The sequence below is a fragment of the Maylandia zebra genome, linkage group LG5 (assembly GCF_041146795.1).
Source record: "Maylandia zebra isolate NMK-2024a linkage group LG5, Mzebra_GT3a, whole genome shotgun sequence".
Classification (NCBI taxonomy): domain Eukaryota; kingdom Metazoa; phylum Chordata; class Actinopteri; order Cichliformes; family Cichlidae; genus Maylandia; species Maylandia zebra.
The window spans coordinates 18,454,038-18,598,216 of record NC_135171.1 but is presented as its reverse complement, the minus strand read 5'-3'; the positions used below and the strand labels follow the sequence as shown (position 1 = coordinate 18,598,216).

The 144,179-nt window shown below is 41.3% G+C and overlaps 4 protein-coding genes and 2 long non-coding RNA genes across 19 annotated transcripts; 2 read left to right on the top strand and 4 right to left on the bottom strand.

The window, feature by feature from the left end:
- The first annotated feature begins 1,385 nt into the window (after positions 1-1,385).
- On the top strand, positions 1,386-3,511 carry LOC143418748 (uncharacterized). 3 transcript variants are annotated; one of them, XR_013098764.1, is made up of 4 exons: positions 1,387-1,516; positions 2,446-2,479; positions 2,660-2,798; positions 2,906-3,511. It is a non-coding gene; the product is annotated as an uncharacterized LOC143418748 (long non-coding RNA). The 3 variants fall into 3 exon arrangements; XR_013098765.1 differs by lacking the exon at positions 2,446-2,479 and having other exon boundaries at positions 1,386-1,516; XR_013098763.1 differs by lacking the exon at positions 1,387-1,516 and having other exon boundaries at positions 1,621-2,479.
- A 27,043-nt stretch (positions 3,512-30,554) lies between these two features.
- On the bottom strand, positions 30,555-58,377 carry tfeb (transcription factor EB). 5 transcript variants are annotated; one of them, XM_004545085.5, is made up of 12 exons: positions 58,119-58,377; positions 47,326-47,390; positions 43,625-43,729; positions 42,359-42,535; positions 40,850-40,948; positions 40,544-40,732; positions 39,756-39,845; positions 36,437-36,554; positions 36,237-36,293; positions 35,681-35,756; positions 35,425-35,572; positions 30,555-35,327 (listed from the first exon to the last, which is right to left on the bottom strand). In XM_004545085.5, the coding sequence occupies exons 3-12, from the start codon at positions 43,652-43,654 to the stop codon at positions 34,755-34,757; spliced, it is 1,557 nt and encodes a 518-aa protein (XP_004545142.1). In that variant the 5' UTR covers positions 43,655-43,729; positions 47,326-47,390; positions 58,119-58,377; the 3' UTR covers positions 30,555-34,754. The 5 variants fall into 5 exon arrangements, with proteins under 5 accessions (XP_004545142.1, XP_023010242.1, XP_004545144.1 ...); XM_023154474.3 differs by having other exon boundaries at positions 36,237-36,287; XM_004545087.6 differs by lacking the exon at positions 58,119-58,377 and adding an exon at positions 49,470-49,988.
- A 563-nt stretch (positions 58,378-58,940) lies between these two features.
- LOC143418747 (uncharacterized) lies at positions 58,941-60,042 on the bottom strand. Its single transcript, XR_013098762.1, has 2 exons — positions 59,708-60,042; positions 58,941-59,607 (listed from the first exon to the last, which is right to left on the bottom strand). It is a non-coding gene; the product is annotated as an uncharacterized LOC143418747 (long non-coding RNA).
- Positions 60,043-61,734: 1,692 nt separating this feature from the next.
- Positions 61,735-68,818, bottom strand: tmem183a (transmembrane protein 183A). Of its 2 annotated transcripts, none has more exons than XM_004545090.3 (8): positions 68,594-68,818; positions 67,388-67,477; positions 67,143-67,313; positions 65,770-65,929; positions 65,180-65,360; positions 64,704-64,784; positions 63,829-63,984; positions 61,735-63,093 (listed from the first exon to the last, which is right to left on the bottom strand). In XM_004545090.3, the coding sequence occupies exons 1-8, from the start codon at positions 68,655-68,657 to the stop codon at positions 62,908-62,910; spliced, it is 1,089 nt and encodes a 362-aa protein (XP_004545147.1). In that variant the 5' UTR covers positions 68,658-68,818; the 3' UTR covers positions 61,735-62,907. The 2 variants fall into 2 exon arrangements, with proteins under 2 accessions (XP_004545147.1, XP_004545148.1); XM_004545091.3 differs by having other exon boundaries at positions 63,829-63,981.
- Positions 68,819-72,173: 3,355 nt separating this feature from the next.
- ppfia4 (PTPRF interacting protein alpha 4) lies at positions 72,174-136,994 on the top strand. Of its 7 annotated transcripts, none has more exons than XM_024802437.2 (31): positions 72,174-72,531; positions 72,736-73,036; positions 114,846-114,947; positions 115,085-115,249; positions 115,985-116,059; positions 116,934-117,005; positions 119,484-119,705; positions 121,717-121,851; positions 122,560-122,694; positions 122,864-122,947; positions 123,672-123,803; positions 123,979-124,041; positions 124,639-124,730; positions 124,850-124,979; positions 125,464-125,660; positions 127,202-127,430; positions 127,534-127,569; positions 127,672-127,793; positions 128,002-128,114; positions 128,408-128,489; positions 128,594-128,675; positions 128,878-129,078; positions 129,660-129,722; positions 130,088-130,114; positions 132,808-132,983; positions 133,124-133,221; positions 134,001-134,176; positions 134,658-134,726; positions 134,811-134,997; positions 135,137-135,234; positions 136,022-136,994. In XM_024802437.2, the coding sequence occupies exons 2-30, from the start codon at positions 72,779-72,781 to the stop codon at positions 135,193-135,195; spliced, it is 3,582 nt and encodes a 1,193-aa protein (XP_024658205.1). In that variant the 5' UTR covers positions 72,174-72,531; positions 72,736-72,778; the 3' UTR covers positions 135,196-135,234; positions 136,022-136,994. The 7 variants fall into 7 exon arrangements, with proteins under 7 accessions (XP_024658205.1, XP_076740039.1, XP_076740038.1 ...); XM_024802438.2 differs by having other exon boundaries at positions 72,175-72,603; positions 125,485-125,660; XM_024802436.2 differs by having other exon boundaries at positions 72,175-72,603.
- Positions 136,995-137,643: 649 nt separating this feature from the next.
- myog (myogenin) lies at positions 137,644-139,966 on the bottom strand. The gene is made up of 3 exons (XM_004545094.4): positions 139,242-139,966; positions 138,560-138,659; positions 137,644-138,471 (listed from the first exon to the last, which is right to left on the bottom strand). Exons 1-3 carry the CDS (start codon positions 139,773-139,775, stop codon positions 138,353-138,355), a joined length of 753 nt encoding a protein of 250 aa, XP_004545151.1. The 5' UTR covers positions 139,776-139,966; the 3' UTR covers positions 137,644-138,352.
- Positions 139,967-144,179: the final 4,213 nt, after the last annotated feature.

Genomic DNA, 144,179 nt, shown 5'->3' with positions numbered 1-144,179 from the left:
GTAGCCATTGTGATGTTATGAAATAGTTTCTGGACTAATTTTTAAAGCTTCTAGTTGTCCTTTTTGTCTCTTGCCATCTTGTTTTCTGGAACCAGAGGAGATCTGAATAAGAGGTTGGTGTACTAATTAGTGTGGGTGCTAATTATTTCTAACATACTAATAAAATAGAGTTTCACCTGCCATCCAAGAAGTCTGTATACTGTTGTTAGGGAAATTAACTGCACATCAAACCGTGTTTGTCCGATAATTACACTTAATTATTAAGTCAGAGTTCCATATGTCATGATAGTGTCTTTCTTTACCTGGCTAAGTCACTGTGATTACTGATGTCGTCGAACACATTACCTGGCCAGCAGTTTTGGTTTAAAATGGTTTAAAAAGCACTAAATTCACTTATTTTCTTGTATTCTGAGCATGTTTTAAGTACAACATAGAGTCTCTGCTGGGGTTTATGTTTTATATGTGTACATTTTAAGCCATACCTTACCAAAACCGGTGAAAGCATGCAAAGTGTGTATCACAATGCACATGTATTATTCAGAAAACGTGTAAATGTTTTTATGCTTGGTTTTAATCTGCTGCTTAGTCTGTTTTACATGCTGGGAACTGCAGCTACTTGCACACACATAAACAACCAGTCAACTAATTTCTTCGTGTCTTATTCTAAATGAAATTTTGTGGCGCTGTAATGATCCCAAACAAAATTTCACTTTCCTTCTTTTGTTCTATTGTTCAGTAAGTCTTGCACCTAAGGACTGAACATCTGAACTTCTGTCTCAATGAGTCATAAGCAGTGTTGGTCAAGTTACTTGAAAAAAGTAATCAGTAACTAATTACTGATTACTCCCCCCAAAAAGTAATCCCGTTACTTTACTGATTACTTATTTTCAAAAGTAATTAATTACTTAGTTACTTAGTTACTTAGTTACTTTTTAAAAACACGATTTACAACCTGAAGAGGTGATAAAGTGATAGATCTTTCAGCCCAATTCTACTTTTTCTACATAATCCATCATACAAAATGTAATCAAATGGAAAAGTCTCTTTTTTTAACTTGTTTTATCAGTTTTAATCTTTTAACTTTATGCATCAAGCAAAACATTTAATTATATGCAACATTCTCTGACTTGAATAAATTAGTTTAACATTTAAACCTATTTTCTACACATTCCAGCACATAAAATAAAATATTTTTTGTGTTTTCACTCACTCTTTCAAACAGATGCAAGTAAAACACAGCAGAAAATAAATAAAGTCAAAGACTCAGCGGTCCTTTTGCTCTATTTTCACCTGTAAAGCAGGAGCAGGGTAGGCGGAGGGTTACCCTGGTGTAGGTGTGCTGCGGTCAGTTGAAGAATCCGCGCGAGTGTCTCTGTGAGTTTCCCATCACGTCGTAGCTACTCGGTGCTTGCTCGGAAGTTTAGGGGTTTTTTTCGCTGTAAAAAGAAGTTTTCTTCCCACGCACGATGGACGCTAATGTTTTTGTCACTTTTTATGGAATCAAACTCAAAGTAAGGTCAGTACTTCCACACTTTAAACGCTGCACGCTCATACTCTCTCCCGCACTCGATATATTATCCATTGTTGATCTGCACACAGCTGCTGTCACCAACGTCGCACTTGCTTACGTCACTGTCATGAGACATTCTCGCAAAAAAAATCACGGTTTTAGTAACGCAGTAACGCAGCGTTCCTACGGGAAAGTAACGGTAATCTAATTACCGATTTTGCAATAGTAATCCCTTACTTTACTCGTTACTTGAAAAAAGTAATCAGATTACAGTAACGCGTTACAAGTAACGCGTTACTGCCCATCTCTGGTCATAAGCCTCACTCCATTATCAGCCTAACGGAGCTAGAAAGTGACCAGCAGGCTACAGCTATCTTGGTGTCCTATCTGTTTCTGGGGAAGGTGGGAATGAGGCTATTCTCAGTTGCCTGCCTTGCCCTGGTTCTCCTTGGGCTGAGCCGTTAGATAGGATGGCGTCTGCAGAGATAGGGGGAAAGAGGCAGCTCCACAGACAGCTGGTAATGATGTCCTCTCACACACTGCACCCTGTGGATAATGGCTGTGTCGAGGCCTGGCGCACAGAGCGAGATGAAGCAGAATAGCCGGCATAACCGAGTCCAGGGTGCAATTGAGTGAACTGCCTTGTCTAGTCGTCTTGCTCCGATTCTAGGCTACCGTGGGTAAGTCAGTCTAGCGTATAGCTCATTTCACACTGTGATTCTCTTTCTCCTATCTAGATCTGCTGCCTGCCAGATTCAGTTAAGAAGAACACATTTAAGCATTTTTCTTCCAGATGTGAAAAAAAGTTATAGAATTGGATAACTTTTCTCAATGATGTTTTCAATTGCAGGAGCTCAGCTTGGCCTCTTTTCCAACCGTGTAATAATAGCAGCTTTTCAGCCAGAATATATGCATCTGTTTCATCCTTCTGACAGAGTCTAAAGGCTGCCTGAAAGCCGCATTTGCAAGGTGCATGCTCCTACTCAAAAACATTTTATTTTGTGAAATTCTCCTTGGGGAGGAAGAATAAGGTTGTACGATTCACTGCTGATAAAAAAAAAAAACCTAGACTGCACAATGGCTGGTAATAGCCTCACGTCTGTCAGTGCTCTCCTTATAAATTTCCTGTATGCCCTCTCCCTGTGACAGTGAGGAGCAGAGCCACAGTGTCAGCTGCTTCATGGATGAGGACATCATGGAGGCCCAAGAGCCAGATAGCTCAATTACACAGTACTGCTATTCTGTATTACTAACGACAGATTGACTGGTCGGATGGAGATATTTAAAGGTGCACAGACACACGCACACACCCCACCCTGTGCATCAAATCCTCAGTTAAGCCCAGCTGCCTTATTGTGGTGCTGAGCGTGTGTGTGCTCGTGTTTCCTCTGTCAGGCCCGGCAGTGGACGGTGCTGACCTGCTAGGCAGAAGAGAGGAGGAGAAGGGGAGTGGAAAAGCCAATTAAAGGAAAGATCACTTGTGTGTCTGCTGGAGTGTCTCTGAGAGCCTCTCACGGTTAACCTTTCCTGCTGGAGAGTGAGAAAACGAGAGAGGAACGAGGGAGAGGACGCAGAGGAAAAACCAGCCAGGGAGATCAGGCGTTTCGACTTTAATGGTCCCTCAGTGTTAGAGTGAAGCTGGTTAATTTGCCTTTCCTTTTTCTGGGTGCTGCAGGGTTTAGCTTTCTGTCAGGCCATTGTTGTGTGAGGAACTTGTGCAGGAATAATAGAGGCAACACAGATGTCAGATATTGCATGTGTGTGCTGCTGAGGAAAGCGTGTGTTGGCGCGGTTAGCCGTTTTCAGATTCTACTGTGGGTCAATTTTAACATGGTCCTGGAGTCAGAAGTAAATTATACAAACTCTTCATGAGCTACTGTTGTCTTGCTGAGGGTGTGTTAGAAAGCAGAAGTGCTTAGCGTGTGATTTCTTACTATTAAGCACTTGTGATTGCGAGTCCAAATGTATGCTATGCATCACAGCGGCGGAGGACAACACAAATTGGGGTTAAATTAATGGGGGGAGCATTGTGTGTATGTGTGCGAGTGCAGGGTGGGAGGGGCGGATGAGGCAGTGCTGCGACTGACAGTGTGTGGCAGCATAAATTGGGGTTAGATTAATGGGATGCAGATCTGCCTCTGTGCTCTGACCCTCATCAGGGTAGAGATGAGTTGTGTGTCTCAATTAACCTCAGCAACACAGAGAAAGCATACATATAAACATGGACACACAGAAATCAAGATGCTGCTGCTAACACTGCTCTGTCAGCTTTTTAAGGATCGCTAGAGCTGAGGCCAAACAAACACTGCATTCAGAGGAGTTTGATGTGCTTTTCAGTTTGTGTTTAAGTTTGGAAGGAAATCTCCTCTCCTTCCCTCACCTCTTTAATTGTATGCATGGCATGTAGATCCCTGCAGTGCTGCCAGAATGATTGCAATTAAAGGGAATCCCTCTTCCATCCCCCCTCCACCACTTCACTCTACACATGAACACACACCTTTCTAGTCCTCCCTCGTCCACTGACGGCGGTGTGAAGTAGCACCAGCCAGACTCAAGTAGGCTTAATCAGACTGGAGAGTCACAAATATACTTTCTCCATCCATCCACTGACTGCTGCTTTCAATAGACTGAGCCTCACTTTCTAAATATAGATGACTGAAAAGTAGAGACAGAGAGATGCTTTACATATAGATTCCAGTGATCAGGAATAGGATACTTTTTCCCTATTAAAGCAAGTTTCTGTTTTTGCTGGTTACATGCCACATGTTATCGCTTTAAAGTGCAAGATTGCGCAACACCGGCATGTGTTATCACGATCATATTGTGGACATTGAGAATTGAAATGAAGGTCTGCGTCTTATCGGGTCAAAAGGAATGGCATTGCTCCTCCGACTGGCGGGAGACAGAATTGCATGAGACTGAGGCGAGTAAAGGTGAGAGGCAAAATTAATACAGAGACACACGGCAATGGAGACGGCATAGATATTTTAGTTTGTCTCTAAATGATATTAGCATAAAAGAGAAAGAAAGATGTATTTCATGTGTGGTTATTATTCTACACTGCTTGCACGAAGACAGTTGGATGCCCTCTTTTCTGCCACAAAATCCCAAAAGTATGCAGATCTTGACATGCACGAGAGGGAGCGTCAGAGAGCGTTTTGGTATTCCTCCCTGTTTCTGTGTGGCTGGCCCGCTGACTGGCCCAGATGTTGGCTAATTAACACCAGTGTTAAAGATGCTCTTCATCAAGATGATTAAATAATCAAATAATTAATTTATTAAGCAGGGGCTTGCACTGCCTGCTATGATCTCTGGCACAAAGCCTGGTAAAAAAAAGAAGAAGAAGCGGTACAAGAGGGTGGAGGCAGAAAAGCTGAGATACGGTATGTTTGAGAAAAGTGTGTTTTAAAACTCTGACACTCACGTACAATTTTAGGCAAACTGTGGTGTCTCGCACTAAAGGAGAGGACTCCCATTCCCCGTGTGCAGTGACGGTTAGGCAGTGTTAGGCAGTTAGGCAGCCCAAACGTAGACTTGGGCCTCTGTATTTTATACGTTTCATTATGTTCTGAGGCAAATGAAATTAAAAACCAGTCAGTTGCAGTGTGCAAAAGAGAGAAAAAAAAACCTCTTTGTATCTGTAGAAGTGTGTTAGAGAAAGAGATTATCTCTCATTACTCGGAGAGAACATTGCCCCACGTTAACACAGTCGGACCAGACAGATAGATGGAGCACAGATATGAGCTGAAGCAGGCCAGCAGGGAGGAGAGACACAGAGGAATGAGGGAAGTGACAAAGATGTTTCATCATGGTTATTTCCACTGGTGCAAGGTGGTAGCATTAACTGGGATGGGGGGGGGGGTTAGCGTGTGCCACCTTCAAACAAAGCCCCGTGTACCTCATGCACACACTCACGTTCGCACTAACACACACGTCCGGGCTTCCGCAGCTCTCATTTTAAACACTCCTTTAGCCATAATCATTTTCATATAATTCACTTTCATACAATTCCTTCTCCTAATCATTATCAGGCCCACTAACGTCTTAATGACTTCATAAATTTAAGCTATAAAAAGTAATGGAGAAAGACAAATGAGATAATTAGGAATAAATCTTAGTGGAAAGCCATTTATCAAAACATGGAGAGGCCCTGAATATTCCCCACCATTAGGCTCTGCTGTAATTAACACGGGCTCTCAGTTATGAAGGAAACCTGGTAGCAGAGATATTAAGATCCAAAAGCCTCACTGTTATTAAATTGACCGATGAATCTGCGACGTATAATATGATGTGGATTATTAGGATCCTTTTTAATTAAAAAGAGCGTTAAGATTTTTTTTTTTTTTTGATATTTAAATTTTTAACGCTTTAATGGTGGCTTGAACTCATCTCTCTGTGGTTATGGTGCAATGAGACGAAGAGAGAGAGGGAGAGAGGAAAAAAGAGAGAAAGAAAATGATGAAACGGGGGAACGAAAGTGAGTGAATAAGTGTGTGTTTTGGTGTCTGTGTGGTTGGGGCAGCGAGAGCAGCAGCAGCAGCAGCATCGGAGGGAAAAGTAATCTCACACTCGTACTTTCATATTCTCCTTTGGTGAAGACTGTGTAAGTACATGAGAGAAAATGGAATTCTAATTTAACAAACTCTTAACTAATGCATATACGGACTAATGCATATACAGACAAGACACTATTAATTCGTATTATCTTTAAAAGAGCAAAATGTAATGTAATGGTTTGCTCTGATTAGTCAGAGTACGAATCACATCCAGTGCTTTATTTAAAATTAAAAAACTATATTTCTGTGCTCGTCTCTCTCAGTGCTCTCTCTCTCCCTCACACACCTCCTCCTTTGTCCTCCCAGTCCAGTCGGCCTCCACACTTTCAAAAGGATGTCACAGGAAAAAGTGAGGGATTTTCCCTTTTTTTCCCCTTCTCTCTCTCTTTGACCTTCAATCTGGGTCTGGTTCTTGAACAATGGGGCCTCTTTAAGATTCATCATATCTGCGTTGATTTTCATTATCGCCCTTTGAAAATGTATTTATTCTTTCTGTGAGTTACTGTATGAATATTCTGTATTTGGCAAGATAGCATATTCTTATTGGTATTTAAAGGCATAGTGCTCATAATGCAAGCCCTTTTGAACCGGCAGATATTGTTACTGAGATGAAACTATTTTTATTTAAACTTTAATTATTCCTGTTTATTGGACTACTGGATATGCAGCCTTGAAGCTTTGTATGCAGATAAAAGGTAAAGAGAGCTATGGTTTCTTATAGGATGCTCTGCGGTGATGTGTGGAAGCTGCACACTACTCTTCCTGGTTGAAGACAGTTAGTAGGTTTCACCCTATAGAATGCTTTTGGGAGGAGGGAGTGCAGTCTACTGCCTTATGCAAATTATCTTCATATAAATGACATGCCAACCTCCAATCACTGACCAATTAATGACCTTCAGGGGCATCTTGTGACAAATCAACGGCACTAATTTATACTTGACAGGTCCCCTGGTGCGTGCCGGCAAAGTTCACGCGAGTGTGCGAAGCTCAGCTTGAACCAGTTGAGCTCATTACCATGGAAACCCAGATTGGGGTGCAGGACTGTGTCATCGCAACTTGCTGATTGTTTGTTTTTCATTTTTTTCTAATCTAATATCCCAGCACGTGTCTAACAAACGTGCGTGTTTGTTTTCTAGCAAACCTGACCTCTGACACACACTGCACTGTGTCAGCTCCGTTAGCTTCTGTTATGTCCAGTCTGTCATTGTAGGCTGTGTCTATTTCTGCTCAGTGTGTGTGCGAGCGTGTGTGTGTGTTTCTCATTCACTCCCTAACTGCCTTATCAGACTTCTGCACCAGCAGCTCTCATTAGAACATTAATTGAAAAAGTGTAATTAATCCTGAAAGGTGGTGAGACTGGACTGTGGCCAGAGAGAGAGAGAGAAAGAAAGTGTGGTGGACAGACAGTTGGGCGTTGTCTAGTATGACCCAACACTGCCCCCTGTTGTTACTTCACTTTGTGCCTGTTGGTCTCTGTGGGCTGGACAATATTGCTCCTGCTTCTCATTTTCATTTGTACAAAAATAAATAATCTTTATTTTGCAGTGTGGACACTGACAGGGACTTTTTTTTATTTTCCCTGACCTCTAGTGATAATCGTGAATTTATAAAAAAAAATGAATAAACACATCTGCACAGCCAGGGCTGGTCTGGAAAATGGAATTCAGTCTTACACTGCAGATTAATTTTAAAGAGCTTAGTTGCTTGGTTGTTCAAAATGATAATTGTTGTTGTTTTTTTCCAAAAAAGACAATTGCAAAACCCATATAAGCTTGCTTTATTAAAAGAAATAAATACATTCTATATATGCGCACGTGAAGACCCCAGAGAGAAAATGTATTTTCCTGCTTGATGGTGGTCATCTTCAAACACAGAGCAATATATGATTGAAAAAGAAGAAGAAGAATAGCAGATATAAATGAAGAGAGGTTTCTCATTCTTTTTTCTTCATACTCCCCGTGGAGAGGAGGAGGAGGAGGAGGAAGATGAGGAGCTGAAAGAGAGGGAGAAAGAGGAGCAGAAGGCCTGCTCTATTATTCTAATCCTTAGTTGTGTCTGAGTGACCTTTGGAGGGATGATTGTTTCTCATTTAGGAGTGTGAGGTGTGATCTTCCCACCCGTTTGATCCCACTCACCTGACCTTTGTAAATTGGCTGTTAAGCATATCACAACTTGACCCTCATGCCTCACACATGGCCTGTTAATACACACAAGCTGAGCGGCTGCACCCTCATAAGTATTTAGGCACTTGGAGTCACACTTGCACAGCAGAGACGCGCGCACGCTTGTTTTTCTTGAGACGGTGGATGCGATTTCATACCGTGGATCGTTTAGTGTAAAATTAGTCAGATAATGGTTTATTCAAACTCTCTCGATGTAAAAAAAAGAGGGATTGCCTGCAGGATTTATACATATGGGATTTTTTTTTTCTTAGTCTTGCACATATTCACACGTTTTTGTGAAAGAATGATTTCTATGCATATGCGGGCCATCAAAAAAATGACAGCGGGGAAAAAACCATAATAAAAATTTCTCCATTGTGCCAATCACCTTTTCTTGGCTTGGTTAATGAGTGGCAAAGCTGAATGGCAGCGAGGTGATTTTTCCATCTTACTGATGAGAGGAGAATTAAAGCCCACAGCTTGGGGTCTGCAGCACCATTACAGAAGAAGACGGGAAGAAGGTCTGAATTCATTTGGCCTGGCCACGATTCTAATTAACAACTCAATCCCACACAGCCATGGAGAGAGAGCCAGGGAGAGGCTGGTAGGGAGGGAGCTCCTATAGTGCGTGGAAGTCTGGAGAAACATCACAAAGATTGGCTCATCTTTAATCACACATTGTAATTTTGCATCCTTTCTCTATTTCTGTCTTTTCTATTATATTCTAACCTCTTCTATGTTTACCTTACCTTCCAATCAGCTGCCTCTACCTGACCTCATCCAGCACTGTGTTGTCCAGACTGCGCAGTCTGCTATGCTTCCTGTGGTTTCCTAAAGCTGCAGGCTTATGGGCGACATTTCCCTGGATTAAAAGAATGATTTCATTAGCCTCCATGGGTGTCAGGTTTCATTCGAGGGATTAAATCCTGCAGATTAGAGGCCGGGGCTATTCTCCAGCACGTCATTAATATCTAATAGCACGGGAAATGTAATTTGGAAAGCCTGTCTTTCTGATTACTAAGCAAATGTATGCTCTGCTCTTTAAGACCATAAATTGGGCTTTGAACACTGTCTCCGTCCAGGGTTTAGCCCTCATCCCCAGGCGGGGTTGCGCTGATGGTTTCCCTCACAGGCAGCCTGACTCAAGCACGACTCAGGAGAGTTAAATCACGTTCTGCAACTTTTATTTTGCAGAAAGCAACGTTGATCAGTTTTTGCCTAAATCACTACCTAAAATTACAACCTTAGAGATTCACTAATCACAAAAGGATTGCGAAGCTGTGTCGGTCAAAGCACTCTCCTCCCATCTCAAGGGAGAGCTCGCTCTGGGATCTGACTTCAGCACCAGTGAGGATGCTTCCTTCCTCTTTTTTCCCTCGAACATTGGATCTCTGTGCCATCATCCCCGTGCCGGCCCCGGCCAGTCCCCACAGAGGCCTCCTCAGAGTGCCGTGCGCCTCCTGTCAGTCAGAATGCCACTCGGCACCCTCCCTCGCTGATGAAGTACGGACAATGGAGAACAAGGTGGGCGCAAGGGGAGCGAGCTGACTTAATGAGCCAATTTCTCAGATAATAAGATTGGTGGATATGCTAATATTTCTACCTTAAGGAGATAATTATGATGTAGAAGATAGAATATTTTATCTTAAAGCGACAGTGTTCTGGTCCCAAACCCATCTGCAGCTTTTTCTCTCTCTCTCTCTCTCATGGACGGTACGGGGGGGTTACGAATAGTTTTCTGTGTTTGAGCTGTGGGACAGCAGAAAAACAATGCCAACAGAGCCTTGATGCTTTTAGTGTGTCGTGTGTTTTTGGGGGGGCTGAGCCTTTGATCATGCTCAGCATTTGACACAAGGAGGAGAGGCAGGGGACTTTCTGCCTTCATAAATATTTATCTCGTTACTGCGGGCTAAAACTCACAGAAGAAAGGATAAAGCGATATCAATTGATCTTTATTGTTAATTGACCCAAAAGTATACTCTTGAAAACTGAACAACAAAAACACTGTTCGTCCTTATTCTCCTGCCGTCCCCTCCCTCTCGTGTCTTAGTTTCTGATACAAACTCGGTGAACTTCTTTTTTTCTGTCCTCGGGCTCCTGTAATAACTGGCTGGTAATTTTGTTTTTGTGTTTAACTTTCTTATCGACACAAATTCCCTACTTCAATTCCCCAAATGGCACATGCTCTGCCACCTTAATGTGTATAACTAGAGGTTAAATGATAAAATGTGTTATTGAAATGTAGGCCTGCTGATTACGGCTGCAGTTCGCGGCCTGTTCCAAATAGCCAGGGGCAGGCAGGGGGGTAAGGGGGGGATTGGGGCCTTGTGGGTTAACAGTTTAATAAAGGGGGAGGCAAAGAGAGAGAGAGAGGGAGTGAGTGCTGCTAGTCTAACTGGCTCCCCTCTCTCTCACTGCTCTTTCACTCACTCACTCACTCACTCACTCACTCACTCAGTCTCTCCCTCTCTCTCTGCCCTGTGTTTTACCATTTTAATTAGGCTATAACAAGCTCAGTCGTGTAATTAAGAGCTCAGCTGGACCAGAAAACAAGTCAGCCATTAGCCCCGACCAGCCCAGATCACCCGCAGCAGCTGCTAAGCTAAAGCAGATAAAACACACAACATACCCACATATGGAAGTGTCACAGAGTGGAGAAATCACTCCTGTTCTACTTCTTGAAAACTTCACCTGTTTGAAAAAAGAAAAAGAAAAGTAAGACTCCACTGGTACTGTAGCAGCCTGCACAAATATTTTGACAAAAAAAAAAAGTTTTCACATCAGCCAAGATTTCAACCAGCCCTAGGTTAAACCTACACACATCGACGTGACACCATGCATGTACAGACACACACATATACTGTGAAGAAGCTCTGCAGTGACAGCTATCCCCCAGGTGTTTTGTTTCACAGAAACACTTTATTTTCTTTGTTCCTAAAACAAAGTGCAAAGTGACAGTGACAGCACAATGGCCTTTTTTTTTTAATAGAACACACACACACGCACGCACGCAAACACAGAGCGCGTGTGTCTGTGTGAGAGAGAATTACGCATACAGATCTCTTTATCAGACTGATGGATGTGAGCAGCTCCCTCACCTCCTCTCGGCGAGCGCTGCTGCCTTTTGTGCCTCCCCCCAGTGCCGGCGATGCTTAATAGAATTCATGTATATGTAAAGACTCTTGCATCCTATTATGTACAATAAACTGCTTGCTTTATCCGTGGCAGCACCTGGTGAGTGGCACAATCTGGCAAACACACCCTTTTCCAAATCAAATTTATTTAGTTAGACCTCCATTCAAACCCACTCATGTAAGCTATCATGTTACACTCTGATCTGAATAACTACAGGCGGGAATCTAATTCATTTCATATTCACAGCACTGCTGCACCCAGCCCTCTTACAGGCCTGTATCAGTAAATTGTCAATTGTAGATGCTCTGCCACACGACGGTACAATGCAAACAAGGTTAGTTTTCAAACACCTGATTTGAATAAGCTCAACAAGGAAACATATCAAGCCGCGCTGCTTCAATGCTTTTTGTATTGCTTCCAGGAGAGGTGAGGGAGGGGAGGGAGAAGCAGACGGAGGGAGGCGCAGGGACACTTTTTGCAAGGCAGGGTGATGCTGGGCCGATAGCACTGGAGGAATGGCAGTTAATTTGAATATGGCACCTGAAGCCACAATGATTATTATCATCACCAAATCAAGGAAATAAATGAGAAGAGGGGCTCCAAAAATAGCGTTCGGAGCCTTTTGTGCACAGCAGGTAGGCCCAGTGGGGGGGAGGTGACGGGAGAGCATTCGCTAGCTCATTATCCAGGGCTGGGCTCAGGGAATGGAGGGATTGAGAGAGAAATTGCATTAATGTGACCATGGACACTCTTTTCAGAGGCATCTCCACTCACCGCACACACGCTCACACTGTCGCTCGCTCTCTTTCTGCTCCTTTCTTTCTCACTGTCTCTCACTCTCACTATATGCCCTGTTTAATTTGAGTGTTAGCATGAGGTAATTTAGCCATGCTGCTGTCACATGCAATGAGGCCAGGGATACAAGGGGGACTGGGAAGAACAGACTGAAATCGTCCCCCCTGCATGCTGTCCATCTATGCACCCCCGCCTCCCCATTATTTTTTTCCTCACCAACTCTCCTCTCAGTCCGCTGTCCACTTTTCTGCAGCCCTCTCTGTCCAAACCTCGTCTCTCTGCCTGAGGCTACAGGAGATGGTGTTGGTGAGTCATCCAAGCAGTCGTTTGATTCATGCTGCTCCAGGCTCTCATCTCCCCAGAGAAATTACCAGTCATTTTAATCGGACCCATGTCTCTAATTCATTACACAACCCCACTCTGACACGTGCGCGCGCACTCACACACACCAACACACTGAAGACCTCTCAGTCAGATAGCTACCTTCACACAGTCACCTCCATCTTTGGTGTCAAACGGCACTTAACATCCCTGTCAGTCACTCATATTCAGAGGAGAGCTGAAGGAGAGAATGAGAGAAGGGAAATGGGGCGGGGGGTATTTAGCCTGCAACTCATTTCTCATCACTTTCCCACACCGTCTATTAGTTCTCCACTTAGTCCTCTCTCCTGTACCATCTGTTCTTATCTGTCTGCCTTCTTAAATGGCTTCCCTGCTTCTCTTCTCAAATCCCATCACCCCCTTCCATCTCTTCTTTATTTCCAAGTTTCAGGATGAACTAGTTCTGTTGGCGAAGAAAAGTTTACTCTTCAAAAATCACGAGTGTATCAGCCAGGGGACTGAGGCTTGTGGAGTTGCTCCCTGTTCATACGTAAAGGCAATCTGTTTTTTTCTGCATTTGTGGCACCAGTAACTAATAAAAAATCCAAGGTCTTTATGTTTTGTCTGCTGACTCATTTCACTAGTATGCTTATGAAAGCGGAACAGGGCTCTCACTGATGCTTCTTGCAGCATCTGTGATCCTCCTGATGTGACAAATTTCATAAAAATGTCCCATTTTCTCTCCATCTTATGAAGATTCATAATTTTTTAGTGTAGAAAAAACAAGATTTTCTCTTTAGAGAAGTATCACCCACAAGGCTAATACCAAAGGACAGAAATAATGGCCACGTTACATTCATGCAAAATTATTTTCACATTCAAATCGTTTTAGATATCTTCGATGTATTTAATATATGTATTAAATAGTAATTTCCTTTATTTTTGATACTTAAAATACTAAAACGTATTATTTTTAAAATGAATGATGTGTAGAAACAGATGTGTCATACTGGAATCCTAAAAGCAACCACACTAAAAAAAAACAATAAGTGGTATTTTTGTTGTTTTTTTGTATAATGCTACCACTCTATGATGTTGTTCTTGTAGTTCTTTATAACCGGGGTATTCTGCAAGGACATGAAGTCTGTGTCACCCAAATGCAGATTAAATCCTGAGCTTCTTTTCTGTTGGTTGCCAGGTTTGCCTTTGTCTGCCCATTTCAATGGCCTGACTATATTCAGCCCGTATATTGTCAAGGTTTTTGTAAGCTTTTTTGTCCACTTGAGCTATTGTGTAACTGTATTTTGCTGGCTTAATAACTATTCAAATTAAAGTATTACAGTCATTTCTTTCAAATAGGTCTGTCTGTGTGTGTTTTTGTAAAGAAATTTATGCTGCATATAATTTGGTTGGACCTTGCATTGTCCTGATAGTCCTTGGTATCTTTAATAGAAGTTGGCGGTGTTGAGTCTCCGAGTTACAGGAAGTTGACTGAAATGTCTCTGTGTTCCTGCTCTTCTGGAAAGAAAAAAAACTATCCATGTCATTTAAATATGTTAGGAATATTTTAATAAAAAGATCCATTTTTGCTGCTTCTTAAAAGCATTTTTTCATGTGTAATGAGATTACTTTAATTCCCAAATGTGTGTAATTGCTTGTTCAGTAAAGCTGGTTTTATTTGAAGATTTTTTTTTATGTTTCTCTGGATTTGTGGTCTTTTTAAGAAGGTAATTACCAAACCATAACTATTATTTCTGCACCTGTGTGTGGATTAATTATTACATGATATTCTATTAGTTTCCTTACACATTCACTATGTTATTAAAGTGTCTGTTTTTTTATTATAAAACATTTTATATAAACTCTTTTTAAGTTTGCAAACTACTTGTAAACTAATTTACTGGGTTGTGACTCATAGCACATAAATAACATATGACACTTTCAGTATAATAAGTCAGAGAAGCCTGCAAAGGGCAGAGATATCTGCATGAAGAGACGCTGACAACATCGTACTGCCTGTGACAACAAAAATCAATTAAAACACACGAGCACAACACCCTCTAACACACACAGACACACACACACACACACACATCCTCTCACAGCTGAACAGTAGGGTTCAACCCAGAGCAAAAATACTCAGCTCTGTGCTTGACGTTGTTTCTCTAATTACAGGAGCTTGTGAATACAAAGTAAATTTAGTGGCCACTTGCAGGTCATCATCTTCAGCACTACACACATATACAAACACACACATGCGAGTTTGTGTTATGTAATGTATGTTTACTGGTGTCGGGGTGGGGGTGGCAAAGGTAAAACAGCCATGACAGCGTGAATGCCAGACTGGCAGTTTGCTGATGGGAGTAAAGAGAAGGGGAGTGTCAGAGGAGAAGAGGTCACCGTGTTGCAGGTGACTGTGACAACAAGAGAGGCTTCTCCTGGCTTTAATTGGCTCTTTACATGGAGGAGAGGTTCATGGTGAGTCAGTCGTCCATACCCATTCTCTCCTCTCCTCTTCTTTTCCCCCTTCTGTCTTTTTCGGAAGAAAGCTGTGATGGGTCACTGATCAGGATTAATGGTTATCTCTCTTCTTTTTTTTTAGTTTTTCTCCCAGTATTTTATATAAAAAAAATCCCTCAGATAATTCTCACTGTAGAAGGAAATTGAAGATACCATGTGGTTAATTGCAGAGCTGATCAGTATAATAACTTGATTTGAACACACAGCCACTTTTCAAATGAAAAATGAAATAAACACCTCTTTTTTTTTTTAATTCCCTCCTTTGCACCGGCACCCCCACGCTCCAACCTCCCTTTTTTCTGAAAGCAAGCCAAGGTGTACAGTTGACAGCAGGCTCTAGTGATTAAGTCCTTTCATTGGTTAATTAGCCCCTACAGCAGTTGCACACAGGCGAGGCAAGCAAGGACTGACTCACCAAACGATCAAAGACACAGCCTGTCAGGAGGCTCAAACACTCTGTGTACCTGTGGGACAGTCACACAGAGGCACGCACACACGATCATACCTGTGGGACAGTCTTTCTCTCTCTGTCTCACGCACACACAGGCGTTTGCGCTCATCAAGTCTTGTACCTGTGGGAGATTCCCCGGTGTCTCTAATTCCTGAGGTGCTGTGCCACACATACACACAGAGGGAAAGAGAGACCCATTTTTATAAGAGCGCACTCTGAAATACTCTGAGATACTGGCACAGATGAGTGCACACACACAGACACACTTTGGCTAAACACTTAATCAGCACTGAAATGAGGGTAAGAGTAACAGAGTAAGCATTCTGTTATCCTACAGTGTCTCCTTGAGATAATGCCGATTTTCTGAAGATATGTTACACTGTTGTGGGTGACTTATCTTGAGTTGCGATGGCAGATTTAGGTCTTGATATGAGAAAAAGTTGCTGGCCTGCATCAACTAAAGCATCATGCATGAGAGCAAACAAGTAAAATAGATTATAATGATAAAGCTGTGATAATTTGTAGCCTTAATACTATTTAAAATTACCATCAGCACCCAATGTCTGAGCAATTCCACTTTTGAGTTGAAAAAAATACTATATAAAAACAAATTGTATTAATTGTTGATTTGTATGATAAATTTAGCTGTAGGCTTCTCTTTTTTTCAATTTAATTTATCAATTTTATATATATATATATATATATATATATATATATATATATATATATATAGATATATATAGATATATATATATATACATATATATCCCTCCGTGCTAGGTTAGCCAACTAACGGAGTTGCAGAAAGGTGCGACAAAGAGGGTGCATAAGAAATACAGCAAGCTGTCCATACCTGAGGCCTTGGAAACTGCCAAGCAAAGACTCACAGCCTTGGCCAGCCGCTTGAGGAGGTACACCAGAGAGATAGAAGGCAGGAGAATAAACCAGCTGTTCTCCACAGAACCAGCAAAGGTGTACTCTCAGTGGCAAGGGAACAATAATAAGAGAACAGCACCACCAAGGCTAGAGACGGAGCAATACTGGAAGAGCATATGGGAGAAGGACGCAACCCATAACGGCAATGCTCAGTGGCTAGTGGATCTGAGGGCAGACCACAGCGACCTCCCTGAACAGGGTCCAGTAACCATCACAGTGGCAGATATCCAAGAAAGGGTCTCCAGTATGAAGAGTTGGACAGCACCAGGGCCCGACATGGTTCACGCCTACTGGCTGAAGAAGCTAACTGCACTCCACGAGCGTCTGGCAGCACAAATGAACCAGCTGCTAGTTAACGAGAGACACCCGGAATGGCTAACTGAAGGCCGGACGGTCCTGATCCCCAAGGACCCCAAGAAGGGACCGGTCCCCTCCAACTACCGACCAATAACCTGCCTCAGTACTACATGGAAGCTCCTGTCAGGCATCATATCGGCTAAGATGAACAGGCACATGGGTCAATACATGAGTGGGACACAGAAAGGAATTGGCAAGAATACCAGAGGCGCAAAACACCAGCTACTGGTAGACAGAACAGTCAGCCGAGACTGCAAGACCAGACTGACCAACCTGTGCACTGCCTGGATTGATTACAAGAAGGCCTATGACTCAATGCCCCACAGCTGGATACTGGAATGCCTAGAATTGTACAAGATCAACAGGACCCTAAGAGCCTTCATCAGGAACTCAATGGGGATGTGGCGTACAACACTAGAGGCCAACTCCAAGCCCATAGCACAAGTCACCATCAAGTGCGGGATCTACCAAGGAGATGCTCTGTCCCCACTGCTGTTCTGCATAGGCCTGAACCCCCTCAGTGAGATCATTAACAAGACTGGCTACGGATACCGACTACAGAACGGAGCAGTTGTCAGCCACCTCCTGTACATGGATGACATCAAGCTGTATGCCAAGAGTGAACGAGACATCGATTCACTGATCCACACTACCAGGCTATACAGCAATGACATTGGAATGTCGTTCGGACTGGAGAAGTGTAGTCGGATGGTAACAAAGAGAGGGAAGGTAGTCAGAACTGAGGGGATTGAACTACCAGAAGGCAACATTGCAGACATAGAGGACAGTTACAAGTACCTGGGGATCCCGCAGGCAAATGGGAACCATGAAGAGGCCGCTAGAAAGGCTGCAACCACCAAGTACCTGCAGAGGGTCAGGCAAGTCCTGAGGAGTCAGCTGAATGGTAAGAACAAGATCCGGGCCATCAACACGTACGCCCTGCCCGTGATCAGGTACCCTGCTGGGGTAATAGGCTGGCCAAAGGAGGAGATAGAAGCCACTGACATAAAGACAAGAAAGCTCCTTACCATGCATGGAGGGTTTCACCCCAAGTCCAGCACCCTGAGGCTGTACGCTAAGCGGAAGGAAGGGGGCCGGGGACTGGTGAGTGTCAGCACCACAGTCCAGGATGAGACAACGAACATCCAAGAATACATTGGGAAGATGGCCGAGTGCTCAGTGAATACCTCAGGCAGCAGAAACCCAAGAAAGAGGAGGGAGACGAGGAACCATCATGGAAGGACAGGCCCCTGCACGGTATGTACCACCGGCAGATAGAGGAGGTGGCTGATATCCAGAAATCCTACCAGTGGCTGGACAAAGCTGGACTGAAAGACAGCACAGAGGCACTAATCATGGCAGCACAAGAACAAGCTCTGAGCACAAGATCCATAGAGGCTGGGGTCTATCACACCAGGCAAGACCCCAGGTGCAGGCTGTGTAAAGATGCCCCAGAGACAATCCAGCACATAACAGCAGGGTGCAAGATGCTAGCAGGCAAGGCATACATGGAACGCCATAACCAAGTGGCCGGCATAGTGTACAGGAACATCTGTGCCGAGTATAACCTGGAAGTCCCGAGGTCAAAATGGGAGATGCCCCCAAGGGTGGTGGAGAATGACCGAGCTAAGATCCTGTGGTGCGGTGACTCCCAAGCTAGGCGAGTGGCTCCAGCAGATCCCGGGAATAACATCGGAGATCTCTGTCCAGAAGAGCGCAGTCCTGGGAACAGCTAAGATACTGCGCAGGACCCTCAAGCTCCCAAGCCTCTGGTAGAGGACCCGAGCTTGAAGGATAAACCGCCCACAGGGGCGTGCTGGGTGTTATATATATATATATATATATATATATATATATATATATATACATAATTTGTTTAGATTGTGAGTTTTGCATCTCAGATTAGCTATTTGTACAAAATATATTGATAAGCATTTGTTATTTAAAGAAATGTTGCTTGACATTACATCTAGCTAGCTGGTATTTAGCTTAGCATTGGAACTAAAAGCAGACAAGACAGCTAGCTTATGGCTAACCAACACCTTGTAGATTTAAAGGCCTGCTAAGGAAAATCCTCATAGCCTTTTATCAAGGTAAACCTTAAACTTACCATTTATATTTTCCTGTTTGGGGTATAACTACATTTCTATATGTTAGTTAAACTGGATAATATATTTAGCCTGCATGGTGTATGTGTTTCTAGATGGCAGGGTGTTAGTGTCTTGCAATCTTATATAAAATATAAACGGACTGGCATATGTATAGTTAGTTTTTTTGTTTTTTGTTTTTTTGTTGTTGTTTTTTTTTTTTACCACATTTACCCATTCAAACACAAAACTGGTGGCTATAATGCAATTTGAGGTTCAGTGTCTGATCCAATACACTTAACATAAAAATGGAGCCATGCTCAAACCACTCACTGTCTGATTAGTTAACATAGTCAATATGAAGTCACTCAACTTTTGTGAACTCCTGCTTAGAAGCTGGTGAAGTTTGCTTTTTTTGTCCAACTACTTCCTGCTGGTGAAACCAAGCATCACAAGTGAGGGTGGATCAAACCATGCCACAAACATTCTGCTGAATCATATTTTCTACTCTAAATGGCACACTGTTTTACAAAACACTAGCCTATATTAAATAAGGATATTACTATATTGCTAATTATTGAAGTCACAAAATTATTATAAATTAAGTAAGAATAGCACCAATAATTCTTCGGGCTTTCCGAAGGTCTTTCAAGGTTTTCCTTTGGAAACTGGTGACTTTCACTCCTTTTTTGTCCAGTCCTTGTAGCTGACCATTTTCAAATGTTTTTTTTTTTTTTAAAGCTACTTAACCCTAACTTTATTTAACGTTAAAAAATGACACCTAACTCATGGAATGGATGAGGATTGTTTCTACACATAATGTACAACTTAGCAAAAAAGCCACTTTAAATTATATCTTTAGGGATGTTGTTACCAGCAACCTGTAGCAAAAATATATAGTTTTGCTTTTCCCTGAAAACCTCAGCACACTGCATAGTTTGTCCTTAATGGATATGAGGAAGTGGGGGATAAAAGAAGCCGTGACAGGCCTAAAAAAAATCTACCGCAGATGAAAAGCATCTGATTGCCATGTCTTTAGGAAACAGGAAAAAATCCAGCAAAGAGCTGACACAAGACCTGAGAGATGGATCTGGCCTTACAGCTGGTCCATCTACTAAATCATCACTAAAGCCTCATCAGAAATGGTTTCAGAGGAAAGGTGGCTTTAAACTAGCTATTCTTAAGGAAGGACATGGGGAGAAAAGCCTGAGGTACGCCAAATTGAAAATCAGGGGCAACTAGTCTGATGGAGTGATGAATCCAAATTTGACATTTTTGGTTGAAATTGTCATCACTAAAGTGATTATTTGTAGCCATCTGCAAAACAGAGGCTCTGTCATGGTGTGAGGCTGCCTTTCAGCCATTGGTGTTGGGGATCTTGATGGAATTGTGAATGGCATTAACTGAATACCATGAGTGAAAGCATGAATAGAAAAACAGAGAGCGGAACACCATCAGCCATAAAATTATTGAACCTGTGGGGGTTGATCTTGACAGAAACATTTAAGTACTTAAAAAATGAGTGATTGCTCAGAAATATATAGCATTTGTTATTTCATAGAGATGTATACGTTTTAAAAGTTTATAATTATTGGTAAAGACTTACCATTGGATCACAACCCCCTTCTTTTCTACGGCGCTCATTACATGGTGGTTGACACAGCTGATGAGCAGCTAACATTTCTCAGCAGGTCACCATGTACATTCTGTTTTTAAAATAATTTAGCACAGTAAACCCACTTTGTATAACCCTGCGCAAGATGGTCACTTTCCTCAACATCCTTTGTGGCAAACTAATGGTTTGAAATTCTGATTTCAAATGCTGTTGATGGACATCACAAAAGAAGGCGCACACTAAGCATAGCAGCTTTGGTGCTAGTAGCTGGCCTCCAGCACTAAAGAACAGTAATGGTTCTAATTCCAATAAAGAGAAAATCCAAGGTCACACTGTGAACTTCCTCCCCATCAGAAGACCACAAAGACTGGCTGGGAGAGTGCATAATATCCTCACAGCTATTTTTACCCTCAAATTAAAATCTATGACATGTTGAAATGACTGCAGTGTGCAAGAGGGGTATTCAAAGCAGACACTAATGACGCTTATTAATGGCGTGAATGAAGTCTTGACAGGTCGTGTGTCATTCTGCAGGCAATGCTCCACTGGCATAATGGCTAATGTAAGTGGGGATAATTATATATATTATACCCTGTCTTATGGTATTTTGGCAGGAGTATGAGGAGCCAGGCAGTTAGAGAGGAGAGTGAAAGCGCTTGCTCTTTTTGAGACAGAGATGTGCGCGCGTGTGTTTGTGTGTGTGCACACACGCATGCAGGCATTCACCCCCCATCTTCAGCAGTGGTCCAGGGGATGAATAATAGTAAGACAACAGCACCAAACTGTGGTTGGAGAAAATGCCTGCATACAGAGGCAGGTAACAGATAAGCAACGTTTACAGCAAGCTCTGTGTTTAAACGTTCTGTTCCACCGACACTGATCATTTAGTGTTTTAACCGAGTAAAGTAGAAAAACACAGGGAGAGAGAGACAAATGGCTTTCTCCGACTGAACAAATGTAGCATACGTGTGATTAAGTATGCACGTGTGTATGATATATTGTGCTTTGCGGGCCTCCTGTGAGGCGGGGAGACAAGTAATGACCATTTAATTCCATGTTCAAATCCCTCAAACCGTGATGCGGAGCCTCATAGATCAGCAGAGAGAATTAGGCAGGTAAAAAAAAAACAGTTAAGCCACTGAACCAAGAGTGGAAACGCTAGTGTGAAAAATAAAAATAAGGATTATTGCTATTATTATAACTGTAACCATTTAAAAAAATACTAAAGAGTCTGTCATTGAAAAATACCCTATCAGCACCTTTATGTGAAGGTTCAGCATGCGTATGGCTAAGATAAAAAAAAAAAAAAAGTCAGAGAAGAAGAAGAAGGGGGGGAAAGCAGGACTGCAAGAAATCAAAATAAAATATCTTTCATTTATGAAAGAAATGAGCTTAGAATCTGCTAAAATATACAATTATCAAAACTGCTTAAGTGCACCTGCTGATTCACAATCAGGTCGCGGAGGAGCTCGGTGCAGCTGGAGTGTCAGGGACAGCTGTGAGGAGGTGGCGAGGAAGAGGAGGAGGGAGGCTGGGGCTGAGTGGATCTTTGTGGATCTGTCCTCTCTGTGATGTTGGTGGGAGAGAGTTAGCTAATTGGAGGCCCGGTGGTAAAAACTTGTTCATTAATGCCTCTGCCTCCAGGTCCCCCCACTCAAACACCTTGCCTCATTTATCTCTGTATTTACCCGCTCCTCCCAGTCCCAACACAGGACCTCAGAACACACTCAAGGTTCAACTTGGAACAAGGGAGAAAAGGAAGGGGGAAAGAGGGAAAGAGAGGCGGAGAAGGTGGCGAAAGAAAAAGGGGGAGAGAGAGCGGGAGAGAAAGAAAGGGTAACTTATGCTCGGTGGGAATTAACAAAGCACTTAGTAATTAAATCTGAATTGACATTCTGGTAATTAGCCTCTTGATTAGGAGCAATAACACAATTAGCCAACCAGTCTTTGCTAATTGTTAATTAGTATAAGCAAAATTATTGTGTGTGTGGCAGAGGGAGGCATGTAAAAGAACAAATGTTAATCTGTCTCTCTTTCAACAGCCGCGTCCCCTTTCTTTTTTCCTGCTGCCTCTCTATTGAGCTAGCAGGCAGGTTCATTGCCTTTCTCTTCAGTGAGGCTGCATTCACAGGCAGCAGTCAGTAATTAGCTAAAAGTCTTATCGAGGATATCATCAGAGAACAGGCTGAGCCGGCTGTGCTGGCACATCTTCACGTCTCCCCCCCTCTCTTTCTACTTTCGCTGAAACATTCCTTCTTCCTCTGCCCGCGCTCCGCAAGGTGTCATGCGGAGGGTTGTGTGTGGGGGGGTATTTGTTCTGAATAAAGATGTGATGTGGATTAAATACAATCATAAAAGGGGGAAAAGAAGCCACGGCGCTGGAGATGAATCTTAAGGAGATGTAATTCATCTAAAAGGTTTTAGTTTATGAGGAAGACGAACCGAACACCTCGTTAAAGCCAGGGAGAGGAGAGAGGACACGGGGAAAATAGACGAATGGACAATAAAGATGTTCTGGGAAGTGGAATTTACATTGGCCACAGGTGAAACATGGGTTATTTTCAATTAACATGGACTTAGTAGAACAATATATTTCCCTTTGCACTGAGCCTCTACACAAACCCAGAGGAAGTGAGGGAGATCTCAGCCATTTCCTTTTTCCACAGCTAGGTAAAAAGCGAGAAGATTTTCACTGATGCGTCCACCTGTAAACACGGCAGTCGCACTTGAGCGGTAAACACTGACGCACCATTAACCTTCTGTAACTTGGCCAAATGGTTGACAAGCTCGCAGAGGCAGAAGCTACATGCTGCTATCAGAAGCTCCACATCAGTTCCTATACACAAATTGCATCTGTGGGCACACAAAACCTACCTGTGCGCCGATAAGTGTGTGATGGTGCCCGTGTTTGTGTGGGGTGAACACACGGATGGGAACGGGCAGCCAGCTCCAGATTAAACTGGTCTTCCCAGCACAAATATTTGGGAGCAGGATGAGCTGTCTCAGGACGCACCGGAACATGAAATTAACCAGGAGAGGTGGAGGTGCCAGCAGAGCTAAAACGAGGTGGAGTGGGAAGCTGGCCTGTGCCACCCAAACCTCAGCTGCAAGCCAGGTGAGAAGAGGGAGGACGAAGGCAGGAAGATGCCAGTAAAGTTTGCTCTGCCTGCAACAAATTGATGCTTCTAGACTTCTTCTAATGAATTTTGGATATTAAAAAAAAAGCAAAACACTGAGTGTGTTAGTGGGTACGTACCAGTGTGTGTGTAGGTGTTACAAGCTCTGTCTTACCATGGTTCCTGCTGTGTCCCACCCACTGTGGCTCTAATTGGATCCTTATTACCAGGCTAGCCTCCATCCCAGAAATGATGGATTCATACCATGCTGAATTTCATTAATCATTCCTTATTCACAGTCCACTCTGTGAAGAGGGCAAATTCATTTCTTGGCATGCAGAGCGGCTACTATAATGAATATTCATGAAAGGAAATTTGGGGTCAGGCCTAATAAGGGAGGTAATTTGTAATTTGCGCTGTTCCCGCTCGGGTCTTGTTCGGCAGGTTAACCTATAGAACGCTGAGAACAGACACCAGCAGCGCACACGCACCCGAACCCACACTTAAACACGCTGTATTTTTACTCCGAACCTGCCACGAGGAGTCACGGAGATATTCAGTCCCAGTTTTTAAACATTAACCTAATATTGGCAATATTGGCACCTCAGAGAGCAAGACCTGGGGTGTGTGACACTTGTGTCTCTCAACCAAATGTGTATTTGCTCTTTCTGAAACTTTAAACACATGAGCAAAAATATTGCCAGAAAATATGTTTGGTATGACCTCTTAAGGATCGATGGCAAATTAACCACATAGCAAATAAATGAAAAAGAAAGAGGAAGACATCCTATTCGGTCTGGATGACTGCTCGTGCTGTTAGAGCCCTCCAGCTGGAGTAAAGTAAAGAATGAAAAATGGCCTTAATTTTTGCAAAATGGTGGCTGTTTTCCGCCTGACCAAATAAGCCCCGTAGACTGTTGAACACTTTGAGAGAAATCCCCTTTTAAATAAAACAGCTGCTTTAAGAGAAAAATAACAAGCTCCCTGGCTCTGCTTTCACATCACAGGATTTTCAATTCCCCACCCCCCCAAAAAAAGCATTTTATTGCTCCTTCTGAAATTATGCCCACCTGGCATCACTTAAAGTCACTTAATTAATAATTTATCAATACATTTGAAGTGATTAAAATTCATGAACAGAAAGTGTTTTTAAAATAGTGCCCTTACACCCTCAGGGTGTCCAATCAGTGCACCGCGTTCGTTAGATCAGGAAGGAATAATTAATTGTACCTGAATGTTTAGCGGGGTCAGGCAGTGGGGGCAGGATGCCTACGGTTGTGTGTGTGTGTGTGTACATGTGTGTAGTGAGATGGAGGATGTAGGGTGTTAGTCAGAAGCACTCTTAGCGCTCATTGGCTCTGGACCATGACACCGTTGCACGAAGGTCAATGCAGTCTGCAGACGGCAACTTTATTCCACATGTATTTGTTCTGTTATGACACACACCCTATCATTTTCTCTCTTCTCCCACCTTGTCATCACCTTCGTGTCGTCGCTGCCCTTCCTCTTTGTCTCCATTGTCGACCTCTCCTAGGAAGGGAGCAACAATTAAGTAACCATGATTTAGACTTTATGTCAAACCTGTCACTCACGCTGACACACACACGCCTGACATGATTAACTACTGGGAGGCTCCTCAACTGAGTCAGCAGTGGGGTTAGCATATCCACAAAGACGTATATACGTACTATACGGAACTGGAGATCTACCAACTGTGAGTTAATCAAATCCCCTACTGTAAAATCCTTACACTTCATTTATAAGTCATTTAAATTTTGTCCATTCTTTATGCTTTTCACTTCATTTGGTTTATGTCAGATGTGCAATTAATTGATAATTTTCTGTGCAGAATACATAAATATTGTAACATTTTAGCATTTTAAAGTAGTACTGAGGTGAAACTGGAACAATGATGCACTAATATACACCAAAAATGCAGGAATTTGGAAACGACACACCGTATAAAGTCTGTAGTTTTATCTCAGCACCACCTTGGTGACCTGTAACCTCAAAATGCTTCTTGCAGGTTTCATACATCAATAATTTAGCTCTCTAAAGGGGACCACTCTGCATAATGACTCCGTTCACTTCTGATGGTTGAATATATTTTGTTGCTGATTTTGATCCTAGGATTTGTTGCTCTCTTTGCTTTTTTAAAATAGGAACGCACCTCACAATGCACGGCAAGTAAAGAGGAGTGCTAATCTGTGAAGCTTAAGCCACGCTGAGCTGAACGTTCAGATGACCAGAGGAGGGCAGAGGGGCGGCAGAAAGTGACTCTGCAAAGAAAGCCAAGTGCTCCTGAAGGTCTAAAGAAGGAACAAGGTGTGTCTTGCTGCGGAGGCGAGTGGACTGGTCTGTGTTTCTCGGTCCTCTCATGTATAATACATCTCTCTCTGTTTCACCCCAAGGTTCAGAAGCCCAGGGCCCCAGAGACCGACGCAGTCTTTTAAAGATATGTGCTCACTTAATCACTGAAGAAAAGGGCCCCCAGAGCTAGCCTAATATTATAATTAATTAATTCAACCAAAAAGGGGTATTAAATTTCCTCCCTCTCAGGATATCAGCTGAATACATTGACCTTTGTGGAAATCGCCCTCTAATTTGAATCAGGGTTTTTTTGAGTCGTTTACAGACTAAACTTGTTTCTTTTTCCTCTACTCCCATCTATTTTTTTTTTTTTTTTTGGAGGGGGGATTCTCTCTGTCTGCAGGAGTTTGAGCAAAAAGCCTCATACTACAGGGTGTGCGTGAGAGAGCACCTTTGTCCATAACGTGCCTCTTTTTGTGTGCGAGTGTGCGCGTATCTTCACAGATTTGTGTTTTATGTGCGTGTCTGTGCAAAAAAAAAAGAAGTACATGTGAGTGTGAGTGATCCCTAGTTTTATCTCCCTGCTGTAACACAGAAAAGAACAGAAACTTTTCTTATTACCGGAGAGAGTGGTAGAATAGCAGGCAGCTAAGTCTCTGTCTATCTCTGTCTCTCTCTCAGTGGTGTAGCTGACTCCCCAGTGTACTCCGGGTCTTCAGTAACTCCGACTGAAGTTCAGAAGGGTTAGGTAGTATACTCAGGAGGAAGGGGGGAGACAAGAGGAGGAAGACGAGGGGGGGTTAAGTAGGATTGGAGAAGTGGCAGTTTTAAAGCAGAACTTTAAATCTCCACCTACGAACGAGAGAGGGAGGACAATGGCGTCATGTGCCGCGCCGTTATCTTCAGGTCTCTGAAAGGCGGGAGACGAGAGGACGAGAATAAAAAAGAAGCTTGAAGAAGGGCATACATGTGATAAAAGCTGTAGGCTGTATAATCTACGCTGCTTTTCAGGGAGGTATGAAAAAAAGGAGTCAAATCTTTGCAACCTTCAGATTGTAAGTTCATGGAAACAGCCTCTCGCTCAACAACAACACAGAACGAAACAGACGAGGATTTGCAAGATGGACGGATGAATGGATGAGTGGATGGCTGGACGGGTTGGCAGATAGAAAAACAAACACAGCAAAAGAACAAATAGATCTCAGGAGCTTAGCAAAGAATAGCACCTGTGTGCCAGACCATTAACTATTTTGTAATCTTCATGTTTTTCAATTTGGGTTTTTTAAAAAAAATGTTTTTCTTAGAGTGATGATTTGGTGGTCAAGGTCACGGATGCTGTGCATGATAGAGTCTGACAAAACTTCCAATAGATATGACAGAGTCACCACTTTCACGGGCACACCATCAACCGCAGGAGAAAGGGATGGAGCAGTTAACCTTCAAAATGTGTCAAATCGGTGTCAGGCACATTATTTGTCTTAATAATGATAAGCTTACTTTAGCGCCTCTTCAATCAAAAAAAAAAAAAGAGGGAAAAAAAAGATGTTAAAATATTTGTGTTCCAGCTCTGATCTCTCACTAGGAGCCGAACAACAGTTTGCCTATTATGTTCCCGAGAAGCCTTCTGGAGGAATTTAGAGAGGGACACCATGTCTTAATTTGACAAAGGTTGCACCAGATGTTCTTTCTGTCAGCGAATGACATTCAAGCGATTCAAAACAACATATTAATTCTCAGCGCTGAGAACTGTCAGGCCGTGTTTGACTTCCAATTTCACTGGGCTCAACCGAGGTGTGGACCACTAACTCCCCCTACTGGCCATGCAGAAGAAAAAGTAACCATTTGCAGCATATGAGGAGAAATTAGGCTACTTGATTGTGATGATAGAATAAATAAGAAAGCGCAATGCTACTTATGATGTTAGGCAAACACAAAAGCTGAATAACAGCTTTCACAAAATGTGCGGGGTTTTTTCTTATACACCTGTTTCAAAATATCTAAAAGTCTAAGCCTCAGCTGACAGTCCTTTCAAACTCTTTTTTTTTTTTAAATTTAAGCAGGAATTTGAAATTGCTGCAATCTCAGCTCACGAACCCTTACTCTTTGCGTCTTTGCAAAGCTTCATCTTACTCATTTCTTCTCTGCCTCTGCCGCAGTCTGAGCAAAAGTTCGAGAATGAAAAGAGTGCCGCTGCAACCGGCCCTCAACTCTCCCGCAGCTGATCTCGTCACCTCTGCACACATGAAAAGACTGATCCGTCCGCGCCACTGTTAATGGCGGGGACATTATTCATCTCTCCAGCCAATTTGAGCCCCTTTTTCTTTCAGGAATAGAGGCACGAGGGGTTGAGAGGAGTCAGTGGAGAGTATTAAATATGTAGAGGAAGATGGACAAAGAAGCAGCAGAATAAAGAGGGGCAGGAGAAGAGGGAATGAAGAAGGACAGGGAGGTGCGCGACGATAGTGTTGAGACCTAGTTAGTTAGAGACAGTGTGCGAGGAAGGAGCATTGGTTTTAGCCTGTTTAATGGTTTGAAGGAGCTTGGGTCTTTCCTTACAGAGGGGAAGAACTTTTTTTAGGGGTGGGTGGGGAGAAATACGTGGACATCAGCACTTCAGAGATGCCCCAAAACTTTAGGGCAAACTTCGGTGCTGATGAATTATGAATCTAAAGGGGGGGGGGGGGGGGGGGGGGGGGAGATCAATGTTGTGTCATTGTGCCATCTTCATTAGAGGCTTTTTGATAGTGGGCCATCAGAGCCTACAGGACTATTCATGCCTACAAAGGCTATAAAAAGTGTCTCCAATTTCCATCCATAGCAGTAAAAGCCAGTAGTTTTGGGGTGAGTTGCAGCCTGCCTGTCAAAAGGAGAATGTGCGGTGAGTGGCCCGGGCAGGAGAGATCATAAAGAAGGCTGTGATTGAGGGTATCTTAATGGAGGAGGATGGATCAATAAGTAATATCAGCAGGTTTTAATTCCAGGCAACACACATAAACCTTTACCAACTTCGCAATGTCACTCGGTGTTCATAAAAGTTTTTTTTTCCCCTCCACATCACCTCGGACAAAAAGAGATAAATCCATCAAAAAGTCGCCTCAGTTTTATCGTCCCCCCTCCCTCCACTCTCCCCCCACTCCCTTTTCCCACCACCCCTCCCCCTCATCTCCATTTTGATGTCTGTCTATTAGCAGAGGGTGAGGCCTTTTCTGCTCTCCCATCCAGGGGCTAAATTAGCTCAATCAGCCCCCTTTCACCCCTCTTCCGCGGGCTTCAAGCTGAGTGACACACTGCTCCCCAGGGATGTAGGTGGGACTAACACACACACACACACACACCCACCAAGTCAGCAGCTAGAAGATGAAGAAGACTATGGAGGGAGGGGGCTGCGTGTAGGGGCAGAAGTTGGGGTGAGGACGAGGGAGGATAAATGAGAGGATTGGTTGGAGGAGAAAATGATGCTTCATTCTGTCCCAGTCCAACAGAGGTTTCTACCCTGAGCTCTGGGTGGAGCTCTTTGTCCCCTGCTTGTTGAACATGCTGTTTTTTCTTCTTCTTCAAGGAGGATAAAGTGATCCCTTAGGTGCAATGCCTTAACCCATTCAAGATGGTCGATCCATCAGTAAAAGAAGTCATGAGTATTTTCTCAAAGTGCCTCCTTTCGTTCGCCCACCCACGAGGACACTATGCCAGGGCCAGACTCTGCATTTCCGTGCCAGCATCTCTTAAATTGCACCTTCGTGTTTGATTTGTCTCGACCCTTTCCCTCGCTCCCACTCGCTAAACAGCCACCTAAGTATCAGTGGAAGTGCAAGGCAGGCGTTTCTGCAGCAGTAATAGCAGTGCGTGTATGTGTGTTGTGGGGGAGACGGGCGAAAAGGTGGTGATCTGAGTGAGCCATAAGATCTACTCTTTGCAGCTCTACAGGGATTTATTAGACCGGGAAGTACATTAGCATCATAAAGACCCAGGAGAATGGGCCTGTGGATGGGCTGCAGACACTATCGCCACACTTTAACATGCTCTGCAGTATAAAGCGGGTGTGTGTGCGTGCGTGTGTGTATATGTGTGTGTGTGGGTAAGGGATAAGATTACTCTGAATTAACTTAAGAAAAGGCTGTTAAACGGTTTATGGATCATCCTGAAGCAGCTCTGAACTAATACATCAGGAGATGACGGAATGAGCAGTAGAAGAGGAGAATTATTTTTTAAAAAGGAGGCAGGTAAGAGACAACAATAAATGTAATTATCAGACCCTTTAAACTTTCTTACTAAAGATGTTTGCTGGGATAGTTGCAATGCAGTTCTTTCATTTAATAAACAGTTTGGATTTCCCTTTAAAGGGGCCAAAATATCCAATCAGTATCCTTAACAGTTGCTGCCGTTCTTTTGAAAAGAGAAAAATAATGCTGCTTGGTATTTGTGAAGAAGCAACATTTTTGATTAGTTATTCAAGTAGCATTTAAAAAGGTTAATTGCACGGCAGCCCAGCCCTTTCTGTGTCCGCTGTGACAGTGTTACAGGAGAGCAGAGTTGAAGGAGACTCCTGGATTGTGGTTTTGGGGGTGGGGGGTGGGGGTGGTACTGTAGATCTCTGGTGCTCCCTGGTGGACACATGATGAAATTTGCTTCTCTAATCAGCCTCCGATAGTCACACACACACAAATAAAAACGAGGCACAGACAGTTGAATTTATGCACATAAAACTATAATTCACTTGTAGTCATTGTCTTACATTGGTATTGGTCAGTAGGTTACATAACCATGCTTCAATGACACTGTACCAACAAATATCCATTTTTTCTCAGTCAGCTGTGTCTTTGTTTTTTGGCCAAAATTCAGCAGGGATACAAAGTGTACACATATTTCTTCCCCCATTTACCATGTCAATTTAAAATATTTTTTGTAAGATGATATAAAAATACTGCTTTGAATGATTATTTTTTAATAAATAACCCAGTGACAGAGTATACAAACAAAATCTCTCCTCCTGCCCACTGACAAATCCACAATGTGTGAATACGCCATATATTCATTTCAAAATAACTGCTAAATACAATATGCTACTGACTTTGCTAAAGGCTGAAGTCCATTATCAGTGGATTTGCATTGCATGCTTCAAGTTTCCACCTTACTCAAAAGTTGCACATAGAATATTTCTAATGGCACACGCAAGCATCAAATTTAGAGACACTTTCATTCGTCACAGTGAAGGCAAAACCTGTGGTGTCTGTTTTGGAATGAAGGGGTATTTTAATTTTTATCTAAAATAAGGGCTGCGTAGAAATATTTTTTTGTGAGTAACACTCACACACATTTCTCATGTCAGAAAAAACAAAAGGAAAATAAAACTTTCAGCCAGTGTATGGGTTCTAAAATATTTTTTTATAACGTCATTAAATTCACAACCACCTTCCCCCTTTGTTCTGCAGAGCGCCCTCTAGTGGAAAAATAAAGGGAGGAGCTCTAGTTGGATGACTGAACAACAACAGTCAAACTGTAGCTGACGGGAAAAGGCTCGTCCCCGGATGATGACAAAAAGTGGTACAACGTCAGGAGAGTCACAAATCCCTGGCCTAGTTTAACTGAAGTCAATCAGCTTCCAGTCTCCATGGAAACCAAAGACAGAAAATCAGGAGGCAGGTAGGGCAAAAAAAATAAACTATAAAAACAATGTTCTTCAGTCTGACAAGAACTACTGGTAAGCCTTTACATTCATCAAATGAGCAACTTGATTTCAGTCCAATGATAAAAAAAAAAATCACTCTTCATCTATGTCTGGATCCAAATTTCAAAGTGAAAAGAGAGATAAATAAAATCCCAATCATACATCAGAAATATACACAATCTCTTTTAAAATCAGCTGAAATCTTGAAGTTTATAAATGGTTCCCCAACTCCAGTTAAAACATTGTTTAAATGCCTGTACAGTACACCTCCTGAATATGGCTCTGAGAAGAAAGGGTTGTTTCGGAATAAAATTGAAATAGAACTAAAATATCAAATACAAATAAAATACATTTAAATGGCATAAAACATCTGAAGTAAATCTTATTCCATATTTCTTCCATGTACAAAGTAAAAACAATAATGTCATTTCTTTCAGTGCTTTGGGAAATACAATAAACAAACTAAATAATAAAGAAAACAGACACTTCTTTTAATCAAAAACAAACCCCCTTGAAAGTATGTTCACTAAATAGATTTCTGTTATGATCATAAACTATATCAATCAAAGGTAAGCCCCAGGTCTACCACAGCAGAGATACGACACAGGTTGAGCACAACCTGCTCCAGTCGTCACTTTGACAGCTGGAGCAATGAATCACCATTGGGTGACAGTTTGAACAGCAGACCTGAGCTTTACCTCTGCAGCTGGCAGCTTCATGTGAATCTCGAGGCAAGAGAGTGAAGCAGTGGGCTCTTCTGAAAAACTGCCTCACTCCACTTTGTGTTCATTTACAGTTACCTCCAGGCATATGTGGACAGTGGCACATTTTTCACAATCTTGCCTCTGCGAGTCACAACAAATGATTCGAAGAAAAGACGCTATTACAGTGCAGACTCTAAACAGAAATATTGCATCAGCCGGTGAGGAATTACAGCCATTTCACACAGTCATTTCTTCATTGTATAAGCAGATAAAAAGTCTTGGAGATGATTTCAACTGTGGCATTTGCATTTGGAATTTGTTGCTCAAAAAGTCAAACGGATCGGCCTTAGGGTACAAAAACAAAACAAACCTTGAGAGAGGCAGTGAAAGCTCGGTACATTCTGATAAAAAAAAAAAAGAGAAGAATGTACCGGAGAAGTTTGGCAAAAAAAAGCAGATGATGAACAGTTTTGAAAGAAAATACAGGAAGAATCCCTGCTTTAGTCCATGAGTTCAAGACTTAAGGCAGTCATTGCCTGCAAAGGAACCTCAACAAGATATTAAAGAACTGAATTTACAGTTACATCAATTTGCCTCCCTGAAAATAGTGTATAAAAAAAGGCAGTAATTTCTTGAAGGTAAATGCAATATTTTTGTTCAACCCCTCAAAATAAAGTTGACAATCTGCACCTTAACCCCTTGTAACTGTAACTTGAATATGTTTTGGTACACAGCTAAAAATAATAAAAATCACATCAGTGTCCAAAAAAACAAAATGAAACAAAAAAAATGGACACACCTGCCTGTGAGTACTGTAATACCTAAGTGATCGTTTGTGGTGAAAGTGTGCATGTCTGTGAAGTGAGTGTGACCACAAATACATGCAAGTGTGTTCTAATGTCATAAAGACAAGCCTACGGCTGCTGACAGACAGAACTAACACTTCTAGTTCCTTCAGACATGCACTCTGTTCCATTAATTTGACAGGTCCTTAACATTTTGGCTTCATGTCTGAATGAATACACAGGTTTGCTTTGGGTGACGCTTGGATGAAACAGCGTGGAACATGAATAAATTACCAATGCCTGAATGACCGGAATGGCGACACCAACAGACAGACAAAGCCAGCAATTTTGCATATCCTGTATCTCAAACTATTAAACTATTTAAACATGTCAATTCTTTCTTTCACCTCGCCCTATATATAGACCTTAAAAGGTCACTTAGTGGGAGGAAATCACTGTATCTCCTGTGCTTACAAGGTCACACTGATGCAGAAGCAACTTCTAAAGCATTTACAGGTATAGATGAATGTGATACAGAGTCAAAGCTGAAGACCTCCGACCCATAAACACGTGCCTTTGAAGAGGAGCAGCAAAAGTAAAAAGGCACAAACAGACAGGGGTTACAGCCCTGACATATTTCAGGTTAACATCCACTTCTATTTAAAAGCCTGCTTGTGTATTCTGTTACAGTACCTGAGTGTTTTGACACCTCACAGAAATGGATGGCCCTCAGATTTTTGATGGCCATCCAGTGCGTTTTCTCTACCCCCACTCCAAAGTCAACAGACTTTACAGTGTTGAGTAAAGATTGCGACAGTGCTGGAGGTGCTAAAAAATAAAGGTGGGCAACGCTACGTGACTGCCTGTGCATGCATTTTTTCAGAAGATGACAATTTCAGCTCGACAAGTAAATATAAAGGCCTTTGCTAAAAGCTGAATTATCCACCTTTTGCAGCAAACTTCAGGGTTTTTTTTGGCAATATTCCCCAAGATATGGATACATATAGACACTTGAGCAGGCTAACACAAAGTTTTGTCCAACACCAAACGGCTAAAACCTGAGGCCAACTAACAGCCTGAGGAAGGGAACAATGTGACTGCACTGCATCCCCTCAAGATAAATTATGCATGCAGGGCCATAAAGCCATTTCCATTTTGTTCTCTATTGTTCATTCAATCGTTTATGATTACTAAAAGGAGCTGATGTTAGGGGCAAATAACTTGTCCTCTTCGTGTGTGATGATGCACTTGGTTTGTTCTTGTATCTGATAATGGCAGTCTAATTAACTGGGTGTTTTGTCCCTTGTGCAATTATGATTCAGGGCCACCTTTATGGAAACAAGGCCAATTGTGCCATATAACTCCTGACCTGGCAGTGCTGGTTCACACCTTGTAAATGCTCAGTGTGTTGGGCAAAGTTTTAAGCTGCTCAGTTAAACTCACATGCACTTATGTGTGTAGGTGTATGTGTGCGTGTCGGTTTATACGCTCGTGAATGTTTGTGATGAATGTGTACTGTCTCTAATGACACCGAGGGGAAGTTAAATGTACCACAAAGGAGTGTCACTGGTGTTTCCTGAAACTGTGTGATATAAATGATGTCATGTCTGGGGGCTGAATCATTTCTGTGTATGTAATGTACGCATTTTGTGTTTTGCAAACGTGATATTTATGTTTACTACAATCTATGCGAAACCTCGTGTGTTTGACTGAGCGAATGCATGCTTGTCTACATTATGTCTCCGTCCTCTATGCTGAAGCTGGATCTGCGGCTGGAGTCGACAGACGCTTCAGGGGACATCGCTGAGAGCAGCGGGTCTCCACCCATAGGGGACAAAGGCTCGTCCATCATAAGGAAACCTAGGTCGCCTCTCCTCGCCTGGACGTCAAGTCCACCCAGGTCACCCAGCCCAGACATGCCATCTGAAAACCCTGATATCCCATCGCACAAGTCCAGCGACTGGGCAAAGTCAAAGTGCTGGGAGCTGCCCACAGCTGGGTACTGAATGGGAGGCTGAGGCTGGAGATGCTGTGGGACTGGTGGCAGCTGCCTGGGTTCGGGCTGGGCCTGGCCCTGAGGGTGGAAGTGTGTGTGGGAGAGGAACTGGTGCTGCTGGGCCTGGGGATGAGCCTGGTTATGGGGTAGATGCTGGTGCTGGTGGTGTGCTTGTGCCTGGGGGTGAGAATGGTTCTCCTCTAGGCTGGTCTCTTGTTTTATATAAGAACCCATAATGTCACCCGTGTTCAGGCCAGAGGGAGAGTTGCTGGGCAGGCCATGCAGATGAGCCTGCATCTCCAACTCCTTTAGACAGTTGGGAAAGAACAAAAGCAATTTTATTACTATTAATATTATTATTCATTTTCTATGATTCTGGACATGTGCTGTACAAATGTGTTACCTGGATGCGCAGCAACAGCTGCTTGTTGGCCATCTCCATCCTTTTGAAGTTGTTCTCTACTTCTCTTGTCCTCTGTGCATCCTTTTGCATACGTTTGATGTACTCTACAGATGCCCGCAATATAGTGCCTTTGTTCCAGCGCACATCACTAAGCAAACAGGGGAGCAGACAGGCAATTTTCACTTGTAAGTTCATGTCAGTAACTACTCAACATCTGTATTTACTTTAAAAACATGGTGCACTAAGAGAAACTCACAGGTCATTGGTTTTGGGGATCATGGTGCCCAGCTCTTTAATGCGATCATTAATGTTGAATCTCCTCCTCCTTTCAACTATTGCAGAAGAATGATAAGACCAATGGAAATTAGCATAAAGGAAAAAACACACTGAAGATAATATCACTGTGCAGGTGAATCAAAGGCATTAAAATAAGGAACAGGAAATTGTACAGATGCTACTTTTTAAGTATGTATAGCATAGATCAGATACTGGAAATATACAAAAAGTGTAAAGAGAAGCAAACATTTAAGCACACACACACACACACACACACACACACGCAGTCACAGGCAATTACACCTAAGTGCAAGGACAGCAGAAATTACCAGGTTAACCATCCACCCAGTAGTTGGACTATGTCAGCTAAATCAGCACATAGGCCGTATAACACTGTTTCTGCATCGGAAAGATTATGCTTTGTGTGCATGTATGTGGTACGTGCAAATTCTTCGGAAGGCCTGCACATTATCAGTGTGAGAAAATAAAAAGGGAAAAAGGATTTAGGGAAATAGCATTCTGAGGGAAAGACTCACTCAGATTGTGGTTGTCTTTTTTCTGTCTCTCCTTGGCCAGCGCACGGGCTTCTGCGTCTTTGCAATAACAAAAAGTGATTAACTAATGGCTGAGAAAGCGGCACGTCTCAAAAAAGACAGCTTATCAAGAGTGCCAATAAACGCACGCTACGTTTTCACTGATCAACAGAATCTGCATCACTTTGTAACATCTTTCGCACCTGAGAGTTCTCGCTTGATGGTCAGATTGGCAGGACAGGAGTTGCTGGTCATAGCAATGGCTGGACCCTTCATGCCAGGACCTGCATACACATCTAGGTGACTGCTAGAAAGAGGGAGCTGCAAAGGAAACACACGACACACACACACATGCATTTAGAAAATGCATAGTATCTTACAAATACTTTGCAAAGTAAAAATAGGAGATGAGCAAAGGTTTCAATTTTCTGAATTAAAAAAAAACTAATCAAAATGAAAACTAAGTAAACCTGACTTTCTATCATCTCAGTAAGTACCTTTAGTTACTGTTCATGTTTATTGTGATGTAAAGAGCAGATAGCAGCAGATAATGCAGTAATATCACACCTGAGAACAGCCTGCCAAGTACAGAAATGATTGACTATCACCTCATCTATCTTATCTGTCTTTATGGCTCATTTCTCTCCTCTGCTTTCACCAGCTCCTGAACTCACACTCGTGCAGTGGTCTCCACACTATTGCACTTTAGACATTGTATAACAATGGTGATTTAGTTTGCTATGGACTTCTAAAAAGACGTGATTTCCTTTTAATTGTACAATCTAGTTAGCGTGATGAACTTTTTATGCCTTGTAAGCAACCGTGTCGTACTCCCTGAAGCAAGGGCAAATATGACGCTGCTAATGAGGCCTGAAAGATAAAGAACTCAAAGGATGAGATAGCTTAATCTGCTGGCTACTGTCTGAGCTGTGAGATCAAACATATTCACTCACTAATATAAACGCAAACCTATGTATTTAAGTTAGATTTTTTTGTTACAATTCTTACAAAAGATCTAAAGAATATATGAAATGTAAAACTTTAACTTAAATGATAACATTATCAACCGAACTGAAGTTTACCCACACTGTTAAATACCAAAGACTTTTAATTTGTAGGATCTCAAGCATTAACCGTTTTCTAGAGGTAACATTTTTTTTAAAATTTCTACATCATATTAAGAAGAAGACAGAAGCCCATTTGAAACCTTGTCACGATTACAAATCTGGGCAGATTGAGTTATTGAATCAAAAACACACAACTCTAATAAGCCCAAATTCCCTGCCTCGTCCCTCTGCAGCGACCACATTCTGACTGGAAACACCACCTTCATTCTCCACTCCAGTAAAGGCCCATTTAATTCAATTTGAAGACTAAATTCTACTTGAACTCAGTATGGCTCAGTGGAGCAACGCACAAGTCAAACTGTTCACTTGAGCCTGGCATTCAGGGGTGTTCCAGACTTTTGCTAAACTTTGAGATTCCAAGAATTCCATGGAGTTTGCTGCTTTAATCCCCATTAGGATTAGCAGGTGACTTCCACGCACACTGTTCTGACAGCTGGGTGTAAAGCTGGATTTTTTTTTATATATTTTTTTTAACATTTTGATTATCACTGAGTTTCTGCCTGTGGTAGTTTATTGTGCTGGCTTCTCACTTAATCAATCTAAACCTGATCAGCACGGTTCACCTTATCAGTGTGATAGTGATTTAAGCAATTAAACACATCATGCAGGATTCTCACAGTTAACTCAGACACTGCACGCAGATGGTCAGATGTATGTGTACAGAATTAATTACTAAAAGCTTAACTGTTTCACAGAAGAGAAGGAAAAAGACAGTATTGGCTGCTTGTATCAGTGTTTGACATGAGTATCAGATAAAGCAACAGGAGACTTTGTAGGTTTCCCTGTCTACCTGCTGCAGGAGCAGGGAAAACGTTGGACAACTACACAATATGTCTGAGAATGCAGAAGCTAAGTCCCGCCAACCTTTATGTTTGAGTGCACCCTGCAGGAGTAATCTTAAATTAGCTTAAATGTGCAACAGTTTTGATTCATGTCCAGCAGAAAACAGCCATCACATGCTAACAAACACGCACGCACGCACGCACACAAAACCACGCCACCACCCCTGCTATTCCTCTTTCTGATAATCAGGCACTCAAGGCTGGGACTTAAGAGTCACTGTGGTTCAAATAACTCATTCAGACAAAGAAAGGAATCCAACAACTCCCAACCAAAACTCAAAGAATTATAAACAAGAGTGCTTCATTGTCTTACCAGTTGAATCTGTTCTCCCTCAATAACTTCCACAATTGCATACGTCTTACTCATCTCCTTCATCCTCTAACTCCTTCTCCTACAGTGCCAAGGCGCTCCCTTCTTCCCTCTAAAGGCACAAGCAGCACATGCAGCTCTGAATGGCACTGCCGCTCCTGTGCTGCCAGAATGACCACGGCAGCTCCGCTCCTTTCTCTCTTCTACCTCTGCTCCCAACCAAACAGGAGTGAACTTTCCCCTAACTGGACTTTCAGCCTGTTTTCCCCTTACACAAATTGCCCTCGCCCCCCTTTCCCTCCTCCTTTCTATTCCTCCCGCCCTTCTCCCCCCCCCCCGTTCCAAATGTCTTGTAAACAAGTTGAACTCTAACTGCTGCCAGTTTAATTGTTAATTTTCTGAGTTTGCTCCCTCAAACACAAAGTGCTGTACAGTCTTCCAACTGGTATGTCCGCCCTACAGTTTCTAATTATGCCCAACATCATTCAGGGCCAGAATGTTTTGCGACTAAGTCAATTAAACATTGTTAGCGTATGAGAATATACAGAATCAAATCTAGAGAAAACTCTACTTAGAAACACTAATGTTACAGCGATCACAAAGCAATACCCGATAACATTAAGAATAACTAAGAACATTAACAACTGCCATAAAGAGAGCCATTTTTCACACACAAGAACAATGATTATAGGAAGCACTTAAAAGTCTGAGTACTGATGACCTGGCATATCCAGCTCTGTGACTCATGTAGTACAGACAGAGCTGGAATTGAAGTGGTCGCAAGTTTCAGAGAACATCATACTTAATTAAAACACTTGGGAATTCCCTATTCTATTTTAAGGTGGTGCATTCAAGCTATAGAATCATGTGGTAATACAGAGAACAAATCTATGTAACGCTTGGTTTCAATTTTCAGAATAACGCGACGCAGTAATGTTTTCAGTGCAAAAATCTATTTTAAAAGTAATTCTGACTGTTGCAGAGCGGCCAAACCTCTTTTGCTGCACCATTTCATAGATACGTCACTTGTTTGTTTTTGTTACCACAATACCACTGTAGTGTCACAGCATAAAATCAGCAGAGACAAATTTGCCCGTAAAGGTTTTGTGGCCTTTATAGTCAATGACCCATTTAAATATGCAAAGAGTCCCTTAAAACAAACTGCGTGCGCTTACACAATGTGTAAATAAAATCATACGTTTGGATGCAATGCAGCTTAGTTATATGTATTGTTCCTACTTACTGTGTTTGACATTTGGACAGCATCAGTGAAACTTTGAAAATACTCATCATTGGACTGCATACTGATGATGTTATCAATGACCTCATCCATCTGGGGGGGGAAAAAAAAGAAGTGTTAATTATGTTTTTGTGACCTGTTTTTATCTAATGTTAAGAGAGGGAAGCAAACCAAAACCACCATTTGAATGCTTAGAAAACACTAAACTAAAAACAAAATGCTGTCCCTCCTCCTCAATTGATTAAAGCCTCAGAAACTTGATTGTAACCTCCCCGGACATGCATGTTACACTACTTATCTATCTAAAAGGATTAGAGAGAGACAGAAGAGAGGTGGTTATGCTAAAAGCACACAGCAGGTCAAAGTCTTACAGGTTCAAAGGGCCATCCATTCTGCTGCTTCCCTGTCACTTTTTAAGCTGTAATTACTGGTGCAAGGCCATTATGGAGCATTTAAATCCCACTGATTACCATTCTCAGTTATTGCCAGTTAGTCAACACATTCATCCATGTCCCTACTGTGTGCACAACACATTAACATCAGCACAGTGACAAAATGCTCCTCTAACCCTTCAAAAGACCAATTAAATCATTATGGTGCTTTCATAAAATGTGGAGATGATGTTACTTTGGGGGTAATAGTCAACCCTCATAATTTTATATACGAGTGTAATTAAGTCATATTTTAGGGATATTTGTTCAGTCTGGATCCTGTAAATGGTACTTTATGACCTGCCCAGGAATGAATGTTTATGGGTTTATGCTTATGCTACTGTCGGCCCACACATCTACCTCTTTCTCGTGGCTGGAACCAATGTTGAGCATGGCCATCGGGCTGTTGGGGGCACTGTTGCCAGACATAAGCTGCTCGGTGCGCATGTGTGGGGACTGGAGAGGTGGGGGTGCAGATGCTGAACCCCCTGCAGGTCCCATGTTTGTGGGAGGCGAGGGTGGTATTAGCCCCGCTACTGCATTGACCGCCTAGGAACACACAGAGAAAGAGAGTGTTACAGCATTAGTGAACAGAGATCTGACATACTATAGGCAGATGTATTTCAATACTACATGGACGGACTGAAGAAAATGACAAACGTATACCTGTTTGGTAGCGTAGGTGGTTGACAGGTATTCTTTCACTTGCTGTCTTCGAGACTGACGGATGTGGTAGTCTGTAGGATTTTCAAGGTGAGTCTGTACCTATAGTAGGGACAAACAAAATGCAATCAGCTCTTTTTCTATTATTAATTCAGCTGGAAACTCAAAGTATCATTTTTGGGTACTTCTTTCTATTTTGTCACAACATATGTGGCAACAAAAAGCAAGACTAACAGCAAGTTTGCTTATTTCTGTTACCACACAGGGATATTATAAAAACATACATTTAATGTACAATATAAGCTTATTACCTTCCAATAATATTTAAAAAGATAACACAGAATATGCGATTCAGACCTCATTATCTCAGTTATGGCACTAGGACATAGTATGTTTAAGTCAGTGGTAAAGCCTACAGGAGTAAAGCCTCACTGAATCCTCTGATGTGGCCACACAGAGCATTGGACTGGCCTCATTCCTTCAGATCAAAGAATAAAGGAGAGAGCAAGCTTGCTCGCCATTACTACAAAGAAAGACTTGACTCCTCAGCCCCCCCTCAGCTCTCTGTTATATAACCATGGTAGGGTTATATTAAATGAACTGTGAACTTTTCAGTCAATAGATATTTGTACTGTGTTTACCTTGTAAATACCTGGTCCAACAACAGTTCTTTACATGTATGCATTTACATGTATGGTTCAGAGGGAGCGATAGAGAAGCTTACCTTATCTACAGAAAGAACAATGACAACTTTAAACTCTGTGGTGATTTCATAAACACCATTCCCCTCTCCCACATATGCACGCATGTGCACGGAGTAAAGTGCCAATGCAGCAAGTTGGAGCATTCAATACGAGTTACACAATGTATGAATTCTCACTGCAAAATGCACAATGTCATATAATGGAGTATTCCACAAACCCATAAACTCGCAAACACACATTATGTAAGATAATAACGCACACAACAAGCATCTCCGGAATCGGGCAAAATGTCACTTCGGCTTTATCTCTCCCTGACTGACTCTATCTATCGCTCCTGTCTGCCCTATTGCACAACGTGTCAAACCACTCTTATCTCCCCTTTGTGTCTTCCTACCTGCTTGGCGCGCCTCTGCATTGTTCTCTTTTAGTTATTTTTTTTCTTTTTAAACCTGACTTTTGCCTGTGTGTCAGTGCTGCTTGTTTGGGAGGCCACAATGCTCAGTGAAGACCTGACCACCTCCAGCTGCATGCTCCTGCCATTGCTTTATTGCTATAACATGTAATTAGATAAATAGAGACATATTTTTCAAACACTCGACCAACATGTTTTCTTTATTTTACAGTCCCATAAATCCGTTTAGTGCTTTCTCTTGGCATGTTTGCATGTGGACTGGGAGCCGCAGACATTTTACTACACTCTGTTTGAGCATAATGTGCAGCGGTCCTGTCAAAAAGAAGCTGTGTGGGGAGTAAATCCAGCAAAACATATCTATCACAATAAGCCATTTGCATCTTAAGAATATCTGACCTTCAGAACCTCCATGGGGACCTGCATGCTTTGGTAATGTTGTGGAGTGCTAATGGCTGGGGTGGGTGCAGGTGGCCCAGCCATGTGGTTCTGCATGTACTGCAGGGCTGCATTCTGCTGCTGCTGTAGCTGCTGCCGCTCACGCTGCTCCTCCTGCTGCAGCTGGTCTCGCATCAGCTGGAAACAAACATGCACACACACATTAGCGTTTATCCTCCACCCAGAAAGACAGTGTAACCAACACCAGCTTGCATCTTATCTTAAAATGAAACCGGCAACATTTTTGGAAGGTTGCTGACCAGAATCGCCTATGATAGAAACAAATGAAGCATATGTCATGCTTCAATAGTTACAACAAATTTGATTTTCTTTTTTTTGCTTATAGTTCAAGGGCATCTTTATTTTTTACTGATTCACTTCATAAAGTTTTTCCGAGCTATAATTGAATTTGAGGGGAGGGCATTTTTCCAGGTGGAATTTTCCCAAAAATAGTAGTCAGCAATCAGACTTTAAAATATGCACATAAAATAAATATTTTCCAATCATCATCTGATTTCAAAGTGCTTTAATTCCACAGCCGTTCACTGGTAACAATCGAAGCACGCAATGTTAGAATGAGGGGATTTGTAAGTTTCATGCTGCTACCGGTAGGTATCGTAACAACAACAGTGGCTGCAGTGACTCCAACTATGCTCGTGACTATTGTTTGACTATCAAATGTACATGTGCAAAGTGTCTGAAAGGGACACGGTGAGGACTTGTGAAAACTGTAAGATTTGTATGTAAAAGTTTATAATCAGCCGTTTAAAATTTACTTTATTTTAAAAGCTTCAATGTCCATTAAAAAGCAACAACAACAGCTCTGACCTGCCTTTTAGTATATTTTAGTGTATAAATAATTCATTGTTTTTCTTTCTGACCCTTGTGCTGCTGCAACAAGGCATTTACACCACTGTGGGATTAATAGCGTCTATTTATATCCATCTATGTAAAAACGATGACATAGTTAAAAGAAAAAACAAGAATTTGTTTTTTTCTTTTTATTTTTTTGGCTCTGTGTTATACCTTATACATGGCAGTGAAAATCAGGCCCTAATGAAACCTAGATAGGTAGACACGCCCATCTATCAATCAAAATGCTATGAGACATTTAAAAGGAAAAAAACGTTTCAAATTCATTGCACAACATTACAAATATAAAGTGATATAAATAGCCAGCAAAACTCCCGCATGTTGTTTACTGAACGGTGGAAGGTTATGTTGTACCTGCATCCGCAAGCCAATGCGTGAGGCCATGGCTGAGGGGCGGGGGGGCAGGGGAGGGCGAGCTGACGTTAATGCACCACAGTCCAGCCCGAGAGGTAGTGGAAGCTGTAAAAGAAACAACGAGGGGGGGGGGGGAAATGAAAAAATTGTAGTAACATAGAAAGAAGCTAGAAATGATCTGATTAACATAAAATGTAACCTCGCTATTACAGATCATTTGCAAAGAACTAGACTATGGAAACACATCTAACCTCTGAAGAAAAGCCTAATTAAACTAATTCTTTTGTGTTTAATGGCAACATCAGTGGTAGGAAGGGAGGTGTGAGACAAGAGGAGTTGTGTGCAATACTTTCGTGTGAACAGACCTGTGACTTTGTGATGTTACAATTTTTTTGGCTTTGTTTATTTAACAGTGAAGCAGATTCTCAACTTTAGTTTAAGCATTCATTTCTTGTTGCAAATAACAAACAAAAGTCTTACCTTAGTTTGTCTTATTTATGCTAGTATATGTATGCAATTGTTTGACAATAACAAGATTATCAATAGTTAGTAAAGGTTTGGACAAACAGCTATTTAAACTTATAAAAGAAGTCCAGAACCAAGTTGATTAAATCCTCTGTTCAGTTAAGTTAAATCAAGGTAGTAGTCACACCAACGCAATATCTCATGTATAACATTCAAAAAAATAAATAATCAAGATTTCTGTGTTCCCACTGAATCAACTGTACTAAATCCAATTTCTAAAAGATGTTTAAAAGCAGGGTGAATACTCATAAAAACTGTTTACCAAGTTGACACAGCATTCGCTGATTCACAGTCTCTGATCAGGCCTCAAGTAAGCAAAGCTGGATCAGTGAACAATCTGACACATCACCAGCAGCCAAGCCTCTCAAATCTATTCATCTAACCATCCATTCATTGTCTGCCTGTTGTGCAACGTTTTCAAAGAAATAAAAAATAAACAACCCCCCAAAAACATACATCTCATGACTGTTCCCAAATTGAAATGTCACTTAAAAATCCACCTTTCATGCTGTATCTTTTGAATCAAAATTCCTCAACTACAATGACCTTTTGACTTTCACACCTAATGCGCATCAATCACATAACATTAGCAGCTAATGCAAAAACAAGGATCACTTGCACACTCCTGGTGTCACCCTGACTTGACCCTTTTAGTTTTGTTATGATGAAAAAAAAGACAGGAAATAATTTTTTTTTTCCCCCACATAGAGGATGATTTCCAGTCATGTCAAAGTCATGTGGTCTTGTTGTTCTTAAGTGATCATGTGAGCAAAAAGATGAGGGGAACACCCGTCACCCCTTTCAACATCTGCTTTTTTTCTCTCACATACACAAAGTTAGCATAGATTGGGGAGTTCCTGGGCTGATAGTTCCCCTTCTGCAGTGACTTGCGTTTAGCCCCTGCGTGACTAAGCTTCTCTGGCCCTTATAAAGGTGTGATGAAATCAGTGCTACATCTCAGTGTCTAGTCAAATATCTTGTGCTTGCGGTGATGTGGGATGGAATAGCACAGCATCAGTCAGAATGTGATTGCTCCATTCTCTGTATATGCTCATAAAGAGAGAAAGACAGAGCGAGAGAGAGAGAAAAGCTCATTGTGCACGAGGTACAATAAGAAGGGCAGCTCCTATTGAGAAGGACTGAAGCCGCCTGTTGTCCACAGTGTACATTTCAGCAACCGAGGGGGCACACACTGCCTGCTTTGTGCCCATTAGATGGCCCACATGAAAAACACACACCCATGCAGAGATACACATTCAAACACATGCAGTTTCCAAAACACACTTGTGCCAGAACTTGGACTTTAGGGCAGGCCAACCGGCAGATCTTAAAGGCCAGCTTGCTTTAATCTGCAAGATTTACAGCTGTTGATGCAGTGCTGCAACAGAAGGAGCCTTCCTGCAGCGACAGTAGTAAATGTCCTCAAGGTGTGTACTTGTGCATAACAAGGGCTAGTTGCACAGGGGTATGTTGTCGTTGACCATAAAAGCTCTTTGCAGACACAAGCTTTACTTATAAAAACATATTAGATTTGACTTTAACCTAATGGTCTACTTTGTAGAGAAACCAGGCTACGTGGCACAAATAATGGCCCAAAGACACACATTTGAATCCCCGATGCACGAGTAAAAGGATTCCAAATCTACCTTGTTTGTAAAGCTGCTGACAGTGGCAGATGCGTTTGCTGCAATGTTTACATTTCACTTCCTCCATTTCATCATGCAAAGTATGTATCATACATCCACCCAGTGTAACAAAGCCATGATCCATGACCTACATGTCCTGTAAATGTTGCACACTTATTTTCATCATATAGGATGTCACTTCCTGATATCATATGGTGACACACTGCTACCAGGCAGTGTGATCCCCCACACGGGCCTTCCCATTGCCTGACATCAACTGGGGGCATTTGTGACGCAGTAGAAGCACAGAGCAGCTATTGTGTGTCCGACGCTGTAATGTCACAACCCCTTCACTTCAAACACTGACAGCCAGTAGTAGGATGCAGAGCGGAGGAAGCCCGGGTCAGAGGCCAACACTGCCACGTTAGTCACACAAATATATCTCAACCAAAGTCCAGCTTTCATGTCTAAACTACCATAAGCATGTGTTACTGCAGTACTTTGTGTAAATTAAAACATTTTCAGATCAGGTCAAAGTAAAGGCTGATCAGATACATCTGTGAGGAGGCAACATGGCTAGGTAATGACAGCTAACCAAGAAATCCAAGACGTGTGTAATATATTCAACTTAGAGAGTGATGACAGCTTTTCTTCCAGGCAGAAGCATAGCAGGTACACACAGAAGTACACACTAATGTGGGGGCAGTGTGGGGCTATAGCACCTGTGCTCGGAGACAGCGTGTTAATTTGTGGAGTGTTTATTTTTAGAAGTGGCTGTGCAAAGCCAAGAATGGCCTTTTTGGCAACCAGCAGTTATATGTGGGGTGTGTACATACACACACACCTACCTCTATGCATGCATGGTGCACATGTATGTTGTCAAACCTGCATATACATAACAGCATGTAAAACTTTATTTAAAGCAAGTGTAGGACCTGTGCAAATCAGTTCTGCACAGTTAGTGAGCATAGAGACAAGAAGTGCAACATGGCTAGCCCTGCTCTGAACACCAACACGTCAACAATGTAGTGCAAAAGCTGCTTAACCTTCCTCATGACAAGACATTAAAGTTTTCACAAACCAAACTTGGAAAACCAAAGAATATAACTTCAAGTCAAAACACAAACGCTGGCTTTCTCATTAAGTTATCTGTCTTCCTGTGCTAATGGCTAAAATAACCCCTGCTCTCTGTTCTCCTTTTCAGGAACACCATGTTCCCCTGAACTACGATGTGTCTTTTTGTTGTTTTCTTCATGTGTTTGTGTTTGTGTGCGTAGCCTCATGCATTTGTGCATGTTTTTGTCTGTAGGTGCGGGTACAGGTGAGAGGAGGGCATGCACATGAAGAGTAAGCCTGCATGTGTATTAGTGCTCTACGGTGTTTGCCAGTTTTCATGCAGACCCCTTGAAAACATGTAAACAGACCTCTGTTTTGAATACACACTGGCAAACAGGCAGATCATTTTCATCTGTTACCACAACATATTTGTGACATAAATATATATATGGTTAGAGTATACAGGGGTTATATAGGCACACTGAATACAATTACCTGTTTGAGAGTAAATAAGAGTTCACAAAGTAGTGTGTGCTCTGCTTATGCTGCTGACTACATGTCTGGATGATGGAGAAAGTCGATGGCCAATGGGATGAAGGGATGAAAGAACCAAGAGACAACAACAATCAAAAAGAAAAAGAAGAAATGATTGGTTATAAAATGTAAAACTGAACAGAGAACTGACAGATAAAATGAACAGCTATAAATAAAGCATACAAATTTGGCAGTTGTGAAAAAGCAGCTGAGGAAGCAGTGAAGTATTTAAGAAGGGGGAGCTGCAGGTGTGCAACACACACTTAAAGCAGAATTTCCATAGCGGAAGCAAGTGAAGCAACAGACCATGGTGAGGCTTAAGTATAAACACATGCGACAGGAAGATATTCTCAATAACTGATTTGAAAGTTGTTGTTTTTTCACCTCGGCTCATTCTTCAGGCACTGCATTTCCTATACCTGGTTTCCAGTCATTTTAACACCTTAATCATTAAAGTAAGAGCGTCAAGGATGTAAAGGTTTTTATGAAAAGGGATGCACACCCAAGGAAATATCAAAACATTGCACAATATCATGGTTAGAGTTAAAAGGGATCTAATATACACACATATACAAAACGCACACTTTTAATATCTTAGTGAGGACATCTAAGTGACATACTGCTTTCCCTAGCCGCTTACCCTAACGCTAACCATCAAAAATGAATCCCTGAACCCTTAGCCTAAACCTAATAGTAACCCTGACACCAAAACCACATTCTGAGTCTCAAAAACGTCTTCAAACTCGTGGGGACGGGCATTTTGTTGCCATAAGGGACTGGTGGTCCCCACAAGTATAGTAGCGTTCCAATTTTTGGTCATCACAAAGATATCTAAACATGGTACACACACACAAAGAGTATATATGATGCAAAATAACCACTCAAACATAGTCAGGAGTCTTAAGACTGTAAATGTAACGTGGATAGAAACATCTGTGTAATTTATTACCATCTCCTCACCAAGATGAAGTGCGAAGGTTGAGTGATTCTACTCAGTGGCTAACTTTCAGAAGGTCATCTAAATGAATCACCATAACTCATCAACACTGTGCCTGTCACATTCAACAGCCTATTTATAGTCGCTCAAGAGAGACCCTGAGCACAGCGAATCTCAGCTGCAGTGATCACAGAGCAGAGAGTACTGTGAAAAAAAGCACGGAAAGAACAACAGCAGGCTCTCCGCAGTATCTATTGTACAACACACAGATATAGGAAGGACAATGAGCCAGCATCATCAATAAAAACCACAACGCATTACTTCCCCTTTCCTTCCATGAGTTTTCACAACTCCTAGTTCTGTTGGCGGTGAAGCAACTTCCTTGCCAGGCAAGCCATGGAAAAAACGAAAACTTTTTAAGCCATGACTTTTTTTAAAATTAGGAGTAAGGAACAGTTTACACCAAAAACTTTGCAATTGTTTGACACTGACAGCCACTCTCATACAGCACTTGAACTCCTAGAAGGAAGGGAAGAAAAAACCTACAATAAAACAAACGCTGTCTAATCTAAAATCAGTTAAGCTATTTCATCTAACCAAACTGGTTAAACAGACACGAGACCTGAATTATACACAAGCCATATAGAGATTATGTAAGTGAAACACAGACAGTAGGGCACTATAGGGCAAATTATAATACTTTTATCCAGCATCTCTAAGAGCAGGTGTAGTGCAGTCTAACTTATAAACTAGAGGATAACCCATCACAGAAAACCTTCTGAAAGTCTGGCCTCCACTGATCATTTTTTCTTTTTATGCTTGCAGTTCAGCTAAGATTAACTGCCCTCTGCCATAATCGATCACAATGCTAAACAACGCTTCAAAGCTGCTCAATCATATTTTTCGTTTTTCTTTAGTTTTTCTTTTTTAAAAGTCACAGACAGTACGTTAAAATTGGGCCATAATAGACCAGATCTAAAGTGGTTTCTGTTGTTGTAAGTGTTTCTGTTCCTCTGCCTCTTACAAAAACACTTTGCACATAATATGTTCAGACATGTTTCATAGTAAGCACGAACAGAACTCAGGGTGACAGCTGTCAACAGCCAGGCACCACGAAATACACACAACAATGGATATAGTTCAGTATAGTTAAACTTCAGGTTCTTACCAGAAACTCTCCAACTACTCCAAAGACAGCATAGTGTATCCAGGTGAAATGAGCTCCTCCACGTGTTAGTAAACACACTGACAGAGACCATGAGCCGTTTGCTTGCTCAGCCAACCAGAGCTTACATGTGCTGCTCCACTGATTGTGATGCCACCCCTTCCTCAACAGAACTGCTTAAAGTACAGTGTCAGTCACTATTAGTCACCTTCTGCCCCCTTTCTAACCACCAGCTCAGCTTCCTAGACGTCCTCCTCCTCCTGCTGTTTCCCTCCTCTTCCCCTAAATTACCCTGAATGCAATCGTCTGGGCCAACAACAAGGAGATCCCTGTGTCTAGCTAACTCTTTTAGTTTCTTCATTCTCTCTCTCTCTCTCTCTCTCTCTCTCTGTCTCCATTGGGCAGCTCCTCCTCAGTCCAGCCTCTCTTCTTAATTCAGTGCACAATATTTGCATACAGCAACACCTACACATATGCGTGCGCAATTTGAATGCAATTCCTTATTTTATCTACCAGGTCACTGTGTTTTTATGACCTATGGGGCAATGAATCAGCACATTTACTTCTTTAATTGAACACCCACACAAACAAAAAAAGCACACAAAAACATTAACATTGATGATCTGCATTTTTTCAGTGTTGTTTCCACAGCTTTCTGACTTTTTCTAATAAATGAAACACAGCCATGGATTTCTAAAGCTGTGATCTCTGCATTATTCAGGTATGATTTAATTTATGTTTAGAAAAAAAAACACACAGGATACATCACACATAGCTAAAATGTGATCCAAATAAACATCTGAAACACTAGTGGTAGCTTTACAGGCATAAGATCTGACCAGCAAAAAACTGCCTCCAATGAGGGTTTACGTTTTCTGAAGTAGCGCAGCAGAGTATTGCAAACTTAAACCTATATGAAATATCCATGCATTTCTGTCAGTAATGAGATATTATGGATGAATGGCTCCTGAAGGCGGCTCTCTATAAGACAGTAAAGAACATCAAAATCTCACGTTCAATAAAATGCATATACACAAGTACGTTGTATCCATCAACAACCAGACAGACAAAAAAATAAGGAAACAGAATACTTATGGATATGCCAGAAAGTTTATTCTGTTTATTTGGACGTAGCTTTTTTAGTGGGAGAAACATTTTGTCACTCATCCGAGGGACTTCTTCAGTCAGCTGACTGCAGGTTTCACCAATCTTAAAAACAGTACATTTGCATAATGACCAAAACTAGAATCACTGATTACCAATGGGCCGTGCTATCAGTTTCTTGCAGTCAGCTGACTGAAGAAGTCCTGTGAATGAGTGACGAAACGTTCCTCTTATTGAAAATGCTACATCCAGATGAACAGAATCAACTTTCTGGGATTTCCCTACCTGGATGCTTGAGCATGCATCAAGACTTATGGATAGGATTTTTAACAGACTCTGAGTGATGAGTTCAAGCATCATCGCCTGAACTAATATTAGAATAAATTCATGGCATAGCATACTAAACAACAGTATCGTGTACAGATCTGGCTAACAGTATCATGTTTTTAAAGATATTCCCCATTGATATTCACATAGATGTTCCCATAAAACTATTGTAAAGAGGCAGTACTCATCTGAAAATCTCTTATGTTAAGGACTATTGCAATTAATAACACTGTATCTAACCCAGTTATTTACATCCCTCCATGCAAACACTTCCAACCTCTCCACACCCTGTATGCCTCAATAAGGAAAAACAGGCCACTATGCTAGTTGTTCCTAACACAACAGAGGAGGACACAGGCCAGCATGGTTCAGCAGCACCCAGCTGACAAGAATCCCTTGTTTGTACACAAAGCTTTAAACAGTAGGCCAGCTCCAGTTCTCATAGTGCCCACAGTGTATTTACTGGGTTATTTTCGTCCAGGGGCAGGACCCATGAGGGTCCTCAGCTTATTGGCCAGAGAAACTGCGTTCTAGGCTACCAATGGTAACTAATTTCAGTAGGAGTAGGGGGGGGAAAAAAATCTCTGACCATGACAGCCTTGTACCCTTTTACAACGGCCTTTCAAGGATTCACATACATTGACGCAAACATACATACGCCAATCAAGGCCCTCTCCATTGTCGATACGCAAGTTTCCCATTTTTTAGTGCCTCAGTCACTACAGTTGGGGCCAGATACTGTCTACTCTATAAAGACCAGTACTGCGGCTCTGCTGAAAGTCTAAAACACGTGTTTTGATATGTTTGAATCAAGTCTGACCTGGCTATGCTCACTTATACCTATACTGTGTGCTACTGATGTAGGATAAAACAGGGCCGTAAATATGCCAGGAAAGTCAGAGAAGCTGGATGTTGCCTGTAACTTCACCTGTGTGTGCTTTTGTGTAAGATGTATCAAGAAATAATAAAATATAACTATTTTAGAACTTTAAAATGCATTCTTTTGGGGGGGGGGGGGGTTCTTTCTTTTTTTAAATCCATTTAAGCTTTATTTAACCAGGAAGTCTGCTGTGATTAAATTCTCTTTTGGAAGGGAGAAGGTGGCGCCACACCACTATACCAGCATGACACATGATATTTTTGGTAACCAAAGTGATGTTTGCAAGATTTTGCAGACCACAGCATCTGACGAAACCAATATTCACTTACCGGTATGTAAGAGTTGCTTTACGTTAAAAACACTAAATAACTGAAACTCTTTGAAAAAGAAAACAAAAGTAAAAACAGAACCCACAGCACTTCCCGACTATGCACATAACATCATTTGGCCCGAGGTGACCCCATGCTGTGTGTATGACTAATAGGAGTGTTGTTGTGGTTTAATGATACTTGTCACATGCTATAAATTATATGGGATATTACAACTCTAATTTGAAGAAATATACACGTTTACAGTTTACAGGCAACGACGTCATGATATTCCAGTCACCGTGTATGAAGCAAATAGCTGTTTATTTTAAATCAATCCCATTTCTTGTTGGAGAATTTAAAATATACACTAATAATATAGACAAAACAAAAGTAGTGGTCTCTGTTTGTGAATTTAAGAGTGGGTAGTACAGTAACTAACCAACCAGCAACCAGCTACACTACATTTCTTTTTGCATGGGTGAACATCATCATATGCGGGGAAAATGTAATGGAAGGCAATCTAGAGATGAGATGAGAGATAAGGCAAAGACACACACACACACACGTGAGTGAGTGAGTGAACTTAATTTGACTTTGGCTATCACACACAAACTTAATGACCACCTTGAGTACAAAAAAAATCAAATCGCTGTAATGCAATCTAGAAAACTCTTGAAAAACTTAGTTAGTGATGGAAAGTAACCGAACGTGCCTGTACATGTGCACAAGACTGCGTTTCCGATCAGAATGCATTTCTTGTCCTCTGATCAAAAATGAGACAAGTTTTATTTAAACAGTATAGACAAAGGAATGTTATCTATACAAAGACACCCACACACAGCTTGATGCTGTATATAACTTTATCAAAGAATAATCTAAAGATTTTTCCATAGACTATTACCAGCCCTAAGAAAGAAAGACAAAAACAACAACAACAACAACAACAACAACAACAAAAACGCAGCTATTAAATTACTAGGATTAATTTATACATGCTTGTTTCACTCAGGATTTTTCCCTGGTCATTCCCAAAACACTGAATATGCCAGTGTTTTGGGAATGACAGCGAGAAGCCAACCACCTTCAGGTTATATAACATACAGCATTATGCAAGGGGAAAGAAAATATCTAAGGAATCAAGTTATAATCACTTGGAATTTGAGTATCTTTTTGTATTCAATTCATAACTGAAAGCTGCACAAGGTACAATTCAAAGAAAGTTCTTGAACTCAATCCATAAGGCATATAAAATATACCAGATTTAATTTTGGCTCCTTGTGAAGACCTGCACCATTTCCAGCAGTCCTGCTATTTTTAAATCACTTCCTGGAAGTACCATGCTTGTCTGCAGTTTCATCATGAACCTCAAACTTTCGTGAACAGCAAACATCAACCTCTGAGTCAGACGGACCCAGCTATCATTTTGCTAATCATCATGGGTAACTGGGACACTGGCCTCTCTTTTTTGACACAAAGACCGAACAGTGGTCTTAAATGGGAGAGTGGAAGGGAGATCATGAGGTGAGTAGCGCCACCAGGTCCATGTCATTTTATTTAATTCACAAGTTGTCACTGTAAATTTGTCCCTGAAGGTCAAATGTCTGTCAGTGAAAATTTGGCTCAAATTACCTGAACTTAGAGAACAGGCTCAGCTCATTTTGAGCTGTTTACAATCAGAACTACTCCGTTTGACTCCATATTCTTCCTTAAAATGACATTCAAGTTGAACAGTTGTTATCGGGCACTGCAAATGCATGCCTAGAAATGGTCAAAATGGGACTTCCAAGGAGCGATCCAAGCTTAGCAGGAGCAGGAGTGCTGGAACACTTACAGCACCTCACAATGAGCTGACCTTGAAGGGGATAGTGGGCAAATTTAAATCAGATATGCTGTTGAGGGAGTAAAATATTGTTGTTTTAAATCTTCAAGTACAAACATGAAAAGCAATGTGACGCCACTGTGGAGCTCAGTATGACCACCCCGACCCCAAAAAGGTACAAGCTGAGGAGGATTGAACATTTCTGAGCCTAGATGAAAAAGTAAGGTCAACACAAGATGATAATAAGTTCCAGGAATTTGGGATATCAGCCATTTCCGAACGACAATTAGTCAAAGGCAGAAGATGCATCCATCCATTATGCATCCAATATGGATAAATATGTCATCATGAGTCATCAGTGAGTCAATAAATACTCTCCCTGGATCTTTTTTTATGCCTTAAAACTAGCCTGAAATCTAAGCTAAAAAATGCTGGTGAGATAATCTTGAGAAAGCAGATTTGTGTTTTCAAATCACCAGTGGTTTCAAAGTACAGTCAATAGCAACAGCACTTGGAATCACATTATGAAAACCTGTTTGAGGAGCCCACAGGGCATAACATTAAGGAAGCAGTCTGTGGAGCACATGTGAAAGTTCCTAGTAAAGAACTGAACTGTTCAGCTGGAACTACTTTTCACAGCACTGAAGACGATTATAAATGGAAAGAGTTTGTGCACAACTTAAATAGTAGCAGATACAACACTTATCTTTTATCATCAGTGCTTCACTGAACCTTGAAATCTATATTTTTTGTGTTAATTTCACAATGCACTTCAACTGTTAGCTTCCTGAAAGAAGTGAAACTACCAAGGACATTCTTTCATATTCATTAAACACACTTACTACACATACCTTCCTTTATTAAGAAAAGCTTTTAACACAATAACTGATTCATTCCCATTTGTGTGAACAACTTTCAAATGTCACACACATTGTGTGTTAAGTGTGCAGCAACTTTATGTTTAATATTTCTGAAAAACATCTTAATAAGGAGATAAAAGGTAACTGTAACATTTTCTGTGGGCCACTGTAAGAGATGAGGTTTAAGAGAGATATATCTACCACCTACAACTGATCACTGCAGTTCACAATGATAAGAAAACTGTAGAAACACACACTGCAGCTGCCCAGTTGTGTATAACTCACAGATGCAGATGAGCAGCGATTCTTACAGAGAGAAATGAGACTGAGCAAGCCTGTCACTACTGTCTCTCAGTTAAAAAAAGAGGATGTGAAACTGTGGAATCAAGATAAGATGAGGAAGTGGAGTCACACATTTTGCACATGCCCTAAAACGCCCCACCCACACTTACCTCTGGGAGATCATGGGTCATGTTGTCATATAGCACATGAAACGCTGTCATTCCCGTGGTTTTCTAGAAAAACTCCGAGCTTCAGTGAAAAGCTTATGCAGTAGTTTGTGTTATATTTCTGTCTGCCTTTTTTAAATTATTATCTCTAAGGAAAACCCAACAAACCACCAGGATAGGACAAGAGCTGAGAAAGCTGTGTAGGTCATGGGAGAACTGTCCATATGGCAAACGCATGAAGCTGTGTTTACACACACCTGATGCTCTTTCACACTAGAGTACATCCATTTAACCGAGCCACTGTGCTTGTGTGTCTCAGTGTGCAAGTGCAAGGGTGTGTGTGTGTGTGTGTGTGTGTGTGTGTGTGTGTGTGTGTGTGTGTGTGTGTGTGTGTGTGTGTGTGTATACACCTTGCCTGCCTATGTTTACCTGAAGAAAATTAATCCCATCACCAACGGACTGCAGACACATACCCAATGAGGCCGAAAACATCTTTCTCTCTCTCCCTCTCACACACACACACACAGGATGCAATGCTTGTACTAATTTGTGCCTTTCTGTGCCAAGTTGAACACAAATCAGGGAACAGAAATACTAAAATGAAATCTTAATTAGAATACTTGATGTGGTCACATTTCCTGTGATGTTTCCATCACAACTTTGGGTTCTTGTGCTGCTCTGTCTGAACAGGTGGCAGCTGTGCTATTGGAGAGAATTAGAGTGCAGTCAGTCTATCAGGGGTTACTGCTGCTCTGCATACTGTGACCAGTGACCTCTGACCTTGCTGACAGTGACCTGACAGCTCTGTGCGTTTAATAACCCTGGCCCCTCTCGTATTGTGTGCACTACATAACCCTGCTGGTTTCACGATGACCTTCAGTCCCATTCTTATCTGTGTGCCTACACTTGTTCAAAAGGAGTCTAAACAGCTACACAGACACCTTGCACATGAATACATTTAATCTTATAAATTTAGTTTCAATATCAATTGACTCTATGTAGATATATCTCCAGCAATCCATCATTTATTTGAAAGTTTAGCTAATAAGCAGTATAATCTCCGTTATGTAAACATGCCGAAAGGCACGTGATAAAATTACAAGGCAATAATTCAATTAAAATGGTTCATTGGCATGCAGACTGGATTAGTTACAGCTATGCTATCTGTCCATGCTGATGCCCAGTTTTTTCATCATTTCTGACTGGTTACAGAGTCATGGTCACAGTCATGAGAGAGAAACAAAGAGAGTCAGAGGTAAACTAGACAGAGGCAGAAGGAAAAAAGAAAGTTTCTAATCAAGCATATTTCAAATTATACATTATTCCCATAGTCGGATCTAAATCCAGTCACATGCATACTTATCTGTGGGTGTTTTTGTGTTTCAGTAACATGTAGACAGACATCCTCTTGCCTCACAGCTCTCCCTGTCTTCTATATCAAAACCCATGTGCATATATTCACGTATCACGATGAACCCTGACCTCATTGATGCCTTTGTGCAAAACTCATTTTACTGGAAGTGATTCAAGGCAAGCGCAAATAAAAGGAACCCACTGCATTTCCCCTTAACCCAAGCTTCACAGATTTGTTAGACATGCAGAAAGGATGGAAGCTGGAAAGACAAATGAATTTAAGCAGTAACCCAAAAGATGATACAAACAGATTGCTGATATTTCCAATGCGACTTTGCTCTCTGGGGAACAGTATGTATGATTGCAGAGACCAAGGGTCAGAAAAGAGAGTCTTATGCCAAACGTTGATGGTGTAATATAGAGTCGCAAACATGTTCTCAGGCAGGAGGGGGGCATTGAGCCACTGCACCCATGGTCTGGATGGGGGGGAGGGGGAGTATGTGAAGCCAAGGTGTTGGGTAAATAAATAAGGGGTTGCTGATGCTAAACATTATTCTGCTGATGTGAATCTGTTTTTTTAAATAAGTTGCTTCATCTAAATTTATTTCACCTTTAGTTGGGGAACGTCATATCTATCTAAGTAAATTGTTGGTCAAACAGTTTAACCACAGTCCAGAAAAAGCAAGCTAAAACTTCACGGTGAAACGACTGTTAAACCCAACCACGCATGCGCCTTTAGAGTCAACTATTATCGCTGCATTACCAGACAGCAACTGTCATGCTAAACTCTACTTTCCACTTAACATACATACAGCACATGCGCGCACACACATGGAAATAGGAATAGCGCTCTGTGCTGAGAGGAAAGGCTGCATAAATCAGGGATGCCTTCATCACGTTGGCACCTTGCATAACTTTAAAGGTAAGTACTTTAACAAGCAGAGCAGTAATACAGTCTGTACAGTCACAGACTTATACATAGCAGCATACCCCAAGGCTGAGGTGTTGTTACTGATACCGGTCTGGCTGCAGCTTATAAATGGCAAGAGAGGCAACTCCCAGCAGACTCGCAGAGGACAGTAAAAGGGAAAAAGTGGTGCAGCGCACTGCAAACTAGTGGTTCCAGGGTCTTCATCACAATGGCAAATGTGTCTTTATATTTAAATTATGGTTAAAACTACACGTACAAAAATATTTAACGCAATAAATTCTGAAATGTGTCATGAACACCTCAAATCTTTCTACAAATATATTCAAGGCGGCAAAACTACGTAAGTAGAACAAATGTCCTGTATAATTTCTGTTTGTAGCCTGTATGCACAATTCATTTTTGTATTAATTTGATGAAATTATGCCTTTTATTTCGCCAAAAGGGCTACATAATCAATTAGTTCAATCTAATCCATTCCATTTTAAGTCGATAAATCGCCCAAGTTTGCGTTGAAAGGGAGAAACGCGCACTTGTCTTTTCTTTTCACGGGGTTTCTAGAGGCAGCAGCGGTTCAGCAGAGGCTAACAGTTTCAGTAGCGTTGGTGAAATCTAACTTACCCGCTCTGAAGGTCAGACAGTACAAAATAAGAGTCAAGCTCAGGAGGAAAAAAAAGGTGCGTGGCCACTTCTATATATTCTGGCACCAAGTCCGTCAGAAACTATCACAAGCTGAGTTTTAAACCAAGGTTTAAAAGGTTTGACTTTCCCCGTATTTCCACACACCGACAGCGCGTGTGTAACCGATGACACTTAGCCAATTTGTTTTCGTTTTGACGGTCAAGTTGTCACAACTCAGAGCGTCCGCGGTCACCTGTGCCACCGCCAATGGCAAAGCGCAAAACGGCCTTGTGGGAAATGTAGTTTTTACATCGCGTAAACCAGAAGATGCGCTATTTTGAGGTAGTGACGTGATGCCTGTTGACTGCAAAGTTAGTTCCGAGTCGTTCAACAAAAGCACTCAAAGAACTAAACGAAAGGAAAATCTGGTATGACTGTTTCATTGTGCAGCCTGTTGATGATCTTCCGTTAACAAATGTCAGTCTTTGTGGCACACTGCTCAAAATTAAACACTTTTGAAAGACAGCATAGCTTCAGTTAAACTTCTGGGATGTTGATCTGGTTAGTCAGGTAGGAGAGGGGGTTGTTAATCAAGTTCAGCTGCTTTAGTGTTAATGAAATTCACCAGTGCACTAAAAAGGCAACTATGAGAACCGCCCACAACAGTCATGGTTTTTCCAGGTGGAGGTCACCACCCCTCCCCCATCTTTTGCCCTTTCATTTAAACTAGTTTTGCATGTGGCTGGGGTCAGTGTCACTACAGGTAGCATGAGGCAATGCAGTGTATCTAGAAACTATTCATCTTCTTCACCGCGTCACTTGTTCCACATTTTGTCATGTTACAGCCTTATTCAAAACACATTCAAATTCATTTTTCACCTCAAAATTCTCCACACAATAACCCATAAGGCGGGAAAAAGTAGACAAGTATTTACAGCCTTTGCTCAATTCTTTATTCAAAGTGCAATTAATGCCTCAGGTCTTTTTGAGCATGATACTACAAGCTTGGCACACCTGTTTTGGGGCTCTTATTCTTCTTTGCACTTTGAACTTCTTAAGCTCAATCAGATTGGATGCAATTTTTTTTTGCTGTACAGCAATTTTCACTTCTCTCCAGAGAAGTGCAATCAGGTTCAAGTCTGGGTTCTGGCTGGGCCGCTCAAAGACATTTACAGAGTTGTCTTGAAGTCAGTCCTTTGTCATCTTGGCTGTGTGCTTAGGAGTTTTGTCCTGCTGCAAGATGAATAGTCACCCCAGGCCAAAGGTCCTGAGCACTCTGGAGCAGGATATCATCAGTGACGTCTCTTTACGTTGCTGCATTCATCTTTCCCTTGACCCTGAATAGCCTCCCATTTCCTGCTGCCAAAAAGATCCCCAGAATGATGTTGCCACCACCATGATTCTCTGTAGGGATGGTATTGGCCAAGTGATGAGCAGTACCTGGTTTCCTCCAGACATGACACTTGGCATTTAAACCAGAGACTTCAATCTTGATTTAAAAAAAGAAAAGAAAAGAAAAAGAGGTCTTCAATATTTGAAAGCCTTTGTTTCATCAGTTCTTTTGGTAAACTCCAGGTGTGCTGTCATACGCCTTTTACTGAGGGTTGTCTTCCATCTGGCCGCTCTATTATACAGGCCTGATTGGTGGAATGCTGCAGAAATGGTTGTCCTTCTAAAAGGGTCTCCTCTCTCCTCAAAGTAATGCCAGAGCTCTGACAGAGTGAACCTTCCTAACTAAGGTTCTTGTACCCAGATGACTTAAATTGGCCAGGCTGCCAACTCCAGGAAGTCCTACTGGTTCCAAATTTCATCCATTTACAGATGATGAAGGCCACTCTGCTAACTGGAACCTCCAATGCTGTAAAAACACCTCTGTATTGCAGCCCAGATCTGTGCCTCATTCCATCTCCCTGGACTTCATGGCTTGGTTTGTACTGTGACATAATCGGTCAGCTATGGGACCTTATATAAACAGGTGCGTGCCTTTCCAAATCATGTCCAATCAACTGAATTTACCACAGGTGGACTCCAATCAAGTTGTATAAAGGTGTGACAGACAATTAGTGGAAACAGGACGCAGCTGAGCTCAGTTGTACCTAGTGATGGGCAGATGAAGCCCCATGAAGCACTGAAGCTTTTCATCCAATTGGTTCACCCCAACGCGAAGCTTCATGAAGCTTCATTTGCTCTAGCAGGACACCTACTGGACGTAAAAATAATAGCTGGCATGAATTTGAAGAGTGTGGCATTTTGCACACAGCCTGTAAATGTCAACAACAAAAGGAGTGTGTAAAACACCTATAGTGTAGTGATGGCAGTATACTGTGTATATTTATGCTGGCAGTATGGAAAATGATTATTTGCGGCAAAGTTCGAACCGCTTCATGAACCAGTCACGTGGTACAGCCGGGCAGCGAGGCTTCGGACGTCATCATTTTCAGCTCCTCCCATAAATGAAGCAAGCCTCGATACGCGCTTCGCGGAAACGCCCCCTCCATTACTCGACACACGCTCCGAAGCCTCGATACAGAACGTCCCATCACTAGTTGTACCTGTGTGTCATGGCAAAGGCTGTGAATACCTATGTGGATGTTATTTATTTTTAATACATTTGCAAGAAGTTTTTTTTCTTCACTTTGTCATTATGGGGTTATTGTGTGTAGAATTTTGAGGTGAAACAAATTTAATCCATTTTGGAATAAGGCTGTAACATGACAAAATGTGGAATAAGTGAAGCCCCGTAAATACTTTTGGGTCAGTGATGGTCTGAGGAGGCGTATCAATGGAAGGACCCACATACCTCTACAGGCTAGGCAACATTATCCTGACTGCCATTAAGTATCAGGATGCAGGACGTTCCTGAAGGAGTAATGAAATAATACCATCAACTGTCCCCCACACTCACCTGATCTAAATCCAATAAAACACCTCTGTGATGCTGCAAGGTTGCACCTAAAGCTGTCCAGGAGCTCACTGATGTCCAGAGCTGGGAAATCCCCCATGACACTGTCATCTCATTAGAGGCATGCCCCAACATCATCAGGCATGCACACAAGGTCATGGAGACTATACAAACGACCGAGTACTGTTTTGAGTGGCTGCAATTACATTTCAGCAAAGTGGATTGCATGCTGCATCATTTAATCACTTTGATTTTCAGGGAGACTTTGAATTCAGCCCTCTGTAGGTTGATCATTTTAATCTCGATGTGGCATCTTTTTGTTCCCGACACATTTCCAGATATCACAAATATCAGTAAAATTTTCCCGCATTTCCCCCCCACTGAGATCTGATGTTTGTTTTGTTTTTTGAGCAGTATATTTACTTTGAATGGATCCCAGTGTCATATTTCTCAATACAGAACAAACTTTTACTTTAATTCTAGAAGCAGCATGAGAAAACCTTCATACATGAGATGTGGAGGAGGATTATCCGGTGCACGTTGGAGCCGAAAATTCTCATCTCAGTTATGTGGATCATCGGTGACTGGTTTTATACTGGTAAAATAGTACCTTATAAAGTCTTTGTTAATACCTACTACGACTGTAAGAGGGAAATAAAAAAAAAATTAAAAAAAATACATTGTTCAACATTTCAAAGGCAACCCAGAGAACTCTGATAGGGCAGTTTCAGTTTTTATTTCACTACAGCGATTTATCAATGAAACTCATTTGTTAAAACTAGTCCCCGACTCGAAAGCAATCAGCAGCTGCCAACCAGAAAAACCAGCCGTCCTCTGCTACTGGGTAATGCCACCAAAAAGTCATTATGGCAACTGCATATGGTTAAATCTAATGACTTCTTACCCCACAACAGATGTGCAAATAAGTTCAGGTTAAACAGACTTTTTAATTTGTCACAGCAAGTTAAGCACAGGTTGATGAATGATTGTTATGTTCCACCTGGGGGAGGTCTTACTCTTTTGCATGCTGTAATAGCTTACTGGGAAACATAGCAAAATTACATCATCAATAACTCCACCTGTGCTTTCACAAACTGTTCCCAAAGTCAAACTGTCTGCTGTGGGGGGACAAAAAAAGTCTACTGTGGATGGATAAATCGGTATGAGTGGTAGCTCCCCCCTACGATCATCATGTGACTGGTAAAACTGTACACACATTCAACACACATGAAGACACTGAACACGTTCAAAGTTGAGGGTGAAGAAACACTGCAAGGGTGGCAGTACAGAACACAGCTCACAGAGTCAGCAAGGCAATCAAGATCTTATTAACCAAGAAAAAGCAAAAACAAAACACTGCCTGCATCAGCAGATGATGTCTGAGGTAAATCATCTCTTTGGCCCCTTCAGTGCAGAGCTGATTCAATCTTTTTCACATAATACTAAGTGAGGACGCTTCAAACTAAAATCAATCGAAAGGTTGTTGCAGTAACATGCCAAAGTATTTTAAGAACTGTCAAGCGACTATAAAATCAAATATCTAACAAAGTACAATCTTCCCACCCTTTTAATCCCTTTGAGCTTTTTGATTTTTTTTATCCAGAGTAGAAAATGTGTTATACATGTACATTCAACATGCAGCAATGTAGTCTGAAAAACCGCAACAATTATACTACAGGGTCCCCTCTCCCATGTGTCTATGACCAGACCGTCACACTTCAATTCAGTGTTGGTTTTTACTAAACATCTAACAATCAAAATGTGTATTTGCCAAAAACCTTCACTGAACATGATATACAGATCATCAAGTATCGTCTTTTATGAGTGTAGCGAGATAATGAGGTTCCTGATGCAATGCCTGCTGTAGTAGGGGCTGAGAAGAGAGACTCATGAGTAGATTAAGGAGGGGTACTGTGGATGCCACCAGTCCATGAGCTTCACACTGTGTACAGGATCCAACACCACCTGGGTCCCACCTTGATCCACTCTTTTCTTCCCCCGTTGGAGTGGCGAGTCTTGTAACACAAGCCGAACGCGGTGGTGGCGCATGTCTGTGCTTACATTTATTGTGAACTAGGAGGCAAAACAAGAGGAAAAGTCCATGAGTTTCTAGTCTGTAGCTCAGAAGAAGAATCAACCCTTTGTCATGTGAGGAAACATATACAGTCACTTTATTTAACAGAAGATTTTTGGAAAAAGAAAAGTAAAAATGTCTTATATTATCAACAACACACAGGGTTAAAATTTTGTATTTCCAAGTATGTCAATGAATGACGTTAAGACTAAAGCTGGTGTTTAGTAAAACTCAACAGAACAGTACATAAGAGCTCTCTGAAGCCTTCCTGTGTGATTGATCACTGACACCGAACTGCATTTTGATCACATTTCCTTTTATAACTTCAACTTATTTCAAGCAGTTTAACACAGTAAAAATAATTAACTGGTAAAGCATACTAATGGGTCACATCAGCTGAATTAGTAGTTGCAATCTTCATCCAGATCTTTGTTCTTTAATCTTAATGCTATTTAATGTCAATTGTCTAATAAAATAATATACTAGTGAGGAGTATTACATTTATTTTAAAGCATCAATCAATTCAAACAAGAGTTACCACAACAACCTACTGATTGGTTGTGTATGCCATGAGACAGTTGCTTTCACTGATTGAAACTCTTTTTATATACACATTTAAAAACTTTATAGGCAGCACTTGACACTGCTACCTTGTAAAGATCAGCTGCAGAATAACACACACCAGTACTCAAAGGAACATTAAGGCAGGCAAAAAAACAAGGTGAGTTACTTGCCAGGCTCAGCGTCATGCCCATGACTACTGGGGTGAAGATGAAGTTGAGGGTGGTGACCTGAAGCACATAGCAGTCAGAGTCTGGATTCATGTGAACATCTTCGTACTGTCTAGGCATACGCAAGGACTTGGCACATCCATTCCTACCGTTTCCCTGCTGAGACAAAGACACCAGAGAGACACATTTAAAACAGAAAACATGAAAGCAGAACTCACAATAAGTCAGAGTGTTTGTCAGAAATGTTGCTAGTGATGAATGAGTCAGTCTACATTAAGCAGTGAACCTAAATGGATGGAGAAACAGCTTTTTCAAGCAGTTTCTTTTTATCTGAGGCTAATAAGATACATCATCAAACTCAACCGCTGTATCTTAGTCTCTACATATATGTGGGGATATAAAAGAATGGTTATGATTTATTTTCAATTATTAAAATATTAGTTTAATTATACAAAAAAGTTTCTGTATTGTCTACGTCTCTTAAAATTACTCCTTCCAGTGCTTCACAGAATGTAATGCACCTCTACAGCCAGATGGTGGCAATAATGCACCTGTTGTTTAATGCTGGTTGGCATTAAACAACAAAAATAGAACTACGGATTTCCAGCTTGGAGAAGAAAATTGTGTGGAGCAATGCACAAACAGGAGAAAGAAGTGAAGCTGATGACTACTACAGCTGAGAAAAGGTTCGGAAAACTAAACCAAAATGAGCTCCAGTGCAAACTCTGCCATGACACTGGTGCACCACAAGTACGCCTTGTCATTTGTGAGTAGAGGTGGGTGGGTGATTTTTTAAAGATGAGTCAAATATTTCCCAGGGAATACATTATAGTATTAGAAATGCCCACCCCAAATAAAATGATGGCAAATGATGTTACCTGCTTTAAAAATTTAAAGTTGAACTCCCACAACGTTTCAGACCGAGTCCCCGACACCTTTTTGACCCAGAAAAGTAAACACTGTAAAAGGAAAAAGGCAGACATTTACCCAATGAAATTCTAACATCTTTGCAGATGTTCGTAATTATTTCTTGGAAAGGACGTTAAGCAAACTGAGAAATATGCATTTTGCATGTGGAAAAACTGAGATCAGAGTCTTCAGTAAAGCCACACTGAAATTCCTTCACTTGATAGAAAGTTTGGTCTAGTACTAACTTGCATCCTCAAGTCTAAAATCATATCAGTGTTGATAATAGTCGTGATAAACACTGAATTTCTTTTCTATCCAACTACAAAGCAGAGGTCACACACAAATATCAGCCATACGCAAATAGATCCACCTGCTTGCATATGTGTGCAGGTAAATCAAACAGCTCCACCTCAACTATAATAAAAAGGTCTTTGAGGAGCTTTACCTTGGAGTTGAGTAAGGTAGTGGGTGTGGATTCTGGCAGTGGAGGAATCTTTGACACGCGCAAGGTGAACGGCTCATATAAATGGAAAAGGGAACGAATCACACAAGCCCGTAAGAAACGCATCTTCTCAATAGAGACAGGCTGGAGGCGAAGTGGCAGCTCAACATCAATCCTGTAGTGTCTTTAAAAAGAGAGAGCAGAGAAGGAGGAATGATGTGAGGTGATGTTAACTAGGACTTAGTACACCATTTTCACTGCATTCACCGCTTCTATCACAACATTAACGATGTGCTACTATGTTTTAACAAGGACTATTATCTGTAGGATGACACCTTTAATAATTTCCCCCTATGCTGGCAATATATACAAATCTCAGAGGTGGGAGCATGAAAACTGTACACTTTCCTTGTATTCCACATGAACTACTGCTGTAAGTGAATCACATAGCACCACTCAAATGCATGAATCCAGTAAGCAGCAGATCATAAACGTATACTGTGCCTTCAACAGTGGAAATCACAAACACTCGACTACTCTGTGTCAATATTTTTATCAGTGCCAGTACGCAAGTGATCACAAAACCACCTCACCTCCTGTAGAGCCTAGTCCAAAAAGCTGCAGTGCAAGTGACCGTCCAGGCATTCCTACAGATTAGAGCAAATCTGCACACATCCTCAGGCCGAATGTAGGAGGAGAGCACCAACCAAATGTCCACCGGATAATCTACACCATCACTGCTCTCACTGTTTTCTGTGAAGAAAACAAAGAAAACACAATCAATACCAAGTTAAACATACTAGTTTCGAAATGTATTTTGCACAATGGTCCACAAATTTTTGTGATTATATTTATATACTTAATGTGGCCGTTAGCATTGAAGTAAAAAAGGCACACGTCTTACTTAGATGTGTTGTGTACATAAAATCAATTATAGGTGGAACAGATGTTTTGTGAGTTGCTATCAGACCAGTGGAGGGAGGAAAGTGCACACCTCTCTCCCTGTTGGCATCACAGAATATTAGAGTGCAAGAATAACTGTATTGCTTTATAGTGTTTAAAGTATTTTTTTTGCAATTTTTTTCATATCTAGTTTTTTTTTATATTTTAAACCTGGGCCCCTTTGAGAGTGGAAGCAGCTGCTGGTCAGTGAGGATAGATTGATGTACCAGGTATTTTAATACTAATACTGTAGTGCTGTACTTTGAAATGTCTCTCTAATAAAGCTTTAATATTGAGAATTTGTAAGTAAGTAAGAATTTGTTTCTAGGCAGAGTACAAGTGATCCATTGCTGCAGGACTAGTTTCTTTTTTTTCATGTCTGTTTGGCTGCATTTGCTTGCCTCCCCATTACAATACAAGTTGACTTCACTCAGGTCACTCCCCAGTCAGCCAGACTGCACAGGCTTTTGTATGAATGCGTACGTTTGTCATGGGCTGCAATGAAACTAATCGGGTATGGAATTCAGAGGGTGTTTGTTCAATCGGTGTGCTTTTGATTGACTGCAGTGTTTTCTGAAGTGGAGCAAAACTGTTCCCGACCTGCTGTTGAGACTGGGTCTTGTATTAACAGTAATGGTAAATGGACTGGTATATAGTCCTTTTCTACTCAACCTAAGCACTTAAAGCACTTCACACTACAAACCTCATTTACAGACATTCATGTGTACAAGTGCTTTTGTCTGTGCATCCTTATCCTAATGTTCACACCCCATCAAACTCCATTGGATCCACCAGAGTAAATCAGGATTCAGCATCTTGCTAAGAATCCGTCTATAAGCTTTGGAGGTGGGAGGGATCAAACCACTGACCTTCTAGTTGCTAGATGAATGAGCAACAGCTTACCCCAAAATGAGTTGACTGTTGTGAGACTTGTTTTTTTATCTTTATTGAATGGAAAATCCACTTTTTCCTTAATGCTAGTAAACTGTCATGGTGTAACATTAACGATAAAGTGAAATGATACCCTTTCTCCTCTTGTTCTTCTTTTTGCGGGACACTTTAGTTTCGTTCTCTCCATCTTCTTCAGGGTCCTGCTCGTCGCTACTGCCCAAAGCGTCTGCTTTGACGCTTACTGCGGAGGAGAGGACTTCCTCTACAGCACCCTGCGATGCTTCCAGGCCGCAGAGTAATTTCACTGAAACAGAAGATTATAAGTAAACCACCAGGACAGGAATCAACCACAGTATAACTTCAGTCATCAAAGGTTACCTTCTTTTTCAATCGCATTTACAACAGCCTTTTTAACCCTCCCCGACTTCACAACGGCTGGGTCGGCATCAGCATAATCAGCTACAGTGACTAAGGAAAAGAACAGCAGATCATTAGCTTAACTTTTCACAGTGTCACAGTTGTGAAGCTTACCGGTGTTCCAGATTAACTGGATTTGGTCGAACATCTAGATGTGTGGCAGACTTGCGTTTCAGGAGCTGCTACCGACAAACCAGCAAAAAAAAAAAAAAAAAAAAAAAAAAAAAAAAAAAATCGCCAAATGTGTCATCTGTGACACTTGTGAGGTTATTTCAAACACACTCCGTCAGTCTTGATGCTGTTGAACAACAGAATGTTTAAAAATGTCGCGAGTTTACCTGGTGATATTCTCATGTCACCATCTCATCGCGAAAACAGCAAACAATTAACACCACGCCGATGTTGTTCACCGGACAGCAAGAGTAAACGACCGGGAGAATCTAGTCGTCGTTATCGTCCCCCTCATACGTTTTATTTCTCCGATTTCAGCGTTTTTGCTTCACAACTAAAGCGAGCAGTTTACTTTGTGTGCACTAACATGGACTCGAATCAACCAGCGCCACCTCTGGCCAAGTGCCCCAGCCTACAGCCAGATCAACTTGTGACACACATCTGCATCACGTTTGAATTCGTTTCATGCACAATGCATTTGTTCCTTTCAATTGTGTCTGTTTGTGCGTCATCCAAATAAACCTTTGAAATGCATGTGAACAACATCGGCGTGGTGTTAATTGTTTGCGGTTTTCGCGATCGTGTCGTACATGAGAATATCACCAGGTAAACTCGCGACATTTCTAAACATTTTGTTGTTCAACAGCATCAAGACTGACAGAGTGTGTTTGAGATAACCTCACAAGTGTCACAGATGACACATTTGGCGTTTTTTTTTTTTTGCTAGTTTGTCGGTAGCAGCTCCTGAAACGCAAGTCTGCCACATCTGTTCGACCAAAGCCAGTTAATCTGGAACACCGGCGCACCCTGCTGACCTGTCACGTGATTCAAATGAACTTAAAATGATCTTAAAAGAATAACACAAACACTGCAAATCGCATTGGTCACCTGTAAAACCGCAGAATGCCTTTTGGCTTTATGAAGTTGGGAGAACATGACAGAAACTTCAGCAGAATGTGAGAAGACGGGCTAGCTTTCTGGCTAATCATATCCTACCTGATTCCGAACAAACGTCCCCGGCCTTAAATTTCAGCCGTTTTCGGTTCCCTTTCTTGGGCATGACGATACCAAATATCTGTGGACGCTTAACGTGGCTGTGAGTCCTGCCATGTCTCTATGGCAAGCTGAGGTAAAGAGAAAGAAAGAAAAATCACAGAGAAATTGAAAAATGTTCCGCCAGGATCTTCAGCCATCATGGACTGACGTGACGTTGCAAATAACGCGAGAGTACCGTTTTCACTCTTTTCCTTGCCGCGCACTACTGCCATCTGTAGGCGTTTGTTAAGATTTCAGTCTATCGGGACTACAGCTTGTATGCCATTTAAAACCTGTTAATTGTTTTTTTTTTATTATAAAATAGCTTTAAGGTGAATTATATATATTTTTACTTTTTGAGGATGACTGCATGTAAATATGGATACCAGACAGATTATACACGTTTTTGATTGCTTTATTCTCCAGCGAGTGCTGCCTGGCTGAAGTGTTATCACACTGATGACATAGAAGAAGAGGTACTGTGTCACTCTGCCGCTAATGTACCATTAAAGCTGCCAAGACGTCACTGAGCCACGCAGACTTACCATTAGTAGGAGAGGGGAAAGAGTTCATTATGAATTCTGTACTGTATTCAGTGATTTTGTAATAGTGTCACAAAGAACCTGAGCATACCAAAACTTTCCCAGGCAGCACTGTTGTTAAACTGTGACAATTTTTTTCCACAGAAAGTCCTGCTGCATTTTAGAGATCAAAAAGCAGAGGTTGTCCTCCAATATCTGGCCATTGCAAATTACCCTTTAACAACTACGTAACATCAAAGCATCTCTCTCATCTCCTCAGATGTTAGACTCAGAGTCAGAGGAGATAAGAATAAAATGATATACTTCTTTGCTGCAGTCAGAGCTGTTATCAACCCCTTAGAGGTCTCAGATCCATAGCTGCAGTGCTGTCAAACACATTACGACCTCTCTTCATTTCAAAAGAGATTTCTTTTTTGCAACACAGCATCTTTATTTAACAAGAAAGCAACTGGGATAACAACAGCAATAATAAAATCAATTCTAAAGTGCACCCTGATTACCAGATTGTCATCTGCACACAAAGAACTGCAAATCTCACACAGAAAAGCCTAGACAACCAAGAATGTCACCCTCTTTCTTTAAAGCAACAGTGCCAACCACTTGCTTCATGATTAAGATTGGGGAAATCTCATTCATCCGTACAGTAATATTGCTCAAAACTTGGACTAAACTTAAATGAATTAATAAATTAATAAATTAATAATAATGAAGTAAAGCTAGCATGACACAGTGTGTACCACAAGTACTCCTTGTCATTTGGGAGTTGAGTGGGATGTGTGATCTTTGAGCATGAGTTAAATAGTTCCTATAGTAAATACACAATAGTATTTGAAATGGCCACCCCAAATAACATGTTTGTAGATAGTGAGAAATGTAATGAAAAAATAAACTAATTGATTAATAAATTCTTATTTTCTTCTTCTTCTTCTTCTTCTTCTTCTTCTTCTTATTATTATTATTATTATTATTATTATTATTATTATTATTATTATTATTATTATTATTATTAACAGTAATATTGATAATAACCACAATAATAATTATAATTATAACCTACCATTCAAAAAGCAATTTAGAACTAAAACAAAGACTGTATAAATACAGAAAAAAACATTACCTTTAAAATACTATTAAAATACATAATCAAAAGTAACTTCTGACCATGGAGTGTAAATTGCCAGCCACTCAAGGCAGCATGCTGAATTTTCTGTGAGAGAGGAATAAAGACCGAATTCAAAAAAAGTTTCTTTCACTTAAACTAAACATGCTTCTGTTGAAAAGAACGCATCAAGGTCAGCATCATAAATGTTGGTTTGAAGCACTGCTGCAGATAATCTGTTCTACCACTAGGTGGTGGTGTTAAATAACCAACACTGCTTCTAAAAACTCAAAAGCTTGGACAGTTGCAGTTGTGATATTATTTAGACTGAAAATTATTATTTAGCAACCCAACATTAATACATATAGAGCGTGCCTGACATTACATTAGCACCCTTTTCAGGGCTATGAAAGCTAAACATGAAGTATGTGGTTGTGGGGTTATTAAACTTACAACATCTGGTTGGCATGAGCTGTGACATATCATTCAGACGTTGTCACACATCTCATTCAAAAATCTCCAGCTTCAATTAATTTTTCTCTGTCTTTCAGGAAGAATTTATACATTCTCACATGCGATATCTCAGTGACATCCAGTTTTGCCTTTACTGGCGGCAAAGGCCCATCTGCACATATCGTTACAGATCTGATCATGGTATAATCAGTCATAACTGTCTTCTCTTTGCTCATCATTTTTATATAAATCGCTTTTTCACCATGTTTCACAGTTTGTTTGTTTTTTCAAATGATAACAGCGATTACAGTTGATTTTCAGAAATGCAGTGGCTTAGTTTTGTGGGAGAGCTCTGTTACCTGAGAAAATGTTGCTACATATTCTTTTAATGCATTTGCAAGTTTTGAGAGAACCACAGAGAACCACTAAAAGTAAGAATCACAAAACTGCAACACACAGAATGCCTTCAAACAACAATCTAAATCAACAATTCATTTTCCTAAAGGGCCACCTGAGAAACTGGGACTGTTGTGAAGAGCTGCACTGCAGAAACTGGGACTATTGTGGAGGGCTGCACAACTGAAATTGGGATTGCTGTGGAGGGTTGCATCCCAGAACCTGAGAAACTGGGACTGTTATGGAGAGCTGCACTGGAGAACCTGGAAATACTGTATATAGTTCCGGTTTTTAAAGATATTTATAATAGCATTTCCACTGCTACTTGAACACAGATCAAGATGAGTGTTTTTTATTTTATTTTTTTTAATTGGTGCTTGTTTATGTATCTGGAATGATATACTTATAAAAGAAATCTCAAAGCAATACATCAAACCCACAATGACTCATAAAAAGTCGCGAGAAATAAACATTAAAAGTCTCTTGATCTCTGACACAGTGTGCAGTTGACATAGATTAATGGTTGCACATTGCACATCAAAAATGACAAACTGGCCAAAATGCTATACCCACGGTGATTTCTGTTTCAAGTTTACATCTCCAATTTGCCTAACGCTTGCAATCTTCGGGTTCATTTCAAGTCCTCCAGGGTGTGCTCCACACTAGATACACTGTGTTCAGCTTGGTTGAATTGATGCCACTAGAATGGGCATCGAGTCCCAGGAGCTGTCAGGTCAGCAACGTGCTTAGTGGTGCTGGTGTGAGAAGTTAATTACACTTCAGCAATTAAGGCTGAATTCTGAGCCATAACTTGCAGTATAGTCTAAATGTAGAATGTTGATTCGAGGGGACATAAATGATCACTTCACTCCTGTATTATGCACACATGGCGCAGTCGTTTATAGGGTAATCCTGGGGACTAGGTCCCAGTATTCCCAAAGCTCTATAGCCTGGTGGTGACAACTGCAGTGTGTGTATGTGTGCGCGTGGGTTTGTGGGGGCGCGCGCCAGCGAGTGTGTGTTTCTGTGACAGAGGGACTGGGAGGAGGAGTGAACATCGGTTCGGCGGCGGTGTGAAGAGATGGAAGCGGAGAAGGCGGATGCAGATAAGAGTTGCTCTCACTATCCACGGGAATAAGGACGCCGATCTCCTCCCCGATATTTTCTGCTGCTTTTTTAAATTTCCCTGTCAGTGTACCTACTATGATCTCCGTCGCGCTCGCGGGCACCACCCCTCTAAACGTACCCGTCTATCTCTGAGCTGAGCTGTCAATCACATCACGCCGGGATTTGTACATGTGAGTGCATGGCGCGCCGGGCAGGGCGGATCGGCTCACTGGGTGAAAAAACGCCGGTTAATATGGATGAAACGTCAGCGGTCGTCTCATCTTTTCAGTCACTCTGATTAGGTATGGCGATATAAAGCGTAAGATCGCACGTTTGATGCATGAAAAATAGAGCTCCAGCGTGCTGGGAGTAAGGTGCGTAACTGCGATTGCCTTGAATGTGCGTTGCTACGGGGCGTTAATGGGCCCTATTTATCAGTTACTGTAAGTCTGTTTATCAGGGTTATAACCCCCACGCATACACATATTCCTTCTTAATCCCGACAGCGACACTGTCCTATAGCGTTGCCCAGACCACAGAGCAGGAAAGATGATGTGTGAGGTGATGCCGACCATCAGCGAAGGAGACTCGGCTGGTCCTCCGAGAGGCACCGGCGGCGTCCCGAACGGCTCGGACCAGGAGGCCAACTTCGAACAACTCATGGTCAACATGCTGGACGAGAGGGACAAGCTGCTGGAGTCCCTCAGGGAGACTCAGGAGACTCTCATTCAGTCTCAAACCAAGCTGCAGGGAGCGCTGCACGAGAGGGACGTGCTCCAGCGGCAGATCAACGCCGCGCTGCCTCAGGTGAGGAGCAGCCGGCCTTTGAAGGAGGGGGAGAGTCAGGTTTGGGTGTGGGATTAGATGGCCTTGGGGTTTTTTGTTTTTTTTATTTTCCGAGAGGGAGAAGCATCCTTCCTGTTCGGTTTGTTGCTATGATTTGCCGAGTTATGTGATGAGAGGTTATAGGTTGGTCATGGGGATCACTAGCCAATCAGAGTCAGCTATCCTGGGCCCCAAAAGTCTTTGGCACCATAATCATAGAGGCTTACGATCAAGAGAGTTGTGCTGATTTAAATAAAAATGTGAATGAATGAATGAATGGCATAGGTCTGGTGGTAATAGCTCAGTGAGCAAGGTAGATCTTGCTCTTTTGCCAGAATTTGAGACCCTGGGATAGCACCCCTGTTAAAATGTAATTTAATATTTATAGACTATATCTTCTGGGGATCCCATCTAACACTCCTTCATGTCCTGGGATATCTGTGAAGATGATGGGGATATGCAGGCCCATATCACATCAAAAGCTCATAAGTGGCAGCATGCCAGAAAGGAAGATCTAAATGTCTAGTAGGCAGAAAGGTAATGTAGTGGGTTGAAAGGTGGGTCAAAAATAAATGGAAGATTTTGGCTCACTAAGAGATGCTTGACTCTGCGTGTAGAGGTCTGAGCCTGGCGTTGAGAGCCCTCCCTGTGAGAAGGGAGGGCAGAGCCTAACAGTAATTAACTGAGTGGAAACACCTCTGCATGTGGTGACCGGCCGGTCAGTGGCAATTGGAGCAAAAGGACTTGATTGTATTGTTGGCCATCTTTGACATCTGTCACCCTTATGTGTGTCTTTAAGAGAAAGGAGAGCTGAATAAGGGCTGTTAAAGTCACAGAGCATGACGACAATGAAGCCTCAGCACATAAAGCTATGTTAGCCTCTGACCCCCCCCCCAGTCTAAATGCGTGGCATGATGTCACAGTACGGTGTGCATGTGTGTGTATCAGACAGAGAGAGCAAGAGAGAGAATCATGCTGACGATGACAAGCTCGCTGCAGCCTCTTGTGAAAGAAACATGGCTGCTTGCTAGTGTACATGGCCCTGGGCTGCTTGCTTCTACACATGCATGCATATATGTGTGTTTGTGTGTGTGTGTGTGTGTGTGTGTCAGTGAGGGAGAGAGTGGGTAGAGGCTGTCATGCTTGTTTTCTAATCCTGCTGGGTTCAGCGTAATGTTTTATTCTAGCAATAATACAAGTATTAGTTATACAGTCAGAGACCTCGGGGACATTATGCAGACATTATGGCTGGCGAGCACATGCATAAGCTGTCTCTCGCTTTCTCTCTCAAAGCACCACGCTCAACTTGTGCATGCACACATCCAAACACACCTGTGGTCATTTCCACAGCATCCACAGAATGGAGAGATGATGCAACGGACAGTGCAGGCAGTGAGACGGAGAAACAAAAAAAAAAAAAAGTCTCAGTTGCAATTGATTTTGACTCAGTTTTGTTCTGCACAGCTGAGGAATGAGGATTGTCTGGCCTCTATGCATTATTAGAAATTGCAGTGTGCATTTTGCAATGATGAGGGGGAAGTGTGAGGAAAAAGAATAGCATATGGCTTCTGAAATCTCAGGTTTGGTGGGATGAATACTGTGTGTGTAAGAGCAACGTTGTAGCAGTTGGCAATGATCCTGACCCCACTTTCCTATATGTGTTGGTGGTAATTAGGGTGATTTGCTGCTGCTCTCAAAATGACCAAAGCTGGTGTGTTTATGCCCTCAAGTACATTACAATGTGACAGTTTTGCATTTGCGCTTGCCGCCTCTGCCTACGTGTGTGGTATGTCAGGTTTTCTCTGTATGTGTGCGTTTACTCCTCTGATGTATATGCATTGGCATGGCAATACAGTCTTTTTTCCCAAATCTGAGCACTCTTTTTGTCCTTTTGCCTAAAAAACATTTGTTATCTTAACCTACTAGGCATGTGCATTTGTGTGTAGTGTTTTGTTATGTCTTCTGTAGGTTTCCTGACTCTACGGGACTGGTTTGACCCAAATCTGTCAGATCTATGTCTCTCCTCCAAAGATGCACACTCAAACATGCACACATGTAAAAATGCACTGTTGGAGCAATTCAAAATTCAGCGCTCTTCAGCGTTGTCATTGTTCAAAAGACACAAACCTCCATCACCTTGGCATTTGTGTTTGCCTCGCTAACATCATAAAAATGGGACGTTGCCATTTTGCCACACATGCACAGTCACACAGACACACACACAGACTAGGATGGATATGTTCATTAGCTACAGAGAATAGAGTTTCAGATTAACATGTCAGCCCATTACAGTGCATAATGCCTCTAATACAGCCCTCAGAGATGGGTTTGCCCATAGACAAATTAGGTTTTAAACACACACGCATGCACACAAAAGCTCATGTTATACACACACACACACACACACACACACACACTGTTACTTTACTGAGTGAAGAAAACAGTTCCGACCTTTAGAGGAGAAAGCAGGCATATCATATGCCTGCTTTCTCCATATGCCACATATGTATACATGTGTGTGTAACGTAGAGGGTGGATAGTGAGCAATAGATTTGTTAAATTTGTAAGATTTTATATATATATCCAGTGAATCCTCTGTTACTCAAAAGTTGCAGGTCCCTTCTTTGTGATGGAAAAGCACATTTTATAAAAAAAAAATTGATTAATGGATTTCTAATAGAATACCAATAGAGGCGATCAGAGACCCGATTTCAGTAGCGATCTCTCTTACCTTGTACAAGTTTTATCATGTCAAAAGTCTCAAATCTGGGAGACAGGTGCTTCATATCTAAATGGTAACCACAAAATGCCACTCTCATTATCAGCAATACAGAGAACAACTGTTTGTGTTGCTCTGTCTGAGCAGAGTTGCAAAGACAAAGACAAAACCTAGACTGGCCAGTGAAAGGAGAAGCTAAGAGAAAAGACTTTTTTTTCAGTAGAAGATGGGGGGGGGGGGGGGGGGGGGGGGGAGTCTTGAGAACTATCCGAGCTGTTTCAGAAAGATTTGTGAAACAAGGCATAAAAATTAAAAGATGCTTGGAGTATTGATTGATACCATCTTCCAAGCATGGTGAAGAAATTTGACAGTTTAGTTTAGAAGGTGGAAAACTGGTTCAGAATGAAAGTGATCTACAACAAGGAACACTATCGGTCCATGCCATACCCTGTGTATAGGGGCTCCATTAGAACCATTTTCCTTATACAACAGGACACTGACCCAATGTGCAGGTCCAAACATGCAAGAACTATTTACAGAGTAAAGAAACTGGTGTTCAGTTCACCAAATGTCAACCCTGCAGAGCTCAAAGCATTAGGTGCTTGAGAAGCACAATCCAGCTTTTTGGAGAGCTCCACAAGTTTATGAAGTTCAAAGAATCAAATGATTATTTCATGATTAATCATTGTTTCTAAAATCTAACTGGTCAACATCATTTTGAAAACTCTTTGATGAATAAAGAGCGGGATGTCTCTTTATTGAGTTTCATAATCTGTGTGTTTGTGAGAGTGTGTGTTGTGATGTTTGGACACCTGTTTCAGTCAGACACAACACTGTCTATTTTTGCCAGCATACAAGTACACAGAGATGAAGGGACACAAACTCACACACAGACAGACACGGACACAGACACGGATCTCATTGCCCTTCCAAAACAACTGTCTCTATTTCCACCCTCCCCGTCCCCACTGATATGCTCCTCCGTGCACGCATATACACAAGTATTTTTGTTGTTTACTTGAGCTCACACACATTAATGACCTTTCCTTTGACTTCTCACAGCAATGATTGCTGCCTTACTGTTGTTCAGACTCATAAACACACATAGCTTTGTGTCTCCACGAAAAACCATATGCAATCTGACTGTTTTGCATATGTCTCCAACCTTGCCTTGCTTCAGGTATTGCTGTTTCGGGGTTGGTGTGTCTTCTCCGAAGGCTAGATTTGAAAACAGCTGACTTTGGTGCATCTTTTTTTTTTTACTGCACCTATCTGGCTTTAGTTTGTGGTTCTTTCTCTTGTCCCTTTTCCCTCTCTCTTTCACATTTTTTCTGTTGATCTGACTCCTCAATAACCCACTAGTCCATTAACTGCTCCCTCAGACAGTTTTTGTCTCCTCCTACCCTACTCTTGCAAATGACCTTTGTCCATAGCTCAACACAGTCTATTATCAGAGGCGAGATGAGGCAGAGGTGTGCTTTTCAAACCACGCTGCTTCTGTATGGCAACTCACAAAGTGTTCAGGCACTTTTACTTTTTACATGTTTTAATTTTGAAAATGAAGTTTTTGTGTGAAAAGGACACATTCCATATCTACCTCCAATAACCCTCGACGAAGAGAATGCATGCTTTTAGACTTCTTTTTTAATTTATCAAACTCAAAATGTAAAGCTCCCATTCTAATAGTATTGAAACTATTAATTTCTCATGTATTTTGTGTGTGTGTGGAAACCTACACATGAAGGGTCTTTAGATGTCTCTGCAGATGTTCTGTAGAGACAACCTCGGCTTTTCTAGGCTACTCATTCACAATATGCTTCCTGTCATTGTTATGCTGAAAGATGAACCTTTACCCCGGTCTCATGCACTCCAAGTATATTTCCTCTAAGTCTCAAGGTCCTCTCTGTATTTGGCTGTATTTATACTCCAGCCAGCTCTGACTGGCCTCCTTGTCCCTGCAGCTAAAAACATCCCCACAGAATAATCCTGCCACTCCCATGCTTGATTGTGGCAATGGTATTAACCAGGTGACCTGCAGTGCCTGATATTTTCCATCTCCAAACAAGTTGTTGTATATCTTTTACCCAACAGTGGTTTTCTAAAAGCCTGACAGACAGAGTACTGATAATATGGTAGTCCACCTCTCAGCTTCTTATAACACTGCAGATCACTGAAGATTGGTGGTGTTTGCTGGGGTTTTTTACCTCCCTGATCTTGGCCGTTTTTCCCTGGTTATTTAGTTTGACTAAACTCTACAGGGAGTGCAGAATTATTAGGCAAGTTGTATTTTTGAGGAATAATTTTATTATTGAACAACAACCATGTTTTCAATGAACCCAAAAAACTCATTAATATCAAAGCTGAATGTTTTTGGAAGTAGTTTTTAGTTTGTTTTTAGTTTTAGCTATTTTAGGGGGATATCTGTGTGTGCAGGTGACTATTACTGTGCATAATTATTAGGCAACTTAACAAAAACAAATATATACCCATTTCAATTATTTATTTTTACCAGTGAAACCAATATAACATCTCCACATTCACAAATACACATTTCTGACATTCAAAAACAAAACAAAAACAAATCAGCGACCAATATAGCCACCTTTCTTTGCAAGGACACTCAAAAGCCTGCCATCCATGGATTCTGTCAGTGTTTTGATCTGTTCACCATCAACATTGCGTGCAGCAGCAACCACAGCCTCCCAGACACTGTTCAGAGAGGTGTACTGTTTTCCCTCCTTGTAAATCTCACATTTGATGATGGACCACAGGTTCTCAATGGGGTTCAGATCAGGTGAACAAGGTGGCCATGTCATTAGTTTTTCTTCTTTTATACCCTTTCTTGCCAGCCACGCTGTGGAGTACTTGGACGCGTGTGATGGAGCATTGTCCTGCATGAAAATCATGTTTTTCTTGAAGGATGCAGACTTCTTCCTGTACCACTGCTTGAAGAAGGTGTCTTCCAGAAACTGGCAGTAGGACTGGGAGTTGAGCTTGACTCCATCCTCAAAAAGGCCCCACAAGCTCATCTTTGATGATACCAGCCCAAACCAGTACTCCACCTCCACCTTGCTGGCATCTGAGTCGGACTGGAGCTCTCTGCCCTTTACCAATCCAGCCACGGGCCCATCCATCTGGCCCATCAAGACTCACTCTCATTTCATCAGTCCATAAAACCTTAGAAAAACCAGTCTTGAGATATTTCTTGGCCCAGTCTTGACGTTTCAGCTTGTGTGTCTTGTTCAGTGGTGGTCGTCTTTCAGCCTTTCTTACCTTGGCCATGTCTCTGAGTATTGCACACCTTGTGCTTTTGGGCACTCCAGTGATGTTGGAGCTCTGAAATATGGCCAAACTGGTGGCAAGTGGCATCTTGGCAGCTGCACGCTTGACTTTTCTCAGTTCATGGGCAGTTATTTTGCGCCTTGGTTTTTCCACACGCTTCTTGCGACCCTGTTGACTATTTTGAATGAAACGCTTGATTGTTCGATGATCACGCTTCAGAAGCTTTGCAATTTTGAGACTGCTGCATCCCTCTGCAAGATATCTCACTATTTTTGACTTTTCTGAGCCTGTCAAGTCCTTCTTTTGACCCATTTTGCCAAAGGAAAGGACGTTGCCTAATAATTATGCACACCTGATATAGGGTGTTGATGTCATTAGACCACACCCCTTCTCATTACAGAGATGCACATCACCTAATATGCTTAATTGGTAGTAGGCTTTCGAGCCTATACAGCTTGGAGTAAGACAACATGCATGAAGAGGATGATGTGGACAAAATACTCATTTGCCTAATAATTCTGCACTCCCTGTAGAGGAATCCTGGTGCTTTCAAATGTAATCAGTTTCAAAGTTACGGAGTCCACTGTGCTCATGAAAAACACTCAAAACTCTGAAATTGTTTTATACCCTAACCATGATCTGCAGAGAGTTCCTTGATTTTTTGTTGTTTTTGTGTGTGTGTGTGTGGGGGGGGTGCCCTGAAAACTGCCAAGTACTCGAAGCAGCCTCTTTCTTAAATTTGTACTCTTCTTAAAATTTTCTGCATTCACATAAATTTAGACTGTATGTGTGTCAAATGATATGTTCTATGAAGGACATGACTCTGAATATTTTTGTACGAAGATACGTCAAAAACGTAACATCAGCTAACATATTGCTTTTGTTGTCACACAACAGTTTAATTTATAATGTTTAAGCAGTGACCCCACAGAGTGTTCATTCATTTCTGAGCACTGTGATCGGCCTGCTCAGTACCATCAGTTACTCCTGTGCATTTCTGAACACTTTTATGTGACTGTTTCTAAATGGATCAGTGAGAGAATAACAATCATCACCTCAGTATAAGGACTCACGGATGGTAGTAAATTCCTGGTATGTGAGGGAATGTACAAAGAAGCAGAAAAACTTAGAAATATATATTTAAAAAAAAAAATTTAGCTCCTTAAAATAATAATGATTTAAAAAATGAGCGCAACAAAGAGTAGAGACACAAAAGGGAAAAACAGTCCCTGCATTTTATTTGTTTCTATCATAGCTCGCTGGTGCTGCATATAAATCACCAGCATATAAATCACTTTAATCTTTAAGATAGCTTAATTCTAATATTGCCTAGAAATACACTTTACTAACTTTTTGAAAACGATAGCCTGGAAAATGATTTTTCCACTATTTATGTATCAATGTGGGCAAAGGAAAGGAGAAAGAAGCTAATCAGCTTTAATTAATGTCTGTGTTGCGGTGAATAAACATATATCCTTAGTGCTGGGGTAAGTGTTGTGCTGGCTAACACAGATAGAGTTATTCCACACTACTTGAACCAAGGCCAACAGAGCTAAGCCTCACAGGCTTGGTACTCAGCCACTTTTACTGTACTAGTATTTTACTTGTAGGTGTGAGTGGGAAGGGGTGTCAGAGTTAATATACATTAGATCGCATAAGAAACAAGGAGTGCTCTGAGGTGCTCTTGCACAGTATTTGGAGATGGTCTGACCTTATCACAAGACAAGCAACCTTTCAGCAAGGCATAAACACACAACTTCACATTTATAGACCAATTGATCGATGAGTTAATCCGAATAAAAAAGGTCAAGTGTTTTGATCATTTATTGGTTTAATAAGTAATTTTGCAGGAAAAAAATGTGATGGTTGTGTTTCATCCATGGAGTGTTGGAAAAATTAAACAATACATCTGAAGACAGTACCCCGAGTTCTATTGAGAGTGACATCTTAGATGTTTTACACACTAACCAATCCACTTATTAATTGAGAAAACGACCCAAAGATGAATCAGTGACAAGAATAATCATTTATTTTAGCCATTCTGATTTGCACCACCCACAGACGAACAATGATGCACACACCGTCTGTATTTCCTTAAATGTCAGCATGCACAGTCTGCATGTCGACTTGAGTCTGTGCATTGGTACGTGTGAACGAATATGCCTGCGGATAGTGTTGCTTATGCATGGATGGCCTAGGCAGCTTTGTGTGCCACAATAGGAGAATATTGAGGAGGATAGGCCAAAGTCAGATGAAAAATTATTGCATCTGATTGGTCTGCTATCGAAGCCCAAATCCTATGCTATGTGTTATGTAAGCGCCAAATAGAGGAATTTGGGTTGATGTAGGGGAAAGTGGAGCATGAAGTGAGCAGCTGAAATTTGCCAAGAAACCCTGAAAGAGGAACAAATAAGAGAGTGAGGGAGATTTTGAGAGAGAAGGTATGACACTGAAAGACAGAGAGGGCAAAGTTCTTACAGACTCAACTGAGATGGATATCCCATCTACATTATAACTATTCACTGAAATCTAAAAAAGTCGGTTTCTTTTGATTGTCTTTGGCCCTTTTTAAGACATGGCTATCATCTGACTACTGCTGTGTTCATTACTGTGGTTGCATTTTTAATTTTGAGACAGACAAAGAGACACAAACGAGAAATCAGAAGTGAGACTAACAACATATTCATCTTCTAGCAGCTGACATCTCACCTCTCATTCTGAGCCTCTTTCTTATCCTCTCTTCTTCTCTCCTTCCACTCCTCAGCATGTTACTCCATAATCCTCCCTCCTGTATGTTGTCCAGTCTTCATTTAAGCCTCCTATTCACCAAAGCTGTGAGCAGGTCACAGTGGACCCTGGCAAGGGCCTTTGCACAGCTTTTGGGGACCCTGAACACTAATAGATTATTAGTGTGCAAAGCTAGCTCCCCCATGCTGCTCTGCTGTGCCATGGCTTAGACGCTCCATCTCTCAGAAGGAGCCATCCTTTGCTCCCTCCTTCTCCGTGCCAGTACCATCTGGCTCTCAGCACCAGGCACATTTAGCTCAGCCGGGCGCCAATTTGTTCCCCTGGCTGCCTGGGTTAGCAAAGGAAGGTGAGGTAAGGAGGAAGAAAGGTGGTAAAAAGAGTCGCAATTACAAAGACAGTGTAAGATTTAGCAACGAGAGGCAGAAAGTCAGGAAAAAAGCTGAATCAAGCATACCTGACAGGTCCCAGCAGCAAGGGACATGCTCTGGTAATAGGAAGAACGGAAAGCCACTATATGTCTATGAGTGTGTGTAAGTTCCTTCTCTCTGGTAATAAGAGCAGAGTGATTGGAGTTGCAGGACCACCAGAGGGGGAAGGCGAGAGTAATGAAGGAGGGAGGCAGGAAAGGACAGAATGAGAGAAAGGGAGGAAGGGCAGGGGGATGTGAGATGAAGTTTTCCAGCCAGCAGTTAAGCCCACAGTGGCCCTGCCATGTCTAACAGCTGCACTATTGGAACTCTGTCAGTTCACTTTCTCTACAGCTACTCCCTCAGAATAGAAGATAAGGCATCAGTGGGTGGGGAGAGGTGTTAATATTGTACTATTGGGATGTGGAAGTCAGAAAGTAAGCATATTTAAAAGAAATGTTGGAGTAACCCAAGGTTATACACTTCAAGGTTATCATGTATCCTCTACATCTGTATGCACCCACATGTTCAGAGATATGGGAGAGAAAAACACATGCATCAACTCTGCTCCCAAAGACATTTTTAAAAAACACCCAACTGCACTAACAATCCCGCATCCAAAAAATCCTGGGACACTGTATAAAAACAGCATGCAATTTTGCAAATAATCTTTAATCTATAAGTCTATAACTGAAAAATGTATAAGGACAACAAAGCTAATCAGATGGTCCCTCTCATTGGCTACCAACTGGACAATCACCTGTCAGTAGCCAATGTGAGTTATCTTCTTCTCCAACAGCTAGAATTGCTAAAACGTATGAAAGTGACTCAATGTTTTATACAGTATGAGCCAAAATCAGCAAAGGAGACTGGAGAGAGGTTGCTGTGGAGGGCCATTTTCCCATGGAGTTCTATAGAACCGGAAGTGTTTTTGCAACCTATCCGGTCATTAAGTCTGACGTCACTAGCCGTGTCTGGGCCTAAACTCCGCTGCAGGTCCATATATCAAACGATCATTATGGCATTACTGAGAGTTGAAAAACTGTCTAAAGTCTTTCATCTTTAATAAAATGATCAGTGTTCTGCTCTACCAGGTGTAACAATTGCGTTTAACATCCAGGCATCCATGAAAACAAAATTTATGACATTTAACGGAGTTAGAAGTTAGCAGGAAGTTAGCTCGCTAGCGTCTATCTAAATACAATATAGCATGTCCTGACTGCGGGGTTTTGGAAACAAATTAAAACGTACAGCTCTGTTATCACTTCCAGCATAAATGAAGACAGAAAACTAAACAGCAGTGACGTTTGTAGGGTTACTGAAGTTTGGCTAGCTGGTATATAATGATGTGCTACGTGACCGCTAGCGACACAGCTATGTTAGCATAATATAAACATGCTAACCTTTTTTCCACTCAACAAAAGTTACCGTGAGTGTTCTCGGTGGTCAGGAACAAATGTAATCGCATGGCAGGATGCTGTAAAAGGACCAAACTTCAGCCAGGAGAACAGCTGAGATAATCCATCCACAATACGAGGTTAGTCATTCATATACTGCTGCATGGGCTGGGCTGTAGTTACATCCTAAGGTTTTAAAAACTGAGCTTAAATAAATGATTAGCGGTAATAAAAGCCGAGGGAGGTCAACAGTGATCACTGACTGTTTTAGGAGCTTTTTGAGATCAAATAGAAGAAAATACATAACATTAAACATGTTAACAACACAAAAGCCATATTAAACGCAGACTACTTTAGGCCCGGAAGTAGGATTCGTCACATCATCACTTAACGACCGGATACCAAATCTGGTGGCTTCTATAAAGAATGCAGGTTTATGACACTTGCACTTGCACCACCTTTCAGAACCAGAAGCTCCTGTATAAGTAAGTAGACCCATACTTTTGTACATATAGGACCGTCTATTGTTACCTACAATATCTTTTGATAATATCTACAGTTTATTTTGAAAAACATCATCCTTTGATTATTAACCAGTCCTCTCCACAGTCTTGAACATAGTAGTAGTAGCTCCATAGTGTGGTGGTTAACACATTTGGCTAACACGTGAATGAGACCAGGAGGTGACACAAATGTTGGGGGAGGGTTGTGTCAGAAAGTGCATCCGGTGTGAAAGTCTGTGCAGTATCAAATATGTATATTCATCTGCTGTGGCGACCCATTGTGAGTAAGGGAATCGCTGAAAGAAGCTTTGTCTAGACCAGGGGTGTCAAACTCAAATACACAGTGGGCCAAAATTCAAAACTGGATCAAAGTCGCGGGCTAACATTAAAATTTATTGGAAAAAAAAGTCTTCCTCCAAATATAACAAGGAGTCTTTTCTTATGGACTCAAACAAGTTTTGCTGAAAAACCGAATATGGAACAGGCAAAGCTTAATACTAAACAATATATATAACTTATATAAACATATATATAAGTTAATATTACACACATGCAAAATCAAAATTCCAATTAAATAACACATCAGTGGAATTCATTTCTTAAATAAAAAATTTGCAGCCTTCTGAATAAAATTTTATCATTTTATCATTTATCAGATTTTCATCATATTCTCCCACCTGTCCAGAAAACTCCTGTTTTCTGCCTTTCTTTTTGCCATTTTGGGATAGGTAGCATGGCAGCATTTGCATGGTTGCTATGACTATGGTGCTAATGGGTCCTGTCATGACTGACACGCCAAAATACCAACAGAGCATTCTGGGAATTGTAGTATTAGCAGTACATGCACTGTATAATACTGGCAGGCCAGCTCTAATAGTAATTTTGTATGGCTTTGCGGGCCAAATGTAATTAGGCTGCAAATTTGGCCCGCAGGCCAGAGTTTGACACCTATGGTCTAGACCACATAGAGTGGTGGACACCTCCATCGTATCAGGAAGACTCTGTGGATTTGTTATCCCAGGGCAATATATAATGCATTTTTATCAAAAGTCCTATTTTAGAGTCCTACAAAGGCTTCATGAGGAGGTTGGATTGGTGCTGGTGGCATTGGTTCAGTTTACATCCAATTGGAACATTTTTATTTTGTACTTTTTTGATAAGTTGTTGCAGTTTACTGGAACAACTGCTGGATACATTAAGGCACTAAAACCTTGGTTACTGGCATGTTTTAATTTCCAAAAACAGATGCATTGTTCTTGCGTCTCCAAATAATACATAATGTAGGTAAGATATAGGGTTAAAATGGTTTCAATATTGTGGTTAGTTTTTATGTACATTTCCCAAATGTACATAAAAACTTTTCTGAAAATGTGTTTGTATGGGCACATACACACATATTGGGTTCGGAACGTCTTCTTTTCCACAGCAAGAGACATAAACAGCAGCAAAGGCAGCAGCAGCTTGAGAAGCTAAGTCTCCTGCTGGACCCTTAAAAGGATTTAAAGAACTTCAAAATGCATCTTTGCCTCCATGAAATAGAGCTTGTCAGTGTCTCACAACATAGCACCCACCCCCCACTGTTGGCTGTCAATACCACGCACACTCACCAACACACACACACACACACACACACACACAGATCTGCAAGAGCATAGCAGTGCAAGTGAAAAGCAGGATTTGGGATGAGGACACAGTAAGGCAAATGTTGCTGTAAATAGCTAATGACTTATTTGAAGTATTTCATGCATTTGTATGAAATGAACTGGCCACAGGCATACATTAACATGTGTTTATTTGTACTTGTTTAATTATTTATGTTGCATCAATTTCAGGATCATAAATGAGCACGTATTAGTGATATTTACCCCATGAAAAATGAAAATATCATTGGACTTCATGAACTGGAGTTATTAAGTAATTTGAGTGACTTGGAAGCTGCTGAGTAACAGAGCGAAGTTTAGCTTAGTGACACTCGTGATAACATCAAAGTTGCTATGGCTAACATCTCTGCAAACCTTTGCCTCTTTGCACATTTATCAGATCAGCATTAGTTGATTGTATTTCCGTCCTGTTCCTGGACAGGTACAAGCGATTGCTGGCTCTAATGCTTCTGGCATTAGACGCCCACTCTCTGACACTGCTAGGACAAACTTCACTCTAAATAGGCCTTTCTGTGGAAAACATTGATATAGTATAAACAGGCCAAGACAAATACTGGATACTAGACTTTGTTTTCTACTTGTAATCATATTGGTCGAACATTATAGACAGTGCAAAAGGCATAGTCAAGTAAATAGATAATCAACTGATTTGACTGTTGCTTAGCATAAAGCTAAAACAACTTGCTAAATTTTCTAGAATTACTCATTATTTAATTGACCAGTTGTTAATATATAAATGTGTAAATGCTGAATCTAGAAAATTATTTTTGAAAACATGGCTTTATTGCGCTTGAAGTTAAATTAGTCTGTTCTGTCTTCTTCAGATTTAGTTAAACATGATTTTGTCGAGAGTGAGATCCATCAGTCTGTAAATTTTAGATCTTGTGTCTCCATCTTTTATCTTGATTGCTTGAAATGGAATGGGCGCTGCACTACCTAATGTCCGAGCACTAATGAACTAGCTCGTTTTGAAGGAAGGAAGGTTCAGGGCTGAAGCAATCAGCATCATGGGCTCATCCGGTTAGAATAAGAAAAAGCAGCCATCTAATTCAGAATTATTCTCAGGGTTCTCCTTTTATTCTCAAGTAAATAAGGCAAAGAAGGAAGGAAACAAAGACACACATGGACTGCCAATGCTGAAAGAAAACAGAGATTTAAGTTACTCATTACCTTAAACAATACATAAAATAAAAACCCAAACAGAACCGCACCTCAGCTGCCGCCCCATGTGGAAGTGAGGAAAGAGTGAGCCAAAAGTGAATGCAGTCCTTATATACTGTGTGACATATAATGTGTGACAGGTGAGTGCAATCAAGGACAAGCACCACACCCAATCAAAGGTGAGAGAACTAAACAAGGTGCATCTGGTGAAGTGAGTGGGTGTGCTGGGATGTGCTAAAAGGTGGGTCTCTACAACAGCCGCCCCCATATTTCTAGTGAGAAATATGTTGATATGATCAGGATCAGTCTTCGTCAGGAAGCGGGGGCAGGGGGATCAGACAGGAGACAGGGCGGATATAGGTTTTATCCTGTACCAGGACCTCCACAGTTCTGATGCGGTCATCTGGGCTTTTCAGCAAGCGTGTAACTCTTCCTACAGGCCAAAGGGCACGTGGAAGGTGTGAATCCATAATCATGACAACAGAGTTCAATGTGAGATCTGGGTACTCCTTCTGCCATTTGGGTCTTCTTTGGAGGTTTTAAAAAAATATTTGTAAGGGAGTAAAATGCTTAACAAACATAAAACCATAAGCTTGTTTAAGTAATACTGGAAGTTTTTAAATGTATATGTACACAAAAACTTCTCTGCTTTGTTTTTTGCATCCATTTATTTACTTCATGCCTAAAAAGGGGCAAGAGCTGTGAAAAATAAAATATGAGTTTTTATTTGTATTTTACAAAATTAGTCAACCTAACAGGATAGGTCTTCCTAGTACTGGGCTGGACACACCTTTCTGTACAGATCCAACAAGGTGCTGGAAACATTTCTCAGAGGATTTAGTCCATATTGATGTGTTAGCATCACACAGTTGCTGCAGACTTGTTGGCTGCACGTCCATGATGTAACTCTCTGGTTCTACTAGATCACAAAGGTGCTCTATTAGATTGAAATCTCCTGACTTTGGAGGCTATTTGAGTACAGTCAATGTATTGTTATTTTCAAAAAACCCACTTGATGTGATGATTTGAGCTTTGTGAGCACATTATCCTGCTGGAAACAGCCATCAGAAGATGGGTACACTGTAAACATGGTCAGAAACAATTTGGCACTAAGAGACTCATAATGTTCCAAGAAAATATCTCCCACATCATCACACCACCATCACAACTTGAATTACTGCTACAAGGCAGAACAAATCTGTGCTTTCATGTTGTTTAGACCAAATTCTGACCCTACCATTCGAATTTTGCAGCAGAAACCAAGACTGATCTGAAAATGCAATGTTTTTCAAATCCTCTGTTAGCCAATTTTGTTAAGCCAGTAGGAATTGTAGTCTCGATTTTCCTGTTCCTAGTTGACAGGAGTGGCACTCAGCGTGGGTTTCTGCTGCTTCATAACCATCTGCTTTAAGGTTTGATGTGTTGTGTGTTCAGATATGCTCTTCCTCATACCTTGTTTATAATAACCGATTATTTCAGTTACTGTTTCTTTCCCATCAGCTCGAAGCAGTCTAACCGCTCTTCTCTGACTTCTGGCATTGAAGACTCATTTTCTATCAGTGAACTGCAGCTCACTGGATGTCTCTTTTTTTCTCTTATTCAAAACATTCTCTGTAAACTCTAGAGATGTTTGTGTGGGAGAATCCCAGCAGATCAGCAGTTTATGAAATGCTAGCCCATCTGGCACCAACAACCATGCCACATTCAAAGTCCCTTAAATTGTCTTTCTTCCACATTTTTAAGCTCGCTGTTAAGTTCAGCAGGGCATCATGACCAGATCTAAATAGCATGCAATTGACTTATATGACATTTGCATTAACAAGCAGTTGAATGGTGTATTTAATTGGCATGATCCTTCTACAATTTTGTTGTACATGCACAGTGACAGTAAAGGGCTGTTCTATTCTATTCTATTCTATAAAGTGGCCATGAACATATAACTACGTACTGAAATCTTGCATAAGAAAACGGTTCCAGTGATGAATTGCCTGTACACAGTCAGCAGTTCCTAGTACATAAGTGTCCAACTGGGCTAATACATCACACTCATGCACAGCTACACACACATCAGTGTATAAACAGTTACAGTGTTTCACACAAAGATGTATGTACTGATGTGAGATGTTAAACAGCTCAGAGCACCATCATGTCTGGCCAGACATCAAAGTACACATGATGACACCCACAGTACATTGACTTTTCCGTGCAGAACAGACACAGCGCAAGGCTGATTTAAACAGCAGGAGTTCACGGAGTACATACTGGAGGAACTAATAAGATATTTTTGGTGCATGTACATTCACAGATAGCTCTTTAGATCATCTAGTCTCTGTATTAAATCAAGAGCCAGTTATTCAGCACCACCTACAACATGCCTCAGTTCTCAGCTGCAGTCTGTTATTCATTTACTTCCAGCTCCATTCACAGACACGTGGGTTGGTGTAGACACTCAACTCAGACACTGTGCAGAGTTTTATGTGCACACACACGCAAACACGCGCACGTGCACGCACAAATACAAGTTCTGTTCCTGTTTCTTTGAGCCGAACTTGTTCCAGCACCTCTTGTCATCATCTTCGGTTAAATTGTTTTTTGTGTCTGCTTGTTTTCCATAATGCACACATTGTATGAAACCAGAAATCTATGAATACTTATGAGTCAGTGAAGATTCAATACCCGTATTAACACATTAGTAAAAGACTGATCTGTTTTCTCTTCAAGGAATGGTTCTCCTTCGCTCCCTCACTCTTCTGTCTTATCAGTTGTGATGGCTTTAAGTGTGTGCGCTGAGAGGTCTATTAGTTAGCTATCGTTCTGCCACATAATTCTTCATATCTCTCAGCCAGCTCACTGTACTTACAGCTTTGCTCTGAGAGCACTAGATGGGAGCACTGCTGCTAGGATGTTGTACTTCGGCACAAACCTCCACACTCTCCTCGCACAGTGTTTCTGGACCGAGCGTGCGATTGATTTTACCATCTCGTGTTACCGTGATAAAGCAAAACTAGATAAAAGTCACAATTTTGCTTTTTTTATGAGGGTTTTATTAACATGCAAGTTGAAGTGCATGTGTGCACTGACTTGACCCAAACCAGGAAGTCCAGTGAGCCTTTGTAGTAGCCTGAAATCATTACATTATGGGTGTATGTGTGTGTCCATTTATTAAGATTGCCTGTGTGGTATCTTTTAAAATAATTTCCCCCAGGGATCAATAAAGTATTCTGATTCTGATTCTGATTCTGATTTTTGTTTGCTAAATGCATTGTAAAGCCCCCGTGGTACATTTAATTACAATGCTAACAGCCTGAACCATCTTCCCCCTCATATTGTAATTGCCTGAATAACTGACAGAAGAACACACACACACACTTTTTCTCCGTGGCCAACTTTATCTGTTGATGATGAAGGTCAGTAAGCATTGTGGTGGCCCATTATAATAATGAGGCCTGTGACGTGGTCTGCCCCAGTGCAAGAAAAGCATCATTCACACTTAGCTGCCTTCCTGTCTTTTCTCCGCCATATGCCTCACAACGTCTCTTCTTGCCCTGAATTCCACACGTCAGTAGCACTTTTCATTCACTCACACTGACTCTCAGTCTGTCCCTAACACAATCAGACTTAAATTGATCAAGGATAGGCTCAACGCACAGTAACAGTATTAGAAGAGAAAGTGTCTACTACAAGTTGCTACTGTCCAATTTTCCAAAAGGTTTTTAAGGTAGGAGGAGCTTTCCTTGATTATTCTGGTTTGCGTGTTGTCATCACCGTTCCTTAACAGAGAAACCCAGAAGTTCCTGATTAATTCAATGTGTCAAGTGGTCTGTTTAGTTTGTTTATTTCAACTTTCTTTGTTTTTCTTCCTGTCACTTTGGTGCAGTTGGATGCTTCTGATACCTCTAAGCCCTAGCTGCTGTTTCTCGAGGATAAGAAGTCAGTCAGAGCTTTAGCAGATTCAGAATGCTTTGTTGTTTTAAAAACAAAAAATCCCAGTCACATTTTTCCAAATGTATGCAAAACTGAACCCTTATTTGAGTAGAACTGTGCTGTCCTTAGTTAACGTCAGTGGTAAATCCTCCTACTTCACAAATCTATAAGTCACTCCTAAAACAGTCACCTACCATTAAGCGTTATCCCCCTACACTTTTAGCAGTTTAGAATGATTCATATGTTCACTGTTAGCTTGCAGTCTACAGTATGTAATGGGGACAGTTTCCATCCGTAATATGACACCACAACAGCATGTTATTTCTGGAATTAGGTGGACAAGTGCAGCATAACAAACACTGATGAGCATTACCTTAGAAAAACATTATGACTTTATAATCTTGCGATTTCCAGGTGTAAAGGGTGAGCTAATACCCCTTACATCATCGCAGGGTACCGTAAGAATATAATTTCCCATTTTAATTGCAAGCCCTGTGTAAAATGGTGCTGTAGTGAGTGCAGTAGGCGTACACACTCATCTGCCCAGCTCAAGTTTACTGAAGGTGACTAAAATCACTCCACGGAAAGGCGTTTAAATTTTGAAGCAGTCCTCTTGTAAATGAGACAGAGAGCATGGCAATGAGGGCAAGTGTGAATGAGAGGTGGAGAAACACTGAGACAGAGAGGAAGTGCCTGTAGCTGAGTTACATAAAGATCATGTAAAGCTCTGTAGCCTGCATTAGGCAATGCCCCCCCCCCTTCTGCTGCTATCCTTGGATATTCCTCTCCACCCTTCTACTTCTCCAGTTTCAGTCACATCCTTTTGTCATTGTGACCGGTTCATTTTTTGCCTTCTCCATCTGATCCTGTGTTTCCTCTCTCTGTATCTTATTCTCTCAGCTCGCTCTCAGCCAGCATCTTGTGTCCCGAATGACAAAATCTCTTCTCTTCTCTTCTCTTCTCTTCTCTTCTCTTCTCTTCTCTTCTCTTCTCTTCTCTTCTCCCTGTTATCTTGCGTGAGCTGTGTTATGGGGGGTTGGAGCACCCTGGAGGGCGAACACACTCAAACACACGCACAAACACACACTCTCGCACCCACATATCTGTGCTCTAATTGGTCCAGATTGACTGTAGACTTTCTGCCAGGGCAGTGGGTGCATCGTAGCATTCCCACACAGCGTAAGGAAAAAGACAAAGAAAACATTCTTTTTTGCAGTACTTTTTTCCCCTGCTGTATGTCTTCAGAAACATTTTTTTTTGTGTTGGCCGCTTTTCTTCTATCTCTTTATACCATTTCCATAGCTTCTATAGTTCCTACTCTTAAAGTTACTCTATAAGAGTTCAAGGCATTTTACCATTTTAATTCATCTGTTCAATTTATGTAATATTCCCACTTTTATTTATTTATTAATTTGTTAATCCTTCCAGGCTGTTAGATTTAGAGAATTTGACCCAGCACACTCTAGGGAATTCTTTTTAAGGCTGTGGCATTATTCTTTATTTATAGCTAATCATTACTACTTGTAGCCAGGAATTTGCAAATAATACAAGTGGAAAAACCTTTTGAGTTGACTGATACTGTAGCATTTGTTAAAACTGCAGGATCAGCTAAATGTGTGTGCTCCAGGTCAGCATGTTTATTTTATCCTAGTCATCTTGTTCAAGTTATTTTTATTCCTGTCATTTTTGGCAGTGAAAAAAATCCCTTCTCCTCCCCTTCCTGATCACCCCTGCAGTGCATCACTGTTATCACACACATATGTTCACGTATGCAGATTTACACACATACGCAAACATATAGACTCTGCACAACTACCCAGTGGGAATACACCACATCTAGCTGGCATTTGTTTAATGCTGACCCAACGGAATATACGTCCGTCCCTCCAGTTTTCCCCTCACCCTAACGACACGGTGCCAAAGAGTCCCACAGTCACCCACATACTGCTACACGTACAATATAGCATTCCTGATATAGAGGCTTCAGTCTTGCTTTCTGTCCATGAACATCTCTATCTGTCAGTCGTCAGGTCAGTTGGACTCTACATGGGTGCTTATGTCCACGTGCAGGCTCAGGGTTTTTCTTTTTCCTCCTCTTCTTTCAAAGCCCTGCAAATAAAATCTCCGGGGAAATACGGAGGAGGGGCTATGGTGTTTACTTCCTCACACCCTCTGCACTGTATGTGTATGCGTGCATATTTTCTCATCTGAGTGGTATGATGTACAAACAGAATTCCTCCTGCACAAGATCAACAATCTGTTGTGTCTGTGTCTTTAATGTGTGAAGGTTTTTTGTGTGTATGTGTGTGTGTGCATGTTTATTCTCTGGCGTGTGTAGCCTAAACCTTGATTGCTGCCGATGATCGACTGCCAAAGCAGAGTAGCTCAGTGTGTTAGTGGGTTTGGCTGAAGGACTGTGTGGGGGAATCCTCTGTTCACTGTGAAAGGAAGGTAAATGCTTGGCCAGGGAAGAACAACCGGGAAGAACCGATTGTAGATACTTTATCTCATATATAGTATGGAAAGAGATGCAATGAAGCTCTAAGAATCGCGAAACTTGACACAGGATAGGTCAGACTCAAACTTGCACACAGTAATCACCTAATAGGTATTCATTCAGACTGTGCTCAAGGCAAATTCTAATTAATGTCTGCACCTTCAGACTCAAAATATAAAGGATCATACCTGTATAGAAGGATTTCTCTTCACAAAGAAGCAAAAACGCTAAGGAGACAACATGACCGGCATTTGGATAAAATGTCATCCTCTTCCTCCTCACCTCAAGCTTCATCTCCTGAACTGAAGTCAGGGCTCTAACACATGCAAATGTGCATAAACATACTTATTGATTTATTCTCGATATTGTAGCAATTACTTATAGTCAGCAGATTAGACATGCCATCTTCCCGTTGCCAGACAGCTGACAATGAGAAGGCTAACAACAAGAACAGTTGGTTATAAGCTAACATTATGACAGCTTATGTTTGGACATTCTCACATTGTATGAGTTTGTTTGCTAAGTGTCTGAGTCCAGCAATGCTAGGTCCATTTCAAACACTTCATTAACAGCAGCTAACAGCAGCTAACAGCATTAACACTAGCCAACAGCAGCACTTACTGACAGAGAAGTTCAGGATATCCTCATGAACTCACCTCTGTATCGCTGTCATCGAACAGAAGTGAGCTTCACTGACTCATCGACTCGTATTGGACTCCTTTCACAAAGTTTTACACCCACTCATTTGGATTAATAAAAAAAAGAGCTCAGTTGACTGCAGTCTACAATCTGCTGATATCTAGTGGTGAGATTTTAAACACTGTACCTTTAAAATGTGGCCAGTTCTTTGTGTAGAAGTACTCAGTCAGATGTTAAGTGAGTGTATACAACTACAAATATTGGAAGCTTGTATAAGAAGATGGTGTTAGTGATGAACTGCCCTCACAGAGTCTGCACTTGCCAGTACTTTAGGTGTCTAGTGACATCACACTCATGCACAGCATACACAAACAATTATTGCCTTCTGTGCATGGGGTAATTTCAAAAGAAATCAACACTGGCTGGATTAGTTAGTACAGATCAGAAAGTGATGGTGGGTACACAAGTTAACTGATTAGCCTGGTACTGCTGGAGGTGCCTTCTTTTTTAAAAAAAAGAGAATTCATCCCTCTCACCATTGCCAAGTGATTGCTCATTGGAGCTTCACGTGATCACTGGGACTCTTTCTCTTTAATACTGTAGAGTCTCTGCAGATGAGTGGTTCTGAAATGGTGCTATATAAATAAAACTAATATTAACTTTAACTGAAGATGAAAGATGAAAAACGAGCAAAGAAAGGCTATAGTTTGAGCTTTCTTTGATTTATTCAACATCCATGGGCTCTGCATCCCTGTCTACCTACGTACCACACCCTAGCTTTGCCATGGATGTTAGGACTTGGCAGCACAGCTGTGTGTGTGTGTGTGTGTATTAGTTAGAGGTGTGCCAGGATGACATCATACAGTAGCTTGCCGAGAAGGTCTACTGCAGGCGCATGGCATCTACAATATTTATAGGCCCCCAGAACAGATGAGCTCACTCAGTCACTCAGTGTGACTGGCTTCACTTCACACACATACACACACAGAGAGCAAAGAAGTGGCAGAGAAGTTACTCACGCAATCTGTGCCACACCCACTCCCATGAATATTTTCTTTCTCCTCCATTTTTCCACCCACCACTTTTGAAGACTCTGTTTCATAGAGCTACAATCAAAAAGGCATTGCAATACATAATTAAAAAGATTATTCAACTAAAGTTTTAAGGACTCTGATGCAATTCAGTATAACTGTTAATTTAAAATATCTGAATGTGCACACACACACACACACACACACACACTGTGACATAAAAAGCATCGGCTGTTCAGTGGGAATGAGCTGTCACAGTGTGAGTCATAAGGAAAGGGAATGGTACTTTGTGTGGGATTAAACAAGCGGGCGAAAAAGAAAGAAAGTTATAGTAACTTCAGACATAAACACAATATAGGCACAAATGCAGGAAGAAACACACTAAAAATTACACACACACACACACAGGATTTAAATCCTCATATCCCAAAATAAACAATCATTTTTTGGTAGCGCAAATACTGTAGATCAATGTAACAGTAAAGTATGATTGAGAGTGACCACTCTGTGTGTGTGTCCATGCATGCGTGTGTGTTTGAGTAAGTGACTGAGTGAATGAGCACGTGAGCTTGCGTTACAAGGCTGAAGAGCTCCAGAAAGAAAAATCACATTTCATAAATAAATCATCCAGAGTCCTGTGATAGATGTGCGCACAAACACACACATACGCACAATTCTGTAATGCTTCATACCATGGCCATCATAATACAGAGCAGATTAGAGACGAATCATTTTTTAAAGAGCTGTCTGTGTGTGTGTGTGTGTGTGTGTGTGTGTGTGTGTGTGTGTGTGTGTGTGTGTGTGTGTGTGTTCACATTCCTAAGCTGGTGGCAGAGCCTTTCATGTCCTGCAGTCCAGAGCTCTGTGAACCAGGAATAACATCCTCTGAGGAATTCAGTCTCTAACATACAATTTAGCCGGAGCACACTTTAATATCAAACAGTGTTATACTGGATGCTTATAAGATACCCACTCAGATATTTGCAAACTCAAGCCCTACCAATTTGTTAGCAGGCTAATATTATCCTTGGATATGAGCTATTTTCTGATTTATCAGCATTCATAACAGAAGACAATGACAGTTAAAAACGATGAAACAATGTTATGCGTGTTGATGTTGCATAGTTTATCCTCCAGAGGGCACACCGCAGCTTCCCTCAAGGTGTTTGGAACAAAGACAACAACTATAACAAATGTTAGCAAAAATTATTTATGTTTCACATGTGTGAAAGAGAAAGTACCAAGATATCAGAATGTCCAATTCTTAAATCACTAAATATCGGTATTGGTCTGACAGATCGATTTATCAGTCAGGCAAAATGCACAAAATGAAGAAATAAATGGCCAGATATAGTATAATTCCACCTATCTTGCAGCTATGTGTCTCTTTATTCTTACATGTCATTAGTGGATTACACTAGAGCCATTGTTGGACAATACTTCTTCATTTTAAGCCCTCACTTAACATGATCTTGTCATCAAACCATAAATCATGAAATTCTGACGACACTCAGAAAGAGATTTTCTTTTCACCATGTCTTTTGGAATAAAATGTTTGAATTAATAGGCTCTGATGAATGAACAAAACTCACAGTAAAAATATACTTTAAATAAAGTATAAATACAGATAATATAGATACATATTATAATGTGGAAATGCTGGTTGAAGCCTTATAGCAGACAAACTGCTGTAAGCCAAACTGCCCTTGAATATACTGTATTGTAAAACTGCAAACTCTCTCAAAACACAATTTTCGGGATAAAGCTGTCACCATGAAATTCCGCTTGACATTAAAGCAATTATTGTGTGGATTACGAGCTGCTTGAAATTGTTACATTTTAAATATGCAAACAAAGCAACAAGCTAGTTTGCATAAATGTCACTAAAATTCGAAAGAACATGAAAAATGTTGCAGTGTGATTTTACAGCCATAATGCCGGCTCGTTGCCAACACGAGCCCCACAGTCTATGCTCCCATCCATGTGCTTTCAAGGACGGAGGCTGTGTGAGAAGGACGGGACAGCAGTGTGATGCCTCACTTTCAGGCACCATGAGAGGTGCTTGTTGTGGCTCTGTCATTATAGTTACAGTTATCGTAAACTTACACACACACGCGCGCACACACACACATTCTCTCACCGGTGTAGAGTTACATCCTGCCACTGCAGTTTGCACTCTGTGAAGGGCAAGAGCAGCCTTCGTGAACTCCACAAACATGCACAAACACACACACTACTCATTACTCCTTGAGATTTTTAACTACATGAACCACTGGGAAGAGCACAGATTATTTAAAATTATGCCGGACACTCCTCTGGAGCAGTTTATTTACTCTGAGTATGAAGATTAATATTAATACAGCTGTGTTTGATGCTTTCCTCTAGAACCGTTATACACTTTCATCTGCAAAAACAGAGCAGCTGGGACAGATTGTGTGTGTGTGTGTGTGTGTGTGTGTGTGTGTGTGTGTGTGTGTGGTCTCTGGAGTATCAGTGTGCTAGTTTGTGTGTTTTTCAGGAAAAGACTCAGTGTATAGTAGGAGTGCATAAATAAAAATAATCAGTCAGTCTTAGTGTAACGCACTGGCTAGTTAGGAATTACTTTCTTTAGAATTTGAATTTAAAAAATAGGGTTAATGTTAATTTTTGTTTTATAAATGTGATAAAATTGTGATGTAAATTGTCCTTTCCCTTTGCGGGACAGACTGGCAAGTAATGTACTCTATGCAGAATCTGTGTAGATGTATTTACAACCCGTGTCCGTTGTTTGCAGTGATATTGTGCATTGTGTAAGTAAGAGGCTTCCTTCTGGGCAAGCCAAGAGATTAAGGGGGGCAGGGTGAAGGTGAAGATGGAAAGACTCAAGCCACGCACTATGACTGAATGATGAGGACAGCAGGAGAGCGAGACAGAGCTGACACAAGTGCTTTAAACAGAGGCAGAAGAGAGGAGGTGGCAGAAAAAATGAGGAGAGGAGGAGGAGGAGGAAGAGAATGAGGTGATGAGGAAGGTGGTGATGAAAAAGGATGGATGAATCTTCCCAGAGTGACTTTGTGCCTGATATCTGTATAACAAATGGGGAAGAGCAGTGTGAATACAAGTGCTTAATTTCTGCCTGAAATGATATAACAGCATCCTGCGTTAAGCTGTTATGACCCAGAAAAATGTTTGCTGTTTCAAGTTTACTGTGTACAAATGTATTTTCTGTAGGAGACAGACAGGGTTACTCCATCTGATTGTTTCAGTTTGTTGGACAGATATCCAACTGATCATATTGGATTGGTGCTTTTGTGGTTAAAAACAGAAAGCTCACATTTTTACATATTGCTCAAAAATTTAAAGGAACACTTAGAAAACACATGAGCTCTCAATGGGAAAAAAACATCATGCTGGATATCTGTACTGATGTGGACCAGGTAATGTGTTAGGAACAAAAGGGCAATGCCTCATTTGGTGGAAATTAAAACAATCACCCTGCAGAAGGCTGAATTCAAAAACAACTCAAAAACCAATGATGCAGCAGCCTAGTTCATTTTGCCAAGATTTCATTGCAGCAACACAAAATGATACTGTGTAGTTTGTACCAAACAGATGATGGATGGTGTTCTGCGGGACCAGCTCCTGAACAGTCTGAGGTCCAACTTGGTGGCGTCAAATGGACCAAAATATAATGTTGCAGATTTAGGTCAGATGATTGTGGGAGCCAATCAATGGCATCAATTCCTTCATCCTCCAGGAAATGCCTGCATACTCTCACAGGACCAGCATAGGGTCTGACAATGAGTCCAAGGATTTCATACTAATAACTAATTGAATTGAATTGATATACCTTTATTAGTCCCACAAGGGGAAATTTCATGGCAGTCAGGGTGCCGTTGCATAGCCTGTTGAAGAGATGACCCATCACCCACTGACCCATCACCAAACTGATCGGGCTGCACAATGTAATAGGCAACTGAATGTTGTCCACGGCTTCTCCAGACCCTTTTCATATGTGCTCAGGGTGAACCTGCTCTCATCTGTGAAAATCACAGAGAGCTAGTGTTGGACATGACAACTTTGGTATTCTATGGCAAATTCCAGTTGGGCTCCACAGTGCCCAGGAGCCCTGTTTTTGATTGTTTTGTTAGAGACATTCACGTCAGTGACCTGCTGGAGGTCATTTTGCAGTGCTCTGGCAAAGCTCATCCTTGCACAATGGTCCTACTGATGGATTAAGGAACTTCCACGGCCCTGTCCAGCTCTGCTAGAGTAACTGCCTGTTTGCTGGAATCTCCTCCATGTGCTTGAGATTGTGCTGGGAGAATACTAACTGAGGACCGAGGGAACACAGAAAGGCACACAGGTTCGGGGAGGAGACATGCACATAAATACACGGAGGGTTAACGAGGGAAGTGGGAGCACACGGGGAACACAGCTGATACAGATAATCATAACGAGACACGGCAGGAGTAAACACAACACTGACGGGAGACTGTCAAAGTAAAACAGGAAGTACACAGAGGTGCAGACAGGAGGAGAGAGGGAGAACAGACATAACGGGCTGGGGAAAACATTGAATGAAACACAAGGAGGGGAAACGAGGGCTCACAGATACACAGAAGGGCACACAGGGACATCTTAACAGAACCACCAGGACCTCGGCATAAATAAAGAACAAAATACAAAACACATGAAAACTAAGAATGCTGGGCCAACATGGCCCAGGATCATGACAGTTTTGCTATCAGTAGTGACACTTTGCATAACCAAATGCAAAACTAGAGAGAATAAACAGTCAGAAAAGATGATGGGGGGGGATGTCAGTGGCCTCCACTTGTAAAACCATTCCTGTTTTAGTGGTTTTCTCATTGTTGCCCCTCTAGTTAATGTAATTAACACCAAAGCAGCTAAAACTGATAAACAACCCCATCTGCTACTTAAATAACCAGAGCAATATTGCAGAAGTTGAACTGACTTGATGCAATACTCTGATTAAAAAGTGTTCCTTTAATTGTTTTGAGCATTGCCCAGGAAGCTTTGTTGTTTTCCTGTTTTTAGGGCAAGCTAAATGTGCCAGCTGCTGGCATAAACCAGTATGAGAGTGGTACTGATCATGTCATTTAACTGTCAACAAACAAGTATATTTTGCTAGGCACCAGAACGCAGTTGTATTATATTATGTTTAATGCTTTGCTTGGTTTGCACAAGTCTTTCCATGTGTTTGTTAATGCTTTGTTATCATGTGCTTTATTAGTGGTATAAATTGACATTTTAATTGGAATTGATTGCAGTAACAAAATAAAGGCTAAGTCTGAATTTACCATTGTTTTGTGAGACTTGTGGACGAAACGACAACTATCATTGTAATGTTCTTTGTTTGGTGTCTGTATACAGTGGGAAGGCTTAAATCCACCCTACACACCAAACCCATAACCTTTGTATAGATAATACATGTGTTCATTTGTTATTCATGATTGTGCATAGAGAGGGTGCCTTCTGCTCCATGTTACTGAATGTTAGGGTGTAAAATGGCCGCTCTCCATCGAGGGAAGTTTCAGCTGAGATTAGCTACGGTTGAGGGGGGAAAAAACAGGGAAGACTGGAAAGAGGAGAGAAAGAGAGAAGAAGTGTAGAAGAAAAAAAAGAGGATGAGATCCTGTGCAGAGAGAAGCTAGAGTGGATTGAGTGTGAAAGAAGCAATCAGGTGCAGTTAGACAGCCGCAAAACGAGAAAGGGTGAAGGAGAAGAAACGAAGGAGAGAAAAAGCTGTGAGAGGCTGTCAGATAAAAAAAAAAGTCAGAGGTCTAGCACTTCTGTGGATTCTGCTGCAGAAAATATGCTTTCAAATGTGTTGGGTTTCGAGTGTTTTTGACTGTGCTGCTTGCTGATGTTTGTGTGTCGAGTTGTTTCTGTGTTTTTGTCTCTGACAATAAATCCCAGGTTCTGCCAATACCGGCTCCCACTGATGTCAAGGAGTAGTTATCAACATGCAGCATATTTTACTGGTGGTTGGAACTCTTGTTTTCCTGCATCTCCTTCTTCTCACTTCTGCAAAAGAACTACATGTGCACATGGTAACTTTTTTTCCCTCTTTGAAAACTTTTGGCTGCTCCAAAGCTGTTTATGGAATCCTGAAATACCCATTTGACCTGTTTCTGTGTGAAAGTTTGTACGTGTTTGGTTTGCTACTAGTTTGTCTGAATACCTTGTGATGCCAGTAGGGGTCTCTGCCTCTCCACGTCACTCACCCGGCCACCAGTGGTGTCCGCTGCGTTTGGCTACTCAAAGAGGCTGAGGCACAAGCCTGCAGTAAGCTCTTGTCAGTTACCGTCGGAAGTCACCAAAAATCATTAAAGGATGTTTTGATGTGTGGAGACTTGTCTGTCTCACTGAGTCATCTTCTGTTCTCTCTTTCTCTTCTGCAAACCCCTGTTTCCTTGACAACCAGGTGCAAGCAAGTAGACCTGTAGACAGGAACCATTTTCACATCTTCTTCTACATTTATGCAATGCCACTCCCAGGGATTGGGATTTTAAATGAGTTTTATTATACATTTTTAGTGACTAAACATGAATGTGAGAGATGAAGAACAAGAGGAGAAGATGAGAATTAATGAGCACACAAAGAGTAATGAAATTTAAATGAAAATAGCAACAGGAGTTGTAACTAAATAGTCATTACATACAACGTAACCATAGTACCACTCAGCTGCAATGCTTGTGTGAACCAGTTTTAGCAATTGTGAATGACTGTATAATTTGAAATAGAATTACCTTAAGTGGGCAGTTTATTTTTCTATATACAAAGAAACTGACTCCAGTCCACAGTAGCAGTGAATATTCTTGTAGCTTACCTGTTTACAAAGCAATACAGATGCATACATAAATGTTAAGATATGAATTTAATGGTTCGATAAGCTTAAACATGTTACTCTGGGGCGCTGTTATAGCTCGCTGGGTTGAGCAGGCAACCCATGCGCTGCAGGGTTATTACAGCTCAGGGCCATTTGCTGCATGCCTTCCTCTTGCTCACTCTCCCACCTTTCCTCTCCAGAATTAACTGTCATAATAAAAGCTAAAGAAGAAAAAAAAAAACATTATTCACAGATGCTTAATGTACATACATTTCTGTGAAAAAAGTATTTACCCAGTTCCTGATTTCTTCTTTTTTTAAAATCATCAGACAACCCAAGTAAATACAGAAATGCAGTTTTTAAATGATAATTTCATTTATCAATGGAAAAAAAAACTATCCTGAAAACTCTAGCTAGCTCTATGTGAAAAAGTAAGATTTCACTCACCCCTAAATGGGGACAGTCTTAGTATAGTAAGCCATATTATTTGTCTAAAAAATATCATAAAAAAATCTTCTACACAAGTTTTGAATAAGTTTTGTAAGAATTACATCTTCTTTCATACAAAATCCACCATTTCCAGAGGTTCAAAAAATAATCGGAGAGTTGACTAACAAGCAGTTTCATGGCCAGGTGAGGCCTGTTTCCTTGGTATTTAATGACAAATGAAGCAGATGTAATAAGTTGATTCAAAGCCTTGAATATGTATTTTATAACATTTCAGGGTTAGATGTCAGTGCAAATGAGTAAGACCATTACACTCAAAACCACCAACATTGCCCAATCAACAAACTGGTTCATTCTTAAGAAGAAGAAATTCACAACAAAAGCCCTGAAAAACCACAGAAGAGTGCATGAATTATTTCCATGCATAAGAAAAACTTCACAATATCAGACCAAGTCAAGAATACTCTTGAGGAGGTAGCCATACTATTGTATGCTATCATCATGTGTTCATGAATGGAAATACAGAGAACTTTAAAAAAAAAGGCACAAACCAGTGGTTACACTCACATCATCTGTCAAACATGGCAGTGGCACTGTTATTGATAATATGGCAGAAAGTGTGAATGAGAGATCCTTCAAAATGCTGCAAAACTGACTGGAGATCAGTTGTACTCTAGCTTTTAAATCCTCAGTGTCAAGGTCAGTCCCCTGATCTCAAGCCATTACAGCGTGCGTTTCATCTATTAAATACAAAGCTGAAGGCAGACGGACCCTCAAGCAGTAATAAAGGAGGGAAATGAGTTTAGGAATAAATTACATAATAGTATTTCCTAACCTTACTGCAGCTATGCTTCAAAACTGGTCTTTACAAACCAATTGATGCTGGTTATGTCTATGTTTTCTACACAGTGAATTGTGTTTTGACGTGACATCTTCATATTGGCACTGTGAACATTTCCAGTAATAGTGGTATAGTCGTAACCATAGCGTCCCAAGCTGTTAGCTGTGTTCAACTGCCAAGAATCATGTGGCTCCACTAATTAGGGGTCACGTGATCTGTTTAATTTGGTAAGTTTTAGTGATTATTGGAATTGTAAAATTATTATCACGACTTAGTTTATCCACAGAAAAATAAAAACAAACTAGCTTTGTGATCATAAAGCAGATTTAACAATCTGTATAAATCACCAGAGGGGCTTTCAGACCAGCCAAGTGCATGCACTGTGCTATTATACCGGGAGAGAAGGGACAAAGCAGGCTATCATTTATAAATAGAAAGATTCGGCACACGCAATGTCACGCTGGAGGAAAATGGGTCTGTTGAATTTGTGTTGAGTAAGCAGTGACTGGAGTTTTTTTTTATTAGGAGGAAATAGAGCGTTTAATTTCATGCTAATTCTCAGCATTACAGCCAAATGTGATTTAAAAACTCCCTCTGCACTAAGTGCCAGAACTTTCATGTCTGCGTGCATGTGTATATGTGTGTGAGTAAGCACAACAGAACAGGTGGCCAGAGCCCCAAGTCCTCGTCTAAACCCTGCCCCTTCCTTCCTCTGTCAGCTGATGCGCTACGAGCTGCTCTCTCTCCTCCCTCCTTCATCTTTCTTGTCTCATTCTGTCTTTATCGCTGACCAAATATCATACTTTCTTTTCCTCAGCCTGCCCCTGTTTATCCATCTCTCTACCCTCACTTTTTCTATTGCTCTCCCGCTCCCTGTTTTTGTATTCTTCTTTCCTGCCGTGTCTCATCCCAGGCTGTAATAATATCAGACTGACTAGTGGAGTGCTGTTGTCCGAGCGACTGGCAGAGGGAGCAGTACAGGAGTTTTATTTAGCCCTGCTGCACTCTTTGTGGACCAGGATTCTGAGGAATTATCCCTCCGTTCCACCATCCTCACCCCCTTTACCTACTACTCCTCATCCTCTTCCTGTCTCTCATTTTAAGGGGTGTCCATTTGAAGGCTCTGATATGTTTAGCATTCACCATGAACCCTACAGTCAAGATCCACCTTCAGAATGGGACCCACTTTAACACCTACATGTACCAGGTAGGGACTCGGCATTCATGCAGTGTTTGGATATTTCCAGTGAAGGATTGCCTTCAGCTCAAATAGCTCACTCTGCGGTCTCCACATGTCCTTGCCTGAGTATTGATTTCAGTGCTGATGGCTCTTTTCTAGGTCTGAGATATGGCCTTCTCTCCACCTCCTCTTCCTCCCTCCTCCTCCTTCCTTTTCACCACTATGCCTCAATCACTCTGCAAAGAATGATTAATGTCTCGCAGTAAAGCAAATTGCATATTCGTTTAGAAATGTGGGTACACTGTCACCAACAGAGCCTTTCACTGGTTCATGTGGTTAGTAGCACGTTTTCAACTTCCATTGTTTGTGAATATAATAGAGATAGATATCTGTCATACACTGATTATGAACTCTCTCTTTTTCTATGACTGCTGTGCATGCTTGACTTGCCTTATGCTTGTTACGGCACGCGTGCAAGAGACAGACTCTACTGATGCGCAACAAAAACTCTTTGTGCTTCTCCTTTCAACCGAGCAGAGGAAGTATTCCCCTCTTATCCTTCCTCTCTTTCTTTTGTCCCCTTTTCTGGCACAGGTTTTGTTTTGCTTTGATGAAGAAAACTCTGATACATGAATGGATGCTATTCTGGGTTTAGGCCACGGAGGAGGAGGAGAGAAAGTTGGGAAACTTGGAGGGATTTGACACCTATTTGCACGCTGAATGTGATATTCTGAAACACGGAGACATGCCCGATGTGCCAGCTATGCCATCTTGTGCAATACAATACACCGTGCCATTTTTGTGCTCTGAAGTCTTGCTGTTTTAAAACTTTTGATATGCATATTTTTACAGCAGACTTTCTCCTAGGTTTTATTTAAAACCCTCAAAAAATAATTTAAACTATTTTCACTTTGATTTTTATCAGTGTTTTAGAAAACTACATATCTGGGAAAGTTTTGTCCTTTTATTTCTAAGGTGCTTCGACTGGACTTTAACATATTTCTGTAAAAATCCAGGTAAGCTTGTACATGAATTCTTTAAGAGTAGTCCTGAATACTATAAATGGTGTAAATGGTGATGCCTTTGAAGACAATAATATCAACAGAAAGCTAGGTAGGTGCAGGGACTTATGGGAATGTAAATGTTTAAGATCAAAATGTTAATTTAGAAGGTTTATTTATTTCAGTTCATTCAACTTTGATTGGAGTGGACGTGTAATATGGAATCTGGCAACTTATACTAAGGTTTAATACTGGTCAACGAAAAGGACCAAGACTCCTGTAGACCTCTGGCTAGATTTAATATGGTGGGAAAAAAACTACAACATTTCTGTAATTGTACAATTTAACTACAAATACATGGACAGGAGCATAAACTAAAAGCTCATTATCTAGATCACCATCAGAGCATTAAAATAGTGTGATGGCAGCCAAACAGTTAACAGTATTAAGCTTCAAAGCTTGTATTCTACAATAATAGAGAGAAAACCCCAACAGTTAAAAGACCCCCTTTGACCAAGCACTTGCCGATAATGAGAGAAAAAACTCCCTTTTAACAGGAAGAAACCTCCGGCTCAGAACCAGGCTCAGGGAGGAGCAGCCATCTGCCGTGACTGGTTGGGGGTGTTCAGAGAAAGACAGGACCAAAGACACAATGTGGAAGAGAGCCAGACATTAATTCATTCATTCATTTCTTAGAGTTAGAAACTGTAAAACAACAATTTAACTTTGTCAAACTTATCCGCCAGTACTTTAACAGGGAAAACAGTGTAGGCTGAATTATGAGCAATTCAGCCTACGCTGGTGCAGTGGGACAGATGTATTTTAATACATGGCTGGGGCAGATGTATTAAAACACATCTGACCCAGCCATCAGGGTTCGTATTGTTGTTTAGTTTCCACACTGTGCCTTCTGTAGGAAAACTTTCGGAAAAGTTTTTGGTTATACTCGTGCCTCCAGAGCATCAGTCTGAGCTGGGATCTGTCAAGAGCTGCAGTCAGCTGCTGCTGCTGCATCCTTCCCCAGTCTCAAGTGCTGTCACACCATCATACAGAAGGAAAACCTCTCAGCGGCTTTGTGCATGTTTGTGTTGTAGTGTGTGCAACAGAATGTATCTGCATTCATTTGATGAAACATTTTATGCAAAGTTTGTCTGCTGCTCAAACACTTTCCTAATGAGCTGTTGCCGTGGCATTGGCAGCAGTGTGAGAGGTGGCGTCATGGCAACAGATTACTCACTGGCTACTTTAAAGCCAACACCCCAGCTAGGTGTTTTTTCGTCATGGCTCTTGTGTAGGTTCGTGCTTTTGTGTCTATATGAATGTCTGTGTGTGTGTCTGTGTGTGTGCGTGCTGATTAAGATTTGCCAGAGGAAGGTCGAGTCCACCTTTCGGCTGTTTGCCACTTCGCTCTTCCTCTCTCTGCAGTGGTGAAGAGTTACAGAGCTGTGATATCTGAATCTCTCCAGGGACTCACTCATTCTCCAGTCTCTGACCCTGCATTCATCTTTGCTGTGGCATCCCTTGGTGAATTACCAAGATTTACATCACAGTTGGTGTAGACAGTTGTCTTTCGATGTGTGCATGTGAAAGGAATTTAGTCAGTAGGCATAATCTCTGATATTGTATTGTAGCTTGCTTTTCTTTGCCTCTCCACAGCAAATGAACAGTTCTGTGGTTTAAATCTAAAAAGATTTAGCCTCACCAGTGCATTATCATGAGTGTGCATTGTATAACTTTATGCAGAAAAAACACTTGATATCTTGGTGTATTTGCAACAGCTGTTCAGCTAGACTTTAGTGAACTCTATAGGCAGAACTGAACTTTTTCACTGCTATTGCTCATCCACAGACAGAAAAGTGGGTAAACCAAAACTATTTATAGTCATAATGGTGACAGAGAGCTGAATACTGCTGCTCACTTATTGTCGCTTTTGTCTTTACCCTAGCTTTAACAACTCTTCTTGATATAGCTGATCAGCTTACATCATACCATTTAAAAGGTTGCAAACAATAAAATTAAAGAAAATATGAAAAACAACATAAAAATACAATTAATTTAGGATTCAAGATTAAAGAAGATACAAGAAGCAAATTAATTAAAGCAATTGAAAACAGAAGCTAAATAATTTGCAAAAACAAATTTATCGAGGAATTCATTGTTAGGGTGCACTGTGTAGAAATCGGGGTGGTTGGAGAAAAAGAAAAACTAACCACCAGTCATCTAAGTGCAGTATGAACGTGCAGTAAAACTCACTGGACCAAGTTTAATATCACCCATAGCACTAGTGTAGCATAGAAGTGATGTACATTGGCAGTTCTCCAATGAGGGCCTTATGTCTGTCAAATCCCTTGGCCACAGAGACCATGCAACTTTTTCATATAAGATGCCGTGATGAGTACAATAAACATCACCATAGAATAAACCTAATGACATAATGATAAACAGTGTCCAAGTTGATGTTTAGAATGTGTATCTGTTTTGTAGAGATGTAAAATATATTCAAGCTGCTGATGTGCGAGATCATAAATTAGCATAAATGATATCATGTAACACAACCCTGTCCTGTGAATCATGTGAATATGATGTGATGTGCGAATGTTTACAGCTTCACTCGCTTTCCTGTCTTGCTTAGTCACAAGTGTCCCTTGTTTCCTTTCCTTCCACCTGCTGATGCTTAGAGAGGAACTGCTTGACCTCAGCGCGTTCAAGCTCTGGCAAGTGTCCATTCATGTTTGCTTTGGCTTCACTCTCCTGTCTTGTAAATCCTGTCACACATTTTAGAAGTACAACTGATCAGTTTATAAATCCATTCTAAGGACACAACGTCCAGGAGTATCAAGTGAGATAGTTTACATTTCTGTGAATTTTTGACTCTCGTTAACAAATCCCAGTTTGCCAACGAGCTGTGGAGACACTGATGAGAATTTCTGCACGTAAAAAAAAGAGTTGGAAAAGTCACAGTGTAGTGGGTTAGTGCCAAATTGCCAGATTTTCACTGTTAGCATCACCGTGGTTCATTTATGTTTCTGGGCTCCTATATCAACAAGCATACTGTTAAGTGATATTACCAGAAGATAAATGAATTACTCCTACTGTAGTCCAGGACATGTTGATACTGTTTCAGTAGATTCTAAGATGTATAAATTCAATTTAAATCTCTTAAATCTTGGATGAAGTTATATAAGGACATAACACTGTCAAAGCAGATTAAGAGGAAATTCTGTGTTTTCTTTGACTATGATTGTGTGGTACATGATGGTGCACTGTCATCTCACAGCAAAAAGGTCCGAGGTCTGAATCCACTGTCTGACTGGAGCCTCTCTGTGTGGTGTTTGCATGTTTTCCCTGTCTCTTCTTGGGTTCCTTTTAGACACTCTGGCTTCCTCCCAAAGTCCAAAGACATGCATGTTAACTTAATTGCTGATTCTGAATTGGCCGTAGGTGTGAGTGATTTTCTGTGTTAGCCCTGTGACAGGCTGTACCCTGCCTCTTTCCCTTTGACAGCTGGGATTTGCTCCAGGCCCTCTGCGACCCTTAATTGGATAAGCATAAGAAAATGGACAGATGGATGGATTGAATATGATTGCTGTATTAATTTATTAAGGATCACAGTCAGAGAAGGTGCCACGCTGGGTATTTTCACAGTGATTACATCAATAAGAATAGAAATTAAAAGGTCTATTTCATTACTTTCCAATCTCTTATACAAGTAACTGGGAAATTTAAAAGCCAAAGATCAGCCTTTGGAGAAAGTCTTGGATTCCCTTTATGTGGTGCAGAATACTAGAAAGCAGTATTCCCATGGTGTTGAGTGTATAAAGAGTTATAGTCAGTGCTGGGATTTGGTCTGATGAGCAGTACTTTTAACTTTAAGAGCAGACATGAAATACTGCATAGTTCACTGGGATACATTTAGAGGAATTAAATAACAAAAGAAGAAGGAAGGGCTCTTTCTACTGCTGCATCTGGAATGAAGAGTAGTGTGATGTAGTGTTGACAAGGTGTTAAGGTGCGAAGGGCCAGTATCTGTCATGATCAGGTCCTCTGAACTCAGTCAGTTTTCTCACACAGCAGAAAATAACTGGCAAGGTGAAATATAACCACGTCAGTTCTGATGACCACCTCCTAAACCCCCCTCCCACACACACACACACACACACACACACACACACACATTATTCACCAATAAATTCCACAATCTCACAACGCTTTACCTTTAATGCTGAGACAATGACCAACCAGCAAAGTGAGCTCTACTGTTATTTTGACATTGACTGTATCCTCCATATCTGTTATCATGGATGCGAGAGATGTGAATGAGCAGCTGAGGGGGCGGCCTCAGATATGGTTCAGGTGTGTGGTGTAGGTCGAGTCCCCATAGTACCGACCTCTATGCACGCTGCACACGTACAACGAAAACACAAAAATACACTCACACACAAGTAGAAAAGGATAACCGCAGCCACAATAAGTCTTATACAGCTTTTTTGAATTGCATGTGTGTGTGTGTGTGTGTGGTGGGGGCTCTTTTAGCCGTTTTTTTTTTTTTATCTGACTCCACTCCAATCTTTTGCCTTCTCCTTCTCTGCACACACACACACACACACATATACACACAGCATTTTTTTCATCCTTTAATCCCAAACTGCTTAAGGAAGGGAAAGGGAGAAATCCCTTTACAATGTCTGGGCTCAGCAGTGTTTGGTAACCACTTGCTATCTCACATTGTGGTTGGAGGCAGCCGTGTTCCTCCAGACACCCGGAGTCTTCTCTCTCGGCTCTGTACAATATGCACCCTGACAGATGTCAAAGTTTTCGTCAGCATGTATTGTGCCGTTGTTTCGGAAACGTTAACCTTTTCTTTTTTCTTTGGGTTTTGAGTGGTGAAGGTTATATAGTGCATTTGGTTTTGAAATAGAGCACAAAGTCAAAGGCAGTAACGGCAGTTAAAAGGAAGTCATTCAGCAGATAATGTGTTATATGTTACATGTAACAGGTGTTTTTTATATACTTTATAAATACTCCAAATCATGCATCCGTATCTTTCCTTCGTGACGGTGCATGTTTCTCCCATTTGCATTTTCTATGTGTGTGTTTGCTGTTGTCTTTTTTACATGTTGAGATTGGGAGAGAGATGAAGGGATGAAGAGATGAACTAGAAAACGCAAGAGGTTGCCTGTTGAGCCTTTTTTGTCATGATTGAAAGAGAGAGCGAGCTCTAACATCTGTTGGCGGATTTGGGCCGAGCACATGTCTATTGATGCACCCCTGTGGACCCTGTGGAATAAGGGAAAGTAAAATGAACAAGCTGACCCATTTTCCCCTCTCCTCTTGTCACTCGTTTCCTCTCTCGATCTTATTCATTTGCTCCCCTCTGCTCCAAAGTCATTTTTTTATTATTATTATAATAATTTTTTTAATATATTTTTCTGCTTGCAGCACACCAGACAGGATAAATGGAAATGCAGAGATCAATATGTTTATTTATATATGGTGTGTGGGTTTGTTTTAATGTATTATTTAGATAATCATTTGCAACTCAGCTGGGTCATTATAGAAGAGAATCTGCCTTTCCTGCTGGATGTAATGTTGTTTTTTTATTAAAAAAGTTTTTATATCTCATCTGTATGCTGGAGTCAGATGACAGAATAAATATTAAAAGCACCAAGCAAAATTAAGAGACGCATATCTTTTTTTTTCTCATGACATTCAAATTACTAATCCATGCAGACATGTGTTAAATATCACAAACGTGTGGCACAGTGGTAGACACTGGCAGAAAGAGCAGCATCATTAGTGTAAAGCTAAAGGTAAGACTGAAATGTGGGGCTAATTAAAAGTACTGAGAGCAGTGTGGGTCATCCCCCTACATCAGCTACTGACATCATTAGCCTCTTCAAAGTTTACAGTAACAGAACTCAGATACAATTTCACTTCCCCACTAAGATGCATTAACCTCTTGATTAAAATTGAAATCAAACTTACAGGAGAAACAGTCCATCCATCATGCACATTAGTGGGCATAACGTAATTTTTTATCCCTATTATATTTCTCTGTGAAAAGGCTGCACGAACGGGCAGGGCTGCGTGTAAGCTGTTCACACCGAGATTTTATGATTTTTACAAGATATCAAACATTGTTGAAAAGGCAATGCATGATATCTTTATTTATATTTAGTAGTTCATCCTCTCTCATATAAATGTGCATTTTTATCTTATAATGCTAGTATAATATTGCTGAGGGTCTCTAGAGATTCTTCAGTAGTGATAATTTATCAGCACATCTGCTTTGCTGGTGAAGGCCAGTGCAAATGGGGCATGTCTTGGAACATATTTTCACACCTGTCAGTGTATTGCCACTGTGGTGCCAGTTTCATGTAGGGCTGCAGTTGTGGAACATTTCCATACTAACTTTAAAAAACACATCTCCTAGTCAGGGCTGGTGTTTAGGTCATCTGTGGAAAACGTGAGACCAGGAGTGCGGTGTCGTAGCTGCAGCAAGCTTCAGGAAAAAGCATATGTTTGTAAGTGGATGTGTGTGTGTGTGTGTTGGACAAGCAGAGAGACCGTAAGCCGCTGGGTATTGGTTTGGACTACAGCCGAGCTCACAGGAAATGCCAACAAAGCACCAAGTGACATTCAGACAACATGGACAAAACAAACGCACACACACTCGTGCACACACAGATGCACAGACTTCGGTGAACAAACAGCTATCCAATTTTTGTTCCAGTGTGATCGATCGGGGAAAAATATTAAAAATCAACTTCCAGCAGGAGATGTGTGTGCCACCGACTGGTTCTCTGATGTAGAGTGTAGCAGCAGCACTCTTAGTACCTCATCTAATCGAGTACATCTAATCGATTGCAGACAGAATAACAGAAAATCACATAGGAAAGTGGATTAGATGTGGGGCTGTGAGACCAGGAAGCACCCTCTGACATAAGGATTGACTTCACATAGGTTACATTAACCATTAATAACACTAGTGGGGTGAGTGGCTATAGCTCAAGTGGTAGAGCAGGTCAGCTACTAATCGGAAGATTGGTCTGTGTGAATGAAATGTCTGTGAATGGTAGATAGAAGCATTTACATAGAGCATAGAAATAAATGCTTGTGTGAATGAGGCAAGTTGTGTAAAGTGCTTTGAGCGCCCAGTTAGAGTAGAAAAGCATTATATACGAACCAGTCCATTACCATTCACCACTAGTGCATAAAAAGCCATGTGGTGACACATCACCTTTCCTTCCACTGATCAAAAGATTACAGTGAGAAGCCTTTCTTGATTTATCGGAGTTTAACGGGATGTGGACCATTATCTCTCAAACCAGTGCATGTGAAGACGTGACAGTATCAGAATTAGCATGGATGTTTTATGTATTATGTATATGTTATTATTACGTATTATGGTTGTAAGGAGGTAGGATGAGCTGCATTGTGTTAACTCATATTCAGATTCACATACTCGTAAAGTACATTGTGAGGTACAGATAGGCCGACAACTACTTTTGTGTAACGTCTACACAAACCTTTTTTACTGCTGTCATTTAAAGCACTTGTTTGCCCCCAAAATGAAGCATTGTATGGTCAGGTGAAACTCCATTAAAGTTTATGTACTATAAAAGAATCAAACTTACGGCAGAAAACCGCAGTTCTATGACAGCCATCTCCCAAACTATTAAAGGTAATGGAGCTATCTATTTACGACGCCAAAAGAGCATAAAATGTCCATCAAATTTATAAAGTGTGGGACATTTGCGGTTGCTTAGAAAGGGAGCGCTGATATCTCTAGTAGATTTGGAGACTTCTGTGGCAGTAGGAACAGAGAAGAACACTTTTTGTATTAAAATTTTAACTTTCAAATGTGCATACACACACTAACATGTTAACAAGCCAGTAAGCTTAGCCAGTTAGCTTAGCTGAACAATAAAGACTGAAAATTGTTTTAAAAAGCCATGCTCTATCCAAAATTAAGAGCAATAAAACATTTTTTAAAAATTAAAATCTTTATCCTTTAAGCTCAGGTCCTCTACCAGTGGCCTGCTAGCTTGAGGGTTCTGTATAGTATCTTTGCTGTTCCTTGGACTCCGCTCTTCTGGAGATTTCAGATGTCAGTCCTGGGATCTGCTGGAGCCACTCCCAGCCCTTGGTCATTCTTGAGCTTGAGCTTTACAACTCCACAACTTTATTAGTGCAAAAAAACCCCATCAATGTATTTTCACTTAAACAAGCAGCTTTTTTATGTGCATTAAGGTTATATAAAAAATTAACAGTGCAAATGCAAATTCTTGCTGACAGTTTAACCAAAAGGCATTTCCAGTGGAAATCCTCAGCATAACCATGTATAATATCCACAAAACTTAAAAAGAGGTTATACACACACAATACGGTAATATTATGTTGAAGTACAGTACGTATCACTCCGTACTGAAACATTTGACAGATTTTCGAGCGCTGTGTACGACATAAAATCATTTCGAGGTCAGTAAACACAACCAGAATTCATACATAAGGCACACGGGATTATAAGGGGCACTGTCGATTTTCAGAAAAATCAAAGGATTGATTTTAAGTGTGCGTAATAACGACGGCCCGCTACCAAAAATAGTGCTTTGTTGTGCTTCTGACAGATGAAAGCCAAACCAGTTCCACACCACTGAAGTTGCAGCATTTTTACAAACCAATTCTGGTTCATCCGTTTCTTTCAATGACCCGCTTTCACTCTTCTTATTCTGCGTCGCTGCCATGTGCGTATGTAAACAAAGGCACTGCGCATGTTTTACCCATATCTATCGCGATATTTCATTTTCTTATCAGCCCGACATTACACTGGTATTACTTGCACTTGCAAGTGCGTAAAAGCTTCAGTGAAGTGTATAGCCTTCTGTCAGTAACTGAGGTCGGTGTGTTATAAATGACAGCTGGAGGTGTTCTCATCATTGTCAGTTCTATCACTTATAGAAATGACAATTGCAAGAACTGAGAGACTTTTTCACCGTGGAACAAACTTGTTGTTTCATGAGAAGTTCGTAATCTTATCTTTAGTAGCACTGACGTGACCACACCAACAATACAGCAATGTAAGGGCCAGAAAATTACCCAGACACTGAGGTAGGCAGAGTGGCACAGCTCACATTTTGTTTATTCAGCTCAGATAGTGCTGTTTTTGTACCTAGTGAGTCATGGAATTTCCAGCCTCTTAGACAACCTCTTATCGCAGATGCACAGAAAAATTTTTCCCAGAAATCATCTCTCACACAAGAACACTTTTATTTTTGGAGAAGCCACCCTAGACTGCCCATTATTTAAGTGTGCCCTGACATCCCCTGCTGATAATGTGTTCCTCTCGTTTGTGCTTGTGTCTGGCCACCAAACAGCTCGGCCACATGCACACACTCTTTAACTACGAGACTGCAGCTGGATTCGTGCTCAGTTAAACAAACGCACTCAGCCATTACCTCGATCAGTGATACAGTATTAACCTCTGTATGGGTGTTGTGTGTGTATTTGTTGTGTAGGAGTTTGCCACCCTCACAAAGGAGCTGAACATATGCCGCGAGCAGCTGCTGGAGAAAGAGGAGGAAATATCTGAGCTGAAAGCAGAAAGGAACAACACCAGGGTATGTGTGTCTATGTGTGTACGTGTGTGTCTTTGAGGGCGTGCGTGTGTTTGACGCTGATGAAAACAAACAATGTTTCTGGAATTAGTATTCTCTTTGGTCATGCATACATTGGTGTGTGTGTGTTCGTGCTGTAGCTGCTGTTGGAGCACCTGGAGTGTCTGGTGTCTCGTCACGAACGTAGTCTGAGAATGACAGTGGTAAAAAGACAGGCACCCCCACCATCTGGAGTCTCCAGCGAGGTGGAGGTCCTCAAAGCTCTGAAGTCGCTCTTTGAACACCACAAGGCTCTGGATGAAAAGGTGGACTCTCTCGCTCGTTCTCACACACACACACACACACACACACACACACACACACACACACACACACACACATATTGCATGACAGAGGTTAGTTCTGACAAGTAAATGACAAATCTAGAAACTTGAGGACACAATATCTTAAAAGTTTCTTGCTTCAAATGTGTCTTTTAACAGAATTTTTGCCTTTTTTCACTGTTTCTTAGTTATTGACGAACCTCTGTTTAGGACAAAAACAGACAGTGGCTGAAGTCATGAGACTTTATTAAGAGAAAACAGCATTGGCAACAGAATTGTACAGCAAATGGATGCAGATGAAAAAATAATCTGACTCTATATTAATCTCCTAAAACCTGAACTTTTCCACAGCGTGCATGTTTAATTTCTCTTTGATATTTGGGCTGATTGGGACCCGATGAATGTAAAAACAAAGAATCACCGGTTTGTTTGTTTTTTACACAATTTGTGTTTCTAAGAAAAATGAGAGCCACGTATGAAGACATTCGTTTTAAATTTTGATAAAACAGAGGCAGTATAATGTCCCTGTAAGTGGATATCAGGCCCTTGTAGAGCAAAATTTAGTATGTTGGTCTAGACAACCCAAAATGTGATGTCCACATATGTGGATGCCAGGAGGTTAATATAAAAGTGAAAACTAAAAATCATGTAGTTTAGATTGCTTTGCCTTGAAAGCTTAAAATAACTGATTAAACGTGTGGACGGTGTGTTTGGCAGGTGCGAGAGAGGCTTCGGGTGGCTCTGGAGAGGGTTGCCACCCTGGAGGGGCAGCTAGCAACTACCACGCAAGAGGTGAGCAATGCGTATCTATGTGCAGAGTTTTTATGTGTGTGTGTGTGTGTGTGTGTGTCGTTGATGGTAAGTAAAACATCTGCTCAATCCCTAGTTGACATCTGGTAATGCCTCGAGTGTGATCGGATATACAATTTGCGTATCACACTGTGTGAGAGTCTTCTCAATCCTCTGTTCATATACATAAAACATCTATGTATAGATGTGTGAAACATAGGGCTCAGGGGCAAAAATCGTCCTCACAAAGACTCCAATTCAGCCCAATTAGACTTTGGGAAAGGTGAAGAAGCGCATAGATTTAGAACTTTTAACTCTATTTTAATACGTTTCCAGCCTTTCCTATTGATAAAGACCTCCCCCGTTGTTTTTCACTACCTACTATACAAATATCTACTGAAAAATTTGTCCTCAGCAAACAGATCTTTTAATGTACTTTTACACATTTATCATGTAGACAAACTGAGACATGTCGTTGATTGGACTTATTTTCCTCATTAATTCTTATCGGGGATTAAATGTGTAGCTAAATGTCTTTACACCGATGTAAAATGGGTTTGACATTCCTGATTTATACATTAAAAGGTAAACAAAGAACAAATTCTTAATTTGATTCAAAATCAAACCTTGTTACTGTAAATTGCACTGATCAAAGAGTCTTATTTGACTAAAGCGAATCCTCCTTCGCACCTCTTTTCTTTTTTTTTTTGGAGCATTATTCATATTTGCAGATATGTAAAACATGAGAGATCTTGTTGTCTGGCAGCCATGCTTCCCTTTGGGAGGCTGGGTTCTGTTCTTGGATCGACTAAGTGACAAGAAAAGTAAGTACGTTTATTCAGTGTTCTTTTTTTGGTCTTTTTAATCTACATTGCAGTTGAACATGGTGAGACAGAGGAAGGATGGTGACTCAGTGGAGCGAACAGATGGATCCAAACCTACATGGAAGGTCTTCCTGGCTGTGTGATTGTTTTTGTGCTATGTGTTTTATTTTGTGCCTGCTGATAGTATTTGTCTGCCCGTCTGCTTTTGTATCTCCTTTCTGTCTTCCTCCTACACAGTGACCCACACATATCTATACACAAAGGAGCATAAATCTTCCCTTACCTTTCTGATTGGGTTGCTAACTCTTGCCCTTCATTCAAGCCTGGTTTGAGGCTGGGGCTGAAACAAACACGTGTGACTGTGAGTGGATCAGATAGAAAAACCAAAGATTTACATCTAAAAAGAAATGTATCAACTTTTTATTAAGAAAAAACAAAAGCATGGAGGATAGGCAGTGGGGGAGGAAAGAAGAGAGAACTGGCTAGAGTGTGGCCATTAGTAGGGTGAGTGCCGTTTAGATGTCACAGAGTGTGAAGTGTGCAAACACACACTCTGTTAGGACATTTATCGATGACACCCGCTGCACTGCTGGCAGCCACTGCCCTGCAGTGTTTTGCCACAAGTTCCCACTCCCAACTCATTACATGAAGATGCTTTGTCAGGAACCATTTCTTGCTACACAAGGGGTACCCCCATGAGAGCGTTTTCCATTGCACAGGACCACCTATAGTGTCATGACACAAATCAAATCACTTTTATTGTCACATCACATGTGCAGGTACACTGGTACAGTACATGTGAGTGAAATTCTTGTGTGCGAGCTTCACAAGCAACAGAGTTCTGCAAAAATACAATAACGTAAAACAAGCAAAATATAAGAATGGCTACATCTGAGACTAATAAATATATGTACAATATATAATAGTATATGCATTACTGGATGTGTATACTAAATATGTTTTTCTACGTGTGTGTGTGTGTGTGTGTGTGTGTGTGTGTGTGTGTGTGTGTGTGTGTGTGTGTGTGTGTGTGTGTGTGTGTATACATATTTTACAAATTAAATAGAGTAAACAATAAAATAAAATATATAAAAAATATACAGAGTTGGTTGAGACATGTGCAAAACAGTGGCATTACTGTACAGTATGTAGTGCATAATGTTGAAGTTCCAGTAGTGAAGCTGAGGTGTCTATGACGTGTTCAGCAGTCTGATGGCCTGATGGAAAAAGCTGTCTCTCAGTCTGCTGGTACGGGACCGGATGCTGCAGAACCTCCTTCCTGATGGAAGCAGTCTGAACAGTTTATGGCTGGGGTGACTGGAGTCCTTGATGATCCTCCCCGCTTTCCTCAGGCAGCGCTTCCTGTAGACGTCTTGGAGGGAGGGAAGCTCACCTCCAATTATCCGTTCAGAGCACCGCACTACTCGCTGGAGAGCTTTGCGGTTGTAAGCGGTGCTGTTGCCATACCAGGTGGTGATGCATCCAGTGAGGATGCTCTCAATGGCACAGTGATAGAAGGTCCTGAGGATGCGGGGGCTCATGCCAAATCTTTTCAGTCTCCTGAGAAAGAAGAGGCGCTGCTGCGCCTTCTTCACTGTTTTGTTTATGTGTACTGACCACATAAGCCAGATGTACACCAAGGAAGCGGAAGCTGCTCACTCTCTCCACAGCAGCGCCGTTGATGGTGATGGGGGTGTGTACCCCATTTCACAACATAAAAGATTCAATATAAGGCAAAAATCTCTTTTTCTGTCAAGCAGCTCTGACATTTTCTTGGCTACAGCAGTTACCTGCTCCTAGTGTCATCACTGCATGTCCCCCGACAATGACAACATCACCACATCCCTTTGGCCTTATCACATCTGGGACTTCTGTGTGACCTCTGCTAGCCCACCCTGCACTGTGAAAAACGCCACTAAAGCCGACGAGTCCTGACAAGTTGAGAGTGAGAACGGACTGATGTTGCAACCAGCCCTCAGTGAGGAATATTTTTATTCAAGAAAGCGCAAAATGAAAATGCTTTTTTCAGCATTACAGGGTCCTACACAGTGATAGTGACACACTCTTAGTTCGTGAGCTCGTACCACGCTGTTTTACAGTCACAGGGAGCCACTCATGGATCCCCAGGTGTGCCATATCACACAGTTTCACACTATTTAGCCCTATTTCCCCGGGCATTTGTGTGAATCTTTACGTTTCTGTAAGGAAGTCATGCACAGGCAAAATGGAAACACAACGGAGCAGAGGGGGTCCTGCTAACTTTGGCTGCCCACTGCGTTGCTGTCTGAATGTGTCCCTGAAGATTTGTTTAATTAAGAGCCTGGAATTAACTGCACTCTGAGCTTTGGAAAGAAGAGAAACAACATCAAAACAACAACATAGCAGCCTACCCTCACATAACCCAACCCTGTATGCATAAAACCCACCACTCTGATCTAGGTCACTCAAGAACTTTATCAGCTCTAAAACTCTAAAACAAGAACTTTATCAGATACCCTCCAAACACAGCATGTAGATTTGCATCTGTGTAATACATGAGATGCATTTTATGTGAAAAGTGTATATAATGATGGATCTGCTAATTGTATGTGTCTGCCTTACAGAGACTTCCCAATGGCTCTATAGATGCCCACGATGACGGCAGCAGGGCATCTGAGCTTCAGGAGCTGCTGGATCGGACCAATAAAGAGCTGGCTCAAAGCCGCGAGCACTGTGCCACTCTTAACCACCGCGTCACTGAGCTCGAGGCAGAGCTTGCGAATGCACGCAGAGAACTGAGCCGCAGCGAGGAGCTGTCAATCAAACAACAGAGGGAACAGAGAGAGGTGACAGTAAAGGATGGAGTCAAAAAATGTGCTTTGGTTCTGGGAGCAAGCAGTGGGCAGCAAAAATGTTCAACTTTGCAAGGAAGAAAAATGTAAATATATTCAGTTGCTGATTTATGAGGAAATGTCGTGGACCTTTATTACTCCCTATCTTGTTATTTCACAAAGTAACAAGATTTTTCTTATGCCATTGAGTCATATTCTCAGTCCTTCAAAAAGACCACATTGCATAAAGGCAGATAGATTTGTGTAGCGTGGATGTAGCTATTTCAAGTAATTAATTAGAAGAAACTTTTTAAAGTTCATTACATTTTGGGAAAATATATATAAAATATGTATATATAATATATATAATATTAGTGACCCTTATTCCACCAATATATTTAATATACTTCTTTAATATTTAATAAATTTCTTTTCAAAGCAACATTAGTTATGCAATTAATATTAATATCAAGAAAGAAATATTATAATTATTGCAAAGTTACTATTAGTTAGCATATTATGCAAAACAAAAAACTTTACTTTTCTTTAATAAAACTTTTATTCCAAGTGTAATCCATACTATTATTTTAAAGCTTCCTTTGACTCTAGTATCCGTTCATTTTCAGTAATTTCAAGTAAACATTGTTTTTGTTGTATTTGTATATATGAAAAAACTCTGGGTCTGGGTCATATTGAAACCAAAAACCAGTCAGTCCTCTTCAGCATGTCCTTTACCACAACCACTCACCGAGACACATCCCGGGGGCATCCTGATCAGATGCCCAAACCAACTAAATTGTCTCCTATTAGTGTGGAGTAGTGGCTTTAGTCTGAGTCCCGCTGAAATAACCAACCTCCTCAGCCTTCATTTCTCCCACTTGTATCCCTGGTCTTATTATTATAGTCACTCATGACCATAGGTGAGGGTGGAATGTAAACACAATTGACCTATAAATTCACATCAGCACCAACCTGCCTGTTGGTCTTCCACTCCACCATCACGTGAACAGGACCCTAAGATGCTTAAATTCTTCCATATGGTGTAGCAACTCATGCTAGACCTGGGAGTGTGCACACCGCCCTTATCCATCTGAGAGTCATGACCTAATAGTCAAAAGTGTTACTTCTCATCCAATGTTTCACACTCAGCTGCAAACAGCCACAGTGCAAGCCGGAGGTCACTGTCTGATGAAGCTACCAGAACCACATCATGTGCAAAAAGCAGAGACAATATTCAAAGACCACCAAACCCTCTACCCTCCACCTCCGGCTGCCCCTAGAAATTCTGTCCATAAATATTATGAACAGAATCGGTGACAAAGTGCAGGCCTGCCTGCTCAGTGTGACTTACCGCTGGCAATGCGACCCAAGCTCTCGCTGCAGCTGTACAGGGACCAGAAACGACTGGAAACAACTTAAAGCTAATCAGACACAACAGGCAGTTTTAGCACACAGTTTGCCACAAGCTTTGCTCAGGGCAGGGCTGTGACAGGAGGATGGAGCAGTTGCTTACTTCCCGTCTGTGATTCAGGAGAAAAGGTAGCGTTTGTTGTCAGCCGATATTCCAACTAAGTGTTGGACATACATGAATGAGTTTTCCTCATTCCCAGAGATGATGAATCCAGCGATGGAGTCTTTTTTCTTTAAAATGACCGACAGAGTTCCCATACATCTCCTGGATAAAGTGTGTTTCTTTAATTTAGGAACCGTGGCAAACATTAACTGAATACTGAAAAATAAATCGGTATACTATCTATCTGGTTATACACAGGGGAGAAGTACAGTATAAGCAGTAAACAAGGATCACTTAGCAGTCACTTCCATCTTGGTCCAGCGTAGCAGCGTAGCCATTTTGATCAGTGTACAGTTTAAATTTTCTTGAATGTTTAAAAATGCACTGATGAAAACCTGGAGATGGATAAAAACTAAAGCTTAGCTAAAAACATTTGCTCCCTGCAAGTGTAGTAGACATGATCGACTGTTACTATATGACTTGATTGTTAATGTTGTGTTTCTCCACCTGCAGAGAGAAGATATGGAGGAGAGGATAACGACATTGGAGAAACGCTATCTGGCTGCTCAGCGAGAGACGACACACATCCACGACCTCAACGACAAGTTGGAAAACGAACTAGCCACCAAGGACTCCCTGCACCGACAGGTAACACTCGGCAGCATTAGCCACACACAGTTAACAACCCAACAGTCTGCATAATGAGCTTTATTACAGGCTGAGTGCATAATTGTCATTCAGAAACATGCATTTGTAGATAATTGTTTTTAAAACAAAAGTTAAGTGGAAATAGATGATGGTTGACCTGCTTAATGTCACCTTCCTAAACAAACAACAAGGTAGGCATTTCTGTCATAAACAGCCATTCAGTCCGTTTTTAAGAATGTTTTCATTCCTCTGCTGTATTCAGGCATCCTTGACTGTTTTATAATGTTAGTGTGTTGTTAAGGGATACCAGAAATATCACATTTATTTTGATACACTGTGACATAAGTGTATTAATTGTGCATCCAGGCTTATGTGTGCTGTTTTTATTTCTTTTTAATATTTCATGCCTCGGCCATCTGCAAAAATACATTTAAAGTTTGGGAGAGTATTATTGTCAGTGAGTGAGCAATCGAAACACGCTGCTCCGAGGTTCATGTGTAGTTCAGGGTGAATCTAAGTTCAGCTCCGCATGGGAAACACCAGCAACATCCTCTGTGAATGACCATATGTTATGTCCTTGCTACTCGCTGGCTGCAGTAGACTGATTACACCTCTCTTGTGATTGCAATAATATCACTCGTGTGTGTGCGTGCATGCATGTGTGTGTGGGTGTGTGTGTGTGTGTGTGTGTGTCTGTCTGTCTGTCAGAGTGAGGAGAAGGTGCGCCAGCTGCAGGAGATGCTGGAGATGGCAGAGCAGAGGCTGGCTCAGACCATGAGGAAGGCTGAGACACTGCCAGAGGTAGAGGCTGAACTGGCACAGAGAGTGGCAGCGCTCTCCAAGGTAACACACACACACACACTCACACACACAAAGCTGTAGAAGCTTTTGCAAATGTTACTGATATAACAAGATTCACATGGCTTACAAATAAAAAACATAGATAAGATTGCAGGAGAGCAGTGTTCTTCTTGAGGCAGTTGTACAGACATGTGCGTGTCTCCCCCTTTAGGCCGAGGAACGCCATGGCAACGTGGAGGAGCGGCTCAGACAGCTGGAGTCACAACTGGAGGAGAAGAACCAGGAGCTAGGAAGGGTGTGTGTGCCTGTGTGTACGTGTGCAGCAGCCCTGCAGGTTCTCTCTGACCTCTCACGATAATGCGTGCACGTGCGGGCTGATGCCCCACATTAGCTGGATGCCTTGACTCTTGGCTGTGTGCTCCCTCATGCATACGTGTACATACGCAAACACACAGGAAACACACATTCAAGAAGAGTTCTTTATTTTCCCGGTGCACTGTTGCATGAATTCAAACCAAATTCACATATCTTGCTGCAACACATGCACACACACCCCTCTCCCCTATAAGACTGATTGGCTGCTATCTTTAGACTCTGAATAATTCACGCAAGGCTAATTTCTCTCTCTCTCCATGCGATCTCATGACTATATTTAGTAAAAAGAGCTTTCTGAGGATGCAGATGGGTGTTTGTGTTTCCCCATGTCAATTTAGGTGAATTAAATTACTTCAGAGTACATATTAAGCAGAGCGCTTCACGTTTAAGAGAAGCCATTTAACCCCCCTTTTTATCATGATGTAAATGACTGTAATTAAATCATTCAGACTGTTAGATCCATTGTTGGCCAAGAAGACCTATATCTGGCAGCTGGTGATCTAGGGCTAAATACACACTTCATCCTTTAATCCGTGTAGAGATGCCTGATTAGCTGCATAAATACACCCACGTTGAGTCTGTATCAAAGAGAAAATTTGATGATGTCATTCCCCTCGTCTGGTTTCTCCGTCTCTGCTCATCAGGCTCGTCAGAGGGAGAAAATGAACGAGGAGCACAACAAGCGTTTATCTGACACTGTGGATCGTCTGCTCACCGAGTCCAATGAAAGGCTGCAGCTACATTTGAAAGAACGCATGGCTGCCCTGGAGGACAAGGCAAGGCCTGTGCACACGCGCTCATCAAAGCAACAGCATCATCTCATATTGTTGTTGTTTATGGTTCACAAACCAAATTAATGCGCAGTACAAGACATGTTCTTCTTAGAGGACAGATCTGTTCAGATGCAGGGTCATGTCTGGTTTCTTTTGTTTTGTTTTATTTTTTTCTCAGAACGCTCTCATTCAGGACCTCGAGAACTGCCAGAAACAACTTGAAGAATTTCACCACACCAGGGTTAGTATGGCTTTGGTGAATCACCTAAAAACCATTAAAAAAACACAATTGTCTTCTTGCTTTCAACGTTCCTGCCTCATAATAACTGGTGACTTTTTACAAAAATACAGTTTTCTTGTCCATGTGTCTTGACTCTTTTAATTTAATACAAATTTTTAGGGGGTGATATGAATCAAGTCATGTTATGGATTAAATTTCCCACAACCATACAAAAAGTAGCTGAAATGACCTCCACTTTAAAAACTAGCTAACCACCTTCAAGAGTTAGTCAAACCTATTGGGAATATTTGCTATAAGCAAGGCTAATTTTGGCATGGCACAGTGACCTGGAAGATTTTGTTACTTTCACACAGAGTCAGGTCAATATGTCTCTATTTTTCTTATACTTAATGCACAAACAACCAATATCCATTTAGTACTTTAGTTGTTCTAAGGCTGAGCACACATTTTTCTTTAATACTTAATAGAATATTCATCCTTGATAAAATATTTTTGTAAGCTAGACTTTTTACTTGGACTTTTACTTAGCCTTGGTCTTGCTATTTTTTGCTTAAGAAAAAAAATCTATTGTCCATAATGCCTCCATTTTTCCTTTAGGAACGTCTGATTGGAGAGATTGACAAGCTAAGAAATGAGATTGACCATTTGAAACGCCGCAGTGGGGCTTTTGGTGATGGAACTCACCCTCGGTACATATAGCTGTTCCTCTGCGTTCCTCCTCATTCCTCTGTCCTCCCTCATACCACCATTTATACTTTACCGTACTATCCGTCATTTTTTCTGATCTGTTCCACGTATAAAATTGCAGATCTCACTTGGGTAGCTCCAGCGATCTTCGCTTCTCCGTGGTTGAGGGCCAGGATGGCCACTACAGCACAACTGTGATCAGGCGGGCACAAAAGGGCAGACTTTCAGCGCTGCGAGACGACCCAAACAAGGTGGTTATTGTGTTTTTTGGGGGTTTTTTCATATCCCCAAAGAAACCCCACAGCTCCTTGCATACACACACAAACATGATTGCAGAGATCGAGATCTCATTTCAACTGCTCTTCTAACCACATGCAGCTGCTTACGGGTGCTTAATCCAGGTTCATATCTGCTTTGCTAGTAAGTGTCAGTGCTTGGCTGATGTGTGATGATCCTCATGCCTAACTTCCCATTTTCTACTAACCTCTGTGTCTTCCTGTCTCTCTCACTTGCTGCCATGGACATGCTGTGTGATGTAAGTTTCCTGTTCATCCATTTATTCTCATAGCTGGCCACAAGTGTCATATAGTGATTTTTAAGTGTATTGCATTTAATCAGGACTCATCCATGCAACACGTTCTTTATGTATATTTATGTGTTTTTTTCAAGGATGGGTTGTATTCAAAAATAACCATTGTTGGTGTGCGTATGCCAATGTGTATATGCTCTCTTTAGGTGTGTGCGGTGTTTGAACAGGACTACCCATCTCTGCGTGGGAGCGTCAGCCACCTCCTTGGCAGCGACATCGAAGCAGAGTCAGACCTGGATGATGATGTTAGCTCAGCCCTGCTTTCCCCCAGCGGTCAATCAGATGCTCAGACTCTGGCCCTCATGCTGCAGGAGCAGCTTGATGCTATCAATGAAGAGATAAGGTGGCGTTTACAGGCACATTACATTGCAGCTTCAGTCCCCGTGGGGAAGTTGGGATCAGTGCAACACCAAGAAAAAAGATACAGATAGGAAAAGTTCACAATACCAAATACAATACCAAACCAGCTACATGAAAAGGAACATGATGACGACTGTGCAACTAAATAAAGGTGCTGGAAAAAAAGGCCCGGAGTCAGACAGAATGCACCATGACCGATAGAGACATTTTATTTAGAGTCATCTCAAGGTCCCCATACTGTAACATAAAGACCCTATAATAATACAGATAGAAAACTAATGATCCACTGATCCCCTATGGGCAAGCAGTAGTGGAAACAAAAAAACTTCATTATAACAAAAAGACACCTCCAGGCTCAGGAATAGAGGCCGTCTGCTGTGAACAGTTGTGTAGACGAGTAACCAAAGAGAGGAAGGAGGGCACAAAAAGATAACAAAAAAGCATAAAGGACAAAGCACAAACTACGCCAGAGAGAAGGCACAGAGCTACTGGCATATAATAAATGCACTGACAGTGAAAGAAAGGAAAGCAGAGGAGAGGAGGTGCTCAGTGTATCATGGGAGGTCTCCAGAAGGCTGACTCTATAGCAGCATAACTGACTGGTGTTTCAAAGTCATCTAATACACACATAATGGAAAGTTTGATCAAAAAGATGTCTTTTAATCTTAATATTAAAAGCATTGGGGAAGGTTTAGCTCTGAAAAAAAAAAAGGTCTGGACACTGGTTCCATGCAAGAGGATAGCTGAAGGCTCGGCCTCTACTTTTGGAACCTCTATGAACCACAAGTAAGGCTGCTCTATTGTAATAATATGGTACTGTGAGGCTTTTAAGATGCGATGAAACCTGATCATTCAGGACTTTGTGAATTCAACTTCCTGATTAAAAGAGCTTTTAAAGAGTCAACGGATAAATGCAAAAAAGAAAAAAGTGAGAAGTACAGTTGTGAGTAAATCATCAAGGGGAAGGCAGAAACAAAATGCAATTACTGTATACAAAAAATAGACACAGAGGTGATTTCAGGTTGATAGAACCTTTCACTTATTTTTCCTGCTGAAACAGGATGCTATTTTCTTTTTCTTTTTTTTTAACAGTTTATACTAAACAAGGTCCTCTTTTTGACACCTCACAATATGCTGCAGGAAAGAAATTGCAAAGTAGCTGCTGATTATGCTCCAAAAGAGCCACACTCCCTCAAAGCAATAAAATCGTAGTTACACTAATGGTGTTTTATATCCATTATTTTGGGATTATTGCTCTTTTTCATCACACTTTAACCAGTTTATTTAATATCATATATTACCGTTTCCTAGATTTACTGAAAACAAGAAACATTTTATCACTGCGTGCAGAACAAGAACTAAAGATGAAAAAAAATTCAAAGTAAATAGGAAAGTAATTATTATGGATTTTAAATTACTTTATCGATCACTGCAAATATATTATCTGTAACGTACGAGTTAGTTAAGAGACAGCAGGCCAAGTGCTCGACTTTACCGGGTATCTGTGCGTGTGCGTGTGACCAGGATGATTCAGGTAGAGAGGGAGTCTGCAGACCTGCGCTCCGACGAGATTGAGTCTCGCGTGAACAGCGGCAGCATGGACGGACTCAATGTGACGCTACGACCACGGGCCCTGCCCACTTCCGCCACTGCTCAGTCGCTGGCATCATCCTCCTCCCCACCCACCAGCGGCCACTCTACACCCAAACATCACGGGCGCAATACCAGCCACCATCTAGGCATAATGACTCTGGTCAGAAAGCACACACGCGCTAAGCCTGTCATATACACACAGACAGCAGTATGTGGAAGTTAAACAAAAGTGATCTTACCATGTGCTGTTTTGTTTCTTTTAGCCAAGCGACTTGAGAAAACACAGAAGGAAAGTAGCAGTAAGTTTGCAAATGTATCTTATATCCAACAGTCTGGGTTTTTGACTGTTTGTCTCACTGTCTACTTTTCCATCTAAGCTGAGTTACCTTTGTTTTTTTCAGTCCCCAGTGGAAGTGGACAAAGCAACTATCAAGTGTGAGACATCACCTCCTTCTTCCCCCCGCAGTTTACGGCTGGAAACCAATTTTGCCCAGTTCACTGGCAGTTTGGAGGATGGACGAGGGTAAATACACACATTCACACGCTCACACTAACAGTAACACGCAGCGAGTAAATGAAGACAAACTGTGTCACACTGGAGAGGACAAAGGCAAAGGTCTAAGTACCAGATTTAACAAAAACATACTACTATGTCCTCTGTGGGCACCAAATTATTGTTGATGGTAATGTAAATGCCATATTAATACTATTTTGGCTACTCTTTGCTGCAGCAAACAGAAGAAAGGAATCAAATCATCCATTGGGCGATTGTTTGGAAAAAAAGAGAAGGGACGAATGGACCAAACTGTTAGCAGGGAAGGACAGCCTCTACCAGCTTTATCAGGTACATTGCAGACTACAAACCACATAACTGCCCACGTTCATCCACACTGTATGAGTGATTGTGCATTTACAGAGAAAGAGACACATATACTTATTTAAACTAATTTAATTACATGTAAATCTTCCATATCATTTTGTTACACAAGTACCATATAAAATGTTACATGAATGATTAATTATTTGACTGATAAATAAATCTTTGATTTTATATGTTTCAGTTGCATTTTACTCAAAATCTGTGCTTTATGTTTATCAAGTATGAAGAATCAATATTTTGAGGGTGTCATATTTCAGACTTTGAGATGGGGATCGGTGACACTATGACTCTGGGAAAACTGGGCACGCAGGCTGAGAGGGACCGAAGACTGAAGAAAAAGTAATGATCAATTTGTTTTTCAGTTGTTGCTAAAATGATTTAGAAATCCATCTTTTTTTATTATTTACTTACATGTCTGCCTTTACTTTTAATACCCTCCTTAGGCATGAACTTCTGGAAGATGCAAGAAAAAAAGGCCTGCCATTTGCTCAGTGGGATGGGCCTACTGTTGTCTCATGGCTAGAGGTATTCCACTAATCTGCAAACCCTTCCCAGTTTCCATAAAAGTGACCTCTATTTATGCCAGGCTGCCATCTGTAGGAGGGGAATGCAGTATTATCAGTTACCGAGCTGACACGTGGCCCGATCTGCACTAACTTCTTCTATAATTATGACCATTTATGGGGAGAGTGGTAATGACGTTGAATGTCTTGATGACTCTCACCAGCTGTGGGTGGGTATGCCAGCCTGGTATGTGGCAGCTTGTCGTGCCAACGTGAAGAGCGGAGCCATCATGTCAGCTCTGTCAGACACAGAGATCCAGCGGGAGATTGGCATCAGCAACCCTCTGCACCGGCTCAAACTCCGCTTGGCCATCCAGGAGATGGTCTCTCTCACCAGCCCCTCTGCCCCGCTCACTTCCAGAACGGTAAACAAACACACCCACTGCACCTCAGATAACACAACTAAATGTTTCTTACAGGCACGTAATTATGCAAACATAAATACTTAATACATGAGTAAATAAGCTCCTCGAGCAAAGAAAAAAAAATCCAGGAATGTGACATGAACAGTTTTTCAAAAGCTGATCCACTTTTTGTCTTAAGCTTCACTCTGCACTCTCAAGTGATGCCTCCTCACACTTTTTTTGTGCTTCTGTTCAGACTGCAGTAGAGGCTTGATTCATGCCTTCAACTAGGCTGACTTGTCCTTTTCAGCTGCCATAAATTGCATGGGTTACCGTGGGGAAACAACACACAACTAGTGCCAGATAAAGCTACAAGCTACCTGCCTGAAATACACTCCCTCCCTTGGCATCACTCAACACAATGTTTGTCTCTGTGTGTGTGTGTCTTTTTGTCTGTGTGTGTGGGTGCGTGGGGGTTGAAATGTGTGAAAATATACATGAGTGCATTCTTGGGTGTGTTTGTGTGCGCCTGCGTGTATGCATGATTTTTTTTTTTCATGTCTGTGTGTGTGTGTTTGGGTGTGTTCTCGTCCTCTGAGCAGTCCTCCGGAAATGTGTGGGTGACTCATGAAGAGATGGAGAACCTGGCTTCCTCCACTAAAGCGGTTAGTACCATCTGGGTGCTCCCTTCCCCATTACCCCCACCTGACACCCTCTCACGCTCACGCTGTCCCCACCGTGACACACATATGTCCTCTCCTGGAAGACCCCTTTCAAATGTCGACTAAACCATACACTAATATGCATCAATGCTTCTGCTGGTATTTGTATGTGGATTGGATGCTAACTGATGTAAACTGTGGTCATGTGATCTGCGTCTTCATGCAAAGGTCAATTAATACTACGAGTGCTGATATGTAATTACTGCAAAGATCTTGCGTGCGTATGTTTCTGAATGTTTAGTATGTGTGTGCTTGATTAGCTCCTGTCTCTCTAACTCAAACATTATCTTTACCATGCTGCTACTCAGGAGAATGAGGAAGGCAGCTGGGCACAGGTGAGGCTGCTGATCTGCAAAAATCTGTCTACATACAGAGTGAAAGTGTACAGAGGCTCACACACAGATATTGCCACAATTGTGTGGCTACTCTTGTGAGGACATGCGACAACATAATGCATTCTTTTGCCCCTTCCTTATCACTTTCTCAGTGCTATTGTTATCTGTTATCTGATATTAAACCTAAAAAGGTTATAAACCTCAAACAGGCCTTGGTGTGAAAGGGTGTGAGGACTCTAAGGACTAGCATTCGGGTCTTCACTGTTTGATATGTCCTCACTTTGATGATCAAAAACTCAAAGTGGTCCCCATGTAGATAGCTGGACAGGTACACACTTAAATAAAGTTACAATTCAAGTTACAGTGTGTAAAATAGATAAAACCAATAGATATCAGTAGATAGAAAATTGCACTCACCCTTCCGCTTCAGTTACGGTGGCTGCTATAGGACAAAACACTCTGGCTGCCGATCATCTGTGGACAATCTGTAGCTGTCGATATGCCAGCTGTCCATATCTATTCATTCTGATAGAGGATATAAAACTGGCGCTCTACGTCTGTGGCCGGTCTCTGGCCACACGCATAAAACTTGATTAGGAAAAATGGCGATCTCCATCTCCACCACTGTATACAAGATGGAGGGGTAACACAAACCAGCAGTTATTTCTATGTATTTGTTAATGGAGTACCGTATTTCCCGGACTACAAAGCGCACCTGAATATTAGCCGCACAAGCTAAAATCAGGGGAAAATCCTGTTTTGTACATACATTAGCCGCACCTGACCAAAAGCCGCAGGTGTTTCAATATTGACTTATCATATGTAAGAGAATATGCACAAAGCGAATTGTCAGGAAAGAGATGGCTGTTTGGAGACACACCCCTTTTATTAATATTTTGAAAATCAAGTTATGGGTACATATTTGCACATGTGCTGTGCTTCATAAATGAGTAACAAATGTAGTACATAACAGTAACCTACAGCACACCAGAAAAATAGATTCAGACTACCTTTTAGGCTCAGGTGCAGTGACACGGCTTTAACAAGAAGAAAAGTCAGTCATTCACCACCATCTTCCTGCGCACTAAAACCACCAAAGTCCTCTTCTCCAGTGTCGGAAACGAACAGGCTCAGGATGGCTTCGTCATCCACTCTCAGCTTCTTTCCTTCGTTGTCACTTTCAAAACCAAAGATAATCCTCATTGTCATTGTCAGTGTCAGAGTCGAACACCCTCTGAAGGGCCGTGGCGGTGTCCTCCTCTTCATCATGCAGCAGTCCAGCCCTTCGAAATCCGTTGGTGATCGTGGATGTTTGCACACTTTTCCACGCTGTCAGAATCCACCGGTAGAGTTGAGCACAACTTGCTTTTCGCAAGTTTATCGCCGCTCGTCATCCACGACTCCCGCTGAACGCATAGCGCTACTTTGAAGTTTGTTTTTCGCGCTACTTGTACGGCACTATGTTGCCTGGCGGATGGACATGTGACCAACATACCACTCTTGAACCCCGATCCTTCCGCCAGGCAACGTAGTGCCGTACAACAGCGGAACAAACAAAACAAATCGTCTTACGATATCACAAAAATCATGGACAATCCATAGAAAAGCCGCACCTGACTAAAAGCCGCAGGGTTCAAAGCTTGTGCAAAAAGTAGCGGCTTATAGCCCGACAATTACGGTAATTCTAAGTTTATGAGGATCCATCAGTTTGTTGGAAGATGTAATTATCAGTGTGTAGATATAAATTATGGAACGCCAGGACTGCCATAATGAATTAATTAAATACACCATTAAATAATTAATTAAATGTGTCAATAATTAATGAAATGTGTCAATAATTAATTAAAATGTGAAATACATAAATAATTAATTAAATGTGTCAATAATTTATTAATTAAATGTGTCAATAATTAATTAAAATGTGAAATACATAAATAATTAATTAAATGTGTCAATAATTAATTAATTACATGTGTCATAACTATTTATTTAATTAATTAATTCCAATTTTAATTAATTATTGCCACATTTAATTAATTATTTAATGGTGTATTTAATTAATTCATTATGGCAGTCCTGGCGTTCCATAATAAATAAAATAAACACTCAAAAATGAATGACTGTACCTTTAAGTCAACTTTGTTTTCAGATTATATATAAATAGTAATAGCGTATGACATAAATATATAACAATGATATGAAGTGATAATTATTTTCTACCTATTAATAGGTGGGTTATAGCTTAACCAGCAGCTGTTGTTGAATGTAAACAAAATATTAAGTCTGTTGTTAGCATTCTTGAGTCTGTTAACAGGGGTATAAAAAGCACTGAAAACATTTCTGGCTAAGAAAAACATGAGTGCTACTTATTTGTCTCAGTGTACCACTAAGATATTAGCATAACCCAGATTGCCTCAGGGACAGATAGATAGAGAAAGATAGATTTGTACTATGTAAAAGTGGTACCGTGTAAAGTAAAATACACTAGAAGACAGATTTTTTTTAATATATGTACATAAAATGCAGTGGAAGCGATAATATATACACGTGATATATAGAAGTAATAGATATGTAAAATGGAGCCATAAACATTGTTCAGTCCAAATTATTCCCTGTGAAAAATATCACAGACAGTTTTTCTAGTCTTTCATCTTTCTGTTACACTCATCATTGGATGCTGTTCTCCCTTACAGACTTTGGCATATGGAGACATGAATCATGAGTGGATAGGAAATGAATGGCTGCCCAGCCTTGGTCTGCCTCAGTACCGCTCCTACTTCATGGAGTGTCTGGTGGACGCAAGAATGCTGGACCATCTGACCAAGAAGGACCTAAGGAGCCACCTCAAAATGGTGGACAGCTTCCACAGGTCTGTAGCTGTGGCCATTAGCTTAGCTTCTGTTTGATACGCTTTCTCTTTCATCTGCTAACTGGGTGCATTAGCAATGGAGATGAGGAGGCTAATGGTGTATATGTGCTGCTCTGTGTTTGTGTCGGTCTGTGTATTAGGGCTAGTCTGCAGTATGGGATTATGTGCTTGAAAAGACTCAATTATGACAGGAAAGACCTAGAGCGGCGAAGAGAGGATAGCCAACATGACATGAAAGGTAGAGTTTACACACACCCTGATACACACATAGTGATAAAAAAAAAAACATAACACAGATTCATAAGCAAGCACGCATCGACACATCGAGAGTCTCGTCAGGCCAGAGTACCACCTAGTGGTTTTATCTGATAGCGTCAGGTTGGACTGAGCATTCAAACAGCTGCTCCTTCAACTGTCAAAAAGCCAATCTTATGATCTAAAACCTCACTTGCCAAAAGTGCTCCACACACACAGACACATGCACACACTTAGACCTAGCCAGACCTCTCGCTCTTCTGACCTTGAGTTCAGCACATGAACTTGACTCAGCTGTCGTGTCAGATCAGAATCCTGCCCTGTTTACAAACGCATAAACACACACACACATGCACACACCCCGTCTGTTCCAACTTCGAAAGCTGGCTGACAGCTGTGCTTTAAATGAACAAAGGGAGTGTGCCCGTGAGTTGACACTATGTGGACCTGCACATTATCTCTCTATTGCTTTCTCTGAACTTTTCTACAAATGACATTTATTTTTTAATTCAGGGTGGTCTGTTTAAAAAAATGTTTGGATATATTAATCATTCACAGTAATCATATACAGTATATTAAAAAGTAATAACATTTGTCAGTCTCAACATTTAACATTTTTGTGCAATTTTCTGGTATATATAATAATGTTAATAATACATAAAATTTTACACAGTGTCACTGCTTTTTTGGGACAGATTAATGTTGACAGTCTGTCAGCATTGGTATGTACCATGTATCGGATTTATTCTTCCTTTATTGTAGATGTTTTGGTGTGGACCAATGAGCAGGTGATCCACTGGGTCCAGTCCATTGGTCTAAGGGAGTATAGCGGCAACTTGCTGGAGAGTGGCGTTCATGGAGCGCTCGTCGCTCTGGATGAAACTTTCGACTACAGCAGCCTAGCACTCATCCTGCAGATTCCTATGCAGAACACACAGGTGGATATAAAAGAAAATAGATTGACTCCTTACACTCGACATGGAATGACTGAACTGATTTTTAGGGGAAGAAAAGTTGGATTTTTGTATAACAAAATTGAAAGTATAGTTTTGTCCATTTTACAAGGAATTATGAAAAAAGTCCAAAGTCTCTGTGCAGAATATTGACTTAAACCTAAAATAAACCAGTAAGTTGTGTTTAATTTCAAATTGCAATATCTCACACATTTTACCCATTCGATTTTTGTATAGTGAACAGGTATCTTTACCCAGAATTCAACTATTTTCTGGCCAGGTTTCAGTACACATTAGCAATCTGGCCCAGTTGTCTATATTTAAAAGTCATAGGCTCCAGCCTGCCTGCAACGCTGAATTGGATATGCAGAAGAAAAGGGATGTACTGATTGATGGATGTTCAACCAAAAAATGTTTCTTTATTTAGAGGTTGTTTTACTGTATTCAACGGGTTTTTGTTTTTCAGGCGCGACAGGTTCTGGAGAGGGAATTCAACAACCTGTTAGCTTTAGGGACTGACCGCAGACTCGAGGAGGTACCTCTCAAGCTGCTATATAAATCAAATACAGTGTTGTTTGAAGAAGGCAAATTTCCTCACCTTGCTTTTCTGTCTTTGAAGAGTGGAGATGACAAGTCCTTTCGACGCTCTCCATCATGGCGCAAGAGGTTTCGGGCACGTGAAGGAGGGACTGGGCTGGGGATGATGGCAGGCTCCATGGAAACGCTGCCAGCTGGCTTCCGCATGCCGTCCATGTCCATGCCGCCTTCTATGAATTTGGCATCCAAGAAACAGCTTCAACCTGAAGGTATGTTACAATACTAAGCAATACCTAGTTCATTTTCTGTATGTAGCTATGAGCCTCACTGTGGTTGCCTTGACTAACTGCATGTCGTGTCCTCTCTGTCTTGCTGTGCTCAAAATCAATTGCGTGCAATGCTCTCAAGCTCCTCCCCCAGCAACCCCGAGACTTGATCCCTCGGCTGTGCGGACCTATTCATGTTAACTACTCTCTACTTACTAACAGGAGCGTTAATGCTGACAGGTAAGCGAACAGAAGCTGGACAGGATACTGTGGTCACAGCTAGCATTGTAGGACTCTAACTTTCAAGAGGCAATTAACAAAAGGTGTGCAGGCTAAGTCTGAGAGTTTACTACTGCATATACAATAGATCAATCAAAGCAGAAGCTGTATCCAAAATTTTAATCATCATCAATCAATTCAGTTCTTTTTTATATAGAGAGAGAGCTCAATCACAATAAGAGTTGCCTGAAGGCGCTGTATATTCTAAGGTAAAGATGCCTTCTATGAGCAAGCATTTGGCGATAGTGGGAAGGAAAAACTACCTTTTAACAGGAAGAACCCTCCTGTAGAACCAGGCTCAGGGAGACAGGACAAAAGAGACACTGTGGAAGAGAGCTAAAGACTGGCAGCATGTTGTCATCACCTACCTGAGCTGGTGGATGGCGTTAACACCCAAGTAGAGAAATACAACGGCTCGAGAAAGTAGGATTTTCTAATTCATACCATAGTTGCAGTTACCAAATATCTTGGATGAGTTTGAATCTTGGTGACCTTGAACTCAAGGTCAAGGTCAGAAGTCAAGTTTTCTGAAAATCTTTGAACACAATAAATCAAGTAAGATGTCGTCTGGTATTTTGAAATTGATGCCATAGTTGGATCTGCTAGGAGACTGAGGGGTAGCTCTGGCAACCGCCAGTATTTTTAATAACTTACTTTTAATAACTTTGATGAATCAAGAAGCAGGTGCAACTTAATTTTTCTTTTTTTTTTTTGTTCCACTTTCCTCATCTTCTTTTCTCTCTTCTAGTGCATTCTCATTACCTATATGGACATATGCTTGCGGCCTTTTGAGAGTGATATGCCAAATCTGGAGAGGGAGACCTGGGTACCTCATAGGGAAGGCTTCGTCCCTTTGTTGCCCAGCCTCACCTTCCAACTTTCACCTCTCACCTCTTCTTCGGACACGTGCAATACAGAGGCCAACTCTGACCTTTGAACTCTTGAGAGTGCACATTGGCTGCGCTCGCTGCTGTAATGGAGGCTCATCCTGGTCTCTCCCAGTTTACCCCCGTGCTCCCAGTAGCCTTGTTGTTGTGGTTGTTGTGCTCCTGCTCCCCTGATCTCAGCTGTGGATTTTTTTCCTGGTTGTAATAGTCTCAACATGGCCAAGCCCAAACCAATCTTCCTGCGTCATCATGTCCTTTACAAGAAAACAGCGTCAAAAAGATTAAAGGAGATGGTGAGCAGGTGTTGGTTTGGATTTGAGAATGATGAATACTTGTATAAATGGCAGATCCCACCACACGTTACCCCTCTACCGGTTATGCAAGGTATTACTCATTTATCTCTGTACATAAAATGGATGACTTATGTTTTTTATAGAAATATTATATATAAATATATATATATAAATATATATATATTGGGAATATATATGGAAAACAATATAATATTGCTGTATGAAACCCAATGCCCTGTATTCAATAGTGACTGTTCTCTCTCTCTTTCTCTTTCTTTCTCTTTCTCTCTGTGTCGGACCTTCGTGTGTCTTTTGCTGTATGCTGTGCGTGTGTGAATCGTTGGTGGGAGGGACTCACTAAGGGAGGTGTGTGTTTCCACAAGGACTCTTCACAGGTTCATGGGTCCAATATCAGACTTCTCTCTTTGCCTCTTCTCCCATTCCTTCTTTTTTCCTTCTCTTCCTTCTCTTTTAACACAATGTAGCTGTTGCCTCTCCTTTCTCTGCCTCTCTCGCCTTCTGTATGACACTATGTAGCCTAGAATAGAGAGAATCCTTTAATATGAAGTGTGTGTGAGAGAGAGTGTGTGAGAGTGTATGACTAAATGAGTCTCTGTGCTTGAGACTAGTAGATTTCGTGTGAAAAGGCCAGCCCCAGCCATGCGACCATGACTTTCTCTGTGGATGGTAGTGTGACCACTGTAGCTCTTCTCTGTTGATTCCTTACATTCTCTCAAAATCAAACTGTAAACTGCTGCTCAACATCAGCCAATGAAATCCACATGAAACTGCTCCACGTGACAGACTTGTCTAATGTTGCTCTGATTGAGCAGTCAGTACTCTTGGCTCACCAACTCCTCATCCGATAAGAACACAGCAAATGAACCAGTGAAGTGCTGGATGGGTGTACAATCTTTTTCTTTTTTTTTTAAAGTTTTTCCAAGGTGTCTAAAAGGTGTAACGTGCTATGTGGCAGCTATGAGTACTGTGTCTTTATTCCAGGTGTGAAACAATGCTGACAAATCAAGATTTTATTATTTGGCTATTTAAAAAGAAGTGTAATGTATTTATGACACTATATAGACATAAGTAAAGCTGTTTTTTAAAGATTTGGTATCCTGTGTTCCTTGTTAAGTTATATGTGCCAGCGTATTGTATTATAGGCTAAAAACAACACTGGACAGTGTATTGAAAATGGTCTTTATTGTAAGAATTAAACAGAAAATATCACTTTTCAGAACATCTACAAATACACAACAATCTTAGTTATAAAAGTCCAAAATAAGTTAGCAAAAAAAAAATAAAAATGGCAAATCCACTCTGTAGAAAAAGGGAACGTATTTACAACACTAGCATTCATAATCAGTTTAAATTAAGCAGATCTTGGTCAAAACTGCCATGGTACATATTGGCCCCATGAATAAACTCTTGTTTTTTAAGCATTAAAACTCACACACACAAAAAAATGAATGAAAGATTAGGGAAAGCTTTTGAAGAGGAAATCTTAAATTAAGTAAGGAAAGAAAACTGGATCTGTCATTCCTCTGTGGCTCTATAAATCTGGAGGCAAGCCTAACAGGGATCACGTGTAGTAAATATGTGTTGGGTTCATGCAGCAAAGTCTTTGAATCTCCTGTAGCTTTGACAAACAGGTCTGGAACATTGCATAAGGCAGGGAAAAAAGGGAACAAAGCCTCAATGTGAACAGGAAAAGTCAGTTTGGCTAGCTGGCCCGTGGATCAACAGAGCTGCAATACTTGTCAAATGGAAACATTTCTTAATTTGGCATAAGACAAAATAATTTAATCAGCAGAAGCACAAAATAGACATAATTTAGGATTAAAGGTCACTGCTTTTTGTTTGCTCGCTGTGCACCTACTGGCCGGCTGGTCTAAGGGTCTATTTGGGAATGTCCACAGGAAAGGCCACAGGTCCATCTACTGCAGAGATGCTGTCCACAATGGAGGTCAAGGCCCGCATGTTCCCCTGCTCTGGAGAGTCTGCAACGCTCAGGAGATCTGCAAAAAGACCCAGTTACACACTGAGTACCTGTGAAGGTGCTACCTAGTCTACCTAGTTTAATGGGACTAAGTGAACTGTGCTTACCCTCGCTGCTGTAGCTCTGCGTGCACTGCTCTGGAGTACTGCTCCACTCCGGGCTGCTGCAGCAGGTGCTGCCTGAACTGGGCTCGCTTGACGACGACACCTGTTGCCATGGCGATGCACACACACAAGTTGCTGTCAGTCACTCTGTTATGATACAGCACACCATACCACCCCACACAGAAAAACAACACACACTAAAGTGCAGTGTACTACCACGAACGCACATATAGTTAATGCATCCCGTGACCCCACTCAGAGGCAAATGTACACGATGAAAAAGACTTTCCATTACTATGACGCCTGTCACAGGAGTTCTTGTCAGTGTCTTTAAAAACACTAATGAGCTACACTGGATCATGTTTTTAAAAACCTTTTAAAACACAACATTTTTGCTCATTGTATGGCTGAATACATACTCACAATAACCTCAAACCTTATCCAGAATGAATAAATCAAAAGGAACATGAACAGATAATCAAATTTACACATTTTTGATTTGACATTTTACCCCAGTCATTTTTTAATGTAGTATTTATCTTTCTCTTTACTGTACCGCTCATTTTTCTCCCATATCTTCTGCCACTTTCCAACTAGTGCTGTTCCCAACTCTGTTTCCCTCTTGGCTGATTTCTCTGTTATTTTGAATTTCTCCCTTCCCTCGTCCTGTCTCTGTCCTACTTACTCTGGGTTGAGTTGGACTGGGCCGGTAGAGCAAACCCTGCTGTCCTGTCTCAGTGTCCTGCTGGTTGAGGGAGGACACCAGGGCTTGGAGCCTTTCAATATACTGGATGGCGCTCCGCAAGATCTCAACCTTGGGCAGCCTCTGGTTGGGGTTCATCAGCGTGCTCCTCTTCAAAGCATCGAAGGCCTCGTTCACCTTCTTTAGGCGTCTCTTCTCCCTCAGTGTGGCTGCTCGCCGGCGGTCCATGGTCACTGTCTTCCTTTTACACAGCTTACAGGCCCAGGGAAGACACTGACCTGGGCAGTGGGGCTCGGAGTGAGGCGACATGCTGGATGGAGAGGCTTTGTCCTCGGTACCTGTCACTCCAACTCCGACACCCCCAGACAGGTTCCCACACAAGCCCATCATGGAGTTCCTGTCCTGGTAGCCAGCTTGGTCATACGCCCCGGGCAGGCGAGAGGGGAAGTAGCTGTCCCCTCCTTCATAGAAGCGCTGGTCAGGGAAAAAATAAGGGTTGGTCTCAAAAAGCTCCATACTGGACAGTTGTGGTCTGGATACAAGGGAACAAAGATCCCAGCTTTCCTAGGAACTAGTCTTCAGTATGCGCTCTTCTGTCCTGTGTCTGGAGTTTGCGTTGGAGTGTACGTGTGTGCACCTATCTTCTTCCCGGCCTGAGTTTGTGATGAGTGGAAGACGTGTGGAGAGCAACTGGTGTGGAGCAACTGTAGACTGGCATTTAAACCCCTCTGCCTTCTGCTGGATCACAGGGTTAAATTTAGCACGAGCCCCCAGAAACCTGACACGACGTTTAGCTGTTGCTGCACATCTACACATCACATCTCTGTTTGGCCCTGCTCTCTAGGGCTTTAAGGCCCAGTTGTACGCGTGCGTGTTTTTCTGTGGGTTTGTGTGCTCATGTATTTCTTAAGAGGCCAGGACATGATCAGGTTGAAATGGGAGAGACTGCCTCAGATCAAAGGTGTCCATCTTAGTGAGTTAATCCCAGACTTGCGTCCCCTTCCGAACATGAAGAGTTCCATCATTAAGTGGGGAGGCAGAAGGGACATTCTGGAAACAGCTGTCACTTCTGCTGGGAGCCAGTGGCACACAGAGACAATACATTGTTTGACTTCAGGTTTTTGATGGGAAGTCAATGAGGCAAGAGACTGTTGCTTACTCTGGACTGCTGTGAAGCACTGTCAGACTCATAATGTGATCAACTTGGTCAATACCAAAAAAAGCTTAGGTGACATTGTTCCTGTGGTTTATGTAACTGCATTCAGATCCGCTGACTTTCATCTTGAGATGATTGCACTATGTGATGCAAGTGACCTTCTGAGTTATACTAGCCTCAGAACCAGGCAGGTCTGTGCAGGAACCATCAGCAGAGTGAGCTGCTAGGCTGACACTGGCTCACATTACCCCCAGAATTTAAGGGACAGTAATGAGTCAGCCACACAGAGGGAATGGCCTTGGTTGTCCTGACCTCTTCCAGCAAGTCATAGCATTAGCCTAGCCACTGGGTGTTAATCCTTCCAGGACATGTCTCACCTCGTAGCTCATCAGCTAATTCTGACTAGCTTCCGCTAACATTGCAGCACAGCCAAAACACACACTTCTGTCAGCAGAGAAGTGGCCTGGAGTGACAGGCAAATCATGAGGAGTGTTACATGAGTCTGTACTCTATTTCTTTACAATAAGTTTATCACAGTAATACACTACCTCTCAGGAGATGTTTTGGAAGAGACAAATTGCTAGCAGTTTCCTAATAACCACAGTTCATTAAACTTAGAGGGTTGCAAGGTCTGGTGAATACCACTGCCAATGGTATTCTCCAACCAATGAAAGAGTAAATACACGTTTTTTGAAACAAAAGTAAACAATACTATATCATTGGAAACCATGAGTTCAATATTTAAAATAGAGAAAATAAAGAAGAACTAAGGACTTTATAGTGTCACGATAAGACATGAAAAGCTAGGTTTTATACTTTTCCTGCTTATAAAATCAAAGAACAGCAAAAATTCTGGCACAACTTCACCTACTTCCAAGGTGCATAGAGAGGATGAGAAACTCACAACGCAGGGACTCGAGGAACACTTAAGAGTATGACCCTGATGAAGGCCACAAGCCAAAACATCAGTGACAATTTCACACAGACTGGATTTCGGATGAGAGAACTCAAGATCTTGCAATTTCCTCATTATAACTGCCCCTTAAAGCCTCTATGTATTTATTTTTATTGTGGATCAGCGTTGCCTAAACAGCAGCTTGTTTAAAAGAATATATTTATAGGCCTGGTTTGTGGCAGATATGTTGATATTTCGTGTAAGAGAAAGCACAGGTGCAACCAATGATTTCCATTTAAGCATTCCAGGGTTGTGCTGGTTCAAAGGGTTAATGACACACAATGGAACAGAGCCTCTTATTTCTTACTGTTTATTCTTTACCTGTGTTTTATATCCTTTTGAAGGTAACAAACACAAAGTTTCAGCTAGACACAATCAAAACAAAAAAATCTTACAAGTCAGTGAATTAACTACAGGAAGATTTCAGTCCTGGGATTAGGTGCCAGGCAGAGGTTTGGCAGGCCCGTCTGGTGGCTTGTGGTATCCTCCTGGGGTTTGGGCTTGGGTTTAAGGCAGAGTGCACAGTCTTAGCTTGGCACGGGGCTGGGTCGGCTGTCAGGTTAGTCTGTGATGGATCGTCACTGATGGTGGAGTGAGTACAAAGAAGCCTGTGTTGGACTCAGGGGTACAGCAAGGAGGGGGTTTGCAGTGTGTCAGAATCACTCATAACCCTCTGTCATCTTAACCCATTGTCAGCAGAACTAGATGTGTGTGTGTGTGTGTGTGTGTGTGTGTGTGTGTGTCCCTCAGTATTTGAAGTGAACACTTAAGATACAGAACAGTTTGTTTACCTGTGGTTTGCTAATACTGTACTTTATTTTCCATCTTAAAATAGGCCAAACCAGTGAAAAATAGGCTGGCTCTAATTTAATTATGACTGATTGGCCCCATGTAAGAAATAATGCAAAAAATATACAAATTAATACCTATTGTGACATTTGGATTTATTCTAAGTATCAGAGCTATTGATTAAATTACTAAATAAATATCAATAATATAATATAATATAATAACGTATTTCTTGTCCATAGTGTGTAAGGGTCCCCTTGTGTGCGGGGGGGGGGGTAGCCCTGTCACTGGCAACACTGTTCCACTTCTCCTCAGTGACAAGCAACAGCACATTGTGGGACAGCTGAGCTCTGGGGGAGGAGGGAGGGATCAGTCCTCCTCACCCCAGGTTAGCCTCAAGTTTTCCAGTGACCTGGAGAGCTGTCATCTGAGTGCAGTCGGGAAATCTCAGATATGTAAGAGGAGAATAACATAACAACAGCAAGGAACTGTTTATTAGAGGTGGCTAAACCAGGTCTTCCATCCAGTGATACATTACGATATAGGACGCAAAACAGGATACACAAGTTGTTTAAACAAATAAAATACATGCTTTTGTTTCTACTTTATTTGGATGTTAAACTCATAAAACTCATAATAATTCCCATGAGTTTATTTGTATTCTAACAGCTTTATGTGCTTTAGTGTCCAGCATGAGCACTAACCTATTAATTTGACTGGTAGATACTGAGAATCGGAAGGAAGCAGAATCACTCAATTTTGACTTTTGCTTGAAATTTTGTGAACACTTTAGAAACGACCTTTTTTGGCTTCTTTGTTACCTGCCAGGCTATGACCCCTCTTGCTACTGGAGAGATCTTTTTTTTTTTGATCAAGCACTCCTGGGCAGTGTAACAATGATCTTCAATTTTTCTCAATTTACGCTATCTGTCTGACTTTCTATTGTTGGAGTAGAAAGTGTAGCAATAGTTCTGTAACCTTTTCCAGCCTGGTGGGCTTCAATAAGCCTTTTTTCTAAAGGACCTTAGAAATCTCATTTGTGCATGGTAAGATACAGTCCCTCAGACATGGCAATGGATTTTTTTTTTTTTTTTTAAATAAAAAGGACTGAAGACAGATGACTTTTTTTTTAAATTAACTTCTAATCCTCAATGTGTTCATAGACTTGCTGGTGTATTTTTTTCACTCTATAAATAACAGTTATGTTCTGCTTGAATCACTGAGTTCTGTGTTTTACACTTTTAGGATTTGTGTAAAAAATCTGGTGACCTGCTTGGATGTCTAAATATTTATTTAGATCATTCAGAATGAGTCAGAAAGTTTAACATTTTAAAGGAAAAAGACACAGGAAATTATTAATTATTTTTTTCCACATGCAAAAAATAAAGTCTCATTCCTGGCCTTTCTGTACTCCTGGAAAGCAATATTCAGTCTGAAATCCAGACTCATGCAGCATTATTATGTACTAGTTTCATGCCTTTGGGAGAGAGCATTGTCACCATAGTGACAGCAACACATGTCCAAGTCTGTCGTCTCAGAGACTGTCGCCATGAAAACTGCACATCCATTCCTAAACTCTTTGATATCAGAGCTTTTCTTCCAGATTATGATGAGGTTATACTTACTATAGAGCATTAATGTTGTATAGGATCATTATGTGGAGATGTGACAAAGCAGCTGACTCCTCCTCGACAATCATCAGTGCATAAAACACAATGAGAGCAAATTAAAATATTCACGGTCAGATCTGATTACTGCGCTGCTGTGTCCCACTATTTCTGTTGAGTAATGACCCTTACATAAGTGATACAGTTTGACGACCCCCCCAAAGGTGATGTGACACTACTATGGCCTGGCTAATCATCAGGAGAATACTCCCATTCATTTATACTCAGAATGAAGTGCCCCACCTGTGTTTGCACAGGGCTCTGGAGGCCTGGAGAAAGCCTTCTAAGTCAGGGTAGGGGGAACAGTAGTTCTGTAGCCCAGCCATGCTGCTGGTCACTGGGGCTTTTATTGC

Bases quoted from the DNA above. Each gene is read 5' to 3' on its own strand.
- tfeb (XM_004545085.5), bottom strand. From the start codon at position 43,654: ATGGCCTCACGCATTGGCTTGCGGATGCAG. The intron at 42,536-43,624 runs GTACAACATAAC...GTTTGTTTCCAG, and splicing joins GCATTGGCTTGCGGATGCAG to CTGATGCGAGACCAGCTGCA. The intron at 36,294-36,436 runs GTGCGAAAGATG...GTTATTGCAAAG, and splicing joins CATCAAGCGAGAACTCTCAG to ACGCAGAAGCCCGTGCGCTG.
- myog (XM_004545094.4), bottom strand. From the start codon at position 139,775: ATGGAGCTTTTTGAGACCAACCCTTATTTTTTCCCTGACCAGCGCTTC. The intron at 138,660-139,241 runs GTAAGTAGGACA...CCATGGCAACAG, and splicing joins CCAGTCCAACTCAACCCAGA to GTGTCGTCGTCAAGCGAGCC. The intron at 138,472-138,559 runs GTAAGCACAGTT...GTCTTTTTGCAG, and splicing joins GCAGAGCTACAGCAGCGAGG to ATCTCCTGAGCGTTGCAGAC.
- ppfia4 (XM_024802437.2), top strand. From the start codon at position 72,779: ATGATGTGTGAGGTGATGCCGACCATCAGCGAAGGAGACTCGGCTGGT. The intron at 114,948-115,084 runs GTATGTGTGTCT...TTCGTGCTGTAG, and splicing joins CAGAAAGGAACAACACCAGG to CTGCTGTTGGAGCACCTGGA. The intron at 128,676-128,877 runs GTATTCCACTAA...GACTCTCACCAG, and splicing joins CTGTTGTCTCATGGCTAGAG to CTGTGGGTGGGTATGCCAGC.
- tmem183a (XM_004545090.3), bottom strand. From the start codon at position 68,657: ATGCCCAAGAAAGGGAACCGAAAACGGCTGAAATTTAAGGCCGGGGAC. The intron at 67,314-67,387 runs GTAACCTTTGAT...CTTCTGTTTCAG, and splicing joins AAATGCGATTGAAAAAGAAG to TGAAATTACTCTGCGGCCTG. The intron at 65,361-65,769 runs GTGAGGTGGTTT...CTCTTTTTAAAG, and splicing joins TGGACTAGGCTCTACAGGAG to ACACTACAGGATTGATGTTG.